The sequence below is a fragment of the Netta rufina genome (assembly GCF_964035555.1).
Source record: "Netta rufina genome assembly, chromosome: 5".
In the NCBI taxonomy this organism is placed as follows: Eukaryota; Metazoa; Chordata; class Aves; order Anseriformes; family Anatidae; genus Netta; species Netta rufina.
This window is the reverse complement of record NC_140128.1, coordinates 60,206,843-60,318,789: the sequence shown is the minus strand read 5'-3', so window position 1 is coordinate 60,318,789 and position 111,947 is coordinate 60,206,843. Positions and strand designations below refer to the sequence as shown.

At 41.6% G+C, this 111,947-nt stretch overlaps 2 protein-coding genes across 3 annotated transcripts; one reads left to right on the top strand and one right to left on the bottom strand.

Moving 5' to 3' along the window:
* Positions 1 to 8,246: 8,246 nt before the first annotated feature.
* TIMM9 (translocase of inner mitochondrial membrane 9) lies at positions 8,247 to 15,240 on the bottom strand. 2 transcript variants are annotated; one of them, XM_084287226.1, is made up of 4 exons: positions 15,126 to 15,240; positions 11,826 to 11,894; positions 11,382 to 11,477; positions 8,247 to 8,757 (listed from the first exon to the last, which is right to left on the bottom strand). In XM_084287226.1, the coding sequence occupies exons 2-4, from the start codon at positions 11,862 to 11,864 to the stop codon at positions 8,623 to 8,625; spliced, it is 270 nt and encodes an 89-aa protein (XP_084143352.1). In that variant the 5' UTR covers positions 11,865 to 11,894; positions 15,126 to 15,240; the 3' UTR covers positions 8,247 to 8,622. The 2 variants fall into 2 exon arrangements, with proteins under 2 accessions (XP_084143352.1, XP_084143353.1); XM_084287227.1 differs by having other exon boundaries at positions 11,826 to 11,889; positions 15,126 to 15,188.
* A 59-nt stretch (positions 15,241 to 15,299) lies between these two features.
* On the top strand, positions 15,300 to 85,950 carry KIAA0586. The gene is made up of 32 exons (XM_084288016.1): positions 15,300 to 15,682; positions 16,941 to 17,020; positions 18,099 to 18,168; positions 19,078 to 19,144; positions 19,831 to 20,008; positions 20,397 to 20,630; positions 21,241 to 21,412; positions 21,942 to 22,109; positions 23,556 to 23,676; positions 24,500 to 24,644; positions 25,728 to 25,769; positions 26,675 to 26,901; positions 27,894 to 27,966; positions 28,290 to 28,550; positions 28,931 to 29,105; positions 34,405 to 34,593; positions 35,789 to 35,976; positions 37,119 to 37,226; positions 38,472 to 38,552; positions 44,400 to 44,596; positions 44,801 to 44,919; positions 45,534 to 45,718; positions 47,696 to 47,855; positions 48,408 to 48,633; positions 49,144 to 49,385; positions 49,894 to 49,961; positions 50,756 to 50,890; positions 56,553 to 56,733; positions 58,327 to 58,463; positions 63,070 to 63,151; positions 81,535 to 81,603; positions 85,805 to 85,950. The coding sequence occupies exons 1-32, from the start codon at positions 15,406 to 15,408 to the stop codon at positions 85,945 to 85,947; spliced, it is 4,800 nt and encodes a 1,599-aa protein (XP_084144142.1). The 5' UTR covers positions 15,300 to 15,405; the 3' UTR covers positions 85,948 to 85,950.
* Positions 85,951 to 111,947: the final 25,997 nt, after the last annotated feature.

Genomic DNA, 111,947 nt, shown 5'->3' with positions numbered 1-111,947 from the left:
TACCACCTACAGCTGATATGAATAACTACCAGATTTCTGGCAGGCTTATTACTTTAGATTGTATCAGTAGATAATTTGAAAGTTAGAAAACAAAAATTCTGCATGCAAGGACAAAGGGCAAAAAAAGGTTCGCTACTTTACTCGAGTTCTTTCTTTTCATGAAAGTGTGTCCAACTACACGTATATTAATGAGTTTTTATTTTATCTCTAAGGTGTAAGTTAGGCAACACCCAGTTTAATCTTGTTTCTGGTTCCTCCATCGGACTGCTTGTGTTTGAGAACCCACTTAATCACTTTGCTTCTGCCTGATCTGTTCAAAGATGTCGGAACAAAATAACAAAGCATTGTTTCAACAGAAGTCTTACAGACTTACGGTAATAACTGGAAGTAAAAGCAGGAGTGAATAAAAGCGTGTATATTCATGAAACATAATGCATTTGACTTTCACAGGGAGCAGCAAAAACCTTTAATTTGAAGGATGGCAGTAGAGGAGAAAGTGAAATCACTTGCTCACTTTGAGGTATTTTGTACAAGTTCGACTGAGATTCTTAATTTATTTTAATCCGTAGTAATAGATTAATGTAGGCAGCAGTTTTTGAAGTGGGTTCATATTCTTATTTTACATGGTAAGGGACACCAGAATTGCACAGAATGGCTTTGGTGTAGAGCTGGAAGGAGAAGTGGAATCTTTGGATTCTCAGCTCGTGTCTCAGTCAGGCTATCCACTCGAGAGTGCCTTCTTTCTCCAAACAGCTTTGTCAAGAAGATGGCATTTCGCACAGAAAAGTCAATGTTAAATTCTAATGAAATGTTCTTTTCTCTGTTAAAAATGTTCTTGGGTATCTGAGGTGGTCAAATGGGTTTTCTGGGCAGCATTTACTGGAATCTTTTACAGCAGTAAAGTCTAAGAAGTAAGTCTAAGAAATGCTGTTGTGCTCTTTTTCAAGAGCATGTTTGGTTTGATCACTTGAAACAAAACTGACAGTTGGACTAGAAGACTGATTCACAGGTTGAAACAGAAAATGAGTGTGTTAAAAGTATGTTGAGCTGTTTATTTCACTGTGCCCTTGTGTTTTGCAGATACTGTGCACTAAAACCTTGGTTATTTTTAGTTCTCTGTACTTGGAATTTTATTATTTGCTACAAAGTGCAGGATAAAGACTACCTCTGAAGATGTAAAACACGACAGAGCAGTGTAACCAATGGGGATGTTGCCAGAAACTGACTCATTTTAATTCCAGGGCTTAGGAAAAAAAAAAAAAAAAAGAAAAAAAAAAAAAAAAACAAAAACTTTTTATAATTAGCTCACACTCCTACCAAGCTGTTGCCCTCAAATTTGGGGAAAATCTGTCATTCTACCATGTTGTCTCCCTACAGCCTGATGACGAATACTCACTGCACTGTCGTTTAAAGAAAACTGAAACGATAAGACAATCTTAATTATGAAAGCAGACCACTTCTCAACCTTTCTAAGAATAGGACTTTTCTGGCTTCCTCTGTGTTTTGAATTATCTCACCCCTATTCCTGCTGCTTCCCGTTTTCAGAGATCCTACTTTCTGTTCTGGAGTGGGACTGTGCTGGTTGGTTCAGCTTTAGGTCTCCAACTGCCTGCTATTTATAATAGTACTACCATTACGCTGTTGCTTGTCCTATAGTAATAGCTTTTGAGGGTGAAAAAGTGTCTTGGTTTTACAGTATTTGGCTTTAATTTACCAATACAGCTCACACATTGTGACAAAAAAGCAACTATTGTGACTGTTACTTTCTCTATATTTCGTTGTTTGCCAGCAAAGAAAATCAGCACTAGCGCTCCATTACAGCTGTGAAAACCTGCAGGATGTTTATCAGCAGTGCATTTGCCTAACTCACATTGTGAGCCTTGTTCTCAATAGACACAATTATTATGTGCTATTGGCTCCGTCTCTCTATTTCCCTGGTTTTCAGAGTAGCCCAGCAATATTTCCATTCCAGCCCTGTCAGTTTCTTCAGCTATTTCTAAACCACTGTTTCTAATCCCTCATCTGGGTACAGCTTGACCTAATTTGCCACAATCCTGCCAGCTATGCCAGTTACATAAGGAGGGGCAAGATGTGGAATTTGTATGAAATACATTGTTTGTTTCGCACAAGGGTGATTATTTCTTTTTTTTAACAAGCCACTTGTTTACATCTATGGCCAGCTTAAAACCGTATCTCTTGATGGTCATTCATTTTGTGAAAATTACTTCCTCTAGGGATTGGTAAGGTTTAAAGTTATTTTTGAAGAAGAAAAAGAGATGAAAAAAAGCTTGATTCCTTCTGCTTACACTTGGCACAGAGGAGTGTGTGGGGGGGAAACTATCTCACCACGTGGGGTGCAGCTTTTCATAGTGCAACCTCTGATCATCTCTGTCTGCCCACGTCAGGCCCAGTCTCTTAAAACTGTTATTTATTACGCCGTTCATTCTTTTCCCTTTCAGTTTATTGCCCTGTACACCCAGTGGCTCCGTCTGCGCTGCCTTTCCCTGCTCCCTGCTCCACCTCGGGGCGAGGCCGCCGCACTCTGTCACCTGCAGCATTTCTCTGCCCTCCTCCCTAAGTCTCCTGAAGGCAATAAAAAGCCGTAGGAATGTATTTTTGTTATGTTTTTCCTCGCGCACTGACCGCAGGACCTTTCCCCTGCACGGGGAGGCCCCGCCGGCCTGCAGCGCCTCAGGCTCCACACGCATGAGGGGCCAGTTACCAGCGGGGCTCCCGCCCTTCCCTCAGCCTCGCCACCACCTCAGCCCCTGCTTGGGCGGTGTTTCAAGGCACAAATGGAGGTGCAGGAGCTCAGATGTAGCCTCTGAAGTGACTTAAACCATGTCTAAGGTGGCTTCAACCACCGCCCCCGAGACCAAGCTGTCCTGAGGCGGGCGGGAGAGCCCGCCATCGCGCTGCAACCTCCTGCCTGCTTCCCGCAGGGCAGAGGCGCTTTTTCCTGAAGAGATAAGCAGGCCCCACTGTGCAAACACGGTCAGAGAGGCAGCCAACGCCCCTTTCCTTACCGATAAGGTGGTTACAGTGTGCCCTGCGGCTGAGGAGGCTTGAAATCCTGTCAGCAGTGGCTCCTGGAGTGTCCCTGGAGTCACAGTGCACACAAATCTATCACGTGCTTGGGCAGAAAGTGAGGAAAATGGGTCTTTAATCCCACACCCCAGTAAGGGCAGGATCTGTCAAACAGAGAAATAGCCACCTACTGGATTTCTGCTTTATTTAAAATTCAAATAATCATCTCCCCTTCACGTTACATGCAAAAAATGACAGTATAGCAAGTATGCTACCTTAGTAAATACTTACACAGTAAGCCCAGCTCCCTCAGCACTCCTCTCCCATTCCCTTAGAGAGGACCCAAGTTACAGAATAATAATAAAAAACCCAGCCACTGTCAGTTCAAGCATTGTGTCCTGTTATCCATGAGGGTAGTCAAGCACTGGAACAGGTGTCCTGGAGGTGGTTGATGCACTGTGGGTGTCACGGTTCAAAGGACCTTTGGACAATGCCCTCAGTAACACACTTTAACTTTCGGTTAGCCCTAAAGTGGTCAGACAGTTGGACCTGATGATTGTTGCAGGTCCCTTCCAACTGAATTATTCTATATTTTTTGCAAGTGTTGACTTTTTAAAGAGCAATTAGCATGTTTCTTGTCTTTCAGTTGCACCTGTTTCTATATTTGAGACCTCTTGAGCAAACAGCGGACCATCATTTTACAGTCCTAGTCCTAAACTACAAAAGCTTGAATGTTGAATGCTGCCTGCTCTATTTAATGAAAGAAGAACCAAACACCAAAAGTCTGAGTGTGATCTTAAGGTGAAATATATATATATTTTTAATTGTAATATTTAGTAAAACTATAACAATTTAGAATCCTTTTGATGCTGTCTTGAAATTCTGGGTACAAGCAAGGTGTAATTTAAGTGTCAGATTCACAAACTGGGCCAGACTCACTCACGAAATTGGGAGCTGAACTGAATGGACTCCCCAAGATTTGAATGCGATCCTTCGGGTACTGTGTGCTGACTTTCTAACCTAGCTAACAGAAAATGCTGAGAAAATGCTTGTTGCTTAAACTCCAGTTCTCCAAGTTTCGGTATTTAAGAGTAGAGAGGAATGCCTCCTTGCACTGAAGTCACAGTCGCACTCCTCCTGGCATTATTGTTTAGCCCTCACTTTTCTTACAAAAGATTGCTTTTGCATTCTTTGCCTCCCTTCCAGCTAAGAGCTCAAGCACTCAGTGGGGGTTACAGAAATTAGGACTTTGCTCCCATCCCTGAAAGAACTCAAGGACCCTCTATTATAATCTTCCAGATGATTGATCTGATCACTCTGCCAGCACCGCTGATGCACAGGGCATTCTGCAGCAAGGCTCTTATTTGACCTTTCCTGTTGAAATTGTTCCACTCTCTGTGGGCTGACCAGTAATTGCATGATTTTCTAGCCTTTTGGTTCAACGCTCCTCTAAAGAGTAAGGACCTGTGTTCTATGCTGCAATGAATGTCACCTCCAAAGAGTGTCCATTCACCAGCCCAGTCTCATCAACCCCCTTTTAGGCAGGCTACTCAGCTGTTGCCTTCTGTCCCCTCCCACCTCCACTCTGGCTCCTTTTGTCATAGCTTTCTTAGTACTCCCTCCTCGGCACCACTCCATTTTTCATCCTTTCTCCTCTTTCCACCAGGATTGTTTCCATTCCTGCACTTAAACTAACATGCTTCAGCAAGGTGATTCACTTACCCTCCACGCCGCACCTTACCTTTACTATTGTTGCCTTTCATTTAGGAACTCAGGTAGGAACCAGAGACTATGTTGTAGTCTCTTTTATTATTATTTAGACTGTGCATGCACTATCCTGTGCAGAGCTGAAGCTCTTCCAGAGGAGGAATGGAGAATATACGCAATTAAGCTATGTCATGGAGGTTTGAATACTCTGCTGGGAGAGAAAACGTGTGGATTAGGTTCCCACCAGCAGAAATGGGATCTCTGCTCATTGCACTTAATCACTGGGATAGCTGAAAAACCTGCATCTATCATCCATACGCAGTAGGCAAACCCCCAAAATACATACAAGATAATCTTGCTGGCAGAATCCTACTACATTTAGGTACAAGATAAACACCGGTGCTATCAGAAGCCAGGCAGTTAGATATGTGACTACTGATACACTTTACACACAGAAGCGTATTGCAATTCAGTGGGCATTTTGTGAAAACCAAAAGGGACAACTGCTAGAAATCTAGCCTTATGTTTGTACCTTTGACTATCTTCCTCTTTAAGAGAGGCTTGGGATGTACAATACCAAACGTAATTTAAATGAACCATTAGCTAATTGTACTTCAATTTAATTCTATCCTTTAAAGACTAACACATGGTTGAATCTAAAGATAAGGCTTTGAGTTAGCAAATCTGTAACCATTGCAGCAGCTCATCTTCAGGCTATGAGGTTCTGACCTGCTAGACGTGATGAAGGAGGTGGGGCAGGACTTGATCCCTTAAACAATAAACTGTTGATTATGAGTAAAAACTTTAACCCAGCTTGTCTTTGTAGACATTCCCAGCCTTCTCAGTGGGTATCTATCCAGGCACTCCTGAAATACTGATTTTGCCTTCGCAGTGTTTTTGAGGACAGAGCACTGGCAGCAACCTGGTACTGAGGAGGAAAGAACAGCTACAGCCCTTTGCTAATACACGCTAATAAATACATGCATAATGCAATAATATTAATAAAATGCATGCGAGCCACTAAAACACAGAGCGACTCTTTCAGTGCTGTGGATCATTCCCAATCTCCAAACCCAGGTGACAAAGGCTTACAGGACACCATTTTCCAAATAACATCAGTTAAGCTGTTTGTCAGGTAATGCTGCCTCACCAAGGAAGCAAAGGGAAGTCAAAGTTCAGCAAAACAAAGTAACCTTTTAAGAACATTTTCACTGTTGCTCTGCGTGCACCACCCCAGGGGCTTAGTTACATTGATGCACTTTATTTCCAAGCTGAAATATATTTGTATCATCATTCTTGGGTGCAGAGACCTGGATTGAAGATGTGGGAACACTGCGACATCCACTAAAGAAACCCTAGTCAGTATAACCATGCTGCTCCTGCTGCAGTCAGAGCTTTTATCCAGGCAGGATCATTTCAGGGTAGCAGCTATCAACAAAACTTTCAATCAGCAACACTTTAATCCCTTGTTTGCTTACAGAGCACGGGGAGGGAGAGGCAGGGAGAACTGGTGCCTGAATAGATTTTAAGAATGTATGTTTTCCCTGGATAACAGTGGGTTAAGGTGGCTTGAAAACTGGAGTCCAAGGAAACTGGGGAGCCTGAAAGTAATTTATTAACTAAGTCTCTCTAATACTTGCCTAACCTTTAGTACGATAAATCTGTCTTAACAAATATTTACACATCTTCCTACCCCCAAAATCTGAAACATGAGGGAAAAATATGTATTTTTTAATCCTCCTCACTTCAGCCTCAAGGAAATTTGCCCCAAAGACACGAACATCCTCCAGTCCCATAACTTAAAACTCTTAAATCACTCTTCCGATTAAGTGTTCTCTTTCCACACTAAAATGCAAGGAGAAAATGGAATATTTTCAATTATATTACCTTAAAAAGTCTTTTTGTTAGACATTCAAAGAAAAGCCTTAAATATTTAATATGGATGCATTGCTTCTAAGGGCCATAACGTTTATCATCAAAGTGTAGCAAACAATCTGGACGTTATTAGTCTGTTATTCCTTTGAAAAAAACCTGGACCTTCCAGTCTTGCTGCCTTATTTGGGCTATTTTTCAGCCTTTACCATTTTAGAATTAGCTGTTAGCCATCTCCAAGGTAACAAGGCATGGGCTATGTAGGAAAAAGCAGTGATGTGGATACTACAAAACACGTCAGTGAGAATATACGAGCATATTTGTTTCCTCCACCTTTGAAAGGCATACAGACAGATCTCTGTGGAGAGCTGGAGCAGCTTTGAACAGCAGCAAGATGAGCAGTGTCCAGTGGAAGGGGCAGGTGTACTGTGCTGCAGTCAGCGCCCAGTAATCCACAGCCTGGGCAGCTGAGAGTTATAGTAGTAAAGAAAAAAAAAAATCAAAAAGAGGCAAGGCAGGAAATTATGTTTTCAAACTGCTGATGGAATTCAAAAGCTAGAGACAAGCCAACAACAACAAAAAGGCACGCAGGGAGGCCTCCTGCCATTTCTGTTCCTTGCTGTTGCCTATAGAAGAGCTATTTTACATCAGCTGCCAGTTTCTGTTTCAGTCTTCATTGCTTGATATCTCAATGTACATGCTAATTCCGACATCCAGTTCCATTTGTTACTGTGTTTTATTAGCGAGAACTGAAGCAAAATGTGTGCGCTAGCTATCAGGATGTTACAGTGGTTACTGACGAAAGTGCACTCTATTTTTTCCTCTGTTCTGTACTCCAGAACGCAGCTATTTGATAATGAAACAGGAATGAGCTGTCATTTGACTGTACTAACAGTGACTACAGAATCTCAGCTATCAGGAGCCTTTCAGCAGAGCACAGTTTTTTCCAAACCAAAGCCACATCATCAGGACAGTCTTCACAAACTTCTCTGTACCCATCCAGCAGCAAGAGAGGCACCATCCCGTGCTTATCTTGTACTTCAGTTGCGTGAATGCCACCAGAGAGGAGCAACCTGCCAGCAAGCTCAGTGCTCGGAGCGATTCATACTTACATCAGGCAACGAAGCCAGTTTTACAGGACCCCCAGGCTTCCCAGAGGGAAACAAGGAGAGCACAGGAGCTGCCTTGGGCACAGGTGCTGCTAATGACACACTCATTTCGCTTGTCAAGGAATGACCTGGTAAAACACGAGGCAAACATAACCTAGGGATACGCTGGCAAAGCATCCCTGCCTACCTGAGCTCATTAGCTGCAGCAGTTGACTGCTGTTTGCAATAACCCTCGGCTCCATGCTCTGATAATCAGCAGCCAGCGCTCCAGGAGGCTCCGAATGATCACAAGGCTGAGAGGGTGGCTGGTAATGAAACAACTGAAGTTCTTCCTGAGTTAAGAGATACAGCGCATCCACAAATACCTCCCTGCTGAAATGAAGTTACCAATCTGGTTATCTGTCAGCAGCAACAAACGAACGAGACTCTAAGAGAGGATGAGGAATAAGACTGCAAACAAAACGTGGCTCTCAAGCAGTATCCTAAGAAGTATCTTTGGAAAGAACATACATACAACCATACCACACGGGTTCATCCATTTTACTTGAATTAAATAAAAAAGTGCATTTCCATATTACACTTTTATTTTGCCTCTGAATCAGTCCTAACAGAAGAAATCCAACTTTCCCAACCCCCCCAAATTTAAACATACCAGCCTGCAGGCCCTGAAAGAGGCTATATCAGTATTATGCCATTGTAGAGTGAGAAGGACCTCAGAAGCAGACTCCATTGCCAGCCAACACTCGCTAACTTCATGTGTGACCCTTCATGGCTTCCACTTTCCAAACAGCATCTAGAACTCTCTTCGGAGTTGCTGGACATGCACCTTGACAGTAGAAAATCCAAAATGTGTTCCTGCCCAATGAACACTGGCACTGCATACAAAGTCTGAACAGAGGGCTCTTGTCTAACGAGGTTGGCCAAGCAGTCCTGCTTTAGCTGCCAGAGCTTCGTTCTGCTGAATATGATACTCCTGGAATCTCATGGAGATCCTCTGTGTCATTTTTAAATACTTCTGTAGGCAGTGGTCTGAGCAAGTCATCTGGAGGAAAAGGAAAACAGAAAGCTTCAAACAGTAAGTCAACCACCTCCCTAAACAGGACCCAGAATATAATCATCTACAGGGATGTAAGACATGAGATGCAGTCACCTAACCTGTGTTTAGTCTCAAGCTGAGGACTTAATAGGTCACAGTCTCTCTGTGCTGTAGAAAATATTAGGTTTAGCTTTCAAGGAATGCCTGAAACATCTTTTAATATTCATTCTTAATAAAACATCTTAGAACTAGGAGATATTACCATTTTACCCTTGGACAGCTCTTGTGAAACTGAAGTACATAAAACATTCTGCAGTAAATACTAGATCTATTTTTCTCTTGTTTTCCCTTTTTCTGAATTTGTTTTCACAAACACCTATTTTTGACAGCCAACTATGGTGCAGTGTGTTAGCTCAGTTTAACCTTTTTTTGACCTTGTTTCTTTTAGCTCTATCCTTCTTCTTGTACCTGCTTGGTTAACCTTCACAAGAAGCAACCAGGAACCCTCTGAAGCTCTGTCAGCCATCAAGCTGGACAGGGACAGAAATAACAAGGCCTATTCCACAGGTACTGTTATATATTTATTCCCTTTTCTGTAATTGTAGAGAAAAAGTTAAGAAATCTATTTCTGAGCTCCAGTTCTACCAATCAGATATTCTGTGTCATGGTTCCAAACCTTGCTATCACTGTAAAAGTCAACAAACTCAGATAAGAAGGAAAGACAACATCTTTGCACGCTTACTAGAAAACCAGAAATTGCTTTGATTCTGCTCAGTATAAAGGGATGTGAAAAGCAGAAGGGCTGGAAGTGAACAAGACAAAGAACCTGAGCACCCTCTCAGTTCCACTCTTCTCTCTCTGCCCGACCTGGCACCAGTTACAGCAAAACCTGTTAAGCAGGAGTTAAGTCTGAGTAGGAAACCAAATGCTGCTGAATTCTGGAACTACCCCAAGCCACATCTTCCCGAGGGCGTGGTATTTGTGATACGGTGCCTGGGGAAGTCTGGACTTGCACTGGGGACTGCTGTAAGGAAAGAGGTCAGGAGCTGCTTTAACAAACGCAGAATCTCAAAGGAAATTCATGGTGGTATTTGTCTTCACTATTTAATAAGAAACTACAACTCGAAATAGGAAATTGGGATTAGATCAGACTAGTGACCCATCTAGATGATTCTGCTGTTTCCAGCAGGGGCCACAGCCAGATGCTTTGCAAGAAAATCCGTAACAGATAAGTACGGAACAAGCTCCCCTCCCGAATATTTCTTTTCCTAGCCTTCACTTTTAAACAGATGGCTCTTCTACAGCCAAACACTGCTCCTTTGCAGATCATAGAAGGGGAAGCAAAAAACAGACGATCAGAGGCTAAGATTTTTTTTTTTTTTGGATGAGCTAAACAACCTTTACAATTAATTCCTCTCCAATGAGCATTCTTTGGTTTTGAATCCAAGTCTTTAACAAAAGACAATACGAACCCTTATTTTTCAAAGAAATATTAGTAACTCTTTAGCAAAAGAAAGAACTACAATCTTCTGCTAGAAATCAAATGTCATCCCTCAAAAAATAAAGAGGTTGTGCCCCTAACACTTCTGTCAGGTCTGGTACAGTTCAAACCAGTTCCAAATGAGTTCGTAAAAGACAGTGACAAGACCTTGCTCAGAATTACTCTGACCACCCATAATCAAGAAAAATTCCACTAAAGCAGACACTGAGATCAGGGTAACAAGAAATCGGTCTTGGAAAGCTAGGAGAGCTTTGCTTAGTGCAGCAAAACAAAAGCTGGAAGGAGATGTGATTTTTGCCTGCACTGAGGGGCAGTTGTTAAACTGGTTATTAGACTTGTAACCAACTTAATTAGGAAATGCTGGAACAGCCTCCCAACAGGAGAGAAAAGGTAAAAAAATAAAAATTAAAAAAAAAATAGGCAACTCATCTTTTCAGAGCCTAATCATTTTTGCAAGTGACTGTACGACAGAGCTCCCTGCAATGCAGAGAACTGGATTAAGCAGCCAGGGTTTCAAAGGCCCATGTTTCTTTGACTCTACAATGCAGCAAACGCAGGTAGGATTCTGCCTGTGGGGAACCGGGTGCAGACTGCAGAGGCATGCAACTTCCATGCCCCTAAAGCTATCACCCATCTGCACAAGAACTTCCTCTGATAGCTCAGAGGATAAAATACACAGAGCTGCATGAAGCAGCCACTGCTCACAGTTTCCTCTGTGTATATACACCAAAGAGAAGGACAAAACCTAAAGAGGCCCTGGTTCATTATTTGTGTGTAGCTGATGATGCAACACATGGAAAGCATTTGGCTTTTTTGTTTGTTTTGTCTTTATTTATTTATTTATTTATTTTTTACAGCAGACTGTTAGGGTGCAAAGAAATATCTGTTATCACCTTTGGACGTGTTTACAGAACCAAAGCTACAGACAAACTATTTCCTTTCCTTCCACTAGCACACTTCCTTTCTCACTTGGAAGCTGCGTGCCACAACACCTATGCTCCTCCGAAGACTGCTAGCTAGCTTTTTAGCTGGTTGAAAGACCAAAACCTTCTAAATTACTTTTGAAATTTGAACATAGAACAGAAATTCTACCAAAAGGTAATTAGAAACATAGGAAACATTCACGTACCTCTTCTGGTCTAACTTCTCTGCTAGTGAAATCCTTTACACAATCTAGGAAGCAGTTCTCTGTGATTTTATTGTATGTTCCCAGGAACTCCTTGAACTATAAATAAAAATTGAACACACAATGAGTGTTAAAAATCTACATCAATTTTTCTTAGACACAGTTTCATGAGCCATCTGGTGACATTAAGATTTAAATGACAAGTCACTAGAAGATGTTACTGTCAGTCATTAGATTCGGCACAAAATGCTGTTAGTGCTCAAATAAACCAGGTGTTACACAGCGTCAGTGGTCAGATGTTTAAATGTTGGTTGTTACAGAACAAATCTCATCTCAGAAAACAACTGAAAGATCCTTTTCTCCTTCTCCAGGCCCCGTTGCTTTTACTCTATGTGATAAAGCAACACAAGATCTTCAAAGCCACTGCTTGTGAATACAGCATCTTACCTGCTTGATCTGATCAGTTTCTGATATTTGCCCAGCCATATTCTGCTGCCTGCGATTCAGTCACCTGTTCTGAAGACACAAGTTGAGTTTGACACAAAAGCACACATCCCAAATGCAACATCTTACAACAGAATGGAATTTTATAGGTTTCCAAAATGTATTTACAGGCAAAGTTGCTAGCAAACTTTCAAGCCACCCACTTGAAGGAAAGTTATCTATTTGAAATGTATGCAATTAAAAGAACATCCCAGATAATTCCGGATACTAAATCTTCACAGATCCACCTCGAACTGCTGTCCTTTAAACACTTTTTAAGTATTTCAAACTGTTAAAGTGACTATGGAGGGAAGAGAAAAAATCATAAATGTTTTCAGACACAAAGTAAAAGCAGAGTGGCGGAAAAGCAAGCCCTAACATTATCTAGCCTTGTAATTTCAGTGACTTTAGATGCCATTTGTAAAAACTGTAAGAAAAAGTATAAAAAAGTAACAACTCTGAATCGGTCAGTGTGGATCAGAGAAGCAGACACACTGCTGCTGTGCAGCTGCATTCTCACCAAACCCTTCAACCACAGCGAATGTGCCAGTCTTTTATACAGCAAGTTAAATGCAAGAAATCACAAAGGAGTGAGAACAGCCTTAAAGGAAAACAAACAAATATAAATGGAAGAGTGAGCAGCCAGGGATGCAAGAATTTAAGCAAGCATCCTGAAGGAAGGCTCACATTCCTAATTCGACACTGTAAACAAGTTAAGGCTTGAAAATGAACCTCCAGGCTTCCTAGAACAGTGAAACTTAGTCATTCTTTCCTTTATTTTACATATTACCCAGGACCTTTTGCAGATGATAGCACAAGTTAATGTTATACCTTGAAGAGAACAAGCTCCTTCAGTTTTATTCACTATAGCCAGTGGAAATAAAAATAGTACCAAAGTGTAAATTGTGAAGAGTTCATCTAGCCCTGTAGCAAGGGCAACTTGTAATTATTCTTGCATTATGCTTTGTCAAATTTTGAGCCAGACATCCGTATTTTAGAAAGCTTAAACTATTCCAGTCCCTCGGCAGGGGTAGGGGGGGGAAGGGAGAGGGTAAGCAGCCTTCTGAACAAGAACAAAAAGACAAAACTTCTACAAGAGAAAGAAAACCAAGCAACTAAGCAGCACTATGGAGCTCTTGCAAGTATGCATTCTCCCTCCTCCTCCCAGTAGCAGAATAATTATGATATTTGCCTGTTAAAATTCCACTTTATCACTACATAGGAAGTGTGTGGTGATAGAATTCAGGGACTAAAGATAAGGAACATGCATGAATTTTGCATTTAAGATACCTGTCCCCATGACCATGATTTACCATGGGTAGATAAACTACACAGGCTATTCTTTTAAAAAAGAACCTGCAAAATAAGGTTACTGAGAAGAAACAAAGCATTACTTGGGTTAATGTAAGCTCTAACTTGTTTTAAGAGAAGAGGACGCGATTATCCTCTGGGACAACTAGTGAAAATGGATGGCATCTCCACTCTCATTTCCCAGTCTGTTACAAGAAATGAAAAACAAACAAAAAAACAGACAATTCTGCCAAGTCACTTTAAGGAGATTATTAAACAGGCAACTAAAACACACTGAGAACAGAGAAGACTTTTGTCCTCTCCCAAACACAGAGAGCAAAAAGCTTCAGCTCCTGTCAGTGCCGTCTTCTCACACTGCGTATTGCTTCACTGTCTGTTTATAACAAACCTGATCTTTTGTTCTTCTGTCACCGCTTTGGCAAGCCTGAAGTTCCACCAAGCTGTCACACTTGGGAAATAGCTCTGATTCGAAGCAGCCCAATGGCACTATCTGGTTTTAAATGTCTGAAGCACTAGTCCCTCTACAGGTATTTTACACTTTCTACACTGCAGACAGTGGAATTATATGGCTGTAGTGCCCTGTGAAACACCAAAAAAAGTGATCCCAGAGCCCAGAACAGAACTGGCACAGGACCCAGCTCCTTACCTAGCTGCTCAAACAGCTCCAGCACACCTCGGGTTTAAGCCCACACAGTCTGCCTTACTTTCCTCTAGGATAAATGCAATTTCAAAATTCACCATTGCACCTTTCAACACCTGACACCGAAGGAAGCAGACAGCTCTGAAGGGCAGTGGGTGATGGTGTCAGGGGGCCTCCCGGTCCATGTGCTTTGGATCATGGGGAAAGCAGCAATAGCTGGGGGGTCTCCCTTCTCAAAGGGCCCTGGTGCTCCTCCAGACACGTTTTTACGTACAAGAGAGATGTACTTTGAAAATAAGACTCTCTGAGCCTAATTAACAATTAAGGAGAACTTGGGGTTCAGCCTGTTCAAACCTATTCTCCGTGAAAGCCAAACCCCAACTCCCCGCCCTGTTTGAGAACCTGGAAAGTACTCCTAATATTTCTTTCTGCTGCTGCCATGGAGACTTGAAATCACCAGGTAGTCACAGCTTCTCTTTAAAAAGGTAAAGGTACTTCATTAAACAAAAGCAGCGGTTAGTTTAAGGATCGCTAAGTATGGGTCAATCATCTACCAGGAGCCAGAAATACAAATATCAGAGCTCTCCTAAAATTGTGTACAGGTGAGAACATGATTTCCCCAGCTGTATCTGCAGACTTCTGGAAGCAGAGGGCTCACAAACACAACTCCTAAGCGATAATAACCAAAAATTATCATTATGGACAGCTGAGGAGCCTGCCTCCATTTACACCCAGCCGTTCCTACACGAGACACACGCTGCAAACTCCACTGAGGAGCTTGTGCTTTCTTTCCCCACTCATGTAATGAACATTTGTGCCAATTACCTAATCTTGAGTCAACAGGACTCTTCCCATGGAAACTAAACAAGCCCAGCGTTTTGACTTTTATTTTTATTTCCCCCTCAGCCTTGTCGCTGGGAGCTGAGCACTGCTGGGAACGGCAGGACGTGGTGCTGCGGGTGACATTGGCAGAGGAGGAAGGCTGGATGAGATGATCCTGAAGGTTTTGTCTTTTCCACCCTTCACGATTCTGGGGTTTGACTGAGGGCGAGACCCAACGGCGAGCGCGGGGCGGGCACCACACACACGAGGCTTTAATTTCATTTTTATTTTGTCCTCTCCCCGCTCTAAGCGCACAACACCACGGAGGCGCCTCAACACGCCTGGAAACGGCACAAAACGGGGCAAAAACCCCACAAACAGCGGCGGAGCCCTCACAGGGACCCCATTCCCCCCGTCCTCCCCCCCCCGTCCCCTCACCACAGCGCTCCCCCCTCCCCCCCCCCCTTCCCGCCGCCCGCGCGCGCACTCACCCGCCCGCCACGAGCCGGCCACGCGGGGAGGGGAGGGAGAGGCGCGGGATCCGCCGATTCGCCACCAGGCGTGGCGAATCTGCGAGCGCGACCCCCACCGCCAGCTTTACCTTCCCGGCCCCCCAGCGCCGGAAGTGGCAGCACCGGGCGCTGTTGCCATGGTAACCGGGTGCAGGCCGCGGCCTAGGCCTGGCCCTGCCCCGAGGGGTTGTGCCCGGATCCTTTCTTTAACCTTTTATTCCCAGGCGCAAAACGCCGAGAGCCGCGCTGCGGGAGCCTGATGGACGGGGAAAGCGACTCCAGCATCAGCCAAGACTCCTCGGGCAGCCTCACGGCCGGCGACGTCCTCGTCCGCTCCACCAGCGTCCACCGCGAGCAGCCCCTGGGGGCCGGCGGCCGCCGTCAGGCAGTGGCCGTCACTGTGAAGAAGCTTCGCGGAGCGGCTTCTGCCGGCTCCGCCGCCCGTGCGGCTCTGGGGAGAGGCCCCCCGGCCTCGCTGCCCGGCCGGGCTCCGTGCGGCAGGCCGGCTGATGTCCTGGCCGGCAGCGCCTCACGAGGTACGGGTGTGGTAGCTTCCCGGTAGGATCATACCGCGTTGGTTCCAGTTATAGGGCGCTTTATAATTTAGGAAGTCATTTCGTCTTCTCATCCTGTCGACATCAGCACTTAGAGGTTGGGCTAAGTGATCGTGGAGGTCTTTTCCAACCTAAATGATTCTGTGATTTTTACAGCGCTTTTTCAGAGGTTGTGTTTGCTTTCTCTAGCTTTTATAGCTATAACTGTGTTCTCCCTGTGGAGGGTGACTCCTGCAGGGTCAGAGCTCCATGAACTGAACTCCAGTCCTGACCCCGCGTTCAGAGTCTGTCTAATCAGAAAAAAATCATGGCCATCAGAGCATCACATTTCAAAATATGTTAGGCAGGAAAGGTGGTAGCTAGCATCAGAGGATAAAACTATCTGTATGCAGGGACCTAGAGGGGAAACTTATTGAAACTCAACAACTTAACCACTAGATCAAGTGTCTGTACTGATGAGTCTTGTGTAGACAAGGTACAAAAAATGAAAAAGTATATCCTTTGCTGTAACTTTTAAAAAACTATTTGTGTTAGCATTAACTATTTATGTATTTTTAATAAAATAATCGTTGTACCTTTTCTTTGTCACAAATTTTACAGTTAAGATGTCGTATTCCCAGCATATAAAAAGCTGTAGCGCTGTACCACATGCTGTTCAAATTCAAAACTGACACATACAGTGCTGCTGATCTAGCCAGCTACACTATTCCTTGTATTTATTTACCGACTTTTAAAAAATCAATTAGTCTTTGTAAATTACAGTCTTTGGAGTTTAGAAAGGGATTTTTGTAAGTTTTTGAGGATCAGGGCTCAAACAGCTTCAACAGGTGTTAGTTTCATAGTGCTAGGAAGGCAGACTAGTCTGATAGTAATAAAATGTGTACCGTACTCAGTGTCATTCTGTAAGATGTGCCATATAAGTATTACTGTCTCTCTAAACAAGTAACTTTCTGTGTTCCTATGATTCTTAGACTTGATTTTTCACTAGACATTGTTGATTTTTCAGATGCTCTGTTTCTTCAATGAGTTTTTAGTGTACTGTAGAACAAGCCTATAATCCAGTTTCACAGAATCTGTTGACATTTGGAAGTTTCAGGTTGATGACTGTGGTCATTTGTGTTAGGAAAGTCATTATATTTGGATAATCAACGATACAGAGCAAAGATTGAGATTTGAGTTAGGGGACAATGGGAATGCATTCAAAATCATTGTAACTACAATAAAATTGTTTTTATTTTAGGAGTCCAAAGTGCTAAAGGACACCCAGAACATCTTCCTTCAGTAGAAATTGCTGCAGAGCCCCTGTTTGTATCACAAATGGTAAGAAAAGTTACTGTTGCTTCCTGCAATCTTGGAGTAAGAGAACAGTGTTTTTCTCAAAAAGTTGCAGCTTCTGTAAAAGCTTAGCAGATCTTCCTGCTGAAGTGTTTGGAGGAGATTTATTTACTGCACTGCTACCTGTTGCATAGTTAATACCCAGGTATAGTTTTAAATGTTAGTGCAATTCCTCCTTTGAAAATGCTGTTGCACATTGCACAATATTTGTTAGAAAAACCTAAAGCTTCTTGTTTCGTTGATGTTGTTTTGTTTTCCTCTTCGTATCATAGGTATTGAAATAGACATCAGTTTATTTGGAACTCTTTAATGCTTATAATTAAAAGATTAACTTTTCTTTGATTCGTTTATTGTGTCTTCCATGCAGTGTAGTCTTGTCTAGAGGGCTTCCATTCAGTAATGAGCATGCCTGAGGATAAAATGAGTCTGCAATGTGAAAAGATTGCAGCAAAGTCCCCTCATGGCTCAGTAGACTTAGTAAGATGAATGAAAGTTCTCAAAAGGATGGTGCAATAGTGTTTTACAATGCAACACTATCAAACATGGTTAAGGAAGAGATTTTTACCTTTCAAGTTTAGCTTTCTGACTCCTTGGTGACTCTGATTATTGATGGTTTCCACTTCAAGGAAATTCATCTCTGTCCCTTCAGTTCCATAGTGGCACATGAACTTAATTCTATGAGCATGGCCAGTCCGGAATTATTTGAGATTAGGTACATCAGGTACAAAGCCTGAATATTTGTAATTTCACTATTACTTTGGCTATAAATGAGAACAATACTTTTTCTTTTTTTTTTTTTTTAAATCAGCACTCAGAATACATACATTAATTGTGTTTGTACTTTTTGTTCCTAAAATGTCTTGTGAGTTCTTGACTACAAAGCCCACGTGGTTCTGTGGTGGAGGTAAGCCTTAACGTATCTTGTTTCATGACCATGTGTTACTACTGTGGAATTCCTTATACTTAGGTATTCAGAAATTCCATCTGCTTGTAAAATTTTGGCTACTGTTACCCTGTTACCACAGGCTTTGATGTGTGCTTTTCTGCTCTTCTTGTTTTGAAGGGTTATGCTAAAGAAGCTGCAGTACAAGAAAATCGTTCAGTGCTGCTGGAAGATAGCAGAAGCCCTAAAGGTAAGACAAGTTGCTATACTGAGACAGCCCTTTTTTCATAGGAAGATTGATTAGAGGGAAAACAAGCTTTAATTTTATCTTGGATATTCTTCAGTATAGAAAATTTTGAGTGCAAATATTCAGAGGTGTCTTTGCTAAAAATGGAGGTAATTGTAATTTACATTTTTAAATGTTGCAACAACAAATGTATGTGTTCTGCAAGCAACCTACACTATAAAGAGCATATTTTTAGCTGCCTAGGAAATCGCATTGTTGATGCCTTTCCCTTGGATAAGGGAAAGTTCCCTTTGGTTTCTTGGATATCCGTGGCTGGGTAGAGAAAAGGAACAAGAATTGTTACGTCTGTATAAGGCCAAGAAGCAGTACTTTAGTTTCCTCTTCTGTGACTTGCAGAGGTAGCAACTGGCTGGCTTATCAGCATGTGTTCTAGCTGGCTAATTAGCAGGAATGAAACTGTGAACCTGCTGCATCTTGGGTCAGTACCTCTGCTCAATGAACAGTAGATGCAGGAGAGACTGCAAACTTTGTAGCATGATTAATAGCTATTAAAATATTTTGTTGTTATTCATGACGACTATGAGAAAACACATTCACAGTTCTAAAATACCGTTTTAATTACATTAATTTCAAGTTGAAATTTGCAGCGTTTTACTAAATGGGTAGTCTGAGCTCTAGCTGCCTTTTATATAGCAATCTCTTTAACATTTTACAAAGTTAAGGTAACGTCATTGTCATTTTCAGAGCATAACAAAATGTGTTTTAGTGATAATGACATTTGATACCATGTAAAAATGTTGCATGAAGCTTACTGCCTACCTGTTACTTCAATAACACTTTGTGTCTACTTCTACAATAGATGCTTTGTGTCAGTTAACCTAAAAAAATATGTTTTTATGTCCTTCCACACAGATGATGTTTTTATTTCTCAGTATGCTACTGGACAGAAGGAGGCTTTGAGAGCAGTATTAAAGCAAAAGTAAGTCTGTGTTGTTCTATTTTTGTGTGTACAGTACATACTTCCTCAGTTTCTTCCAAAATATATATAGCTGGTAAGGAAGAAGTATTATTTTATTATATTATTTATTATATATCATTTATTTTTCTCTGTTAGCATTTTTCTGTCTATGAAGGTGTTTTCAGTTTATTTTGTCATTCAAGGGTCACTGAAATATCTTGTTTATTTTGCGTGTCTTTGTAATGTCTTTAAACTACTTGAATTAATGTTTTCATGATACAAGAGCCAGGCAAGGTTTGTTCCAATGGATAAGCCATCTAGTGCCAAATTCATATAGGAGGTTTTTAAAGACCTATAAGAGTATATGCTGTTTATCCATAGGCTGGAAATCTTCAAAATCAAAAATTATTTAGGAAGACTACACAAAATATAACCTGTAAACACATCCTTCGTTGTGGTTACAGTCATCACATGAAAGTGCTTTTTATACTATAAACCATAACATAACCCCAAGAAATTTTTTGTGCCATACTAAAACATCAGAAAATTTGTTTTTTCTTGGACATCAAGGAGAAGGAAATGAAGGAGAAATGCTTATATATTTAGTGATTCCAGTGCTAAATATAGGAAACGATTTGCTTGGAGGGCATTTTGATGCTTTCTCATTGCTTTCAATGCTTTTTATAGGAACTTGTTTATTTTTACAGAACTCAGAATACTCCTGTATTTAAGGAGGTGAAGGTACAGCTCTTAGGAAATGCTTCCACTGAAAGAAAGGAAACTGTTGCTCAAGACACCAGGCCAACACACAGGGAAGCTGATTCTGCAACAACCATCGCAGCAGCAACTGCTGCTGCCATTGCTACCACAGCTCCGCTTCTCAAAGTAAGTATCTTGTGGCAATATTAGTTCTTTGCCCACTTTAAAATAATAGATCTTCTAAGGAAGCTTGAAGTGATTGATGGCAGAACCAAAGAAAACTGAGTATTTTCTGTGCTAGTGATTTCAGACTTACCATTACAGCAGAGAAAGCTAACTTGGATTTGACCAAGCGGGTTTTGGCTGACTATGGACAGAGACCATTTAATTTATCCTTTAGAAGAATTTAGTAGTACTGCTAAGCCACCAGACATTAAGGCCAACTGGTATTTTTTTGTGTCTTTTGGGAAGCAAATCCATCCGTGATGATGGGAAGGGTGTTTTGCTCTCTTCACGCTTGCACCTCTTGTACAGTAAGGTGTTTTTTGTTTGTTTGTTTGTTTGTTTTCCATAGGTTCAAAATGATTTAGAAGCAAAAGTTAACTCGGTTTCAGCATTACTTCATAAACTACAGGAGACTGACAGACACCTGCAGCGTGTTGTTGAACGGCAAACAAATATGACGACTCAGTATGAGAATCCCCAGTGCCATGAAAGAGTTGGTGAGCTTGAAAAACAAATGAATACTTTAATGCAGCAACGGATCCAGCATTTGGAAAAGTTACAGGAACAACAAATGAATATTCAGGTATCTATGTAAGGTGGCAAAAGCTTTTGCTTAATCATTTCTTCCATATCTCAGTGTTAATATTATAACCATTTGTTTTTAAAATTTGATTTAGATCTTAGTTTTAGAAAGAAAGAATGATCCAGAGGCCAGTGCATAAGCCACAAGCTTTCTGGGGAAAAGTTTATTTCTGGTTCTGGAAAATCTGAAATCTACCAGTTCGAGATTGCTGCTGCACCCCTCACCCCCAGTAATGCTTCTGTCTGCAGAAAGTTAATGCAAAAATTGCGGGAATGAGAACATTTCGCTAAGAAATCGGTTAGACCTTTGCTAATTGAGGGAACTTTCATTTAATAACTAGCTGGTCAGACTAAAAATCTAAGGATAACTACAGTTTGTTTCTTTGGACAGTCTTGCATGCTTCTTTGAAAGGAAGAGATATGCAACCATATCTGTGTTCTGTGGCTGCTGTAAATGCTTTTTTTTTTCTTCTAAATCTGATTAATTTCTTCTAAATCTGATCTGATTTCTTCAAAATCTGATTAATATGATTACATGACAAATGCTCATGTTTAGAGTTTTGAGAAACTAATGTATGTATAAGAAATTCATTATAAATCTTTTCTTTTAGTCTCATCTCATTAGCTCTGCAGTCAACATGGGTGGCTTACAGCAAATTCGCCTACCGTCTTCCAGTCTCGTGACAAAACAACCTGAGAAGGCAGAACAGCAATTGCTTACTAACAGTGATGTATCTTCATGTCAGAAGAATTTATTTTCTACCAGAGGTCCACCTGTCCCAGGTGAAGACAAATTCTTAATATCTTAATGTCAGTGTTAGTTTTGCATTGATTTTATTTCAGTTAGTATTAGATTACACACTGCACTAGGAGAGTAGTAAACATTTCTTCTGTATAATTGATTTCACAGCATAATATAGTATATATCATAAAACACTTATTCTGAAAATGTTCCAGTTTAAATTAAAGAGAGAGTTTGGTGCTTTCTAACTGCATAGTCTGCACCAATTTGATTTTGTTTGTGAGGCCTAGATTTACACAAAATAACTTTTCTAAGAAGTAAACTTTGTAGAAGCTTGTATTGAGCTAGCTCATAGTATTAGTGTTTTTTTTCTTGCTTTGATCCTTTTATGATAGTACTTGGAAATATGACATTTTTTTCCTGTTTATTACAGAACTAGATAAAAAACTACTTTGCATTTCTGTGAAAATTTCTTAATGTTGGCATTCATTTTTTCTCCAAATTTGTTTTCATGTTAAGAGAATTCTTAACATATTTACATAACTATATATATTTTTCCCCCCTCTGAAGCCTATTCAAGTCAATTCCAGAGTAGTGGCATTCATACACAAAAATCTCCTCTAAAGACACCAGTTCCTCGGAGTTACGTTCCAGAACCTGTATCAAAAAATGTGAAAATCTCAAGGAAAGAAAACCCTGTAACAGAAAAGGAAAATGTTCCCAAATCCACACATGAAGGTGTGGTGAGTAAGTTACTCCTGTCCTTCGCTGGCATGAACAGTATGGTCTGGGGTTTATTCTGTGTGTTCCTCCCTCTTCTGAGGTGTTGGGCTGCTAGCACTTAGATACTTACACTCAGAATATTTGGAAAGTGCATTTGGGAAAGCTTCATGTTAGAAATGTGTCAGCTACTCGTAACCAACTAAAGATTTAATGACAGCACTGTGCTATCCAGAATTTGTCACTGAAATATACTGAGACTTAAAAAGTTAAAGACAATAATTACTCATTCTCAGGTTTAAAGAAGATGATATAAAATAATGTAAAATGGGAAAGCTACTCAAGAACTTCATTATCACCAGCTTAATTTACTTTTTTTTTTTCACACAAATGCATCCACAGGGTCTCTGGGTTACAGTAATTAAAATAGTATGTGCAAAGCAAAATGAGTCATTTTCTTTTACTAATTGAGATCAATTTAGTGGTGTGAAACTTGGTTTTGAACATTTCGTCAAAAAGTAAAGCACCTTTTTAGTTGGTGTTTAGGAGAATTGCTTGAGGATCTAAGACAGAAGAAGGCCATTTAAAAGATCCAGGCATTGTACTTGTAACATCACTGACAAAATGCTGGTTGGTGTCCTCATCAGATTTTTCTTAGATTGCTGCTTCTGTCTGTCTTTTTTCAATGCTGTCACTTTGTTCTCTGGGCCCAAGAATAAGTGAAGCCAGGTGAAGGAAGAAGAACAAATCTGTGACCCTATGGACAAAATGTTCCTCTGTGACTCTGTTAATTGCTTGTCATGGTTTCATTTATCTGTTTTTTGACCCTGCTAATATAAAGCAATCACAGTAAGATAGATCTGTGTGAATGTTTTTATGTGATTTATCATATCTAAAGTAAGCGTTTATTTAAAAAAAAAAAAAGCAACGTTATTTTTACTATCCTTGTTGGGTGTTACAGAATAATTAAATATTTGGAAAGGAAAAGAAAAAGTCGATCAAAGGGCTGGAGCACCTCTCCTATGAAGACAGGCTGAGGGAGTTGGGGTTGTTCAATCTGGAGAAGGGAAGACCTTAGAGCATCCTTCCAGTACCTAAAGGGCGCCTACAGGAAAGCTGTCAGGGAGTGTAGTGATAGTACAAGATGTAATGGTTTTAAATTAAAATGGGAGATTTAGATTACATCTGTAAGGAAGAAATTCTTTACTAGGAGAGTCAGACAGTGGAACAGGCTGCCCGGAGAAGCTGTGACTGCCCCATCCCTGGAAGTGCTCAAGGCCAGGTTGGATGGAGCTTTGAACAAACTGATCTAGTGGAAGGTGTCCCTGCCCATGGCAGTGGGGCTGGAATTAGATTATATTTAAGGTCCTTTCCAATCCAAACTATTCTGTGATTCTATGAAAAGAAAGTATTATATGTATTGAACAAACTTAACAGTACACGTAACTTTTTCTTCTGTTGTAGGTGGAGGGAGACTTCTTGAGCATATTCTGAATCCTCAAGAAACTCTAGTAAGACAAAGGGATTCTTCTGAGAGGGCAACGTTAAACAATAATCAAACGGGCTGGCATTCCATGGTAGACAGGTAAATAACTGCAACAACCATAAAATGAGGAAGATTTTTTTTGTTCGTTAATTTTAATGAGATTGATGATGTAACTGAATCACTGGGGTGGTTCTTGAGTCTGATAAAGCTGTGCTTGAAGTAAAACACTGGAGCCCAAGCATTTCTGTGATGCTTTTGCGTTTCTGTCATACTGAAAGCAGATGAAAGCTAGTTGGTGGGCAGGTTGTAACACCATTCTCAGAGGTGAGTGGGTATCACTTGGAATGCTTTTCTGCCTTCTGAACATATTTCTTCTATCCCAGTGGCTTGGGGAGTAGTGTGAGGAAGCTGGCTATGCAGAATTCTCTTGTCAGTGAGACTCTAAGCTGTCTATTTGTGGGAGCTGTATGAGACTTTATTGGGAAGGAGCAGCATCAGTTTCCAGGCTTTAGAATAGGTTAAGAAATTTTCTTAGCTATCAAGTCTGAAACACATTTTTCTTCAGGCAATAGTTGGATGTCATGATTTCAGTAATATACTGAGAAATACCTAAAGATGTACTGCCTTATGATGGTATGAACATATATATGAATTGTTTCAAATGGACAGGTTTTCAAAGATAAAATGCTGCTCTGCTAGATCTGAATTTTAAATGTAGTTTCACTGTTCAAAATGCAAGCATACAGCTCAAGGTGTTAAGCAATAAACAGAGAACTCGGTAACCTGTCTGTAACCTAAGATGAAAAAGCAAATTCTGTTTTGCATAAAGGTTTGGTAAGTTCATGTGCAGTGTCAGTCAGCTGGTTTTTTGGGCTATGCGAGGAGCTATGGAACTTACAATAACAAGTCTTTCTCCTATCAGGCCTACAGCTCTGCATGTAGACTCATGCCCTGCTTTTGAAAGACCCTTCCAAAATTGCAGTTCAATTGAGAAAACAGTGAAAAAAACAGAAGATTTACTTGAAGATCTTGGCCAGTTAAGAGAACAAATGCACAACATTGTACAGGTAAAGTACATTGTGTTAGAATGTCACACAGTTTGAATAAGGGGAATAAAAATTGATGAGAAAAACTTACAAGACTGACATTTGTTCACAATAGCATGAAATAGTGTTTTTTTTTTGTTTGCTTGTTTTGTTTTGTTTTTATGTGGAAGGGATTTGAGCCTGGGTAATGGTGTACTGTAGAGGCACTTACTGACATTCTACCATATATAAGATAGTAGGGGAAAAAAAAAGATTTATTCATTTTCTTCAAAGGTATTTGGATATTTTCAGTGCTTGTTTTCTGATGATTTTCTTCCTCTGATGTTAGAGCTAGAGCTGATGTAACAGCTCCATTTGGGAAAGCTTGATGTTCTACTCATGTACTTTAGCATTAGGGATGATTTAAGCAGATTCCTTTCTCTTTTTGCCATTTCTTTGTGTAAAACGTTGCTGTATCTTCAGAAAACATAGCTTAATCTCATCGTGTCTTACAGGATAGTTGATGCAGTTGATACCCCATTTCACAGATTTTTGTAACATATTAGTGGATGGCATTTTTAACTTTTCTTATTAGTAAGAGAGCCAATATCATTTGCCCCTTTTTACATCACAAATATCTGCATGCCACTACTCCTAAAAACTTCAGTTGAATAACATACCCTAGTATAGGCAACAGAACAGGGTGAGACAGGAAAAGGAAAGGTGGGTAAGAAAGAAGGGATGTAAGTGGTTTCAATTTTTTTCTTTCTTGAAGAAAAAATGTCACTAGGAAGACAAAGATGACTTCAACAAATGTAGTGTTGAGTCAACTAGGTACTTAGCTAATGACTTCTTGTCATTGCTTGAGATCTGTAGAGTTAGAGAATAAATGCTTGGGATGAATGACCACTAGCTTACCATGAGCAACTGGAAGGTCTGAGGTAAGTGAGATAGGTGGAGATGGAACAGAAGGTGGTGCTCTAACCCAAAAGAAGTGTTTAGTGAGGTTTAAATGTTCACAAGAAATTCATTGTGCCCATTTAAATTGATTGGATATCCACTCTAGATTTTACCTTGACAGCTCTGTCTTTTATGTACATTTCAATATCTCTTCTGTCTTTTTAGGAAGCAGATTTATGGAAATCAGACATGAATGATCTTATTAAGGTATACTTTGAACTTATTTTTTAAGAGTATAGTACTGAAACTGTTTTGAATGAGCTTGCAATGAGATAACACTATGGTAACTATTGCATATCTTTCTTTTTTAAAAAAAAAAAAAAGTTGCTGTTATGTACAGATGACATTACTCAGAGTAAGATGTAACTTGTTCATTGTCTTATCTTATTCAGTCTTCATGAGCTATCTTGAGGGAATGATGTAGAAGTCAGAAAGTTTCCTCCTCGAACAGGCATGGTGTGGAATGCTAATTTTGCTAATATAATTGCCATTTCATGCTCTGGGTCTAATAAGCAAGTCTACATCATTTTAAGGTTGAATGTGTATCTGTATTTCTTAGATGAAATTCATAAGAATACATAAGTAAAAAGCTGATAGTTGCTTCATTGTTTCTTATGAAAATTAAAAAAAACAGGGAGAGAGGATAATAGTGAATGCTGAGGTGTGGTGGTTTGCTCTTAAAACTTACATATATTGCCTGGTGCTTCTTGGGACAACGATGCCAAATGAGTGCATATATTTAGTAGTCTTCTGTTTTTTACTATGTTTTTAATTATACTTTACTATTACGTGAATAGATTTCCACGTAGTACCTCCTGCATATATCCAGAGTGCCACCTTTTCACGTACTTGCTTTGTTTGCATTGCTTCTCCTAGTTGCTATGTTATAGATTAGCATCTGAGACCTTTTAGTTCTTATGCCTCTTGACTTTTAAATGTATTTGCATTCTACTGAAAGTTCTTGTGTGATTGAAGCTGCTGATAGTACACGTGGACAGTATCTCATCTGCTGAGACTTGAACAGATAACAGATTAATAAGAATTCTGATCAGTGTGTAGCAAACTGAATTAAAAGCTCTGATTAAAAGGTAGTGGTTCTGTTTCTATTTCAGTCAAAAAAACCTGCTATTGCATCTGATCTTCCTGAACATCGTCAGCTCGTTAAACCGTCCATCCTTCAAAATGTTAAAGCACCAAAATCTCTACTGAGGGATGCTGAAAGGATTTTGAGAGGAGTTCAAAGCAGTAAAAAAGTTCTTGAAGAAAATTTGGAAGCCATTATTCGCGCAAAAGATGGGGATGCCATGTATTCATTTATTAATGCCTTGACAACGAACAGGTTAGACCCTATTATTCAAAGCTTTGTGTGACTATTCATTCCACATGCTCACCTTTTATTACCTCTCTTACAAATTTTTGAATGCCATTTATTGAAGAACTAGTGCAGTTCCCTGGGGGAAAGAAAGTATGTATTGATTGACTCTTCTTAGGAGTCATAATGTGATACTCTTAAACTTGAAATGTTTTTTGTACCTTGTGATGTGAATTTAATTTTTTTGATAGGTACCTGTTACTTCTTTGGATGTTCTGTGCTCCGGAACTTGAAGCTGAATTCTCAGACTGACAACTGGACAAACTGTTCAGCTGTCAGTAGCAGGGACTAAAAAACTCACTTAGCTTTTTGTAGACAATTTGCAGTAATAGGAAGACAAAAGAATAACGTCATCATTCAAAGCTGAAGAGGCTTCGTAAGCCTGTAAATGTTAAAGAATTAGTCATCACACAGAAGATCTTTTGTTTTTTGAACTTTTGCTTGTCAATTGGTAGTCAGTTGTGTTAAATACATGTATTTCAATCAATCATAGTTTTCCAACTGAAATATTGAGGAAGGTGACTCTTCATGTAAAGATCTTTCAGATATGATATCTGCTATAATTATCTTTTAGAAGAAGTGATAATCTTTGTCATCTGCTTTTTATCTTTTGAGTAGAAATGTTTTTGTAGTCCTGTTTTACCAACTTCTGATCAAAATAGGAACTGACACGTGGCTTCCACTTGTTCGTAGATCTTTGTAATAATGTTAGTATGTATCAACAGGAGAATTTTTGTAGGTGGCATCATGTAAGAACAGATTTAGGCTTAGGAAGTTCAGGTAAAGTATGCTCAGTGTCTTTTGGAGACTGTAGACATGCATAATCCTACTTTCTCTGTGTTCTGGGTTTTTGTTTCTATCATGTTTGTAGAAAAGGAACATGTTCCGCTACATTCCCAGGAATGGATCAGTGCAATTTAAGAAGCACTGTCCTAAAATATTTCCTTCTTTTATTTCAGAGATATGTCGGAGGAGATTCGTATCAGAAAGACTGTGGATGAGTGGATTAAGGCAATCAGTGCAGAAATCCAGGTATGGCTGGGGAAAAAATCAGTTCAGGTTTCTTGCATCATGCTTTTACATCTCACATTGTTCTTTCATGTTGATAATTAAGCATGATTCATTCACAGCTTAAAAACATGAGAAAACTGCTTATAATTACTGGTGTGTAGTTTGCTATAACACAATATTTGCCTCTATTCAAAAACATTCATTGCTTAATGAAAATCACTTGGTCGCAGTTGCTCGCTAACATAAAAAAACAGGCCACTTCTTAGATCTTCAAAGTTATCCACAAACTCCTCTGATAGCCTTGAAGATAAAATCTCCTTTTGCTATGTTTGTTTTATCTTTAGGCTGAAATGGTAAGAAATGATATGGAGCAAGTGAAATATGATCAAAAGGTCCCATGGATCAGGAGAGCCCCGAACATGAAGGCTATGAAGACCAATAAAGAAAGTAAATCAAAACCTCAGAAAATTCAAGGATGCTCAACAAAGAAGCTTTTATCTGTAGCTAAGCCATTGCAGAAGCAAGCAGAAGATAAGATGAGCAAACAGAGTTTTAGAACTTACTTTTCTTCTGAAAGTTTGCAGAGGAAGGAAAAAAGGGCAGATGTGAGTTCCCAAATAATTACTTCCTTTTTGGTAATGACTGCTTTGCTTTAGGTTGTAGAATGTGTGTGAAAAAAATGTTTGTGTGACTAGTAATTTTAAATGAAAACGATGGTCCTGTACAGTGTTTTTTTTTCTTGCCAGATTTGTCCTTGCATAACAATGTAAAATTCATTGTTATGTTACAAATTTGGATTATCCAGAACCTGCTATTTCATCTGGCTGTTGGTGTTCTGTATACAGAAGTTTCAATGTGTGCGTGCAATGTCATTTTGCAAAGCTTCTTTCTTTTTTTATCCCTAGACTTTAGTAGCACTACTCTTGTTTTCAAATTTTCATACATTAAGAACTGTAAACACTTTTTTTTTTTTTTTTTGTGATAGGAACCTGTTGGTCAAAGTGCAGTGGTACAAAATGAAGAGTATCTCAGCCAAGTTTATGGAAAACCAGTTTACCAAGGCCATCGTAGCACACTTAAAAAAGCACCGTATCTGAGATTCAACTCTCCCTCTCCCAAATCTAAAATTCAAAGACCCAAAGTGATAGAGTGTGTTAGAGGTAAGTGATTCCTAAATGTCAACAATGTGTTCCTTCCCATTTTTTTTCTATTAGGAATTCCTTATATTCCTTGTGTTTCTCTGCTCGTTCTTTATGTTTCCCTGCTCTTCAATTTAATGCTTAAGCAATTGCAGTGGGGTTATAAGATACCTCTTTCAAAACTAAACAGTAACAGCAGGTCTTCAGATTGGTTTGCCATGTACCTCGCTTATTTTGGATTGTCCAATTCATGCTTACACTACTGTGTTCACTAAGTTTAGAAATATATTTATTATTGCACAAGTCTTAAACTGAATTGCTGAAAGTAATTACATGAGTGCCTGGAAGTGGAGTGTGTTGAAAGACTAACCCAGCTTTTGATAAAGATTAGTGAGGGATGTGTATTCCTTGTGTAAGGTTTATCCACTCTTGTCATTTAATTGGCTTGACTTATTCAGAGTTAAGAAAATTTTGGAGATTTGGAAAATTAAAGAAGCCTGATATTGCTTTTTCCACCTCTAATATGTGAATTGAAAAATGCAAATTGAAATTGTTTGGGATGAAGATGACATCTATTAACCTGAAAACATTGAAAGACGTTAATTAGAAGCATTGTTTCAGCTCACTAAATAGAGAGAACTCTTCCTTTGTTACTCGTCAGATGTAAATACAGAGTATAACTTTTTTTGTACTAACTTGTTGTTTAATTGATGAAGGTTATTAGTTGATAATGAATTTTATTCATTAGTTATGTGCGAAGTGTTAAGATCAGAAGATTCTAATTTATAAACCTATTAGGAATGTTTAAATTAAAAGAAATGAAATTGTATCTGTCACAGGTAAATGTAGATAAATTTTATGTTAAATTAGTAGAATTGAATGCGTCCTCTAGTAAGATTCATCCATTCATTAAAAATAGTCTTTATTTCGGTTTTAAAACAGTTGATTTCTTTTTGGAATTTTCTCAGTAATTTTTGTTGAGTCTTTCACAAATCATTAACAGTTTGAAATTGTACATCTTAAATTTGTCTGTTTTAATGGGATCTGTTTTATTTTCCAGTTATCTTTTCAAAACATACTGTTTCTTAATACAGTGATTAAGATTAATCTGTAATAGATCCATCAGAAAAACTAATGTGTAGGATTAAGGGGAGACTTAGAGGTCATTACTACTGTTACTGTTAATAACTAGAGTGCTTGTTATGAAGGATGAAGTTTAATCAGTGAATTTTCTGAAGTGGTTGTACTGTTATTTTCATTATGACTGAAGCAATGGAGAGTAACTACTCTTCTTCTCTGTATCTGTACAGAAAAGAGTATAGTCAAGATATTCCTTTATTGAAAGTTGTTAGGAGATGGAAAAAAAAAAGAGATTACAATCCTAACACATTGTTAGGAGGTAAAAAAGATTGCAAGATACCAACAAAACAGCAAGGATTAGAAAATCTCAGCAAAGAAAACAGCAGTGGAATGCAGAAGGAAAAAAAAAAAAAGATTTTTAGTTTCTTCTTCCCGCATCAGAGAGCAAGCAAATTACATGATAAGGGATCATCATCAAGGGAAATATTGTATTAAATGTAAGAGGCAGTTAAAGTGATGGTGGGCACAATTAAGATTATAGGATGAGCATCAGTGGAAAAAGAGTGCAGTATTTGTTAGCTTTCCTATTCACTTCTTGTTCTCGTGCTGATGGCACTCATGCAGGAAAAATACACTTGATGCAGTCTTTACTGTCACATTTTTTAAAAAAGAGTGTTTTCATTATAACTGTCAAAATATTATATGCTGTATGAAATAAGACATTAATATGACAAAGGCAGCCACTTAACGAGACCATGTTTTTAGGTCATAAAAATGTGTGGTATTAAACATTGAATTTATGTCTCTGGAGACTAGCACTGCTATTATTTTTTTCAGTTATGGTGTACATCCGTAGTGTCAAATCCTCAGAATAGTACAAGAATCTATTGTTAAGCACAGTGTAGTCTTTAGGTGATTTCCTGGCACTCTTATGACTGCTGTATAATTCAGTTGTGATCCATGAAGAAGAAGTGTTATTGGTAGAAAGTATTTGCAGTTCTCAAAACTCCCTTGAAAACGTGTTGTGTAGTCTTGGTAAAGATCAAAAAGACTTCTGAAAACTTAATTTATTTTAAAATAGGGAAAATTCAGTATATGAAAACTACTAGTCCTGTTGCTTGTATTTTTGATTTGACCTCTCTTGAAAGATCTGCCTTGTTTTTGGAAATGACAGGGTGCTCATTTGAAGGATCAGTATGATATATCACTCTTTTTGACTCTACTGGCAGTGCTGCACACCTGTAATTTAGTTTATTCTGTGCATGCATTTTTGAATAAAATGTGTGTTACTAAGCACTTAGTAACCTTATAGTTAATGCTACACTACAGTGACCTCAAAGATTTGGACTGAGAACAGACACTCCTTTAAAAATATTGAATCAGCAGTTCTACTTTTGCTGAGTCCTGGATGACATTTTTCATCTTGATTTATAGCGTTCTTGTCTTTTGGAGGTCACAACCTTTCCAGGGAGCCCAATCTCATCATTTCAGAAACAATACCTCGTGAAGAGACAGGACAAGTGTGTTGGGTGTTGTCCCCACATCCCTGCCTACACCCCCACATAAATCCAATTATGCTAAGAAGTTCATTTGATCTTTTGACACTAAGGATGTCCTACTGCTGGCATATTTAATTTGGTAGTGGCGATGAAATTTAAAGATACAAATTGCATGCAGTTGTAATAAGCTGTTGCTGTGCTTTAGCTTGTTTTCTGTTGGAGGCAAATAGTAAATGAAAGAGAAAACTACCTACTGGATCCATGCTGCATTTAATCTTCCAGGTCTCCTGAATGTGGCAAATACAGTTTAAAAGGTATTTGCTTGAAAACAGAATGAACTCTGGATAGCCTTTACCCAAAGTAATACTGTTCCAAGTCATTAAGTCATACTACAGCGATGCAGCCACACGTGTGTTTGCAATAATAAAGCCATCATAAAAATCACTTCTCCATTTCACATCAGACTGCAGTTACAGAAAACTGCATTTATTTTATTTGCTGTCAAGATGCAAAATAAGGCACCCATGTATCCTTATCTAAGGGAAGAAAGGAAGAAGCTAGAATTTCTTTTGGCGTATCGTTTACAACAATAGTGCTCCTATGAATATTTAACCTATTTCCAAATTTTCTAACTTTGATGGCTTAAGGCTGAGGTCAGTCTTTGTTTTGATACCAGCAGTGCTTGTCTTTGACTTTTATATGACAGTTGGTCGGGTTGCTTAACTTTTGTGCTCTCCTGCATCTTGCTAATAAAATGGAAAAGTAATACTGCAGTGTTCTATATGAGTCTCATGATGACAAAATTGTTGGATGTTTGTGTGGACTGCTATTCTGAAAGAGGCAGTTACGGCAGGAAAGTATAACTAATAAAATTAGAAACAGATCCCTACTCCTCTATAATAGGAGTGTAAATAAAATGAAACAAAATTGAGTAAGCACTTTAAAGCATGAGGTTCTTTAAGAAACCTTGCATGTATTAGACATGGTTAGTTTCTGTCTTCATGGAATTGCACCCAGAGATTCCCTTCCTAGCCTTGATATACCAGGTGATAAAAGGCTTTAAAATAACTGCAAGTAGTTGGCCTTGAGCTTGATTGGCTGGAAAATCCAGACTTATTAAATGACTCTTTTTTGTTAGAGCAGTCCACTGAGCTTGTTTTAAATTACTGTTAGAATAAGGATGTTTATTTAAGACTGAAATGGCCATCTGGAGAGCCTCTTTTCAGTCATTTTATAACTTTCTCAACCATTTTCTTTGCAAATAAACTGTAGTGACTAGTGCTGTAGTGCTTGGCTTCTTCTGGAAAGTTAGGAAAAAAAATCCAGCTATTCACACTTTAATGAGCAAGGGAGAATTTCTTAGAGGAAAAAAAAAAAAAGCTGGAGTTGTTTTCTTGCATAATTCGAACTAATAAATATATGTAAACACCACTTTTTTAAAACTAAGTTTAATTAAATGTCTAGTTTCTGCCCAGTGCAAATAAACTTTTCAGGGGGAAATGAAAAGTTGAAAGCAATTAAAATGAGGTGCTGCGTGTATACAGTACTTAATCATTCTTACTGTGAGAACCTTGTTTTTACAAGTTGGCGGTATTACAGATACGTTGCCAATTTCTGTTTTTACTCAAAAGTTCAAGGCCAGGGGAGACTGTTAGATCATGTAGTACGACCTCTCCTAAATCACAAGCCACTGAACTGTATCTATTTATGTTACTGAGTCCAGTAATTTGTCTTTGACTAAGGAATGATTTTTCTGGCTAATCTATGCTTGAAGAAAGGCATGTGTGCATCATTTAAAGACATGAGAAATTCTGCCCTTAATTACTTCTTCCCGTGGCTAGAAGCAACCTTATGGTTCAAAAGTAAATGGGACACTTTAAATTTAGTACCTGATTTGTAGTGAGCGTTTGGATTCAGTTTACAGCTACTTCAGTTTCCAGTTGATTTCCCTAAAAAAAAAAAAAAAAAAAAAAAAGGTCTTTTAATGCCCAATCTATTTAAATATTTACAGAGATACAGGGTTAAAACTGAACGCCGTGTTGTCATAGATAGAAGTCATGTGCTCCACCTTACTTCTGTCTTGATGAGATATCTGAGGACTACGTTTATCCACTTGACCACAATATTGTATTGTGATTTCTCGTTGCCTTGCTTATCCAACATGACCTTAAAACCTTTCTCAGTGACACTTCTTTCTAATCTGCATTTTCTGATTGACGAGTTACAAGTTGCTGTTCTTGTTTGTACGCTTATAACCCATAATCTTTGTGCACTAAAAGGCCACTCTTTTGGGTGGATTGGCTTAATTCTGTGTCTGTGTTCTTAAAAGTCACATTATCAATCTTTATTATCCCTAAATGTTGACTTTTATTATTCAATTAATTAGAAATCTATTAAGTATGAACAAAGCTAAAAAGTGTTTATTGATGTGTTAACTGGTCATTTATACACGAAGGGTGAAGATTAGTAACAACAAAGGTCTAAGATATTTTATATCTATCTATCTAAAACAGATTTAGCTACTCAAAAATTATAATTTTAACTCATTTACTACTGTCAATACTAAGATATCTGACATAGCACCATTAGATTCTGCCCTTCTAGTCTTGCACCCTCATTCCCTCCATATTCCACAGCAAAAATTTGGAGCCGTTTCAGCTGAAGGGTTATTTTAGTAGTGTGTGATGTTACTGTGTTCGGACATGCATTGATCTGTGCAAATTATCTGGCTGTTGTTACAGGTACAAAGGTAAAGTCAGCAAGAACGCAGACTTGTTCTCATGCACAGAAGGTAGTGACCAGTCCCAAAACCCAGCATCCTTTATATGCACTTACTCAAGAAAATCAATATCTTTTTAGTCCAAATAAAGATGTAGCAGCTGCCTGTGGTCCACTTGAAGGTCACCTAATTCCTATGGCTATTCCACTAGGTAAGAGCAAATAACCTGTAAAAGGGATGTGTGTAGGTTAACACATGCAATTTTGTGGAAATGTAACTTCCATCTCAAGTCAGTGATTTGCCCTGGTCCGTGAGATTTACATCTGCCTTTCTTGTGGGAAATGTTTGTGGGAGAACATTTGAAATGTGCTCGTTCTTTTAATTCTTCATGCTGGATATCACAGAATCACAGAATTTCTAGGTTGGAAGAGACCTCAAGATCATCGAGTCCAACCTCTGACCTAACGCTAACAGTCCGCACTAAACCATATCCCTAAGCTCTACATCTAAACGTCTTTTAAAGACTTCCAGGGATGGTGACTCCACCACTTCCCTGGGCAGCCTGTTCCAATGTCTAACAACCCTTTCGGTAAAGAAGTTCTTCCTAACATCTAACCTAAAACTCCCCTGGCGACCTAAAACTCCCCTGGCGTATATCATATCATGCAGGATATACACCCTGGCTGAGGTGTATATTATTTGTATAGCTGTAGATACTTTCCTCAGTATGCTTTCAATTTCTAGGGCTCATATTCTGGCTTTAAGTTTGTTATCTGTGTAAGTAGGAACTGAATCATTAGGGCTTGAATTCAACATTTACCATGACTTCAGCTCAACAATTTCTGCCAAAACACACTAATTAATTTTCACGGCTTCTGTATTTTTGGACTTCCAGTAGAACCTCTTTACAGGCCTTATTTCAAGAAAGGTTACTATTACGTTAGCATTTAAAGATGATAGTTATTAAATAAAAAAGTAAGGGAGTCTCAAATCAAAATTTGATAGATACTAACCTAAGTGTAATTGTATTTTGAATATAGTTAACAAAATGTGAGGGGAGCAGGAGCATGGTATGTAATTTTAACTACACTGACAAAAACAGTGTAGTTATTCTTATTTTCAGCAATAGGTGTCACCCAAGTCAAGTAAACTGAATAGCTGCAAAAAATGGCTGTGGCAAGTTTACAGTTTTTGCTCAGAAAGTCGTAAATTTACTTGGTGAAGCATAGTGCGTTCCTCAGTGGTAATGGGTAAAATACAGGCTTGTTCTGTAATTGTGCATGAGATCTTAGTCTGTTTCATGTAAAACACTGACAATTTAATTTTACTTAGTTTATTAATTTACATTTTGTTTTAAAGATTTTTATTCATAAATATATATAAACATTTTTTAAAACTTTTCTTAGGTCAAACCCAAATTAGTGACATCTCCTTGCAGCCTGCTGGAGTAGTTATAGGTAAACCCCATCCTGTTACAGTTATGACATCTCTTCCTCAAGTACCACCAAAGCCTCCAGTTGAGATAAAAAAACCAAACATAGCTGTGATAGAGATGAGATCAGAGAAAAAGGATCCACCTCAGTTGTCTGTGCAGGTATGTATCAAGAGTGATGGTTATTTGTTTATTTTAATAAATAAGTGCTAAATAAAGACAGTCTAATCCACCAGTAACTTACTCTGACATCAGTGGCTGATTTTTCTGTAAGCATTTGAAATGTGCAGAATGGAGGGACCAACAAGTTGTCACATCTTAACAACGATTTAACCAAAATAGAATAACTGTTTCTTTTGTAAGTCAGCTATGTGTTTGTAAAATAGTTCTATGTCATGTCATATTTCACTTTTTTTTTTTTTTTTTAATAAGACTTTCTAGCCAGAACAAACTTTGAATAAAAAAGTATTAATATAAATGACAATTTTCTTGGAAGGGTGGTTTGACCTTTAAGACTTCCTTCTCAAGCATGATATTCAACCCAAGAATTTCACTCCTGATTAATCAACCATTGAAGTCCTTACCTGTCTTTTCTTATTTTCACATAAGCCTGTTGTCAAGAAAGTTCATGTTTCTTGCATGTTGAGTATCTTGGATTCAAATTATAGAGAATATATACATGCCTACCTGCACCTTTCAGGTACAAATGATACAATGATACATAGAACTAAAGCTAAACACAGGTAGAGCATGGGTTTGTCCCCTTACCGTATCACGGGATTCCACTCACATACCTTTTTCCTGTTGTTCTTCAATGGGTACAGTGATTTTCCCCCCACACTCCCCTAAAGAATTAAGCAAGTATTTATCATTTATATTTGTTCTCCAAAAAAGAAGTGTTGATGCTGTAATGGACATGCCTTTATTGCAAGATACATTGTAATAGAATTATCCGTTTATCTTACCATACCAGATATATGACAACATGAAGCCAACAACCATCCTTACACAGCAGCTTGTAGATCAAATGAAATAGATTGCATGGCAAACACACATGCTATATGAATAATTATATTTATCTGTCATAACATGCAAGACATGCATCAGGGAATTACATAACAGAAGGAATCAGGTAGCATGACAAAAAAAGGATAATATTTCTGGGGCTAGGTTGTTGGTTTTGGTTTTTGTGACTTAGTAGCAAGAGGAAGATAACACAAAAGAAGTGGAAGAATATAAAAAGTTCGACAATAGTAGCTGAGCTAATACATAGTTTTTCAGACTGGTTATTTGTTCTGTCCTAGGTGTTACCAAATGTAGATATTGACAGTATTTCAAGTGGCAGTGGCAGTGTAGACCATGTACCTCCAGGCTCCGAACCTGCACTTCCTCCTGTTGATGCTGTAATCCAGGTATTGATTGGTCTAAATGAATGTGTGAGTTGAATTTTGTTAAAAAAAAGAAAAATCAGTCAATTATGTTAAATTTCTGCAACATTATCTCATATTTTGTTTTAGGTAGAGAAATTAGGAAATTCCAGTTCCAGGAAAGATGGAGCAGTTATTTTTGAAGCATTTAGCGTGAGGGATTTGTTTAAGAAAATGAAGAACTGTAGCAAGATGCTCTTCCAAGACTGAATAATCACTATTGTGAAAATCTGTGCCTTGTTAAGAGCTGTAATTTCTTATTGGCCAATGTAATGTCCGTCTTATACTGGCTTCAGTGTTTTCGCATAAAGACTGAGGATGTTCTTCATTCCTCTGTCTGTTCCTTGGCCATATTTGAGTGGTTAGTGACATGCATGTGTAGCCTGTCATTGGTATTCTTCTATCTGTGGGCAGGTGACACAACATGGTTAGGCCATGGAGCTGGCTGCTTCCCTCAGTTCTTTTTCCACATACCTTTTCTAAAGTGTTTTAAATATAATCTAAGCAATAACGAAGGCTTTTGTTCAACTAAAATATTTACTGCTGTGTTTTGCAAGATAAGGTTGTAAACTAAGGCACATATTTGCAGGGTGGCACATTTCCAGTGGACATCTGTCTTGTCCATCTCACAGACTGGACAGTGAATCGAAGAAGGCACGGAGATGCACTGGTTGTTTCTGTTTAGTTATTGTACCTTCTGTTTTCTCTTTGTCTCAGATGCCATTTTGGCTTAAGGAGCTAGGTCGTCCGGAGTCCTGTGGTCGTGATATTCACAGGATAACACAGAAACCAGTGGCAAAAATAACAATGATTATTTTTAAATTTAATTATTAATGTACACTGTAAAAATTGTACATAAGCAAATTGCTTAAGACACTTTCAGATTTTTGCATGCTATGTTTTGCAGTAGTTTGTGTTACTGATTTAATTTTTTTTACTAAGATTTATAGGTATTGCCCTAGAGCTTTTGATGGTGAGATACTCCATTAGATTCAGTACCAGTAAGGTTTAGTTGTCAGCATACAACAAGGAGCTATAATAAGCTCTCTTTATGCTATGCAAAGAAATTTCTCGTAACTTTTAAGATAGATAAAGCACTTTTCCTGGATTCAGGCTGTTGACAAGACTGACAATTTAACTGCATTCTCGGCATGAAGTTTTTCCTGCTAATGCATTTCTTTCTTTTCCGCCAACATGAGATACTTAATAATTTCCATCTGTCTTTTTAAGACTCCAGAAGATTTACATAGTGAGGAAGAAGACGCAAAGTTTCCAGGAACAAATTTAATTGATGTTACCGATGGTATGCAGGTAATTATATTGCAAAGATGTCCTTTCCTTTTAAATGTTTTTCTGTTTGCTTTATATTATTCTATCATAATGGAAAATACAGTTTAGAAAATTAGTTTGCTTTATGAGCAACTTTAAAAATACCCATTGTGAGCAATACTGAACTGTTCACAGTGCTATAAATAATATCACAAATTCCTGTATGTTAGTGAAGGACCTTTGAAAAAATTACAGTAAAAATTAAAATTAACTTTTATTTATATGTGTTAGAATGCACTAGCAATAGAAGTAGTCCTCTAAAATCAGTGGTGATTATAGCACTTTGATTTCACAGTTTCAAGCTCTAAGTGTAATACATATATAAGAGGCTCTTAGAGATTTTAAGTGAGATGATGGAAACTTTTAAAATGTGAAAGCATTTTCTGAGGTTCCCATTTTAGAAAATTTTAGTATAAAACAATTTGTATGTGTCTTGGAGGTCCTAAAATGCTGTAGTATAATATCTCATTTCAGTCAGAAGTTATTTTAATGCCTTTTTTAAGTGATACACATATATAACATGTACTACTTACCTCATTGGGCCCATTAAGAGATGACAAGATTTTGTTTTGCTCGATGTCCTGTCTTGTTAGGATGTCTGTGCATATTTAACATCACTGATGTTTCTTGAATATGATGGCATGAATTTATTGGAGATATTCTTTTACAGTTCAGTCTTTTTAGGTAACAAGTACTCTGCTTGTCAGTCAGTGTGGGGGCTGACAAACACTCGAGTTTGGTGAACCAGGCTGTATTTCACTTCTCTGGATTAAGAGCACAAGCAGAAACTCAATGGTAGCTAAGAAAGGATGGCTCAGAAGGCAGCAAGATGCTCTTACCCAGCTCTTGCGTATTATCTTGCCTCTGTGGAAGATAGCAGATTTTGTCTCCTGCTGTGTTTAAGTCTAAGTCAAGTCGTCAGGAGCTTGAAAATTAGGTCTTTCGCTAGTATCCTACTGAAGTGATTTTTCCTCTTTCTGGTGAGATAGACTTGTCCTGTTCTAGTCAAAATGTACCCCAGTTGTTTTTGTTGTTTGAACCTATTCTATGTGCTCCTGACCCCAGGATCAGAGCATACATTAAATATTAACTCTGTAGCCTACAGGTGAATAGAGTTGATTTTATTTTAAATATTAATTTATCATTTAAACTTGTCAGTTAGTTAAAACATTTTAAAGGTGTAGTTTTTCTTTCCAAAGTGGGGAAATGACTTATTTTTTTTATTCCAACATTACCTATATTATTGGAGGGGAGGAACTGAATCTATTTGGACAAGTTTCTCTTTTTAGCACAGAAAAGATCTTTAAGAAATCACAGAATCACAGAACAGCTGGGGTTGGAAGGGACTTCTGAAGATCATGTGGTCCAACCCCCTGCCCAGCAGGATCACACAGAGCACATTGTGCAGGATGGCTTCCAGGCAGGTTTTGAATATCTCCAGAGAAGGAGACTGCACAACCTCTCTGGGCAGCCTGTTCCAGTGCTGTCACCTCACAGTAAAGAAGTGCCCCTCATATTGAGCCGGGACCTCCTGTGCTTCATTTTGTGCCCGTTACCTCTCGTCCTTATGCTGGGCGCAAGTCCCACACAGTTTTTTAATGTGAATAACAGTTATTTGTTCTTTATTTTTTCATTTTTCTCCTGGATTGCTTTTAACTTTTATTTTTGGCAATGGGATATATTTTAACCACAATACTGAAAAACATTCCAAGTGAAACATGTTTGGCCTATGCCCATACAGACAATGTGGAAACATAAAATCAACCTCTGGAGTGGCAGGAGTACTTAAGACATCAAAAGATACAACAATGGATTTATAACAATATATAACAATATATTTTATAACAATAACTTCGATTCAGATGCATGAAAGAATGCACACAAAGTGCTATATGGGAAAATAACTTCCTGTTGTCTCCTCCCCTCCCTCTTTATGGAAGCTTAATTCTGTTAGAATGGTAGAGAGTGTATATTTGCATGAATTTTTATTATTTATTTATTTTTTTACAATGATGGATGTCACAGAAAAGCTTTAGGACCTTGGCCCAGGCATTTCCCTTTCCTAAGCTTTGCTTTACTTTTCCAACCAGAAGGTACACACATCCAAGAGCTGCTTAGGTGCTGAAATACCAATTGTTAGGGGATGCCAAGTGGGACAGCCTGAGAAAAGGAAGGCTTCTGCAGTGCCTGTTGCCAGGTCCAGCCAGGAAAGAGATTGATCGTGTATTGCCAATAGGCACATGCACAAACAGGTGTGCAATACACAAGTGCACGTATCCAAGCGCACACGGGTGGCTGCACAGATCAGCACTCAGACAGCACCACCGGGCTGATCCCGTTCCCCTTTCCAGCAGCTCAGGGTGGACTGACTCCAATTCCTCTAATATGTGCACACACACATATCCTGCCCAGATGTAGGGCTGTCCCATACCTGGTTCCCAAACCATTTGTCCTGCTTGATGGCTGTTTTGGCTTGGTACTTGCTGGTGCTCACTGCTGGCACCAGAAGCACTCACAGGCCCCAGGACCTGGGGGCTGACTCCAGTTGCTGGTACTTTGACCTCCTTATATTCACACATAATGGAAAGCCCCTTTCTGGTTCCTTCTGGTAAACAACGCACAAGAGGTTTTGTACTGTCCCAAAATATTCTTCCCTACATCCTTCAGGAATTCTCCTTCTCCCTACTCTCCTAGATCATCCCCATGGAGCCTTAAAGCATCTCTGGAGGGTCGTTCCAGTGGCTGGGTTTCACACCTGGACACTGGGGCTGATTCCTCTCCTGCAATAGCCCTGGTAAGGGGTGCTTGGTTCTTGTAGGCAGATGCACTGTGTCCCAACTCGTAAAATGCAAGTTCTGCCACAGGCAACAATGATGGATGTGTGTTGTTTCCCCATTGGGACCTTGCCATCTGTGTCTAAAGACCCCGAATTACAGTTTCCAAAGCAGTTGACTTGGGTCCTCTAATTTCATAATAAAACAAAACACCTATGGAATAAAGCAGAAAGGGTTGTTACAGCTTCGCTTTACACACTTCTTTATTTTTCACCAATTGTTGTACCTACAGGAGTTATTCAGACTGTCTGCACAGAAGAGATTTCATAATGCCAACCCTTGCATGGACACTGTCTTATTCCAGAGTGTGATACTTGTTCAGTTAACGCGTGCCCCAAATGGACTTAGAGATTTATTGAGTCTGGTCTCCAAAGCATGAGCAGCCACAACTGGCAATAACTTTAACAAGTTTACAAGGCTTTTATGTCAGGCAGACATCCTGCTCTTTCTAAACATTCCCTAATTGCAAGGTGGGGACTTGTTTCTCAGTATTTTTGCTTGAATACCACCCCAAAATGCGTACCCTGCAGAGATCATAGAATCATGGAACAGCTCACCTTGGAAGGGACCTTAAAGATCATCCAGTTCCAACCCCCCACCATAGGCAGGAATGCCACCCACTAGATCAAGTTGCCCACGGCCTCATCCAACCTAGTCTTAAACACCTCCAGGGATGGATCAGAGTAAACATATTCACCTTAACTCCAGTTTTCAATAAATGCTCTGTGGGACAGTGCGATTGTGATTATTCAGACATGTAACTCTTCAGGTAGAATTTCACAGATGGCACCTGCAATGCAATCTCACCTTGCTGGGAGACTTGCTTTAGAAATCCGTGACTAAGTTTTGGATAACTTTTATAAGGGACTACACGTATACATGCTTGGTAACAGAACTAAATTAATCCATACTACCTAATCATCTCAAACATTTGTTTTAATTATCTGAATGTAATTTGGGAAATATCATTTAAGCTTGATACTTTGTGAGAAAGTATAGTGATTAATATTCCAATCGTATCTCTGAAAGACTTTCTAATTTATGCCATATTTTGATTGGGAATTGTGATAGATATTTTCAACAGTCTCTGGGGAGTTAAAATGCAGACTTGAGTGCAGATTATTCAGGATTGGTCTACAAGGTGATATATGTGCATGTTCAATCTCTATAATTAAATGCTGATTTCTTTCATTTTTTAAAAATTTCAGCAGAGATCATATATCACCCCCATGTAAATATAACCTTCTTTTGGATTTGTATGCCATTAAACATAGCATATTTTATGCTCATAATTTAGAAATGCAGGAGAACTGCGAAAGTTTGTCAGAAGTTACTAATTATACGCAAGATTTATTGTATGTACTTGGTTTATTTAATCCAGATGTTTGCATCTTGCATACTTTCAGAAAAGATTATATTAAATAGGCAACATCAAAGAAAATTTATGGAGTAGTGCAGTCAGAAGAAAATGCATAATGAAACACTGGGCAAAGACATCTTTACGTTTGCTGTCAGAATGAGTTATGGTTATGAATACATACACGCTAACAGAATGAACTGCTTATCTGCTTGCAAGTCATCCAGTGCCATTCTGAGTTTAACTTTACTGTCTTCTTTCTGAATGAATGCACAGAATGACTGTGAGATCTTTGTTTGCGATTCTCCAAATATACATATTCTGTTTTGTCTGCTTTGTAAGTTACAGCTTTTATATGAAAAAAATAATACTCTCTAAACTCGTTAAAGATCCAGAAGCTCTCCAGTAGCTATTTGTTGTAATACTTGTCATGGAAATCTGTCTGACCTTTCAGTTTTAAAGTATGTTAAGGTAGGAGAGAAGCATTTTAATGCTGGATTGGGGAAAGAGAGGAAACTGTTAGTCATTTTTTTCTCTTCTCTCCTTTCTTTTTCATATTAAGTACTTCATTTAATTTTTTATTGGTTAAAAGTAAATTTATTTTGTAGAAAAAAAGAAAACCTTTCTTTCCTTTGTGTGTTGGAGATCATTCTTAATAAATGTAGATTTACAGTGAGCCTTTTTATGCACCATAATACGCTTTTCACTCATAATTTGGGGCTCAGCTCTTCATCTCCTTTTAGCATGCCCAATCTTCATAGAGAATTATTTTAGTTTCTGAGATGTTTGCTTCTAATTTTATGAGAGATGGATACAGGTTCTCATACATCAGGGGACACTCAGTATAATATGATGGGTTGGTGACTGTGCTTTTTGGGACTTAATGCTTTCTGTGCACACAGGAGGAAGAAGGAGGGTGATATCTGGGGAAATACAATTTAATGAGCACAGAGTCGTACATTAAGGTTAAATTCAAAACATCTCTGGTGAATTTGTTGCCCAGAAATGTCTTCTAACTTTTTAGCAATCTAAGTTAGTTTAACTATAAACGTTAAGGGAACATACGTATAAATTATTAATGTCTGGCTTCGGTGATGGCAACTTTATTAGAGCTTTGAATGACTGCACGCTTGTTCTGCACACTTCTGGCAAGGTATCTTTCAGCCAGAAGGCCAGAAAGTTTAATTTTTAAAAGCAAACCAAAACAACAAAACCCAGCAACAAAACCCACTAATTCAGCAAGTAACTGTAAAAAGTTTCCTAAGCTCTTTTTTTTTTTTTTTTTTTTTTTTAAGGAGGTGTATTTCTCAAATATGTATTTCAAAAAAACCCCAGAGTTATGTCACGAGTTAATTAATCCCATATTAATATTACCATTGGCTCCCTGCCCTGTGTGGGAAATAAAAGGCAAATCATGTTATTTTACCCAGAAGTTCTTATACCCTTATACCTCTGCAGATTTATGATTTGCTAGGTTTAGAATTGTGTCAATTAACTGCAACATAATAAGAAGGGAAAACATAGTTTGTGTTCTGCGATATGCACACAACTATTTCTTGAGAAACAAAATCTGATGGTTACCTCAGTGACACTGTCTTCTAAAAATATATTATAATTTAATTTACTAATTATTTTTAGGATCAGGAAGAGGAGAGGGATGAAATTCCAGAATTCACTGAGCCTCTTCTAGAGCTTAATGGACATTTTAAAGTTGCCTCGCCAACATACAGTGGTCCTGTGTTTCCTCCAGTGGCTTCTGCTCCTCAGCAGTCTTCTGATGTTTTGGATAAACTGATTGAAAGGAGAGAAACTATAGAAAACAGGTTGATAAATTGGTGAGTTGCAGTGTAACAAAATATCAGGAGAATACGTATGAAAGAAGGAACAAATCTGTAAGAATACTTTCCCTTTTTTCCTCCCCTCTCTTCCCTTCTCCTCTTTTCTTTGAACTTCCTTATATTTTGTGACAAGAATACTGTTTTCTATCCTTTTAGGTGTCTTGATGGTTACTGATAGTTATACACATTTTATTTTCGTAGGGTGGAACAAGAAATAATGGCAAAAATTATCAGTGAGATGTACCCAGTTCAAAAAGAAACAGTGCCCAGTGTTAGCACATCAGAGGGGGAAGACAGCGAGAGTGTAACCTCTGACATTGGTAAGTAGGAGTTAATGTTCTCAGAGGATGGATTTTCTCAAGCATAGGCTAATTTTAACAAGTTCTCTAGATAGCTGTGCTCAAGAGCAGATTATGCTGTACCAGTGAAACTCTTATTATACAAAAGAGTATGCTTTAATTTGAGACTGAGCAAGTGTTATAAGGCCACTGAAATTAAAAAGCAAAACAACAACATAAAACACACAAAATGCACAAATAATTGTGCAAAAATTGGCCATCCAAATTAGATTTTGAATGTGCATAGCATTTTGCTAGGCCTGTAATGCTTCTTTGCTTTTCTTTTTTTTATTAGATAAATCCAAAAAAAAGTGATAATCTTATAAAAATGTGATAATGAGAGAAAATAAATCTTATAAAAATGTGGTAACGAGAGATAAATGCATTTTTCCTATGATGTCACTGCTATTCACTGGCTTCTTTTGTGACCCTGATTTGATTCTCTACTGTTGTTTCTTTTGTCTATAAAGTACAAAAATCACTTTCTTCAAAGGAATGTTTAAAAGTTCATAGGGGATATACTGCGTGACTGCAGTATAGTACACAAGTTTAAAAACTGAGGCCTGTGTGTGTGCTTTGTGTTCCTTCATTTTCAGTTCAAGTTGCAGGTGGTGGAGGTTTTCAACTCTTTGTTGATGCTGGTGTACCAGTGGACTCAGAAGTGATTAGCCATTTTGTAAACGAAGCTCTCAGTGAGACAATTGAGACCATGCTGGGTAACAGGCAGCCTCAGAAAGCAGTTGCTGCTACAAATATTGTTGCAAGTACAGCAATTACAACGGTAAGAGTGTTTTATTTAAATTCTCCTACTGAAGTTCATAGAATCATAAGGGTTGGAAAAGACCTCCAAGATCATCTGGTCCAACCATCACCCTACTACCAATGTCACCCACTAAACCATTTCCTAAGGGGTAGTTTCTTGGTAGGATGGTGATTCTAATATGGACAAAAAAAAGACTGAAGCTGATTTGCATTTTCTGATTGTTCCGTATCATACCCCAACAAGCAACAAGACAAAACCTTCCTTACTTTGTTGAATATAACATAGCTATGTTACTTTCTTGCAAAGTTGCAAGAGTAAAAAATAAACTGATCTGATTGATATTTTTGGTCTTACGGGCTGGCAGCCTGTAGTGAATATGTGTAAAAATAAGTTTTAATTCTTTCTAATGTTTAAGTTCAGTAGTTTTTAGTAAGCACTTAAATGATTAGTAGAGCTTCCTGTAATACAGAATAATTTTCTGTGTTCCTTTTGATAAATGACAGCTGTCTCTTATTTTGATAACAGCATGGCTGTGCTACAATCCAGTGTTGTACAAGGTCTGCATTCAAAAGGCTCTTCTTCAATCCATTATGGATTAAAGAGGGCTGTTCTTTGGATCTTGTTCTTCTGATACTTAGAAAACCTCTCCCCCCTCATTACCATTCTTAATTAATTAATGGCCCTTTTAAGTCTTCCTGTTTCAGTACCAACTTAAACTGAAATGTCCTTAACTGAAATGGTTGTTTTCTCTTTACTATGTATATTCATTTACTTACTTCTAGTGATTAGTTTTGTCCTTTTTGGCCTTTGATTAGGTTAAATAAAGCAGTCATCCATACAGATTTTGTTTTTCAACTCTTACTGATGGGCGATGCTTCTGTGTTTTCCATTTTTTGATTGGTCTTGATAATGAGTAACACTCATATGCTAATACACATTTTTAATAATAATATAGTATGCAAGATGGGGTTTCCTTAGTGCCTTGTGCCATAGTAGTGATGGGCGCCTGCATTTATTACAATCTCAGGTAGACTTCTTTTTTTCATTTTTATTTTGTAAAAGTCTTTCCAACAGTCTGATGGAAAATATTAGTTAGAAACAGACTTTCTAACAGTTATCCTTTGGCTAATTATACATTCATAATTATTCTCTTCCCCTTTTTCTATTTATTCTTAGTTTATAACAGAAGTTCTTGAATATGTGGTTGTGTGTTCTTGATTTGCCCATTTTTTACTGTGAAGTTAGTTTATCTAGAACTTCAGTCTAGCTACCAGGTTCTTCAGCGTTCATGATTTCATGTGTTTGTGTGTGAACTGCTAAATATGTTAGCATGTTTCGTTTCCCATAAGAGTTGTTAATAAAAATATTCAGTTTCAGGGTTTATTCTTCAGAAACTAGCCTGGAAACCTTCCTTAGCCTGATTATCTCATTTTCTTTATGAAATACCAGAAAACAGGACTGGAAAAAAACTGGAGAGATCCATCAGGTTCCTCCATAGCAGGCGGAATGAGAACCAACAGCATACTTGCTTGTCAGATTCATCTCCATCACCGTCGTTTTTTATTTATTTTATTTTATTTATTTATTTAAAAAAAAAAAAAAAAAGAGCATCACGACTCTTCCCTTGCTTATTTTAGTGCTTCACAGTTTTGGCTGTTGCATTGTTTGTAATCTTACCTTTAACTGATTTTTCTTGTGGTAAATATATTAATTCAATTTTGTCCATGTAAGGATGTATTTTCTTACTGAACATTGTATCAAATGCTTTCTTAAAAGTCATATAAGATAATTTACTTAAGATATTTATAAGATAATTTACAAGCAATGACTGTTCCTGTTTTGTGATAACTTCTCTCTCTCTCTCTCCCTCTCTCCCTTCCTTTCCCCTCCCTCACCCGGTGCTAACTCTGGGGATACTTGGAAGATGGGAGTTTTGCATGGAGATAACAATTTCATTACTTCTTTTTTTAATTATTATTTCTTTTTTTCCCACAGGAGTCTCTTGTGCCTACTCCATTGCCAACACCCCAGGCCACACCACCACAAACCCCACCTTCAGAAAAAGAATTGCCTCCAGTCAAAACTCCGGAGTCTTCTCCATCTATTACAGAAATTGGCGGAGATGTTCATGGACAAGAAAAAATGAAAGAAGCAGGTAGTGAAAATAACAATTGAACTTTAGAAGGAGCAAATATGCTTTAATCTACTGCCTTTAATTTTCTTCTTCAAAGACATGTTATCTCTCAGGATAAACATTCTTGAGGCTATGATTCAAGTGGGGACTCATGTAATACAAAAATTATGAGCTAATTTGTATAAAAAGCAAACATCTATCTGATAACAGTTCTGTTTTCAAACATAATGCACATTGCTACACTGTATGATTTCCACTCCCCTAGTCCCCCCACCTTTCACATTAGAAAAATAGCTGTCTTTTGCTCCTTCCTGTGTTCCTAGTGTTATTTGAGCCAAATTTACACTCTCCAAGTAAAGCAGCTTAGTTTTTAAAATGCAAAGCAGTTTCCCTTATTAAAGGAAGTAAACAATTGAGATTTTATTATAGCTCTTTCAAATGCCACCACCATACTTAAAAGAAGCTAGTTTTAATCTAGTCTCATCTCCATAACTATCAAACAGATACCACAAATATTACAAGTGCTACTTCCTGCTTTCCTTTCTGATCTGCAATTTGGCTTCACACATGCAGGAACTGATATTCCAGCTGCTGCTAGTCTTGTTGGCACACCTGTGATCACTCCTATCAATACACCTCCTAGAATAGCCACGCCAAGCTCTCCTGCCTCAGAGGGGGTCTCTGAAGCTGCAAAAATGGGGAAACCAAAGCTTCCAAACCCATGGGATGATGCAGAGCTTCCTTTGGAAGAAGAGAAACCCAGTCCTGTAGCTGAAGAACCACTCCATCCCAGGGCTGTGTGAGTTTAACAGGCTACGTGGTTTTCTTGTTTATTAAGAAATAAATATATCCTCAAAAAGCCAGTAGACAGAACTACTCAAAATATATTTAAGGAGGCATTGAGATAAACCAGCATTTTTTTTCTGAAATACTTAACTTATATTTTGGGAAAAATGTAAAATCAGGACTTTTCTCAGAATGTGGATGTCATTATACACTGTCATTCTAAACATGAAACTGATGGTGTTACACATCAGTAATAAATGTAGTGACAATTTAAAGCTGTATTATTAGCATCTTATCTTTTCTATTGCCTCAATAGAATGCACGTGGTAATTTTTATTTATGGCTAGAAATGCGTTAATGTTATTTAGGCATGTTGATTCTTGGACTAGATTGTAAAGTGCTGCGCTCTTCCATTTGAAAATAATACTTGCAAATTAATTTCTTTTCAATATTAATTTAAGTTTTTACTCCGTAATGTTCAGTGCTTTTTGGTGTGTTCACGGTGTATATTCTTACATTTTAGTGAGATGTCAGTGGCTAATGATGAGGAACCAGAAGCCTTGATTATTCCATCTTGGCAGTCATCACCAAGGCCCTTGGAATCGCTTCCTTGTGAACCACAGGTTCCATCAGCTGCATCTACAGTTAGTTCTGAGCAGTCCACACAGGAAAGTAGTCTTACCCTCACCGAAACAGAAACTGCAGACAGACCCATCTCAGAAGGGGAGGTCGTGTTCAGCTATGGCCAGATGCTGGCTGCAAGAGGTAACTAATGAAACAGATTTGTGGAATTTGGCTATTATTATTATTATTATTTGATTTTTTTCTTTATACAATTCTCATCCAGTCTACTGGAATTACGTTTCATACATTATCAGATAAAACTACAAACCTGACCTTTAATTTTCACTTCATGTTTTTGGATGAACTTAAGAGATGACATTGTTCTTTTTCAACAAAAAACCGAAATGAACCAACTTACTAATGAAAAAAAGATTAAATCTGCTGCTAAGTCATAAAATCAACATTGAAAATAATTTCAACTGTCTTGCATAAGTCCCATGTGGTACTAAATTGTTATTGAAAGCATAGTGTAAGAGTGATTTTCTGGAAGCTGGACGTCTTTTTTTACACTACAGATCCGGTAGCAACAATTTCCAAATTTACTAAAGCACTGTGTTGCAATGATTGAAGAAAGTGGCATTAGCTTTCTTTCATACAAATAGTATATTTTTTAATATTTCTAACTTAAAATATTTTTCAACCTTAACAGAAGGAGGACTGCCTCTTCCAAATATCACTGAGAGCTTAATGAGTACTTTACAAGATGCCAATGAAATGGTAAGGAAATGTCTGATGGGAATGGATTTCATGTGGTAGTCTGCCTTGAGCAGCTTTGTAAATTGGAAGACCTTTAAGCATTTTCACTTACAAACTTACAACTTAAATTTACACTTTTAAACTCTACACTTACAAATATCATTAGAATTTCATAGCTCCTAAGAAAAGAAAAAACACATTATACAAACTAATTTCTAAAAGAAAAAAAAAAAAAGTTGAAAGGTTTATATTCTGTAGGTGAGAGAGAGCTAATATGCATTTTAATTTCTATTGCTTTTAACTTCAGGACAACTTAAACCAGAGTATAACATGGTTATGCTCTACTGCTTCAGTTTTGAGCCATCTTTTAATTGCTTGTGTGCTTAATTTATTAAAGTAGATTAGCTGAGACTGAGTTAGTTAAAGCTGCTTAAAACATCTGGTTTTTTATCTGATGTCTGATGGTGTAGTGCTTTGTCTTGGAAGGTTCAGAAGTCAAAGTATTCACCACTTTTTTAACTGTTCTCTGGACTTGAAGACTTAAAAGATCTTGTCCTTCACAAAGTATTGCAATCTTAGGTATAAAGCTTTTTAAAGACTTTGCGTGTCTCTTGAGTAAAAGAAGAAAGCAGTGTGTCACTTTGCTTACTTTTAGATGCCTGGATCATCATGACACAGGTTCTGAATGTGGAAACTGTAACAACTTCCTTTGTAAAGAAAAAGCTTAATTGTGAACTTAAGTAAGAATGATGCAGATTCCTACGAAAAAAAAATTCAGGATCAAAGATTATGTGGATTTTGTTTCTTTGTTTTAGGATTATGATCCTCCCAGTGAAGGGCAGGTGGTGAGAAGACACCATAAAGGCTATCACAGGGATCCCGTCCTGACCCTTTTAGCCAAATTAAATCAAGCACCTGTTGCTGCACGAGGACAAATGCACTATCTGGAGGTAATTTACTGTCCTTTTTATTGCAACACAGAAGCAAAACACAAGCATGTGAAGTTTGAAGGAAACTATTGTACTCAAAAGCGGGCAAAATCTTAAGTTCATGAAGTTTCAAGCTTATCCTTACTGTTAAGTTCATACACCCCAATCCTTGCTGGAAGTCATTCACAGATGACACCAAGTTAGGTGCGTGTGTCAACCTGCTCAAGGGTAGGAAGGCTCTGCAGGAGGATCTGGACAGGCTGGACCGATGGGCTGAGGTCAACTGCATGAAGTTCAACAAGGCCAAGTGCCGGGTCCTGCACCTGGGGCGCAATAACCCCAAGCAGAGCTACAGGCTGGGAGAGGAATGGTTGGAGAGCTGCCAGGCAGAGAAGGACCTGGGAGTGATGGTGGATAGTCAGCTGAATATGAGCCAGCAGTGTGCTCAGGTGGCCAAGAAGGCCAACGGCATCCTGGCTTGTATAAGAAGCAGTGTGGCCAGCAGGACTAGGGAAGTGATCGTCCCCCTGTACTCGGCTCTGGTGAGGCCACACCTCGAGTATTGTGTTCAGTCTTGGGCCCCTCGCTACAAGAAGGACATCGAGGTGCTTGAGCGGGTCCAGAGAAGGGCGACGAAGCTGGTGAGGGGCCTGGAGAACAAGTCCTACGAGGAGCGGCTGAGGGAGCTGGGCTTGTTCAGCCTGGAGAAGAGGAGGCTCAGGGGCGACCTTATCGCTCTCTATAGGTACCTTAAAGGAGGCTGTAGCGAGGTGGGGGTTGGTCTGTTCTCCCACATGCCTGGTGACAGGACGAGGGGGAATGGGCTAAAGTTGCACCAGGGGAGGTTTAGGTTGGATGTTAGGAAGAACTTCTTTACTGAAAGGGTTGTTAGGCATTGGAACAGGCTGCCCAGGGAAGTGGTGGAGTCACCATCCCTGGAGGTCTTTAAAAGACGTTTAGATGTAGAGCTCAGGGATATGGTTTAGTGGGGACTGTTAGCGTTAGGTCAGAGGTTGGACTCGATCTTGAGGTCTCTTCCAACCTAGAAATTCTGTGATTCTGTGAAGGGATAACAATACCTTTTGTGGGTTAGCTTTCCAGTTTCATTTTATTTTCAAGATAGAATGTTTTAGCTTTTTGAGTTCTTCGCAAATAAATTAATTCTAGACATGTGTAGGAGCAGTTTAATATTTTGTGCATACAAGGGATTGAAGTGTAAATATGGCCTCATGGCTGAACAATGGGTATTAAGTTTCCATTGGTCTTTGTGGGAGAACAGCATACAGGAAATCATCAGGAAACAGCTAAAAGATGCTTCATCACAATTCATAGTGGTTCTCAAAATTACGTTTTATTAAGAAAAGTTCTTTTATTAAGAAAAGGTTACAAATAGACAAGTTCATATAGCAAGTATGGGGTGTTGCAGAATTGTTGTCCGCAGCTGATGGCACCATCTGCTCCTCTGTAGGACTGTCCCGTAGGATATTGATGTGTCTCCAGTGGTGCGTCAAGGAGAGGCGGCCAGGAGCGTGGTATCACGGGCTCGTGTCCATGTCCAGCGCTGAGGCTAGCAGAGAAGCAAAAGCACTAACAGGGGAACCCCTGTGTGTTGTGCCACCCCCCTCCCGGGCCCACCCTGTCACCAGCCCCACTGTGATGTGGCCGTGACATCAGTGGGGCTGGTGCCAGCAGCACAATGTGGGAAGGAACTGGGTGTTGACCTTCCTCAGCATGTGGCCATGGAGTCCAAGGATCTGTCCTGTAGAATGTTGTCGTGTCATGGGCTCGTGTCCGTGTCCAGCGCTGAGGCTAGCAGAGAAGCAAGAACGGGCAACAAGAGAACCGCCATGTCTACTACCAGGCCTCTCCTGGGCCCACCCTGTCCCCAGCCCCACTGTGATGTGGCCTGACATCACCAGGGCCTGTGCCAGCAGCACAATGTGGGAAGATTGGGAGTTGACCTTCCTCAGCATGTGGCCATGGAGTCCAAGGATCTGTCCTGTCAAATGTTGACGTGTCATGGGCTCGTGTCCGTGTCCAGCGCTGAGGCTAGGCAACAAGAGAACTGCCCATGTGTAATACCAGGCGTCTCCTGGGCCCACCATGTCACCAGCCCCACTGTGATGTGGCCGTGACATCAGTGGGGCTGGTGCCAGCGGCACAATATGGGAAGGGACTGGGTGTTGACCTTCCTTATCATGTGGCCATGGAGTCCAAGGATCTCTCCTGTAGAATGTTGTCGTGTCATGGGCTCGCCTCCGTGTCCAGCGCTGAGGCTAGCAGAGAAGCAAGAACGGGCAACAAGAGAACCGCCATGTCTACTACCAGGCCTCTCCTGGGCCCACCCTGTCACCAGCCCCACTGTGATGTGGCCGTGACATCAGTGGGGCTGGTGCCAGCAGCACAATGTGGGAAGGGGCTGGGTGTTGACCTTCCTTAGCAAGTGGCCATGGAGTCCAAGGATCTGTCCTGTCAAATGTTGTCGTGTCATGGGCTCGTGTCCGTGTCCAGCGCTGAGGCTAGGCAACAAGAGAACTGCCCATGTGTAATACCAGGCGTCTCCTGGGCCCACTGTGTCACCAGCCCCACTGTGATGTGGCCGTGACATCAGTGGGGCTGGTGCCAGCGGCACAATGTGGGAAGGGACTGGGTGTTGACCTTCCTTATCATCTGGCCATGGAGTCCAAGGATCTGTCCTGTCGAATGTTGTCGTGTCATGGGCTCGCCTCTGTGTCCAGCACTGAGGCTAGCAGAGAAACAAGAACGGGCAACAAGAGAACCGCCATGTCTAACACCAGGCGTCTCCTGGGCCCACCATGTCACCAGCCCCACTGTGATGTGGCCTGACATCAGTGGGGCTGGTGCCAGCAGCACAATGTGGGAAGGGGCTGGGTGTTGACCTTCCTTAGCAAGTGGCCATGGAGTCCAGGGATCTCTCCTGTTGAATGTTGACACGTCTCCAGCGGAGTGCTGGAAGAAGGCTGTAGCCATGGTCTTGCTCTGTCATTTTCCAGGATTCTATCTGTAATAATAAATAAAAAAAAACAGCTGGAGGGGAGCAGCCACCCTTCATTGCCCTGGAGGGCCTCTCCTCTCCCTTCTCAGCCCCAACTCATCTGGCTGCTCCTCTGCCAGACTGGCCGGCCTGGCCTGCTGCGGCCCTTTTATAGCTGCTCCCCCTGTGACACGGCCACCGCCAACATTCTGTCCCCTGTGACATGGCCATGGCATCACCAGGACCAGTGCCCACTGAGCAGAAGAAGCGGTTAAATAAAATTATTTTACTTTATTTTACTTTAAGTAAAATAAAAGTATAACAACAAACAACAGCCACTTGTAATTCTGGGGAGGGAAATTCAGCAGCTCTAAGATCGGTTTGAAGATTAGCAGCTCAGCAAAGGTTACAAGAGCATCAAATCCTGCAGGTGCTGCCTACCCACTGCCACAGTATAAAGATTTGTGTGGTACTTGCTGCTGAGATTTGTGGGCTTGAAGGCTCAATTGCAGCAGAAAAATGTTTGCTGTCTGGAGGTGATACGCTTTGGGTATGAAAGATGTCCAGTGCCCAACCCTGTGTCCGCAAGTGCCTGACAGTGCTGAGGATGCCTCAGCCAGAGCTGTAGACTTGCATCTTTCTTTCTCTTACATGAACCAAAGATTTTGCCAGTGGCTGTCCTGTGCTGCACACTCGAGTGGGACTCAAGAACAAAACCTGTAAATTATCTTCCATCTGCTTGATTCATTGCAGACTGTTACATCCTCTATACAGGATGGCAAGACGATGGCAAGAGGCAGCAGGCACAAAGCGAAACCCAGGGGGGTTTCCTCTGAACATCAGGAAACGTTTTGGTGCTGTGCACGGGCTGCCCAGAGAGACAGCTCAGTCTCTGTCCTTGGACGTCTTCAAAAGACGGCTGGGCACGGTCATGGGCAACCAGCTCTGGTGGCCCTGCTTGAGCAGGGGTTGGCCCCCAGCCTCAGCTGGTCTGTCATTCTGCAATTTTGGGAAATATCCTAGAGACTTAAAATGCAGCAAAGATGCAGTAAATCCCTAGTGAGAATGTATGGATGCTGCCTTCAGAGAAATGTAGTTGAATCACTAATAGAGCTTAGGGATATGGTTTAGCGGAGGACTGTTAGCGTTAGGTCAGAGGTTGGACTCGATGATCTTGAGGTCTCTTCCAACCTAGAAATTCTGTGATTCTGTGATTCTGTGAAGTGACTCCACTTACATTGTCTCTTCTCATGTAAAACTTCTGAAACCACTGAAGGTTACATGTCTCTACAAATAACTTAGCTGTACATAGTGTCACACATACCTTGTTTTTCAGGTGTGTATGTGACTGTTTCAGTATATCAGATTTGTCCTTTTGAACATCAGGGAAGTGCTTTATCACTTCAGCGATGTAGTTGGTATGTTTGGCAGTTCACTGCACTTACCTGCCTAATACATTTGTACAGCTGTTATGAAGAATAACCATCAGCAAATGTTTTCGTGCTCTTTTGCATATGCTGTTGATACCGATCTTGGAGCAAAACCGCAAAATATTCATATGTGGTTGGCAGAAAAAATCAGACTAACAGAAAAAATACATCTACATCACAAAGGGCAAATGTCATTGTAACACATCTAGGTATTTTCTATGTGGAAAGTAGTGGTTTGGATTGAGTGTCTATCCTAACTGACATAGCTGGAGGAATGTTTAAAGGAAGTGAATTTTGAATACAGCAACACAGTTCATGAGCACCTTTGTTTAGGACAGATCTTGCCTTTTGTGATTTTACTGGTGCATATGCAGTTTCTTCCTTCTGTCTTGGTCAGTTTAGTTTAAATAATTACTGACTTCACTCGCCTCCTTAACTGTTCGTTTGTCTGTCTTTATTTTGCTTAATGAGCTCTGGTGGATGAACTTAGAGAATAGATTTCTGCAGCGTCAACTCTGAGCCTAACTGTAATTGTAATGGCATTTTCTCATCAGCACTGCCAATTAAAAAAGCATCTCTGATTTGGTTTTTGGCTTTCCCATAGCTACAGACTGCTCAGTCTGTCCATACAAGACACTAATAAATTCCTCCACAGATTCTGGCAAGGTGTGTGCAAGCATACCTTCCTGTGTATAAGAGAATCTCTTGTAGATGTTACTAGTATTGCATTAGAATGATTCCATGTGTGTATGTGTAGTTAGCCATCTTTTTTTTCCTGTATAGAAGCAAATTAACTGTTTTTTCGTTGTTTTGTTTTGTTGTTTTCAGCTGTGAAAGTCAGAAGCCAGAGAACCATCTGCATTTATGTGCCATCCAAACATATTTTAAAGTTTTTCTCTGACATGCTATACAAAGGCATGCAATAGCTTTTATGTGCTTCCAGTGTTACAGGCAGTCAACAACGGACGTATCTGTAATGCTAAAGACTTCTGTGCCAAAATATAACTTAGGTTCTTATTACTTTGGGACATAGCTAACAAAATAAGTGGTGTTCTTCAGCTCCAATTCTTTTCAGTCCAGTGTTAATAAATGTACATCTTGCTTTCAAAGCCAATTAGACGATAGCTTTTCAGTTTTAGCTTCCTTTATTCAATGCTAGTTGCATAGACTTAAGTTTGCCTGGTTTTGGAATAATTTTTTTATTATTTTTTCTAATTTTTTTGTCTACCTGCTGTTCTGATGTTGCTGTTCTATGCAGGATTCTGATGACAGTGCTGGGGAGCTCAGTGAAGGTCAAAGACCTAGGCTGACCAGAGCAGAAGAGAGAATCCTAATGGGGCACGCAGTTAATATGGACCATACAGCTGCTCAGACCTCTGAGAACAGACTATACCAGGATTTCCGTTCTCTGTCACCAGGGCAGCTTGCCCAAACTGCAGGTATGATTGGACTGTTATTTCAGAAGTGAAGGCTCCTGAGAGATCTTGTAGTGGCCTTCCAGTACCTAAGGGGGCCTACAAGAAAGTTGGAGAAGGACTCTATATCAGAGAGTGTAATGAGGGGACAAGGGACAATGGCTTTAAACTGAAAGAGGGTAACTTTAGATTAGATATAAGGAGGAAATTCTTTACTCAGACAGTGGTGAGGCACTGGAACAGGTTGCCCAGAGAAGTTGTGGATGCCCCATCCCTTGAAGCGTTTAAGGCCTGGCTGGGGCTTTGAGCAACTTGGTCTAGTGGGAGGTGTCTCTGCCCATGGCAGGGGGTTGGAACTAGGTGATCCTTCAAGGTTCCTTCCAACCCAAACCATTTCACAATTCTATGATTTCTTCTCTGGGACATTTACATAGATTCTAAAAAAAAACTTAGTGATTGTTTATTCTTTTCTTCCAAATGTTCTGTATCCATTCAGTGGTTTGTCAAGTTGCATGTCCTTCAGTCTAATGCAAGTCAGAACTAAGTGCTATGTCCCAACAGCCACAACAATTAGGGTGCAAGTCCAACATTTCATTTGAGAATTGTTTTTAGGGATGAAATGAAGTAATCGTTGTACCGATATAAAAGTTCACATATTTCAGGGTGTACATAGAGCCTTGTACATAGAGCCTCTGTACATAGAGCCTTGTAGTGTAGTTTCTCTGTCAGAATGAATCACTTACTTGCAGATACATCTTGTAAGAATTCTGGGAATTGTACGGGACTGTATGTGTATGACTATTTTCTGGTTTTCAGCTTTTTTTTTGTATCATAGAAACATAACATCCCTTTGTAGGATGTTTAAGGTGTTGCTTATGTAGATGTGTAACAGCATCTTGATGAGCAAACTTTCATTTTTAAATCCTTGTTTTTAGTGCTTGAAGTTATGGATATAAAAAACCAACATGCAAATGAGAAGTGGCACATGTAGTATTTAAAGTGAACAATAATTACAGTTAATTAAGCAATAATTGTAGTTAATTAGATTTAGAATTCTTTCTTTGGCTCTGTATGATAGCAGAAGGGTAAAGTTAGTTCATGATCTGTCAGTGTATTTCTCATAAAGATGCTTTACACACTTGCAGGCTGTGAAAGCATGCTGAATGCAAGATTATACAGAAAATTACCCCTTTAAAAAAGAGTATATACAGGTTTCTTTTCATCCACACAGCAGAGTGAGCAGAGTGAAACATTTTCATGAAGAAGCCTTTCCAATCTCTTTCCAATATGTGTGGTAAAGTGCATTAAGCCTATAATGGTATCGTGAACTATACATCTTTGAAGCTACAAAAAATGCTTGCCATGTTAGAAATCTACAGGTGATAAGGCTGATTTTTTTTCTTCTGATCTCCACAGAGATGCATTTCCTTCTTCTTTTTACCCCATAAGGACAATTAGAGGGATATACGAAGCACCACGTAAGGAGGGAATCATTCTCTTTGACAGTGCATGTCCATTGTTGAAAAGAATCCACATCCTGTCACACAAGCTATCTGGGAGATTATTGCTCCAGCTCATCAAGGATTTTTTTTCTTACTTATTTTTCTCTCTCAGCAGAAACTCTTGGAGATGCTGATACAAGTCATGGTCCAATGCTTATGGCTGAACTGGAATCGCAACCCATTTCAAAACGTGTTCTGCAAGCAGCCCAACCAGACTGCAGCGTGACATCTCTCTCAAAGGGTCCCTCCCAGGTAAACTCAAACAATCTTTTCATCACTAGTCAGAAAGTGCAAAATGAAACCTAGGAAAATAAATGTTTAATTTTCATGTTTAATGTGAATACTGACATCACAGAACTGATGTGTTTGAAGTGACACCTCCAGCTTGGAAGCTGTATGTGAGGTACATGTGTATAATAAAAAATGATTTTACTGTGACAGAATCCAGCAATATGTTTTCTGTTAGGCTCAGATCCCTTTTTTACCTTTGCCATACTTCTTCACTGCTTCACCAGTCTCACAGGACCTAGGAGTATACATACTCAGTTCAGACAGGCTACGCCAATGGTGGAGGGGCACAGTACTTCAAATATAGAAAAATAACGTGCAATATACAGGAAAGGAAGTAGTAGCAGAGGTTCAGCATGTAAACCAATGTTTTTAGCATTTTTAGCGTTGTAAACCAATGATTTTAGCATTTCAGGAGCTTTGGCTGTCATAGTAGGGGCAGGGTTCGGTAGGCAGTAATGGTGATGTACTTGAAGGTAGAGAAAGATCCTGTTGATCTCTGCTTGAAACCTATAAAGTTAGTCCTTTGCTACTTTATTAATATGTGCTGTTACCTAGAGATGATGGTTTTCTCACTAAGGGTAAATTTAAATAGAAAGTGGCAAAAAAGTACAAACGAGCTCTTTAATGTGTTAAGCTTCACAGTGTGTTTAAAAGTAATAATACATTTACCATGGTTGGTATGTTCCTGGATGCATTCTGTCCTTACCTGATATTCTGTATTAAGAATAGCCCAAAATATCTTGTATTTATCAATCTTATGTTGTTGTTTTGTTGTTGTTGTTTTTGAGGATAGATCTGTACTGAGCTATTGGTTTCTGAGCAGTTCTTAAATATGTCATCTGATGGGATATGTTGCATCTTGAAAGAGGTTTTTAAATGGTATATACCTCTTTCGCTTTGAGGTCATCAGATTATTTTATTTCTTGGAATGATTGTTCACGGACGAGACTGGATTCTGTTAAACATCAGTGTCTGTTGAGGTGAAGTTTGTATCCTTGCTATCCTTTCACTAGCCAAAAATAACAGGGGCAGGGAGTGTAAAGGGTGTGTTTCCTTCTTTTAGTACCAGTAGTTATGATGAAGAACCCAGTGACATCTGCATCACATACTCTGAAGAATTAGCTGATATAATTGATTTTTGTGTGCCAGGGTACAGGCAAATGGTAATGTACCGTGTGTAAGATGACCCATGTTACATACAAATTCATGTATATATGTGTATATCTCATCTTTAGAAACCTATTTTTGCACCTAACCCTTAGTGTCGTGGGGTTTTGTGTTTGTGTTCTTTTTCTTTTTTGCCTGCTGGCATAAAAAACTCACCCTCCCTCCAAACCAAGCAAACAAATCGCCAAACTTTGTGTGTGTGGTTTTGTTTTGTTGTTTTCCCCCAAATAAAATATATTCTTCCTGTATGTGGGTGTTCCTCACGTAAGACTCTAAATCACATTTTTTCATGGGCTAGATTTTTAGCTATCCTATGATGTGTCTACCTATAAGTGATAGCCAGAGTAAATATCTGCCTGCATGGGACAAAGCCATGCTTCATGAGACCCTCCACTAGATCTGTGCATCCTTCTCCAAAAAAAAAACAAAACTTGGTAGCAGGTAATTTGAAAGCAATTTGAAACAAGAGGTACTCAGGCGTTCAGAATGAGTCATTCTATGAAATGTTTTAAGGTGATAATCACTTTAAACTTCTTAAAAGATTTCCTCCCAAGTTAGTTATTGACTCTGACATCAGTCATTTCACAATTTGTTTTTCATCTCTAGGCATTGTTTTGCTTTCTTTGAACTAAGATTCTATCGGCTATGCACGAAGCAAGAAGACCAATCCATTTAGGAGCAAAACTAGGCTTTTAGGAGTGTTTGCAGAGAGGCTAGAGAAAATATTTCAGGTGGCGTCCAGCTGGGCCTTGAGTTCTGTAGAGCTTTGTTCTGATTTAACTGGGAAGGCACCTTGTGGACGTTAGGATTTATTATGGCAAAGCCTGGGTGGGTTTTTGTAACCTACCCTGAACGGGATCTTAATTTCAGAGAGGTTCTGGGCAGCAGTGTGGAGCAGCCATACATGTACCACTTGTTTGCTCCGTGTCACGGGTGTCTGGGCCAGATCCTGATCAATAGAAAGAGCATTGTGTTTTCTTATAGGGCAGGAGCAAATGAATTCCTTCTAGTCATGAGGAGGGAAGTCTGTGTGGTCACTCCAAAACGAATGACTTTAGTCATACAGGAATTTTCTTATCTACCCAAATTCCTTAGCTGCTCCTCCATTTCTGGCACTGGACTTTTGTGAGATTTATACGTGCTTTTAGCCACTGTTAGACAGAATGCCAGACTAAATGCATCTTTGGTTTGACCCCTTCAGGCCTTTATTGTTTAACAGTATAGGAATGAACTGCTGCTTGTGGCCGTTTACCCCTATGATCTTACTCTAAGAAGCAAGAGAATGACTTGGAGGAAGCTGGGCTCCTCCTGTTCTAGATAAATCATTTTGTGCTCATGGGAGGGTTATGAATGTTGATAATCCTAATTGTGTGGCTAAACATTTCAAAGATGGTAAATCTAAATCATTGAAAGTCCCCTATTCATTATTAGAAAGTCGGTTGCAAAACATTTTCATAATGTTCTTGTACAAGTTGGCATGTTTTTCTACAATCAACATTTTTTGAGTGGGATTGTCACTTTGGTATTCTCATTAGCTTTCATTTTTGGTATTTCAAAAGACATGTTGTGTTTGTTGTGTTTTTTTTAAATCTTCCAGGAATGCATAATTGTAGGTTAAGAATCTGTGTTATCTCTCAACTTCTGCTTGCACCTCAGTTAAGTTTAATTTTTTTTTTTTTTTGGCTTGTCTTATTAAAAAAAAAAAAAAGACACAAACTATAAAGAGACAAACAAAAAGAAAAAAAAAAAAAAAAAACACAACAAAAACACCAAATGACATTACAAATGGACTCTCATGGGTATACTTCTCTGCTTACATTTAATGTTCTGTAGCATTGATGGCCTTGCAGCACATTTCCATGAGACTTATGGCTAGACCTGTCTGCTTTCAGAAAATCATCTTAAATCTTTCTAATCTTGTCAGCTTCAAATTGTGAACAGAGTAGGTCAGCATCATGTTCTGTAGAGGTGCCTGAGTTTGTGCCAGTCCTCACCAGTCCATCCACGCACACAGTGCCTTGAGAAGCTAGCTTGATCTCAGGTGCATGTATACTTAATTTGGCCAACCTTAGCTCATTGCTGTGCCGAGTGTTAACCTGGCCATGCAGCCAGTGAGGAAGAGAGTGAGTGAATGGCTTACCTTTTTGTTCCTCCTGATTTCTGCAACACTGGCTTAAACTGTCACTGAGTACATGACAAGCATTATCATTACTGTTGAGATGCCCCTTATAGGAGATGGTTGTCAGGAAGCCCTGATTGCATGGTTGGCATCATGTTTATCATGTGACAGACATATATTTTCTTCTTTTCATCTGTATTTTTGGCTGACTTTTGTTGTGGAGAGTTTCTCTTGCAGAACTAAAGTATACTTTCCTTCCTTTTTATGTGTGGGGGAGCAAAATACTGCTGGTACTTCGTCATCAGGTCTTCAAGATAATACCCATGCTATTGCTTCTCAGGGCATATAGTTTTCCCAGAAGTCAAACAGTAATTCTATCCATACGTTCCAAATGCTCTATGATATGCAAAAATATATAATCTTTTTTAAGAATCTCCATTAAAAAACTTATATTCATTTATGGAATCAACAGAATAACTGATTAAATCAATTTTGGCTGTGCTAGAGAACGCCTAAGTTTTCTAAGTCTCCATGCATCGTTCTAAGTCTTACAGAATCATATGAGCTTCTACAAAGAAAAGACACTGTATCCCAGCCAAAATCAGGACAGCTCTGTTTTGGGCTTTCTATCTTTCCTATGTATATGTGGTGGAATGTTCTTGGGTCACAATTACTGTTCCAGACAGTTAGCACACAAGACAACAAGCATATTTGGCCAATGTGCTGTCTCTCTGTTCAACATGCAGTGTGTTTGTTGGGTCTAATTAACTGCTTTCCCATAGGCATTGATGCAGACATAGATCCTCATGAAAATTTAAGAAAGAGAGGAAAATTAGTTTAAAAACATTGTCAGGGAAATACATTTTAAACTAGGCATGCATCTTCTAATATGTGTGCTGAAATGTTTAGTTATTTATTCCCCTTTTTGTTCAGTAGGATAATACCCATGGAGAAGTCTTGGGTATGGAAGAAAGCCAGGGAAATCTTCAGTTCTTTCTTCCACATTCTTCTAGTAGGAGTTAAAGGTCTTCTGTGTCTTCAGGTCTAAATGGCGCTTTGCCATACCTACTTCTGCCAGGATGTTAGTTGAGAGGAAGTAGAGTTGCAATAAGCTAATTCAGATCTGAATTCTTTTGAAGCTGAAGGGAAGCTGCACAAGTGCATAACCTTTAATGAATCTTTAAAAACCTCTTTGAATGTTTCTTGAAGCCTCACATAGTTTTACTGTGCTTTTAAATTAAAAATCAGGTTTCTGACACGATTTTAATGTATGATATGTAGGAGGAGAGCCAAAGAGATGCACAAGTTGTGAGACCCCGAGTAATTCATGTGAGAAGGAAGTCTGAAGAGATGCAGCAAGAAGGTAAATTGTCAATAACCTAACACAGTTCTTTCAGTTAAGCACTTAACTTCTAAATGTTGTTGTATACTCATGTATACTAAAGTTCTGATTTTAAAAATTTTGTTTTTATTACTGTGAAATTCCCAAATTTCTGAATGTTTGTATGTAGTACAAATCTGCATACACACTTTTGGTAATTGCTGGGGTGCACCAAAAAGGTCGGAAATGCATCTGTCTGTATATGTCATCAAAATCCTTCCAATTAAGGATTTATTTAAATTTTTATTTGTCAAGAGCTTCACAATGTGCATATTATGTAGTCACCTGAATCATTAATTGCTGTTCTGCAAACAAAATACTCATAATGTGGTGATAGATGGCAGTAGTTCATACGCATGAGAAAATGCAGGGGTACTAGAAGAGAATTGAAAGACAATACAAAGTATTAGGATCATGCAAAGGTGAGAAAAATAGAGATTTTCAGTGTTAAAATGGCCTGGGTTAAGATGGGTTTCAAGCTAGTGTGTAACAGATGTATCTGTCACAAAAGAAAACCACTATCTATGCATAACCATTCTATTTCAGAGATTATTTAACAGTGTTTGATAAAAGTATTAATGATACTGCATGGGAGGCAGAGAATTTTTTTGTTTATTGTAGTTCAAGGTAGTGTTGGAATAACATGAACTATGCATATGACTGCACTACTTAATTATGTTAGCAGATAATAAGTTTGTGGAGGTGATAGAATGAGAAATAGCAATTTTAATCTCAAGTGTTAAGAACAGGAGTCTAAAAATCTGCATGTGTACAATATGTGAATTATAATTGCTCCACCATAACATAGACAAATTCTTCATGCAAGCCCTTTTAAAAATAATTCTTTGAACTTCCATTCTGTGTTGTTTTTTTTTTTTTTTTCTTTAAAACAAACAAACAAAACAACATCTAATTGAATTATAATTCTGACTGAATTATTATGCTTCAACTATCTAAAAGTGGTAAGAAAAGCCCTCGGCCAATGTTATGGTCATGGCACTTGGAACCTAATTTCAAAACCATGGTTTACATATAAAGAAGAAAGGTATGAGTAATGTAAAACTTAGCTTCCATGCACAATTAGTGGAAAAGCTTACAGAGGTGGCATACCTTAGTGCATGTACAACTTTTGTTGTAGAGACATTTATCAATGTGTTTTTTAAGGTGGGTAAATAAAAATTTAATTTGTTAAATGAAAATAAATATAATTTATTAATAAAATTATTAATGAAAATAAAACCTCATTTTTTTAATATTGGTGGAAAGTGTTTCAATGGCTCTTTCTATACTACATCTTTACAGTTCAGAAAATCAGAATTGTCTGAGGGAAGTGAATTTCCAATAAATTGAGTATCACCTCTGTATTGCAAAAAAGGAAATTATGTGCCAGATCTGCCTCCTAGGATTGACCTTACCCAACATTAAAAGCAGTGTTCCTCACTAGTGGTTATAGTTATGTCTTCCTCTTTTTCTTCTACCCCACTACTTCCTAGTAAGCGTCAGAGAGGAGGAAGAAGGGCGAAGTAATCTTCCTCACAGTACTTCAGGCTTTCACACCACAACTTTGGCTCAAAGTCTTAACAAGGCAGCACGTCCAGTCTGTATCATCGAGTAAAGCATTGGAGACAGCTGGAGTTGAAATAAAATATTTTTATCAAATCTGTTGCTTTCTAGAGTATTTATCTTAAAATAAAATATTACCTGGAGTGTAAAACAAGGTAATTGAGCACAGTACAAGATCGTCAGATGAAAATGTTTGGCCACAAGATGGCAGTAGTCAATTTTCTTTGAGAGGAACTCGAAAGAAAAAAAAGATGATTTATATACAAGGATAATTTAAATCTCATTCATAGTATACATATTTAATGAGCCAATAAAAGTCTAGAGGATTTGCAAATGGAAACAACTGTCTGTCAGCTTTAAGCAGAAGGTCTTGCCTGTAAGCTTTACCACATTGAACTTAGTCAAAAGGTGGAGGGTAAAAATTAGTAAGAATCATTTGAAAGACAAAACTTGCAACTTGATAAGAGTACATGGGTTTAAGTAAATACGTTTGAAAATTAAGCACATCTGTTACTGTAAGATCAAAGCACCCTGTTTGTTAAACTTCATGTCAAATAGTTGTCTTTACTGAGATAGCAAGGGACAATGAGTACTTGCCTGAAAACGGAGAAGCATTCCAGAGGCAGAATCATTTAGGTATTTTTTTTCAGAGTTTCAAGGATAAGTGGTTTTATCAATAGTAGAGCTCAGAAAATCTGGAGCCCGTATACGAAGTGCGAATTCAGGGTGTTGTAAGGAAAAGAGAAATTGTTTTGGACTTAAAATGGGATGTAAATTATCCCTTGCTTTATTTAATCGATAAATACATGACAAGGCTTGATTTATCTTTTGTCTACGGTCATAAATGTATATACGATAGAACTTTCTTTTGTTGTACAAGAATTTTTTGTGGTTTGCAGCGAACATGTGTTTTTACTGAAAGAAAGTTGATTGATGTCCTTTAATGAAAGTGGAAGTTCAGTAGGACTGTTACAATATCATGCCTGAAAGGGTAATGTCTCCTGAAAGTTACAACTGAAAATAAAGCCTGAATGTATTATTAATTGAAATGTGTGCCTTCTCTAGACATAGTGGAGACAGTGGTTTGAAAACATATATTTGTAGTGTATAATCTACATGCATATGTATTTTTGGCTTTATAATACCCTTTAATCTTTATACCAGTCTTTCATATATCTTCATAAATTTAATATGATAATAATTGTTGTGGTTGGTGAATGTACATATCTCCAGAATACAAGCGTTTCTAAGGTTTGCATTAGCATAATTCAGAATTCTTAAATTAAAATGAAAGAACAGGTGACAATGCTTGACTGCAGAGCATTTTTAAACTTTAATATGAGCAGCTCAGAACCAAGAAGTGTAGATGTTCTCCACTTAATTATTTTTTCTATAGCACAGACTCTCAAAATGTACCTAGAGAGCATAACTCCATGATAATAATTCCTTTTTATCTCTAGCTAGTGCATTATATTCAGGCAGCCATAAGTACATGGGAAAGTAATATTGGAAGACTGAGCAATTGGCTTTATTGCCACAGAGAGATTGCACAATTGCTTGTGAGAGGAGATGATCTGTGCAATAAATGAAAAAGAGGGCAAGAAGCCCTTAAAATAATCTCTCTCTGTATATATATATATGTTAAAACAAACAAACATACAAAAAAGAAAACAACAAAGCAACCAAACTTCCAGAATCTTTGCTTGGTTTTAAAAATGGGCTGCTACTTTGTTCTCATTGACATAATGTTGGATTGAAAAAATAGATATAACTACATATTTTTCTCTCTTCTTCAGCCAGAAATTGCTCTGAGTTAGCTTTGGGGTTATTTTTTTTCCTTAAAACTACTGTGGCATGAGGCAAATATCTAACAGATGCTTCAATAGGAAGGAAGAAGATTAGGATAAGGCTAAAGGTCTTTATTTTTTTTCTTGGAACTGGAACTGTTTTGGTCAAACCCCTAACAACTATTCTATTGAAAGTTTACTTTCTCTGTAATATCCTGCTGTTTCTTTTTTTGGACTGAATCTCTTTCAAGACTTTTGCTAAAGATTGTTCAAAGCACCCTGAAAATGCAGCTAGTGAAGCAAAATAGAGCTGTTCTTTCACACGGTAGGCAGAACACCACCACAACCTGACAGGTAGGATTAGTTTGTGTAGCCTACGTTGTTCCTTGAATTGGACTAATTTCTGAGGGAGAAACCTGGAAATTGAAGTCATGAAATCAATTAGATATAATTATGCCATTTGACAAGCAAATGTTTGTGCTGTAGAGTTCTACATGATTATTTTTTTTTTCTCTATGCTTCTTCAGAACTCTCATTTCTGGATTATTTTGACTCTGGCTTTCCCATGCAGTTACTTCCCCATGCTATCAGATGGCTCATTGACATAATTCAGTTAATACATTTTACATTCAAGCAAGTCAGGAAACACAGAGCAGTGTTTCCCACAGAAACTCTGCCTTTTTTCTAAGTAGCTTTTAGGTGATCCAAGTGCTCAGAAACACCAGTTCTCAAACAGGGCTCATTTGCTTTTTCTTCATGCGCTGTTAGCTTTTTCTTCATAGCTGTTATATGCATTAGAAATGTGCATCTCTGTAATAAGAATGCATTTTGCATAATATCCCCACGTAAAATTCTCAGTCGCAAACTTCAGAGTCTCTAGTTTGAATTATCATAAGTCAGTATTTGGCTCTTAGAGTGTTTTGAACAGTAGATTAGAATTGCTCGGGTTTTGTAAATATTATTTATCTGTTATGTGTCATTTATACCTGTTTGCTTTTTTTTTTTTTCCCCAGTGATTACCTCAACTATTTTTCAGACAAAAGGCATCTTAATTAATTGAAATACAAATAATCAGACAGAAAAACAGAAAATCAAAAAATAGTTTCTACTACAGAAAGCTGAGCCAAGCAGTCTCATACTGCCTTGCAGGATGAGGATCTGCTAGAGACTGACATGCTCAAGAAGATGCTCTCCTCTCTGTGGTCCTTTGCACACCATGTATTTACCTGGCCCTTTTCATTTTTGATTTGCATGCATTAGGTTTTTGGTCACTTCACAATTTCCTTCAGCTTCTCAGAAGTTGAAATTATTTCTGAGAGTTCTCCTCTTCCTGCATGCCTCCTTAAGTGGCACAGAGGGAGACAGCACTGCCTCACTACCAAGTATTGCCAAGGCACTTCTGGCCTTGTGCTGAGGCTAAGTCCCTCCTTTGGTCTGTACATGGCACTAGAAATTTTCACTTAAATTCCAGCACCAGTTGTTTTTTTTTCAGCAGAAAGAGAAAGAAAAACTCGTTCATACTGACATCGTCACTAATTAAAGGGTTTCTTCCTCTGGAGACTGTGAAATACTTGGATTTTTACTTGTCTTTTTTCACATTTACTGGGGCTCAAGTTGAATATTTAGGAATTTTCATCTGATTCTCTCCCTAAGCTTAGATTTTAAAAAAGTGCAGGTGATCTAATCCAGTGACATGTGGTAACCCTCAAAGCACATTTCCTGTATCATAAACGTGAAATTCAGGGTTGTAACAAAAATAAGCTTGGTACTTGATTCATACATGGGGTTATGGTGTGCTAGTAATGCTGGACTGGTCCCTTTTTCATACTGGGAACCTGAAAAATGCTTGGAAATACTACATCGAGCATCCTTGTGCACCTTGTGGAGTTTGTATGTCCTTTTTGCCTCAAAATATCATACGATACCTGGTGTAGCTGTCTGCATCTCCTGGCAGAGACACCAGAGGGTTCTTTGGATCTTCTGTTCTAAAGTGTTTCTTAATAATGTGAAGGACTTTCCTTCCAATTTTACTGATTTATTTATTTTTTTAGTTTAGTTTTGTTTTTAAATTTTGTAGATTTATAGTTGCATTTGCTTTTTAAACTCTTGTGGCTACCTGCTGGAACCAAAGTAGTCCACACTGGCAGGCAGCTCTGTTAAGCTGCATGTGACACCCACCCCCTGCTTTATCCCTGTTTTTCCTTTAAAAAAAATAATTTAAAAGGTTTGTTTACTCTTTGGTTGTTTTTTATATCTTGTTCCAGTGGCAGGGCAGATTCTAGGCGGAGTCATCAGCAAGAGGAGAGAACCTCTTGCTGCTGCATATCCACTCTTAAGAGAATTGTAACATACCAGCTGAGAGCTTGAAATTGCTATTTCCACTTTGGCATTCTACCTTTTGATTTTCTTTTTTTCTTTTTCTTTTTTTTTTTAACCAGTTCCACTTTCTAGTTGTGCAAATCCACCTACTGTAAGCCTGTCTGGTGGCAAAGAGGGATTTCATACGAGTAGGTTACCGCAGCGTTGCTAATTTCCCTGATGCTCATCCAGCCAGGAGCTAAGCACCAAAACTAAAATGCGGGGCTCTTTTCTTTTGTGTATTTCTCATGTGCTGGTGAATCCATCAGAGGTGCTGTGCATTGCAGGCAAGGTATGGCTTTGATACAGGCTCAGATCTCCTGGACACTAACACACTCCTCACCAGGCTATCCAAATAGTCGTGCCAAAGCTGCCTTTCTCACAGCCTGTGGAGGATGTGTAAACACGCTGGGATCTGACTGAAGCAGCTTTGTATTGTGTATTATGATTTGTATGCACTTTTACAAACTTACAGTAATTGCTGTTGCCTTCATTGTAAAGAACAAAAAATAAACACACACAATAAACCTCCTAAATGGGCACCGATCCCACTGGCACTGATCTTGAGTAGCTCTGAATAAAAGCAGATGGTAGCAAGCCGCCTGGGCTGACCTGCTTTCCCCTTTCATGCAAACATTGCTTATATAAAGGGGGGACACACAGAAAAAATTAATGGGCTCGGGCAAGCCACCTAAGGACAGAGACTCCCCACGTACTTCATGCTTACATCAGCCTGAGGGCTGTTTCCAGTTAGCTCTTCTCTGGAGGGAGAAGTTTCTCGCAAATTAGTGGTTCCACAGCCCTGTGCCATGGTTTCTAAGAAGGACCTGGTGTGTGGCTGGGAGGTGAGCATCCTGAGCTGCTCTGTGTGCCGTGTGTGTTGCAGCAGGTCGTGGCAGGTATCAGAACAGTCTCTCCTGAATGTGCTGCTCAGTTGTATAGGGCCTGAAGTCCCTTTACACATCCTCTTTGTGGTAATGTGATCGGCTGAGCAGCCCTTAGCACCCGTCCCAGCCATCTCAGCTAGACCGACTCCCAGTTGGTTCACTCGGTGGGTTTCACTATAGGATCCCTTAGGATGACCATCCTGGACTGGGTTAGCAGGCATTTCAGAAAGCCTCTTATCTCACGTTTCCTTTGTAGTGTGGAAGTTGCATTTCTTTTTTAGAAGGCACTGGTATCAGGCCAGGAAGTCTTTAAGGCTGGTGACTCATTGTGTGGATACTGAATGGTGACAGAAGAAGACAAAGAGCATTACAAGCACGTATTTCAGCTCGAAGAAACATTTACAGCGCAGTAATAGGAGAAACGTGGGCTTTCTCTCCTCGGTACAAAGGGTTTGTTTTATTTTTCTGGTTGGCAGAGGAAGCAGATATTGCCCTTTATAATTTCGTGGCTTGTAAGCATCTGAGAGAAAAGCACCAGGATGAACAGCTTCTGCTTTCCTGGCTGTGCTGAGCCTTGGGCAGGGGCAGCTGGACACCCTTCAGCTCTACCTGTTCTTCAAAGGCTCTCGGTTCAGCTTTTTAAAGCACTCCATCAAAATCAGAAGGAGCCAGCTGTTTGTGTGAGGAACGCCTGGGTAGAGGAGAAATTACCAGGACAACGGTACATACAGCGTGTGGAGGTAGCTTAATGCGAGCGATGAATAATCCACAGTCTTTGCCTGCAAACCTCTTTTATAAAGGGAGTGAGGGATTTACAAACGCTGTCATTCTCAGCCATTAAACTTGTTTCTTTTTTCTTTTTTAATGCTTTGTAAATTTTCCCACTGCTAGCCGAGGCAAGGCATAGCTGTGAAGTTGTTCTTAATAAAACCGAACTAGCCAATAACGATGGATATTTAGATGATTGGTGTCCACAGTCAAATCGTAACAGTATTATTATTTTTTAATTTTACTGCTTATTATATTGTGAGAGGGCTTGACTTACAGGCAATTCTCATGTTCATGAACAGTGTAGTTACCTACGTATTTTATTTTACTCATTTCTGTGGATCCTTTAGGAGTAAGCAGACCTATTCTATGCATTGAACAGAGGCCAGGCTTTTCTATCACCTTCTTCTCCATACAGTGATACAAAGACTGCCCATAATGGAATATGAAATCTTTGCAGTGCCCACGTTAAGATAGGCCATGTCAAGGTTAATTGCTTAGAATTAGGAGTAGAGGAAGCTTTCAAGTAAGGCAACAGGCCCTAGAGTAAATGTTATTTAGGAAGTTTTCCGAATCAGGAATACTATATAAATAATTGCATTGCTCCTCTTTGATAACATGCTGATTGGGAGAAAATGCAGTCTGCCAAAGTAGCTTTCTTCTTCAAAATGGGGTAAGGACTGGTGAGTGAAGATTGAAGATGTAATGTGTGACCTGTTGCTCTCTGCCGAGATTGCATGTGGGACTCCATTTTATAAGGGTTGAATATGTGCAGATGTAAGGCTTGGCTAAAGCACTTTTTATCTTCCATAAAACTCATTTTGAAAGTAAAATAGCAGAGTTTCTCGTCCCTGAAATACCTGTTTCAAGTATGCTTTCGGTGGCTGTAGGTGTACGGTAGTAAATAACGGGGATGGGTTACATTTTGTCTGTGGGCTACTGTGTTCTGGTTTTCATCATGAATGCTGTCTTTCAGGAAAAAAAAAAAAAAAAAGTACACCTTCAAAATCTTAATTTAGATTTAGAACCTTTGTGTATCTCTTGTCACTTGGAGACTGTTTTTCTTCTCTAATGTAAAGCTTCTGCTTTGCTTTTAAAGCAGGAAGAGCTGTTTTTAAGCACGCTTCTAAACAACTTGAGTGCAAGTCGCTGAGTGTGACACAAAATTCGTAGCAGTTCTGTAAAATGTGTTTTTCCCCAACGCTTTAGCTGCAGGGAGGTGACTGTTTCTCTTTGTGTACAGCATGACTTTGACTTTCTATTAACACTTTCTTCTTTAGTGTCAGATAGGCACGCGTCTGTAATGCAAAATAATCCATCATCAACCATAAGCAAAGAATGAAAATGTGCATCTCACAGGCCACGCAGAGTCAGGTAGAATCACATTTACGGTTTGGGTCAAAATTATGCATTCAAAGCAGGTTAGGCTTAATCTGGTGCGACCTGCTGATCTGCATCCTACCTCTGTTGTTACAGTACAGCAATCATCTCAGCGCTGCATACTGTGGCCTCGTTTTCTGCACTGCACCTATTGCAAGACTTGGGCAGAGCTGTGTTTGGTTTAAAGACAGCACAACAGCTGCAGTTTCTGTCCCTGGTCAGGCCACCGTATCTTCAGTGGACGTACGAGGCATGGAATTTGCTGGCAGTTGCTTCATTTCTGTTGTTTTTTGGTGTTTTTTTTTTTTTTTTTTTTTTTTTTTCCCAGTTTGTTTTTATAACCCTAAAACCGTAATTACAGATCTTGAGAAAATTGTTTTATTTACTTAACAGCTGCCATTGTGCGCTGTTATGTAAATCACAATTAATAAATGGGAAATATTTACTCGCTTGTGTTACAGTGTAAATACACGATTAGCTTCTTTAAAGTGCATGTTGCTGCTTTCGGTAATTGGAACCGATCCTAGAGGCATGCAAGCAGCGAGATTACACAGGGAACGCTTGTTTCTGAAGATGAAGCTTCCTTCCTGAGTTGTTTTTAAAAAAAAAAGAAAGAAAAGAGGGGGGAAAGAGTTTCCTGTTGAGAGTCCTCACGTTAATGGACGGCCAGTCGTGCCTCCCCCTGCTCCAGCTGGCCTTTGCATACAGCCCTTTGTGGAGGCGTTCTCTGACTAACGCTGTCTAAAACCATTTTTACAAGAGCTATAGAAGCATTGGGGTTTGCCTGTGCAGGCAGACGTGGGATTTAGAGAGATTTTTGCTCCTCTCTCATCTGCTTTTAAACGCGAGGCTAAGACAGTCGGTATCTCTGTGGTTAGGGGCTGATAAAGGCTGCTCTGTTCCTGGGGTTCCTAATCTGGAGAGGGCCTAACGAAGGGACTCAGGCCAAAGTTTCAGCTGTACGTAAAAAGAATGCGTTCTGACCCCGATATATATGATGTGCAAAATGAATAATAGCAGCACTGCAGGCGAAATCCTCTCTGCTACGATGTGACAACCCGCCCCTTCATCGGAGGGTTCAAGAATTTGGCTGCGCTTTTGGAAAGGAGCCTCGTGGTCCTGCTGGAGAGATGTCTGAGCTCAGACAGAGCACAGCACACAACGGCTTTGTTAGAGTGTTGGCTCCGTGCTTACGGCAGGAAACTGAAGGAAAAATGTCCTTTTCTACCTACAGTCTTTTCTGAAATAAAACCGTGCTCACGGGCTCGAGCTCCCCAGCAGCTAGAAGTTAGAACCACTCAGGACAACAGCGAGCCCCTGACCCCGTACTCTGTTAATTCAGTAAGTCCTTTCCTCCCTTTTAGGACAAACTCCCTAGCTCTGTCTATCCAGAGTTGGCTGTTAAACGAGAGCCATACACTCAGCTCTTTAAGTCAGCTCTTTTTGCCAGTCTGCATGGGAAGTGAAGCACTAATAAAGAAGAGTCGTCTCCATGCATACCCGTTGTAGGCCAGAGCGGTATATTTAGAAGATGTTTACTTCATCCAACACCACTCAGAAATCCATGAATCAAGCCATCTCCAGCAGTAGTGGAGCTCAGGAGATGTGTGGTGGTGCACGGAGGCTGACGGATCCCAGGACGATGGGATTTAAGGCATCCAGGACATTGTCACCACATTTTGTAGGTACGCTTGCTTGGGTACCCCGAGGATGTGCTGTCCAACCTTACATACCAAGCACTGCAGCACAGAGCTTGCCAGAGCGAGCATTTTGAAGTGTATGAAAAGAAAGTTCAGATGTTTTCAGTCTGAGAGTGAAATTGCAGAAGGCCCTTAGAGGTCTGACTTATTGTGCAATCTCTGTAAGTAATTTGTAATCAAAATACCTTTGCACATGTCACTTTTATATTTCCTGTAATAAAACAGCAAGAGCAATTAAGATTTTGGACCATAATCTTCTACAAACATGCTTCTCAAACTGAAAGGGTTGGGGATTTTTTGAGTTATGGCTGAAATAGCTGTTTTTTAAACTTGTGATCGTTTCCAAAAAAGCTTGATAATAGCTTTTTTAATAGACTTTCCACTGTAGCCTGACAAACAAGACTGTTATGTGGTAACATAATTGATCTGAAGTTTACTTCTGAGAAAGTAAAATAAATAAAAACACAGAACTCTGCACAAAACTGGAAGACATCTGTATGCCAGTAACTCAGCATGTGACCTAGTGGGCTTTATTCATTTAAAATCGGAACGAATCGGTAAATATACTGCTGTATTCATGCAAATGTCTCAGAGTTAGTGTGTCTAATAACACGCTGTGTGCTGTTCATCTGCAGTGTTGTTTGACACAGTTCAGAAAGTTGTCTGAGGTCTTGGCATTCTTCAGGAAACATTAGATTAATACAGCCTTCTTTGTCATGTAATTTTTTTCTGTTTAAGTAGGTGTGTGAAGGCTGGTGCTACATAAATGAATTACACGGACGGCTTTGGAGGAAGAGGGTGCTTGTAAACTGGACTGAAATTAATGAATATAAGAATTAGAAATCAAAACTTTATGTTTAGTCTGAGGAGAAACAATTCCTTAAACCATAACCACATGGCTGTTTCTTGTTTGCATCAACTCTGGTTGACTGTTATTGTCTTCTGTTAATTCTCTGGGGCAGTGGCCTGACTTTGTTGAATGAGCCAATTGTTTTCCTTTGTGTTGCCCATCAAGTAAGTCCCCATCTGGTTTGTATCAGACTGTTTTCACAGCCAACAACTGCTGCCTTTTCTATATCCTGACACTTAAGGGCCCCATGCTATCAAAGCATTGCTGTGATAGCCTGTCTGGCTGGGCCTATACAGCTGTGCCTTGCAGCTTGAAGCTATTACCCAAGTAATGGTAACTTAGAACTTGAACTGGCTCTTATTCCCATCGGTGTCGTGTGTACAGTGAACAGAATACATTTTTGTTGAACTCGGGCCTCGACAAAAAATTCTTTAAAGCTCTTACTTTGGTTTATATGATTGGTTAGTTTTTATTTTCCAGCGGCTTCCTGTATCTAGAGGCAGTTACGTGCTCTTCTAAAACATTAATGAGTACAAGACAAGCGATATTTATTTAAGGCACTGTTGTTATTACTTACTTTTATGGTACATTAAAGCTCAATAAGTGAAAATTAAACAAGCAAATGATTCTTAATGGGGATTTTTCTTATCAGATTTAGAATACATTTCCAGCAGTAGACAGGAAACTTTCTGGGCATGATAAATGTAGGTTGTATGAATAATGCTGCACCTTGGCTACTACTGTACTCACTTTCAAAGCAGTTCCCTGAAAATAAAGAGCAGTGAACACTGAGTCTGCATTAACTTGTTTATTTCTCTCCTGAAGGAGCAGGGAAGGGCTGGAGAACTCACTGTAACCTGGGCAGCAAAACTGTGCTGCAGTTTGCATTACAGAACTGTGAGGGGCTCCAGGTGTGATCCAGGCCCCTTTCTGCCAGGCTTCCCATGTCGTAGGAGACTGCCCTGTTCTCAGAGACCTTAAAGATTAAATATATATATATATATATCAAATAACAGTGACATTGAAATGTTGTTCTCTAACGTAGATGTTCTTTTCTGCTCTTGTGCAGGCAGTGCAGCCATATAGCTCTTAGTGACAGAATGGTCATGAGGGGAAATGTGTTCCCAAACTTGTCTATGTAGAGAATTTTAAGTGTATTCTGGAATCGGTTCTTTCGTGATAGCCCATGTTTAAGAGAGGGAAAGAAAGAAAGAAAATAATGGATAATGTGTTTAAAATTTCCGATCCTCCCATGATTGTGTGCAGAAGCTGCAGGAAAGCAGACCGATGTATCTGGTACTTGCAGAGTAAGTGTTCCTACACCTAGGAGTGTGGAGGTATGTGTGTAATACATATGTGATATGAATGAATTGGCTTCAAGTAAGTTACTGGAGAGATGTTAAATTCCATAAGATCCTTTAAAATCTACTTATGGACCAAAATGACTCATACATGATTTTCTTCAGTATTAACATTTTGTATAGCCTTGCACGCACCTGAGGTACATATGTAACTAAGTTAGATCCTAATTCTTCACCTGCAAATCTTGTAAGTCCCAGGCTTCAGCTACTGTTTTGTGGAATTGTGTGTTATGTGCGAGCTCATCTCAACTCGAGGCCTGCAGAGCTTTTCAGGAGTTTTTGTACCTTTGTGCGTTTTGTACTGCTGCACAGTGTGTGTGATTGTGGCAGATGGGGAGTGTTCAAATAACTGCTTTTATGTCATTGCCAGAAGTTGCTTTCTAAGGGTAATTTCCACAATTGCTCTTCCTACAAACACCGTACAAGTCGTGGATCAGGAGGTGCAGCGTGTGCTCTAGCACCGTGCACAGATCAAGCACCTGTGCTGCTCACCTGCACGAGTCGTGGAGCACACAACATCCTGCACCTCTGCAAGGAAACCGCTCCCACACACGCCTCCTTGCTTTCCCTACGCATTCCTTTCCACTCCAGATCGTGGCCAGGAATATTTAAACCCAGACAATTGATAAATGAATTTCATTCAGGCTGCTTACGAGCTATATTAATCACGCGGCCCAAAGCAGTAAAGAAAGCTGTTGGTGAACTGAGTGCGAGCCAAGTTTGGCACCACCACTTTGGACTGGGAAAAGCGACTGTCAGAGAGAGCAATGCTTTCTGAAGGAAGTTGGCGCTGGGCAGGGAAAAGAATTACCACCACCAGGTAGCAGAGCCAGCTTCTTCGAAGTTTCAAGATTCGTGTATGAGCAGTTTTGGAGGTGAAGGACATCTGCCCAGGTGAGAAGCCAACCTGCCGGACTGCTGCTGCTCAGGGATCTGTGCAGAGCAGCATCTGGGTCTCTTGCAGCAGTCCTTGGTTTCACTGCTGCTGTTGGGACCTTCGGGCAGTGCAGAAATCTGCGAGAGGCACAGTGCTGCTGGGGGCATCAGCAGTGTTTTCCCTGCTTCTAACAGCAGTTAGCAGAGATGGAAGGGTGTCATTTAAAATAAGTAGTAAAGTGCATGAAGGGTTAAGGAGTATGCTAAGTAGGCTGCCTAGCTGTAGAGCAGTGTGTTTCTGCAGTTCAATGACTTTATCGATTTAGAGCTATTTGTGAGCTCTTTTATAGAATCAGAATGGCTCAGGTTGGAAGGGACCTTAAAGATCATCTAGTTCCAACCCCGAACAGTCAGAGTCACCCAAGTGTTCCAAGGGGTTTTGTTTTTGTCCTTTCCCATGTAACAGGTGCTTGGGTTTTTGTTTCTCTCTCCTCTCCTCTTCTCCCCACCTTTGTTTTTTTCTTTTAGGAAGAATGCTCATTTCTATTGCACAAAGTTTAAACATTTTAGACTTTAACAAATGTCAAAGTAGCACTGTAAAAAAAAGAGGTATTTGCTGTCAGACGTTTCCAAGTCTCTGGTCCAGGACACAAGGTTGTAGAAGCAGTGTTACCCATCATCGTGTTGGTATTCATTTCAAGAGGAGGCTTAGATGGTCTTTGTAAGAACAGGGTCTGGACACTTGTGTGTTAAGTGTCTCCCAGCAGATCTTCCAGTAAAGACATTTAATATTTTTATTATTTTAAAGTATGCCTACTTATGTAGGTTAGTATGGTATTCTTTTTGAGCTATAGAAAAAATATTTACCTCCTTAGACTTCCTAGAATTGCTTATTGCCAGTACTTCTTTCAAAGTTAATTGATAGGCGTAAATAGTAAGATCTTCAGTGGCCATCTTCTGCTGTTTAACAAATGGCTCGAAAGAAGGTCTTTTAACTTTGACTTTGTCAACATGCATGCTAGAAATGTGTGTGTAGAGATGTTGCAGTGTTTATTGAAATAAATCAGAGAAATGCTAACTGTATAGGGCTGGATTGGTTCTGCCTTGCTTTGCTTTGTTTTCATGGGGAGGGGGAATGATCTTTTTAAAAGGTGCAATTACCAAACTGGATTAATTGTGCTGTAGGTATAGGTTTTTTAATAAGGCACATTTTTGTAAGGATAGTACAGTAATGGCAAACTGTTTCCATATGGAGAATCCCATGACTTTGAAAGTGAAAATCACCAAAACAAATGCATGAGGTTGTGTGAATGTGGAAGTATTCAGGATAGAGAACTACAACGAGATGAAGTGGTCATCTAGAAAAAAAAAAAAAAGGTTGTTATTTGAACAGGTTTTTGTTCTGTGTGTATCTTTTATAAATTTTTATGATAAGGATGCATTTAGTGACTGCAGTACCTGTGGAGAGTGACTTGCAGTGAGGAAATTCTGCCCTGCAGCAGAGCCTGGGGGGCCGTGTGGTACAGAAACTTCTCTCTTTTCTTCCTGATGTCCATCCCAGAGCCTGCGTTGTGACCCGGGTGTGCATTGCTGCCGTGGCTGCAGGGGATCCTGGGCTCCTGCCCAGGAAACCCTCTTGTCTGTGTGAGAGAGAGAGCACATCAAGGGCTCCCATCACGTTTCAAGTGACAGAAAGCAGCTTGTGACTTCTCCCACATTCACTGAAAGTTGTTCTCTTACATTCCTAACAATTGTTTTAATAGTCACGTAGCTGAGGAGTTAATGGAGCATGCCATGTTTAGTAAGCAGATGCAGTGCAAACACCACTGCGGAGAACATGCTCGGTCTTGACCTGCGATGTAGGGAACCTGTCTGATAAGCAGGGATCATCATTTGCCTCGAACACACATCCCGAGTGCTACGGACACCGCATGGCAAAGGCTATGTGAGAGCCATCCTACTGCTGGTGACCTCCTGCCTAGGCCAAATTGATCTGAACAAAACTTCTGAGGCAGAAACAGGCTCTGGAGGAACCCAAAAAGTGTTCTGGCCACTATGAAAACCTATAAGGGAACTTCATTTACTTAGGGAATTCTCTCCCTGGGACACCCATCGTTCATTATCTTGGAAGATGCTCGTTTTCAAACCCACTGCAGCCCTGATTTATGGTGAAACATGATTGCATTTGTTTGTTCAGCTCCAATTGCACGTGTAAATTGCTGCTTAATTATTTTAAAATAAAAACAAGACATGTAACTTTCAAGAATTAAATAGGTGCTTTGGTTTTTTCCCTTGCCACTCCCCATGTAGGCTCTGAATGCTATTATGTCTAGCGCTGTGGTATGATGTAGATAAGCTGGAGGCAGTATTGCTGGCAGTATTACTGCAATTAATATGTAAAGATAGGAGGTCTCAGGGGAGCCAGGCCTACTGCTAGGACTGTAGTGAGTGATTCTGCATCCTGAGGGAGGTCTACGTAAGTTCATTTTACAATTTGCTCTGCATTCCTGCTATCGATCATATAAGTCCATTTTCTTCTGGGCTTCTTTAATTTGCTTCAGCACCTGGCATTTTGGATCCCCAAACATGAAGGTGTGAATAATGGAGCTAAATATATTAGTTTTATATTTAAAATTGCCTTCCCTTCCACTTGCCTGTTAGATTTTGCAGAAAGTAGAAAAAAAAAATAGTATCTAGGAGATATTTGTTTTTTAATTATCACTTGTCAGATTTTCCCAACTCCACCAGCTGTTACCTAGGTTCTCTTGTGGGTTTAGAGATTGCTCTCCCCCCCCAGCCTTGCACAAGCTACGTGTTTTCCTAGTGATTTTTCAAAGACTCTGGACCAGTGATGGGCTGGCTCCTTCTCCTGTTTGTTCATTGTCTCTTTTACTTCTGAATAATTACAATTTTTTGGATACCTGCTGCTTCAAGGTTTACTGCAGCCCCCTCCTCTCCTTCTTCCACAAGAAAATGGTTGCCATCAAGAAGCAGCAAGGCTAAAAAGTTCCCAAATGATGATTTCTTTTCAGCCGCTCGCACATCCAAAAAACCACAGGCTTCCATACGGACCATTGAAGATGACTTTTAATATTTCTTCTTTGTATTAATAATGTTGTAGCTATATGGAAAGATCGTTACACAGCTTTTGGAAGTGGTTTGCTGGGAAGCAACAGCAAGAGATATGGCTGGGGAACCTCATTGTTAAACAATGAGATATTCTGCAGAGCAAACGATGCCAGATCTTAGGGAGTAGAGGAGATTTTAGTCACCAAAAGGAAATATTTATTTAGTAAACTCTGCAATCTCATTCCTAGATGTTTTTGGAGCTGCTTTCTGTCTGCCCTTCCCTACCGGTCTCTTGCAACTGTATTAGGATTTTGAAAAATCTGGTTCTAGTTTATTTTATGTATTTCTAGTTTTTGTTCTGTTTAGTGTTGCTGGTGGTGGGAATATAACATGTTTTGGAAAACCACTGAACCTTGAACTCAGACTTGAGAGGAGGAAAAACCATTTTCAAGTATTCTGCTTTGAAATATTTGTTAGCTGCTTAGCCTGGGTCCCACCCTCCTCTACTGACTCGGGATCTGATTTATTTTCTTTTCAGCAATGTTTATGGCTAGGATATACATTACGGCTTAAACAAACAAACAAACAAAAAAGAAAAGCCTGTGTGTGTGTGCGTGTTTATTCTCTGTGCGTTAGTACACACGGTTTCTGTAAGTACATTACACCATGTGAAGATGGAATTTGCCAAGTTTAGGTCAAAACTTCGACTGAACTCGTACTATATATTTTTCTGTCTCCTCTGGTGGCTGTAGCCCACTTATGGGGTTTATGACTTGGCTGAAGCCTCTGAGAATGAAACTGTGTTTTTTCAGCTCAAGCAGTCGACTCGTGCTTTTAGATCCAGACATTTTTGGCTCCGGCCCTACAGATGTCAGTCCATTTTTGTAGAATAACTGATGGCTTTGAGTTGTAAATCTATCCCTTTCATGTAACTCAGCCCTGGAAATTTGGCCTAAGTTTGCCTAGAGTCTTTCCTGTTTGTCATGAAGCTGGTTAAGCTGGGGATAGGCTGTTTGGGGGATAGAGAACAGAGTCGCTTGCCCTTGCAGAGCATCTTGTGCTCTTGCTTTTTGTGTTTCAGTCCTAGCAGGAGCCAGCGGTCTGACCTGCAGTCGAGGGCCTTGTGTAAGCAATGTGCTTACACAACGAGAAGAGTCCCTGCCCTTAAAAAGCACACGTGCTTAAACATTTTCGCTTCGTTTCTGGCAGAGCTGAGGAAGGACATCTCCATAATAACAGAAATATGCATATGACTTCAAGGTGGAAGCGGGCCAGGGCTGGAAGAGCGGAGGACCTATCGTGTCTAATGAATGGAGAATAATTTCGTCCAAACGACCGGGTTATTTGAGAAACTGTTGATGGTCGTGCTCATTTCTGAGAATGTTGTATTCTTTGCCATCTTGAGGCCGTGTGAGCGGTCCCTTACCGTACCAGGTTTCAACTGTGTAAACCATTAAATTCTAGAAACCCTGAGTTATGAAGCCAATATACGGGGTCTAGCTAGATGTGAGTCTGGACTGGAAATACTGCTCCTTATAATTAGTAACATGACTGACACTGCAGTGTGTTTTCTCTTTCACTTTAGCCTTCGGAATTGCTTTCATCAAAATATGGGTGTTTCTTATCAATATACGTCAGCCCAGCAAGGCTGGAATAATTTGGATTTTGCAGAAGATCCAGCTTCTTGTGTTGATATTCCTGGTAGCTTACTTCTATGAGCAGGTACGAAAATGAGTGTGTTGGTGGGTTTTTTTGCTACCCTACAGAAATCCATGGAGAAATAGACTGGGGACACATTGGTGTCCCTAATACGTATCTCACATCTTTAGTTACAGGTAAGAGGAGCAGATAAAGTGTTTCTACTTGTAGTGGTTCAGTTATCTTTGGGCTCGTAGATATTCTTCTGCTTATCAGTCATTACCGTAAAGAATTTCTGACAACTCTGTCTTTGCAACGATATCTCAGATGTAGAACTTTTTTTTATAGGGAAAAAGCAAAAGGGGGGGAAAGACAGAGGAAAAAAAAATATTAAGGCACTTAATTGGAGGTTTTGAGATGCTGAATTATAGATCTGCAGGTGCTCCACTGTCCCTGAACACTTGAGATAATGCCATCTGGAGGAAGTTATTTGTCGGGACAGGACAGCATCTGAAACTTTGAAGTCGGTAATAAACAAAGTGAAGCAGCTGGAAGCTGGCAGAAGAAGAAACAAGCCATTGAGATTACCCCGCGCTGTTAAAGGAATGAGAGTGCTGCATTCTCGTTGCCTTTTTTCATGTGCTTGGAAGTTTATTCTTGCTCTAGAAGTTAGCTGCTTCAGTTTTTACATCAGATAGAGAGTAGAGGGAGGGTTCTGGGGGGTGCTGGTTGTTTATAAATGTCAGGAAGTCATATGCAGGTAATTACAGTAATTACAGCTCCGGTTTTATACCGAAACAATAACCCGGGTCCTGGTCCTCACTATTCATTGTCTGTGAAGATAGCACTCATCGTCTGTGAGATAAGGGTCTGCTTTACCTCCCGACAGATTAAAATTGGAAGTTTTATTCAACGCATGGACACTGACCTTAAGGAGTTAAAGCACATGGTTTTTATTAGGCTTAAAAGTCAGACTTGTTTAGTCTTTTTATTTTGCCAAATAGAAAAATTTAAAGAGAAAGATTTAAACATTTTTCTTTGTTCTTATTGTTGCCATATGGTGTTGGTAACCAAGCCTCCCTTCGGTGTGTTTCAGTTCCTTTTCCATTTGGCACACATTCACGGTGCACTTGCACATCGCATGCTCGCTGGGTGACGGTACGTCGTAGAGGAAAAACTCCCTTCACAGGTCACCGGATGGTTGACACACCATTAATTTTTATGTTTCTGTTAAACAAAGATCTGGAAATTTAGTACCGTACACGAGTTTGTTATAGATTGCCGAGCCCGGGACAAATCCCTAATCTGAAACCTGACCTTTTCCATCCCAGGGTCACCAAGATGTTTCCAGTCACCGCTGAGTTTCCACCAGCCGAAGACCCTCGCGCACTCAGGAAGGGTGTTGGCTTTCACAGTTTATACGAATGTATCCTATTAGATGGTGACGGGGAATTTGGAGGAACGGAGGGCACCTTAGGTCCCGCGTTCCACTTATTGGATTTTAACAAGGAAAATTTTTATAACTACATCGACGTATGTGATTACAGAATTATATTGAGTATTTCCAGAGCTCCCAAAGAGGAAAAAGCTGTGAAGATTGCCCGTGCCTTGCTTTGTAAGCGGAGGAATTTTCCGTGTGATTTTTATGGCATATCAGGAGATTATAACCATTGCTATTTGCATATCTGCGGCTGTGAAAAGTTCAGTGTGTAAGAGGAAACCAACTTCGTATTGGTTATGAGCTGCTCTCTGATGGGGGGGGGAAATAAAGTAAAATATCATGGTATTAAAAGAAGGGGCTGGCCAAAGGCTGTGCAAACTATCACTGATGTACAGCAAAAGTCCACTACAGACATCAGTACATATGCATGCTTAAAAACACGTACGTAAACATAAATATGAGCATTTAAAAGTGTGCTAGCGTTTGTGTATTTCTTCACAGAGACATCTCTATGTATATATGGAAGTGTTTTTTAAAACGTTTGCACTGTGCATGCCAGAGGGTAGATTAAGTGAGAGGTGACGATGATAAAGTGCACATGAAAGTAACGTCATAGTTGCATCTTTGAGCCCACGTAGAGCGTAGGACTAGCAGCTTTCTGTCCTGGAAAGTTACAGTCATGGAGTAGAGGCTGTTGAGTAGCTGAAATGGGATACCCATCATTTTTTATAGTTAAAGTGCTGAAAGTTGCGTATTTTTTGCGTGTATCTTACAAAGTCAAAGACTTCAGATTTCTTCCTTTAGAGAAAGGGAAGTGTTTGCCTTGGGTATTTTTTTAAGCTTATCTTTAAGGGTGTTTGGATAATGTGGGACCTGTTGATTTTTCAGTTGAGCAAGCAGATGGAAATACTCTGTTGATTTCTCTGTCCTTCTAGCATTTTATATCTATCAAAAAATGGAACTATACTATATCTGTAAAACGGAGTAGAGTACGTGTTAAGAAGAATGTAGACTGATATGATATGGTCTTTCAGCACCCCAGAATCAAATGCTGGTGAAGTTCCTACTGAGCCTTGGGATAAGGAAATATTCTTCTTATACCTCTCACCCCTTTTTTTTTTTTCCATAAACCTGAAAACAGCTGTTGAAACAATGACCTCATGGAATGTGACATGACTGGAAATTATGAACGAAGTCAAGCTTTGAAAGCATCAAACTCCATATAGTGTCGGAGGGTTGCTTTAGCGTCTAGGATGATTTACAGAGCTTCCTTGGGCATTACACATCCACATCTTTTACTGTGTGTCAGCTTCACGTCTGACCAAACAAACCCTTTGCTTTTCTTCTGTTCCTGGTCTGAATAACCTATTTTTGCGTGGTTACAGACTAAGCTCATGGAATGACTTCTGGAAAAGCAAAACGCATACGTTCCTTGCACATCTTTGGGGTGTTACCGTAAATGTGCTTTGGAGTAACGTTCAGAAGATGCTGAGCTCCTCGTGGCTTCTCACTGCCCGTGTGTTAATTTGCTCGGGCCCATGCCAACACAAACTCTGGGGAGGGTTTCGGGCTGGTAATGAAGAAGGCGGTCCATAAAGCGAGGGTAGGCAGTGAAACTTTGGATGTTGCTTCTTGCAAAGTGCATAAGTCACCGAGGCAAGGAGGTGGTGTGGTGGCTCCCAGGGGACACAAAAATACTCTGGTGCTCCTGCTACCTCTGCAGAGCCTCCCCATGCTGGCACAGGGTGCACCGTGGACTGGCTTTACCATCTTTGGCTTCATTCGTGTTTGACTTCCTAGGCTGTTGGCAGCTGCTCGAGCATGAAAAACACCCAATGAAACTTTATTTTTGCAGTGGGGTTTTGTTGTTTTAATTAGTCATTTGAAGCGTGCTTCGCTACAAGTCAGATGAAAGCTGATTACTACTACAGTGACAGAGTAGATAATTAACTGGGGTGAAAGAACTTTTTTTCATTGAGAAAATAGTGTTTTAATTACCTAGCCTATCATAGAGGAAGGGAGAATTGTTATGGCTTACTGGAATAAGAACAAACACCAGGAGAGCCTTTGCTGTTGAACTCGTGTATGTTTGTTTTGCTTGTAGCTGCTGCATTTAAAATAAATATCCCAAGGATACCTGAAATCTCCAAATACTCTTCCTGTAGCTCTGTGAATACTATGCTATTCATCCAGTGCCATTATTCCTGCCCTGCTTTGTGCCTTTCCTCTAGCCTGATTTACGTCTTGCTCCTTCAGCCCTAAGGGTTGATGCACCTCGTCTCCTTCCCGTGGCTAAACGCAGGAGCTTTTGCCTGTCACCCTTCTGCCTTCTCACCTCTGGTGTCCTCCATAAGCAGTCAAGGAAATGGGCTGGAGCTGGGAAAAGCTAAAACAGCTTCTTACTTGTGTTTTGGGCAGCCGAAGCATTCACAGGGTGTTTTTCTTCATGGGACTTGTAGCCAATAGCTTCAACCTAGGTTGCTTTGCTTTTTAGGATCGTATAAAGCTGTGTGGTATTGAACAGCCTTACTGTTTTTTAAGGTTTGATGCAAACAGACAGACAGATATCGATGGATTTTAGAGATTCTCTTAGTGCCTGCAGATCTCATTTGTTTTGTTTTGTTTTGTTTTTCCTGTGGGGAGCTGTATACATGTTTGAAGTTGCTCCGTGCCTACTGGAGATCATGTATGTATATGTGTGTGTGTACATACAATATATGTGTATGTAAATACATCACATTCTGTGTATGTCCAGATATTCATCCCTTTATTCTCTGATAAAGAGAACTGAGGTGGCTGAACTATCACATGCTGAAATGCCCCAAAGCTGCGGGCAGCAGGTGTCTGTCTCTTTGTATTTCCCTGAAGTGATGCAATACGGAGAGGACTCAGTAAAGTTGTACCTGTTGTAGACTGCAAATAATTTGGTTTTGTTCTGCTCTTTTTTTTTTTTCTAGGAGAAGATGTCCCACATTTAAATTCACACGTTTCTGCAGCAAAGGTGTCGGTGAAGCTGCCTTCCATGAATACAGATAACCCAACACAAAGTACGAGCAGCATACACGGGGATTCGGATTCTTCAGGGACAGATACATTTTAAAGCTTGACAGTCACTGTCTGAAGGTTTTGTTTGGTATGTTTGTCTGCCTGGTGTGATAGTCTGGATGTTTCATCACAACACTGGTTTTTCAGTGCTGTTTATTTTGTACTGTTTTTCTTACAATTTTTTGTTACGATTATGATTGTAAATTTAGGCAGTGATTCTGCTTGTGAATATATCAAATATTTTTAAGCAAATAAAATACTTTTTGGAATCATTGACTTAGCACAATGATCATGAAGGTCATTTAAATATTTATCGTATGTACAAATGACTGGAAGGGATCAGTATTAAAATCCATGGCAAAGGTCTCTCTCAATGATGGGGAAAAGAATGGTTGGCTCAATACAGCATCAGCACTATTGAAATGTGGAGCCAGCGGAAAATATATGCGAAATCAAAGTCTGCAAGAAAATTGTTTCTGGATACTTTCAGAGCTTGTTCATCCTTAGAAGACTGCTATCACAAGATAGTAATTCAAAAAGCGTATGTAAAAGAGACCTTAGGGTTCGTGTTGTTACTGCGAGACACTTCTATTTGTAACAACCACAGGGTTTTTTCAGCATTTTGATAGTTATTTCCCTAGAGATGATTTGTCTCGTCCTTGTTGAAACATGTCTGAATGGAGAAAGTTATTTGTTTACATTCGTTTTATGTAAATTCCTCCTTCTCCTGGGACAGAGCTACTTGGTAGTCTCAGCCCTTCGGAAGCCCGGTGATCTGTAGTCAGAGCTGCCACACCATGATTAGCAGCAACGCTGCCACCGCCAAGGGACTGCTCAGTGTGCTCACAGCAACGTGGCCAGTCCAGCACTGGGGAGAAAGGTAAGATTGCCTGCCCCAAGCAGCATCTATGTGAATCAAAAAAAGAGAGATTCGGATGTGCTCCAGCAGGAAAACCAGGAGCTTTTCTCCAGACAGGGCAAACACAGCTTTTGCTCTGTTCCTTGTCCAGTCTGAGCTTTTTGTGGGGTTGTCTGGAAAATCAGAGACGCTGTGGCACTTTCAAAGACATGGGAAATGCAGGCAGCTCACAAAAGCTAGGGAAAAATACTCCTTTTTGGTTGACTTGCACCTTGTTGTGACACTGGAGCATATAACTTCATCTGCACAGCTCCACTGCATCGCTTAATGGGAGGCGCTTTGTTGTTGCAGATAGTCATAACCGTGAGCAGTTCCCATTACTCTTATTTTATGGAGCCTGCACTGATTTCATCTCCCTGTAACTGAGAAAGATTAAAAGTTCCCGTCGGTTGTATTTTGATCTCATTGACACGAGGTTTGGTTGATTTGCTGCAGAATCTGCAAGGGTAAATGGAAAAAGAGAGAGCTTCGAGCGTTCAAGGTCAGTAATATCCAGGGGATTCAATTTTAGAGGAGGTCTCCTGAGCACGTTATAGAGTTGTGTTCTTGTCTGTCTTGACAGACGTGAAAATAGCAGATTTGGGTTGGGGGGGAAAAGCGTGGCAGGCTTCATGCAAAATGCAACAGCGCTTTAAAAAATAGCAAAAGTACAACTGTGAGAGCATTACCAGGAGCTGGCTCCCACCATGCAGTGTCACAAACATGTTGTCCTTCAATCAGACCATTGACATGATCGATGCTCTGAATGGCAGCTGTTTTGGGGCGGGTGGGGACGTCCTTTATCCTGCGTCAGTTTGCTTCAGCACAGCATCAAGGAGCTGCACTGGAGCTACTGACGGGATAACAAAATGCAGTGGAGAGGGGGGAGAGTCTTAAACCAGCTTCCTAGCAAGAGAAAAACCATCATGAAACTACGCTCCAAGTGCTCTATTAATCTGCCAGGCTTTTTAGGATGCTCATATATAATTTAAGTTCCCTTTGTTGCAGCGTAAACAGCAAACGAGCCCGGAGCTGTAGGATCAGGACTGCACTTTGCTAAACAAAGTTGAGAAACAGAATTGAGAGCAGGCAGACAGCTGCCAAACGGGGTGAGATGAGATGTGGCAGATGGATGGACACACGGCGAGGAGAGTGCACGAGGAGGTGACGGGACAGTCCCGGCTGGTGGGGGAGGCAGTTGGCATACCAGGAAAACAACCGTGTCAGGTTTAAATACCTTTGGGTCAAAGATATTTTCATTGACTGAATCACAGAATCCCAGGCTGGTTTGGGTTGGCAGGGATCTTACAGCCCATCTGATCCCAGCCCAGGCTGCCCCCAGCCCCATCCAGCCTGGCCTTGGGCACTGCCAGGGATGGGGCAGCCACAGCTCCTCGGGGCAGTCTGCGCCAGGGCCTCACTGCCCTCTGAGGGAAGAATTTCTTCCCAATATCTAATCTAAACCTACCTTTATTTTAGTTCAAAACTATTACCCCTCGTCCTATCACTCCACCCCCTGGCAAGTCCCTCCCCAGCTTTCCCTTAGCCCCCTTTAGGTACTGGAAGGAGTAGAGTCACGTGGAAATGAGCTGTGTTTTTAAGCAAATATGTGAGAAAAGGCCCAGTGCAGACCACTTCCAATTGGTTTTGAAAATTGCACCTGGAGTTATGCTCTGTTCCACCTTGGCATGACTGATGGGTGGTTTGGGAAGCCTCTGGATGCCTGGCGGTGTGACTCAGGTGGTGCTGGTGGGGATCACACTGCGGGATGTCCTAACCGCTCACCCCACTGCAACCTCCCACTTACCACTCAAAGAGAATTGTGAGGGTGGAGGAACTGCAAGCTATTTGCTTTTCTTTCCCCCAAACATACCCCAAACAAAGTATCCTGCCACATAAACATAAGGGGACCTCTGTAAATCCGGCACCCAGCGCACAGCTCATGTTACAAGTCAGTTTTTATAATCCTAGGAACAAGCTCAAGGCTGTGGGGGGGGGTTGGGATTTTGCTTTGTTTTTAATCAGCCTCTCCATTTTTTCCTTTGAAATGGAAAAAAAAAAAAATCATCTTCTAGAAATTTATCTATTTCTTACTTTGGGCTCAGTCTTGTATTTCAGATTCCTGTAAATAGTTTTCCGGAGTTTGAAATGGTAAGCACATGTTCGGTGAGCGCAGCCAAGCTGCGATAAGGAATTCATCTGTCTGCGTCTCCAAGTTCCATTTTGTTTCTACAGCTTTTGTGATTGAAAATGCACATTTCTCATGGGCACTCACAGAACTGAAACAGCGTGATTTGCAAGCTTGCTAAATGGATTTCTTCCAAGCAAGTCATTGGGGTATGTCATCAAAGCTTAACGGCATCAAATAGAATTCCATCCAGGAAAAGTATTAAAACCCCACCTCTCTACGGCTCTATTTTTCAGCAGCAGAGAGGTGGGGGGAGGAGGTTGTTGCTCTATTTCAGGATTGTAGCGTGGAAACCGAAAACCCTGGCTTTATTTTTTGGTTCAGCTGCATCCTGGTGAAGCTGGCCGGAGTGTGACATTAGGAAAGGCACCAGGACGAGGGTGTTTGTTTACGGATTGGACTCTTGCTTTATGAAAGTGCAAAGCTGAAATGTCCGAAGCATTATTTGCTGACCATCGTTTTCTGATTTTTGGTAAATAAAATCTGGCTGTTTGGAAGTGAGGGGCTCAAAATCTGATTCTGGTGAGGTAAAATCTGGCAGTTTGGAAGGGAGGTGCTCGGAATCCAATTCCTTTCCCCTCCTCTCCCACACCCCTAAGAAAAAAAGAGATGCTGCATGATGAGGGCACCAGAAATAAAGGGACTGATCCGCAGGGACAGCACGCAGCTCCTGGCACAGGTGGGGAATCCCTTGGGACAGGACTCCAACCACGAGCTGGTTTTTGGCTTGTCTGGTGCCAGCAGCACCCTTCCCCTACCCAGCTGAGTTATCCTGGCTTTCAGTACGTAGGAGGCAGAGCACTTCATGTGCACGATTAATCTTATCTGAATTGTGGGAAATTGGATGAAGTGAAGTTTTTATGACTGCTGCTCACCTGCATAGCTCAGGGATGGAAGCTGTCAAAATTAGCTGCTGAAAACATGTGCTGACCTTCCAAGGTGCTTTGCAGATCAATACAGGATAACGTTTCTGTCCTGACTTGGTACAGATGTAAGTGCCAACCTTCTCCCCATGAATTAAGTTAAGTACTCACATGTTTAAAATTACACATGTGCAAAAAATTGCTGGATCTCACTCTGCAATGTATCCGTTTCAGAGCGGGAACCCTGCAGCTATTTAACAGCTCACTGTTAACGCTAGACACGAGTTTAAGACAGAAGGGCAAGAAGGTTGCATCCTACTGAATTGATACGACATGAGAAGTTCATCCTTTCCGTACAGGTCCAACAGGGTTTTATAAGTGGGCTGAAAGCTACTTTGTACGTTTATAATATTGGTTCTGGCCAGCAGGTATGTTCCTATGGATTTCTCCTTTTTTTCTCCCTTTCTTCTGCTGCACTTCTGATTTAAATATGTCTGTCAAAAGCTGTCTCTAAAATATTCATTGTTAATGATCGTGTGTTGATGGCTCCCCCACCTTCCAGGACGAGGCTGTGATTTTGCCTCGTGGTCCCGCAGGTGTGACCGTGTCATTTACCCAACCTGATGCTGTAGCATGTTTGAGCCACACCACTGCATGTCTTAGCCTTCTCTTGCTTCTATCAGGACCAGTGGTACAGTTATTTATGAAATGATTAGATGATGCCAGAAAGAACTCTGGCCTCTTCTTTATAACTTCTTCAGGGTTGTCCTTTTTTTGAAAGCCCATTACAGGAGCAGGTGAGAGAGCTGCAACAGATGCTTTGTCAGAATTCCCCAAGAAAAAAATGAAATCTCACTACACTCACATGGCCAGTTATGCAGAAGCCATAATAATGCCCTACTCCTGTGAGGGCAATAATACAAACCCACAATTCTGTGTCCATGCCTACAGCTTTTGTTATATCTTGGGAAGAAGGCGAAACCTGCTGTTGCCTGTTGCTCTCATCCTCTGCTTTGAGAGATGAGGGAAGAAAGTAGCCTCTTGTAGTTTGGGGAGTATTTTTTCCTCATGTATTGCTTCATATTTAGGTTAGAAACCAGAAGGTAGAAGAAAGATCAAAAGTGAGCATGTGAGGCGCTTTGTTCATGGAGGAGGCAGAGCTATTTAACAGCTCACTGCCAGGCAGGTGGCACAGCGATTTGGGATCTCCAGGCCCTCCCTCGGCTTTGTCTTTTTCTAGCAGGAGTGCCCAACCCTGCAAATTAGGGTTGCTAACGTTTCATTTTGCCCTGAGCTGGCCACAGGCAGTGCCCCTGTGCAGGGACGTGCCCCTGTCACACCGACGGGGTTGTTCCCTGCTCTGCCAGCTCAGCGCACTCATTTCTTACCAGCCCCTTGAACGACATTGCCTTGATTGGTGCCTGTTCCTTAATATATATAAATTTGTACTTATTCTGCAGCCTGTTATCACCTGGGTAGCTCGCTGTTTGATGGCTATGTGTAAATCTTGCCACCGTAATGATGACTTAGAGCTGATTTTTAATGGGTTCCAGGAGACGCTTCTTGCAGTGACTGGGGATTTTGCTGGCTGAGTGGCATCCTGTCATTTCTCCCCCTCCCTTTCTTTTTATTCTGACAGTCTTGGAAATTGTGCTCTTCCTGCGTGATGTGCCCTTGGAGAAGGGCATCCAGCATCCTGCATCTGTCACGTAAATGCCGCCTTCCTTCCCTTCCGTGCTGCAAAGCCGCAGCTCCCTCCCCTCTGCGTTTCCTTAATCAGCACCTGTGGCACCGAGGCATGAATCAGACGTGGTACTTACTTGCTGTGAAACCCAGCATCTGCTTAAAACACCACTTAAGTCTGTTAATGCCAGTTGTTTAATGCAGCTTTCTAGGCAATGGGATGCCAGGGAAGGGATTCCTCTGCCCCTTAAACTTTGCAGCTCAAGACTGACGAGGATTTCCAGTTCTGTGCCTCTTTGTGCCAAACTTTATCGGCTGATTTTGTTCTTTTTCCCCAGTTCGGCTGGGAGGGAGGGGATCAGTTAGCTACAGCCATCTTTGCAGTCACTGTCCTCCTCTGGTGCACAGTTATGCTGCTGCCTCCTTTAATTTTCGTGAGTGTGTTTTTCAGGGCAGGGATGCAGGTGGTTTTGTCCAGGTTCTTGTAGATTTTGTTGGGAAACAAAATTTTTGCAGAATCTTGGTGTTTTCTGCAGGTCCTGCTAAAAGCAAGAGGGCAGAGGGGGATGAGATGGGGACCTCAGCACCACGAGGAGTCCTTACAGACAGCTGAGTGCAGGAGCACAGACAGGAGGGTGACAAACTCCTTGCTGCTCACAGGAGCAGATCTGTATCTTGCTGTCCTGTTTGACAGGTAAAGATCTTTTAGGGAGGCACTGTTGTTTTTTTTCTCTGCACTGGGCCAATAAATAACAGGAAAGGACCATTCATCCCCCAATACCTGGGCTATTTTTGTTGTTATCTTAATTGCTTCATTCTCCCAACCCACACTCAATCTTTTCAAGCAATCGGAGCCTTAAACTCCATTCCAAGAACTTGAGGAAATCTCGCGTCTCCCTGCCATTTCCCAGCACTGCTCATCTTGGAGAACAAACCCTATCTCTCCTTGCCTGATGCAGCCTGAATTTCCTCAGGGATTATCTAAACAGTGCCACGTGATCCATTTCTCTCAACCGCTCTACAAATGGGAAAGCATAAATCATGTGTCCCTGCAAATAAACACAACTGGCAAGATGTTATTTTTCTTCGTCTGAAGTAACACCAGCTCTTTAATCTGCCGCCTCCTGCAAGCATGTCTGCTCAGAGAAAGTACAACCACTACAATGTATACACAATGTTCTTCTGCCACTTTTCGTTGCGAGCTATAATGGGAACTCTATGCCAGAAACATTTAAAGTAAGGCAGCCAAATGAATACCTCTCACTGTTTTTGCTTCTCTTCTTCATCTTGGCTTTGAAAGCAGAAAGCATTCCTGCTTGTAAGGAAATGAACGGCCCCGCTACGAAAGGGAAAATCCTAACCATGAAATCCTGGTGCAGCTTAATTTTCAGACCTGTGACTTTCTTTTAAGCATCCTGTTATAGTTAGGGGGCTGTTGGGACATTATTAATTCTGAAAATATTCTCTGTAAACTGAAAAAAAAAAAAGGTGCGTTCGTGCTTTAACTAAAACAACTCCGAGCCGAGCACTTAAAAATGCTTCAAAAACTGGAGATGTTTTTACAGTTAAACCTTGTCTGGAGTTCATTTAAAATAATCATGTTTACATGGAGGTGAATTAGTGAGCTGAGCCCTGCCAGTGCCTCACTGTAGCTAAGAGTGCACAGCCAAGAACTATAACGGCGGTGGTTCTGTCTCTGCGTGTTGCACTGCAGGGTGGCTGCAGGAATCCAGGGGAAAAAAGCCCAGGTTTGGAGGGGGCTGGAAGCTGAAATTGCTTTAGTCAGTGATGAACCTCGTAGGAATATTCCAGGAGGAGTAAGTGCTGGGTCCATGCTTTACCTTGTTATTTTTTTGTGTGTGCAAAAGGCAGCCAGTACAGAGGTCCCACTGACCAGTTTGCTGCTCAGTGGAGATCACAGAATCGTAAATCATAGAATCACAGGATGGTTTGGCTTGGAAGAAGCCTTAACGATCATTTAATTCCAACCCCCTGCCAGGGGCAAGGACACCTTCCACAAGACCAGGCTGTTCAAAGCATCCATCCAACCTGGCCTTAAACACTTCCAGGGATGGGGCAATGTCCACACTTCTGCTAGTCCCCTGCTTCTCCTTGTGGCTTTTAGAACAGGCCTTTTAGGATGTGAGCTCTGCTTTTGGAGACATCTCCCATGTGGGGTAAGGTGGCTCTTCCACTTCAGTGGCTGGAAGGGAGGTTTGGTGGCAGGGAGCAAGGGGTGGTAGAGGTGAATCCACCCCCAGGGTCACTTTGCAATAGCACTGTTGGCCTGAAAGCCTCATCTTCCAAGCTTTCTTTGTGGAGTGCTGGGTGTTATGTGTGTGTTTGGAGTTAGCAGGCACCCACATGGGTCCCTGAGAGTGTCTGGCCTTCGCTTCTGCTGCTCCTATTTTAGGGGCTGTCTGCTGGAGATTAAAACATCCTTATGAAAAGAGTTATGTATCAGATACCTTGGGATGTCTCTGGCATGTCTGTGCTGTGTGGTCCTTCTAGGAGCTTGAGAAAGCATTTCTCTCTCTAAAATGTTCAGTGCCAAGATCACTTCCCAGCTAAGGTCTGTGAGCAATTGCAGAGACCAAAGCCTTTCGGTTTTGCTTTGATGGTCGAAAATGCGGTTGCCTTGAGTGTCACCTGATAGGAGAAGGAGTTTTATTTCAGGCAGCCTGCGCTGTTGTTTTCTATTACTGAAGCTCATGGTGGTTGCAAGCCCCCTCCTGACCCTCAGCTCGTCCCCTACCTCCATCTGCTGACACTGAGCTGTCACCAGAGATGCTGGTCCTGCCATGCTCTCAGCCTGGTCCTGGCACACTGCACCCATCGGTGCCAGGCGGCCTGGCAGCAGGGACACATGGACACGGGGACACATGGCCTGGCAGCTGCTGCCTGCTGGGGACTCGGCCGTCACTGCCTGCCTCGCTGCTGAGCCCGTCGACATCCCACAGCGCCCTGTGCACGTGCCCCAAAGAAACCAAGTTTCAAATACAGGCTAAAAAAAAAAGGTGATATAAGGTAAAAGGGCAAGAAGCAGGGCTTTAATTTATAGCAAAGACGGAGGAGACAGAGACGAGCAGGGGATTTGTGCTGTTAGTAGAGCAGCTCTGTGCTGGGTACTTGCTCTTGGTCTGGATCTGCATGACCATGGGAGGGGATTGTCCCCCTCTGCTCTGCTCTCTTGAGACCCCACCTGGAGCCCTGCACCCAGCTCTGGCCCCCCAGCACAAGGGCAGGGACCTGCTGGAGAGAGTCCAGAGGAGGCAACGAGGATGTTCAGAGGCTGGAGCCCCTCTGCTGTGGGGACAGGCTGAGGGAGCTGGGGGTGTTCAGCCTGGAGAGGAGAAGGCTGCGGGGCAGACCTCACAGCAGCCTGCCAGGGCCTAAAGGACAGCTGTGTAGTGATAGAACAAGGAGTAATGACTTTAAACTAAATGAAAATCATAAAATCAAAGAATATCCTAAATTGGAAAGGTCCCACAAGGATCATTAAGTCCAACTCCAGGCTCCACACAGGGCTACCCAAAATCGGACCATCTGTCTGAGAGCGGTGTCCAAATGCTTCTTGAATTCTGTCAGGTTCAGTGCCGTGCCCACTGCCCTGGGCAGCCTGTCTCAGTGCCCGACCACCCTCTGGGTGCAGAACCTGTCCCAAACCCCCAGCCTGACCCTCCCCTGTCCCAGCTCCATGCCGTCCCCTCGGGTCCTGTCGCTGTCCCCAGAGAGCAGAGCTCAGCGCCTGCCCCTCTGCTCCCCTCGTGAGGGAGCTGCAGGCCGCCATGAGGCCTCCCCTCAGCCTGCTCTGCTCTGGGCTGCACAAAGCAAGGGACCTCAGCTGCTCCTCATACGTCTTGTCCTCCAGACCCTTCCCCATCTTTGTAGCCCTCCTTTGGACACTCTCTGATAGTTTATGTCCTCCTTATACTGTGATGCCTCACACTGCATGCAGTGCTGGAGGTGAGGCCACACCAGCACAGCACAGAGCAAGAAAATCCTTTCTCTTGACCAGCCATCAGTGCCGTGCTAGCCAGGGTACAGCTGGACCTTTTCGCTGTCAGGGCACGTTACCGATTCATGTGCAGCTTGTTGTTGACCGAAATCCCCAGATCCCTTCCTGCAGGGCTGCTCTCCAGCCTCTTGTCCCCCAGCCTGTACATACAGCCAGGGTTGCCCCACCCCAGGTGCAGAATTGCTCTTGCTCTTGTTAAACTTCATGGATGAGGCTTGGAGCAACCTGATCTCGTGGAAGTTTTCTCTGCCCGTGGCAGAGGGTTGGAGCTACATGCTCTTTAAGCCCTTCCAACCCAAACCATTCTGTGATTCTACAGCTAGAGGAACCTCAACAAGATCAAAGAGAGATAATTTCATCACAGTGGCTGTGAGTTCCTTTTTTGTGGGTATTGTTGCCACTTAGTGTAGGGGACCAAATTATTAGCCGATATAAATCTGGATGTGGCTTCATTGACTTCTGCGGTGCTACAGCCATTTACAGCAGCTTGTGCCTTGCTGGGTTTGCATTAGCATCCCACTCAGATGGTTCCCAAGCTGTCATCTGTAGACAGCCACCACCATGGGTACACGGCTCTCAGCTGTATGCAATCACCTCCAGAACAACTTCATTTAAAGACTTAATAAGGAGACTGCCTCAAATTCCACAATAAATTTTGTGTGTTGACAGTGGTCTGTGGTCCAAAAGCTATGGATGACATTGCTGAAAGCACTTCATGCTAATTCATTAGCTTTAAATTCATGTAAATTTGTGTAAAGATTTTTATTTTATTTTATTTATTTTATTTTATTTATTTTATTTTATTTTATTTTATTTTATTTTATTTTATTTTATTTTATTTTATTTTATTTTATTTTATTTTATTTTATTTTATTTTATTTTATTTTATTTTATTTTTGTCACTTGTGTGACTGAGGAAGCTCTTTGCCAGTCCTGGCAACTTTACCCAAAAATTTTCTTCTTCAAATAACAAATCTCAGGACCGGCAGCTGAACCGGGACATGCTGCCACTTTAATGAACTGTAAATTCAGAGCATCTTAGCACACTTGGAAAAAAACATAAATCAGAAGTTACTTCTGATTTTTTTTCCCTCATTTCAAAAGTGCACAGGCAGCCAACATTAGGTTTCTTTCAACTGTGGAGGCTAATTGTTTCAAAATGGGGCCGCGTCACCGTCAAGCGCTGCGATGCGGGATCAGCCTGCACATCTGTTCCACGGAGGAGCATCGCCTCCAAGCAGAGATAAGCCCCTTTGAACAGGATGTGAGGGAACCTTGCAAAGCTGAGAAAACTGCTGTCATGGCAGCTGTGAAACCCAAACCTCTTGGAGCTGCAGTCCAGGAACATCGCTCTTAAACAGGAGCGGAGAAAGGCAGAGCGGGGAAGCATGGCAGGGAAGCATAGATCCCTTGAGAAACTCTTACGGCCATTGCTTCTTCCAGTTCCTGGCTGCAAAGGCATTTATGAACTACAGGATGGCTTAGAATGCAAATTTCAAATGAGATAATGAGCTGGAAATTCGGATCATTTTCAGTAAATGCGATAAAATTGTCATAGATTTCTTTTTCCTGCTTTGGGCATCTGCTGGTGGCCATGACCAGAAACATAAAGCAAAGCTCAGTGGATGCAGCACAGCTGTTATGCTTCTCCAATCGGTTATTTTCATAGCTATTTCTGTGTCTTGTTAGGTATCTCTGGCAGGGAAAAAGTTTTTTCCCCTTCCCCCCCCCCCCCCCCCACACACACACACACTTTCCTTTTTAAATCTTTTTTTCCCAATATGCATTTGGAGTAACAGGGATTTTTAGCTGTGGTACTTAGCTTTAGCATGGCAAACGAAACATCTGAAGAAAACTGCTCAGAAACTGAATAGTTTAAGGGGTGCAAAGCCAAGCTCATGCAGCAAGGAATAAATCAGAATAAAGGTGACGCAGACATTTCTGACACAGTCCTAATCAAATGTTGCTTTGCCCTTACTTTCTTCCTAAGAGTCTTTGAGTTGCTGGGACTGCTGCTGCTGCTCGTAAAACTGACACAGTATCCACACAAAATGGAAAATTTTCACGTGCAAAGATTTTTGAGCAACTTGAAAGAAGCTCTGAAAGGAGTCGAGCCTGGGACAAGCTCAGAAATGTGAATATTGTGGATTACTGTGCCCAAGCCTCCAATTCATAAGATATTTAAAACACATGCCTGCATTTAAACATACAAATACTTGCACTGACTTCAAGGAGACCCTTTTCCAGGGTAAATTTAGGCATAGGCTCCCTAGCTTCACGGAAAGAGAAACATAGAAGGAATCCACATGCTTCCTTCTCAGGTCCCAAACAGTCATGGTGTGAATGTAGATTAGATCCCAACTGAGTACATGGAGCAGATGAGTGCAAAAACACTCTGATAAATCCCACACCAGTCCTTAAATCTCACTGACCACTAACATGATAACCTTCCTCCCCCTGACAGACTGATGTGCATAGGATTTCAGCTCTCAGCCCGCACACTGGCACATGCAGAGCATTTCTGCCACTCCTGCTGCTGCCCTGATATGTCTGTGATGGGTTGGGGTGGGCGGCAAGCCCCTTACCCGTGCACCTCCCATGGGCCACAGTCAGAGCAGGTGGCTCAGGAGCTGCTGGAGCAAAGCCACTGCGAGTGGGGAGCCCTGGAGCGTGCAGCAGCACAGCCTGCTCCTCGCAAGGAGGATTTCACAAAAGCCCTGGCTCCAGCTCTGTGTTGGACCTGGGCACCTGCAGTTTCCAGAGCTCTCCCCAGCTTGGGGCTGCTCACGGACCAATATCGATCCACTCGTGCATTTAGTGGGGGTCATTTGGCTGCACCGGCTCCAAATATTTCACTGATACCACATTAATCTGCCTGCACGCTCCTCTCCTGGCCGCTTTGCAGCTTTGCCCAAGGCAGGAACACATTTCTCATCTTCCTGCTGAATTTGCAGAGCTGCGGATGCCTGCTCACTGCCCTGGCTGCAACAGAGATGTTGCTACCTTTGGGTGGGAACCCAGGGCTCAGTGGGTTTCTCTTGTTTTGCTGATGGGCTCGCTGCTGGGGCTGCTGGTTATAGCTTTTGTGCTGGGCCTTGATGTCTCTGTCGTGTTCCCACAAGACGCTGGGATCTCATGTTCTTGGTGCAGGCCAACAGCTCAGGGAGGGGTGAGTTGAACCAAGCAGATTTCCCACCTTCGGGAGCAGGGAAAACACTGAACTGTTGCATAAATCATATTTACTGTGTTTATTTCTCTGAAGAGAGCTGGCAAAGAAAGGCTTCTGCCTCTGTCTTGCTGCAGACCCAGGCACTTTGCTGGGTTCCCGGGGAGTTGTTCGGGAGGGGTTGTGCTTGCCTTGTGCTCTGCCAGACTGCTCCTCGCTCCTGAACAAAGAAACCCCTGCTACTCCAAAAGAAACGTCTTTAAACGGTGATGAGGCTATAAAAAATAAATAAATAAAACGTTGGGGGAAATTTTGCAGATCCATCCAAGTGGCCAAGGATGGAATAATGCCCTCCTGCAGCTTTGGCCGGTGGGTAGCTCATGGCACGGCCAGCAGCACATGGCTCAGGTACCTGTGGCAGCCAGACCTGCATGTAGATCTCTGCTCCTGGATCCTTTACAGAATGGGAACCAGAAATGTCCGTTGTTTTTCTTTGTAATTGCTTAATTTTCAGTGCAATTGCTTGGTTGCATGCTGCTAAACGAAGTTTTTTTTGACAAATCGTGCAGCAGGTCCTTGGACAGAAGTCCCCATTTCAGCCTCTCCCCTGGCCTGCAGCAGGGAGCGGGGAACCATCGCCTTGCAGCAAGGGCTTTTTCCCCAAGGTGCAGCTGTAAAAAGCAGAGTTTAACAGCAGCCTCTTTATAACGTTTTGCACAGCCACATTCTAATTAAAAAACAAAACTCGCCAGCAATTGCTTTCCAAAGGACCGACCCCAAGTGGGGACCGAGGGCTTTTGCTGTGCAGCAGCCAGAACTTTTTAAAATGCTGTTTTGGGAGTCCAACAATTTCAGCTCATGGGAATTGGCTATTCCCTGCCTGAGAGCACTCAACGGTGCTTTGCTGAGGACAAAAAAGTCTTAAACAAGTGAAAAAAAAAAACAAGGGTTCAGTGCATGGTCATGCTGGAAGTGAAGCATCAGTGGGGAAAGATGCTCCTTGATGGTTTGGTCGGATGTCAGCATTTTGGAGATGCAGCTACCCTGCAGTCCCAGTCCTGGTGGATCCTAAAGGTGTCAGGACACTCACTCTTCGGCAGTCTTTCAGGTCTCATGCATCACAAAGCAAGCAAGGAATAGGGTGTCACCCCCCAAAAATAAATAAATAAATAAATAAAAATGTGTATTAATGGGATGAGAAAACCACGCCCTATGCAAGGACAGATTTCTCATGCTTCTTGTTAGTTTCTGGCACTGCAGGCCATGGAGCCGATGTGCTTCCAGTGGTTTTCACCCTACAATCATGATGGTAAAGTATTACTCTGTTAGTGGGGGCTGGCCTGAGGTGCTCTGGGACTGGCAGCGATGCTCTGCAGCAGCACTGACGCAGTGCTGTGATGTCTGAGTGGCACCAAGTGACACTGGTTGCTCTCTGTGGCCAGTGGCTGCTCCAGGGAGGTGGTGACAAGGTGGTCCTGGGACAGGACACTTCATTAGTGGCATGGTGGCACCGTGGTTTTGAAGCCACTTGGTTTGGAAGGGTTTTTGTGAAAGTCCTAAATCCCTGCTCCAGCACTATCCCGGTGGTGCAGAAGTAATACTGGATTTCTAAAATGCTCTTGGCAGGATATTTGGGAGGGCTGCTATTAGCTGAAAAATACCATTTTTAACATGGTGCAGTGCCTCGTTAAGCTTTTTTGGAGCTGAAAATTCACCCATCCACATGGAGAACTTCCCCGTTCCCAGGACAGGGCTGCTGGGCTCTGATTCTGCCACCCTTCGCACAGTGGCACCAAAGCCCAGAGCTCCATCCTGGGGCTCCTTCCAGCTCTCAGCGGGGCTGCCACGCTGCAAAATGCCTGAAGCAAAGCCCCGTGTCAGGGCCCTCAAAAGCCAAGGCTGCAGCAAGCAGGGGAGGCGTTGGAGCAATTGAAGGGCTTAACCCCAAATTTCAGAAATGGTTTCTGATTTAGGGCAGGAGAGGGAGCGGGTTTGAAATGGGGAGTGATGCGGAACCATGCTCTTAGATACCCACGTTGCACGGAGTTTTAAGGCACCACACACACACACACACACATATATCTATATGATAAACACAGCAAACCAGCCTGCCTGCAGGCACTTTGTGGAATAGGCTGTCCATCTCTCCCTCGGGGGGGAAAAAAAATTGAGCCAGGCTCTGCTGAAAAGAGAGAGAGAAGAACATTGAAGTCAATTAAGAAAATTAAGAAAAAGAAATAAATAAAACAGGATTGATCTGTGGCTGGGGATGTGGAGGCACAAGCTGCTTTGTTTTCCTCCTGGTTCCTCGCCTGTGGCTCTTGCCCCATCCCTTTTCCTTCTGGCTGTGCCTCCTCCCTGCCCAGGCTCCCTCTGGGCTCACCCCACACTGCGACCCCTTCCCACCTGCCTTGTCCCCCTCTTGCAGCCCCCTTCTCGCTGCCCCTGTGCTCCCTGCAGCCCCTTGCACTTCCCCAGTGCTCGGGAACCCCTCTCGAAGCCTCTGCCCAGCCTAGCAGGGGAGCAATGCGATCCATGGGGCTGCTGGCGGCCAGCGAAGCAGCTCTGCTGGCCGGGGAGCCAGCATGGAAAAATCCAGTTGCAGACTTTCTTGAGCCCTGTAAGCCCTTCCTGCCTTCCCTCCCACGACTGTTCCCATAAATCTTGCCTCCTGCTCACACAGCCCCTGCCAGCACAGAAAGGGAGAGAGCATCGGCCGTGAGCATCGGCAGAAACAGCCCCAAAAGAGATGCTGGTGCTGCTCGGGGCACGCAGAGATGCTCTGAACCTCTCTAAAAGTGGGTGCTGAGATGGGGTGGGGAGAGGCATCAGCCTGGCTGCCAGCTCAGAGTCCCCTAGCTGGGGGCTTGAACTTAAAATTTTTGTTTGAAACTTGTGTTTTCCTTGAAATAGAGGCATTTTGCCCAATAATAATAGTAGTGATGGTAATAATAGTAATAATGGTAATAGTAATAGCAATAGCAATAGTAATGGTAATAGTAATTATAGTAGTAATTATAGTAGTAATAATAATAGTAGTAGTAATGATAATAATAACAACAGCAGCAACAATAATAAAATATGAAAACAATGATTCCTGCCAACTACCTTTTGTTTTCTCTTCCCAGTCCAGCCTGGAAGAGTTTCGATCAATTCCATCTGAAGCACAACCCTGGGGGAAATGCTGTGCCCAAGTGCTGCACGTGTGATTTGCACCGAGCCAGCCCCTGGCCTGCTCTGTGTGCCCGCACTGAGCTCACCCCAGGACTTAAGCCCAAAGGTTGGGGAAAACCCATCACTTCTTAAAAATTTGCACTTTTTGGATGTCAGCATTTCTCTTGGTGTGTTCAATTTCAAACCAGGACCAGGCAGGGGCACAGCTGAACCAGCAGAAACCTCGTCCTACAGCGGCATCATTCATTTTCTTCCCTGTTTTTAGGGAGTACAAACTGTCTCCCCATGCTATTGGCAGCATCAGGCTTGTCGGTATGACTGATGCCACGTTTTCATTCCGGTCACTGAAATTTAATCTCGGGCTCGGAGGGAGCTTTAGCAGCCACCTGTGCGGGGACACACGCCGCTCATTTTATTGCGGAGCAGAGGGAAATGCCTCCCGCGCTGCTGGGCTGCGTGCTTCCCCCAGCCGATCTATTATTAACGATGCTCCTGCCACCGAGCTCATTAAGACAGACTTCCCCCAGCTCTCTCTTGCCCGGCCTTGCCTCTTTTAAAATGGAACCTTTTAATTTGGATGAATCTTTAATTTGGCTCCGTCTCCTTTTGTGCCTCTGCCTGTAAAGAGCTATTCCCCCAGCTGCTTGGGATGAGGAGCGATTTGATCAGGCTGAAATGGGGAGGTGCAGCCGAGGGATTGATCTGATTTTGTTTCTGGGGCTGCGGGATTTCATTGCCCGCTCCTTGCGGGGATGCGCAGTCATAAAAGGGCAGGAGGGGGGGAAGTCCTGGGGTTTCTTCGTCTGCTCCGCTCATCTCCAATGGATTTAGCACATGGAGCAGCACAGGGAAGGGCTCACTACTGTATTGCTTTCCTTGGTTTCTCTGGGGGATGCTTCATTTTTCAGCTGTGCCTGGTTTGTGCTAGAGCTCTCCCTGCAACAGGATGCTGGGAGGAAGGGGAAAGGGGCGAGCAGGCTTAACAAAGAAAATGGATCCATGGAGCTTTCTTTTTTTTTGGTGTGGGGGGGTCTAAAGGCTACTTTTAGGTCCCGATCCTATTTCTGTGAGGCAAACAGCTGTAGGGTTTGGAACTTTTGTCCTCGGAGGAATGACCGGAGCTGGGGAACAGAGCCAGGCTGGAGCGTGGCAGCGGCTCTGCGGGTTTGGGCTACAGGTGGGGTGTGTTTGGGGTGTGACAGGCAAAGCCCTGCTCCGGGCAGCCCCTGCCTGCTGTGATGGGGAAGAAATCCCTCCCCTGGGAGGATTTCTCCAAGAGCAACACCAGCCCTGGCTGCATTTCTACCAGGACCAGCAGTGTTTGCAGTGCTGGGAGGACAGAGGGGCATGAAGCAGTGCCGTGTTCCCAAGGGACAAGGACCATGCTGCCCTAGGGGGTTAAATCACCCCTAAGCCCCAGGTGTGGCTTTGTGCGTGAATCCCACGACAATCCTCATCTGCCAAAGAGCTTATTTTCCGTTTGGGGTGGACAGCGTGGGGGGAAAAATGCAGCTTTTGTGCTGCCAGATCCCAATTGCCATCTGTGTTTAGGAGCTCAGTACCTAAACGCGGGCAGTGGGACCTGGTTAACCTGTGCCTGGGGTACCCGGGAGCACTGGCACCCAAAATGTGCCAGGCTCTGGGCACAGGGAAGTGGAGGTGCTCTGCTCTCACGTGAGATGCTGGTGATAGAGATAAAACCGAGATTGGGGCTGATTTAGCTGAAATCAGACCAGCGACATCGCTCCCAGCCTGGTTTTATGCCTCCTTTCCCCTCCCCCTCCAAATGTTTTATGGATTATGCAGCTCCTGCCAAAGGATTTAAGTCTGAAACCATACCATAGCTTGGCCCGTAAAGATGTTGAATGAACGATTTAAAACTCTGAGTCATTAAAACTGTCCAGGAGAACCTAATGAATGTTATTTACTGTGCTTCCCAGCTCAGCTAAAATCTTGCCTTTTCTTCTCCTGCTTTCTTTGCTTTCCTTTTAAAACCGGCAGCCAAAATTGTCTGGAAAGCATTCCTTGCAAGAGACAAACTGGATCAGTAAGTGGAAATGTCAGTTTTTAAGAATCTCTGCTGCTCCTTTGAAGTAACTTCATTTTTTGTTTGATTGCTCCGACTCAAAAGCTTTATCTCCTGGGCTATCTCTTAAAAAAAGGAAATTTAGTGGCTGCAACCAGTATTAAAGAAATAGAAAGCAGCCAAATCCTGATCTTTTGATGGTTGTTTCTTCAGAGGGCTGCCTAGGTGGGCTGGCTCCTGGGCTCCGCGCTCTCCGGGCAGCGCTGCCGGTTTGAGCGCTGCTACTCCCGGCTCCTGCCATGCTGCGGAGGTGGGAATAGGACCCCCCGCTTTAATTTCTGTTTGTGTTGCCGAGCTTAGCCTTGGAAATGGAAATCTGACTTGAAAAGGAACTCCTTGCGATTAGAGGCTGCGAAAAAAAAATAATCTAATGAGTTGCTGCTTTTAATTCCACATCTGAAAGGCAATCTATTACTGTCTTTTATCACTTCTGTCTCCTATTAGAGAAGCAATCTCATGCTGGGACTCTTTCAACACCCAGGCAGTTAATATACATTATAATTATTGCCTAATGTATGAATAGCCTGGTGTGCCCGAGCTCTCTGTTCGTTTTTGCTCGGCTCCTGGAAAGCTCGTGCAGTACGTAAGCGGGGCTGGAGTAAGGGGCTTGTGAGATTGATGAGGGGTTTATTTTAAATTATTTATTTTTTTTCTGCAGCGAGCTGTCACCTCAGAGGCTCTGCTTGAGAGCAAGTGCAGAATACACATGAGGCAAGAGAGTGTTCCCGAGGCTATGGAGAAATAGGTAGAAGAGGGAAGGGATGAGGAGAAGTCCCAAGGGATCGGCAGGGGATGGGGCTGAGCACACCCTGTGCTGTGAGCCTGGGAGGCCTGGGTTTGTGGGGGGGCTTCCAACTGCTGTTATAAACCAAAAAAAGAAAAAAAAATATATATAAAGGAAAACATCCCCAAAATTTCATTTCAACCCCAAGAAAAATATTTTATTTTGTCCCTGATTGATAAACCTGCGCTCACGTTCAGGCTATTTAGCCTGAAAAGCAGAAGGAAAAAGGAAAAAGCAGAAACAAAAAGCAAAAGGCTAGTACTTTCCAAGCAACATGCTCTGTGTGCGGATCAAAGCAAAAGCTCCCCCCACCTTCATGGGGAGCTGACTTCAGCCTCGTGCTCCAGCTGCGATCTGGGTGCCAAGAGGCGCTCAGGACCAGCGCAGGGCCACATTCAGCACCCTGACCGACAGGCAATTCAGCCCCAGCCCTGCTGGCACCAGGTGCCTGGGCTTAGGGACATGGCAGAGGGACATCTGCTGCTCTGCACCACGCTGGGTGGCTCCATGGTGCTGCACGGGCAATATCTCCGTAACCCACCAGCAGCCCACACGGCTTTATCCCTTGGGCTTTCATTGAACCCTCTCCCACAGCCATTTGCAACCTCCCGCTTGCCCCTTTTCCCCAGGGCAGTTTCCCTGAGGACCACCCACACCCGAGGACGTTGTCAACCTCAAACCCGATTGATAAACCACCCCACAAACCACCACCACCAGGGGACCAAGGCCTGGGCTCTTCCTTCCTACAGCAAGGATGCTCAGCCTGGTCACAGCACCAGGGCCAGCTGCAGCGGCCCAACCCCACGGGATAACTCTCACCTCTTCCTAAAATTGCTCTCAGAGCGCAGTTAATTATTGCCAAGCCTTGACGCTTACAGACGAGCGGACCCAAGGATGGAAGGGCATTAAAATTCCACTTGATGCTCACCAGGCCTGACTAATAAAATAATGTCCAACAAGGACATCAATTAGCCGCCGATTCGCTAACGCTTTGCGAGGCTAATGACAGCTGGGGCGAGGAATTTGAAACCCGAGTCATTTCTCCAGCCTGCACCAGGGTGCCGGGGATAAAAGGTTACTCATGTGTACCAAATGCAGCGTGAGCTCCTCCATTATTTATGTGTGTCAAACAGACAAGGAGCGTTTCAATGCCTGCAGTCGCTCTATGGTAATTTGTATTGTATAAACAGATATAATCTGGTCATTAATACACATAATTCTGAGGGAGCTGACAGTAATGAATCTGGAGTATATTATTGCTTTCACTCGCTCCCTGGCTACATAACAGTCGGTATTAATAAGAGCTGATGTCGCCAGCAGCACCCAGGAGCCTGGTGGGTTTCTTGGTGGACTCAAGGTCCGTGGCTTTGCTCCTTGCTTCTTGTCCTCAAGTTTTCAGCCAGGCCGTGCTATAATCTGATGGGATTTGGCATCCTCTTTCATCAAGCCAGGTCTCTGCTGTTTCCTGGCTTGAGACTGCTCACGTTGCATCAGTCCTGGCTTGGCAATGCACGCCCCGCATCGCTGGCTCTGGTGAGCTGGGTTGGGCCCATCGGCTTTCCTGTTCTCTCCCACCTCTCGGGAGAATGTTTTTGTTCATCTTTAATAACCGAGGGTTCATTGCCGTGGTGGTGTAACAGGCGTTTTCTGGGAAAGTGGAGGTGGGTGTGTGCGGACATTGCTTCGAGTCTTGCCTGACCACGAACACGGCAGGTCGGTGGCACCCTGCGTGGTCTTCCTTTGCTCATGGGGCCTGGAAGTTGAAGGTACAGCTGGTGCACATCTCCACACGTGCACCACAGCTATTGACTCAGCCAACAGTGGGACACGTTTATTTGGGGTGATTTCGATGCAGCTGCAGTGGAATCAGGGACAGCATTTGGGGTCGGCAGCTGGGAAGCCACCAGAACATAGCAGTGCCATGGGGCAGCACTGTCCCCATCCTGACAAGGGGATCTGGCTGCCTTCCTGGGCTGGGAGATGGACACCAGAGCAGTGGAAATGAGCCTGCCCTGGGCTCACCCTTCCTCTGGATCTGTCTCCATCAGTAAAAGGTTTATAGGTGACTAACTCTGCCTTCCTGGGCAGCTCTAAGGATGTTTGGGGAGCTCCCAGGAGGGCTGGAGTTCTGCTAAACAGCAGGGAAGAGGCTGAGGATTACGGAGTTTCCAAATTGGCTTTGCAATACGCAATCTCTGTTAACAAACCCGGATGAGGTGGGTGTGGGAGTGTCCAGCTGGAAAGGCGAGCACTTGATCCCCCTGCGAGCCCAAGCCCAGGATCTTTAGGGGAGCGTCAGCCAGATCCTGTCCCACCCAGCACCCCGGGACCTTCTTGCTGCTCCAAGGGGCTGTTGTTCTCATGCCACGGGGCCAGCAGCAGCACAGGCTCCTCACCAGATTTAATCTGCTCTTCGTGAGGACAGGAAAGAGCTGTTTCCTAGTGCTGGTGCAACTGGCTGATACCCACCAGTGGAGATATGGCACAGTTTTACTGTAAGGCTGCTCCCGGTGCCTTAGCAGTTGCATTATCTGCTCTTACCCAACAAGCTTCTTGGCGGTGCCCCTGCATGAAAGCTTCCAGCACCGCTCACGTCAACAAAGCAGAGATGGAAATGTCAAGGCAAAAGCCTGGTATGGACAGTTCTGCCTTGCTGCAGGTTGGAAAAAGCCATTTATTTAGGAATATCAAGCCTCTGTCTAATAAAAAATGACCACCTTAGCTACCACTGGGGTGAAAAGTATGTCATCAGCCCTGTATGATGTCTTCAGGCCATCTGGTCACCCTCAAAAGACACACAACTAAAAATGGTGTTCATCCCTTGCTGCCTTTTCTGCAGGGTTAGTTTGTCCCCTGCATAGAAAACAAGAAGTTCCCCTGTAATTAAAAAAAAAAAAAAATGCTGCAATTGCTCTAATTCTTTTAACTGTCTTCTGCCTCTTGTGCCCCTTTGTACACCGTACGGACGATCTATAGGTCCTACCTTCTGATTTGTATTCACTGCTGTTGGCTCCTCTTTCCCTACTTGTTTCCTAAAGGGTACATGCATTTTCTGCTTGAGGAAGAAAGGCTTGTAGATTGAACCCATGTGATTGTCTGTCCCCGTTGTGGGATTGTAGCTTTTGGTCAGTACAGAGAAGTGTTCTTAAACACCTCCCCAGCTATCAGTTTTGAGCATGTTTTTTTGTTTTTGTTTTTTTTTTTTTTTTTTTTCTTTGTTGTTTTGTTTTGTTTTCTGTTTAAATTCCTTCTCTGATCTGATTTGGCTTGTGAGTGCTTTCAGGTTTGTAGCAGCAGCCTGGGAGAGCAGCGAGGCAATCTTTCTGGGTTTGATTTTGTTCTGCCTGCACATAACAAATGTTTTCAAGTGGCAATCACTTCCTACCTAAGCTACTGCGCTTTTTTTAGTCCTGTGATCAAATTCTCTGTATCTGCCAAGAAAAAAGGCCTAATGTACAATTCCCCCCTGTTGGATGTGAGAGTTCTTTTGAGATAGGGAATAATCACCATCATCTTTACAAACACGGAGGCTGTTTCAGTGCTGGAGGCAGCTTTCCTGCAGAACTGACTCCATGTGAAGTTTCCCCGCGACAATCTGTCCCTTTTCCCCTCGGTGCCTTTGGCAGGCACTCAGGAGATGTTCAGCTGGTGCGCAGGTTTGATTTTGTGCTCTGCTGCAGATACCAGTTGGTCTATTTTGTGCTTTCTGCTTTAGACGATTAAGCCATCAATTTTCAGATTAATTTACTACTGAGTCCAATGACCTGGATGTTCATGATCCTATTTCTAATGCTTCCCCTTCTTCTCCCCACTTCAGCCTTCCTAAAAGCCTTGCTTTTAACACTTCAATCAGCTTCCCACCAGGTTTTCATCATTCCAGCTATGCCAAATTTATGCCTGTACAAGAGCGATTCCCTCTGTTTATTAGCCAGGACCTACCTTTGGTGGGTAGGTGATGAAAGAATTTCTCTGCACTTCCTTCAGTGCTTTGATTAATTTTATTCTCAGCACCTTCATTATGTGCTAAATGAGTTTCCATTTGTTCCCTCTTTGCACCTTTCCCTTTTGTTGTTTGTCTAACACCTCCTTGCCTGAAGCAGCCTGTCTTTCCCTCAGAAAATCATTTTCCAGTTTGGGAAAGAAGCTTCTAAAATCCTCCAAAACCCTCTCATGGAGAGGTGAGAGAAATGCTTTGCAAACGACACTCACCTTGCCACTTCCATGGTCAGCCTTCCCACCAAAAATCTGGTATTTTTTATTTTTATTTTTTATATTTTATTTTATTTTATTTTATTTTATTTTATTTTATTTTATTTTATTTTATTTTATTTTATTTTATTTTATTTTATTTTATTTTATTTTATTTTATTTTATTATTTTTGCACTTACAGGAGAAGTGGCATCTTTTAAAGCTCTTTGAGAGAGCTTTGATGAGGCCTAGCAAACAAAAGAGAGGCTGTGATTTAGGGGCATTGGAGCAGGTATCCAGCTGCAGCTGGGCTCCTGGATTCCCATCTCAGTGGTGTACCTGCCTCGAGCCATCACAAGGTAGCAATGGCTTTCTTTTTGAATGGATCTGCCCCCTTGGAAATCAGGTTCAGCTTGTTAAAATAGTAGAAAATTGACTGAGGGAAACAAAACAAAAATAAATAAATAAATAAATAAATAAGGAAACCCAGCCAGAGACCAGTCTTCCTGAAGCATCCAGACATCTTCCTGGGGCCGCCCTCTTCACTGGCAAGCCAGATTTACTTCATTTCAGTTTATATTTGAAATGCAATTAATTTCACTGGGTTTATCCCATTGATTTTGACTCCCATTCAGAAAAATGCTTCCCCTCCCTCCCAGACTATACACATCTGCAAGCATCCTATTCACCAAGCACTCCAGCAGATGCAAAGCATCCCTTGAAAACCACAGTGAGAGCTGCACACACACTTTGGTGTTCCATGGAAGCGGGGCCTCTCTAAATGAGAAGAGGCCATTAGTTTTGGCTCATTAGCTTAACAGAGATGACTATTAAATCCCACTCCTCCCGCCACTTTCTGTAAAATAAACTTAGAAATGAGCCGTCTTTGCAGCTGTGACTGGTAATAAATCCAATTAATTTCCATGTCTTTAGTGTTAATATATGCATTAGACGTGTCAGCTCTGCCTTCCTGTTTCCTTCATGGAAAAGCTTGTCTCAGAGACGTTCTATTAATTAGAGTGGGAATTTGCTGCTTTCTGGATTTATTCCTCCAGGAAGCCACATACTGAGATGCAGCATCTCCAGTCTCAGGGAGTGGTGTTACTGTCTAAATAAATAAATTTAAAAAAAAAAAAAAAAAAGAAAGAGTATATGACAGCTAGTATTACAACAAATTCATACTTCCCTTGCTAATTTAAGGGTTAAGGAAAAAGCTTTGTCCTGTGAAGGTGCGAGCAAACAAACAAAGCAGAACCCAAACACACAGATGCGCCTCTCTTTGAAATCTGCATAGTAATTAGTGTTTACAGTCCTTCCCCCTTTATTGATGACTCTGGTACAAAGGGTACAGTAAACAGCTGGGTGGGATTCGTGGTCAGATCCATTAGCAGAATCACCTCTTGCAGTGGCAGCGAGTCTCACGCCGGTCCTTTGAGACTGGATAACAAGCCGAGAGGAAAACCACACGGGCCACCACTCCGTATTGAAGTCTTTTAGGAAGCGTTGCCCGCAGTGCTCTTAGTGATTGCAGGGAGATCAGAGACCCACGCTGACGGAGGGGCAAAGTGCACAGGCTCCAGCCAAGCCTTTGAACGTTTGTCAGCCCTTGTACTCCAGACCTGCCCGTGGGTGCCTTGTACCTGCGTGTCCTGCAGGTTGAAGCTGGAACTCGAGGCTTGTAAAGAAGCAGCTTTTAATTGTAGCACGCCCAAGAGAAAATCAGCCCAGAAGCCAAATTTACGAACTCCAACCTCCTGTCCTCCTCCCGCTGCCCCATGACTAACCTTTCTTCTCCACCCTTCCAAACAACGCAAGCTCCCGTTCCCCGAGCTTCCCCAGAGCACGGCGGATGCTTGCTTTCTCTCTCGTGTTACACCCAGGAGTGGCTATTTCTCCTCGCAGAGGTTATCTGCGCTTGAAGCCTCCTCCCCACGGACAGAATCATTAGGTCTCTGCTGACGAACAGCAGGTCTTTGTTCACCCCTGACGCACTGGGCTGTAAATCCTCCGAGGGCGACCGGGGAAACTGAGAGCTTGCTGCCTTCATAAATCAGCCAGGCATCCCCTGCTCTCCATGGTCTCTGCGATTGCAGGGTAGAAAATATGCCAGTGGAACAGGGAGGCAGGAGGGAATGATGTTTTAGGTCAGTTCAGGGATAAAGTCCCCTGGAGGAGCTGCTGGGGGTGGTTGGGAAAGACAAGGGAGTGTAGCGGCCTGTGGAGCCTCTCCCCTGCTTCTTGGCTCAGCCAGCATTGATCATCCGTGCTCCTCGTGGCCCTGTTTGCGTGAGCTAGCTGGCAAGAAGCCTGCTGGGGTAAAATCAGGGGCTGCACCCACATTTGGGGTTGGTGCACCCCTGTGGGAATGGGCTGTGAGCTGGGGAGTGGCAGAGAAGGCCTGGGCGGATCAGCACAACCCAGGCAGCACCCTGCGCCTGGAATGCAGCCCTGGGGCCGAGTCCATCTGCTCCCCACCCTGGCTTTGGAGCAGGACAGGAGAAGACAGGGGATGATCTCCAGGGTGGCGAGTGACACCCAGGAGCCCAGCCCTTGTTATTGCACCAGCACTTGGCACCTGGGCCTGACCGCATGCAGCCCTCTCAGGCACGCCGTGGTCAGTGCCTGCATCCATCTACCCAGGCAAGATAAAGCTCTTGCCTCATCACGGTGGTGTGCTGTTTGTCTCTTGCAAGGCAGTGGGGTAATTTTGAAAGCTGGTTGTACCAGGGCATCGCCTGTTTGTAAAGGCAGGGAAATCAGCTGGAGTGTGGCCACATCATGCCTGGCAGCACAGAGGTGACAGCCCCACACCCAGGCTGAGCCCAGCCGAGTGTGACAGGCTCCAGGAGTGCTGCTGGGCTGCAAGGGTTTGCTGTCAATTTTTATTTTCCTTTGAGTTTTCCCAATCTGATTGATTTGTCCCAGGAAGAATCCCTGTTATAACTGTGTCATCCAGTGCTGCCAAGGAGCCTGGTCTGGTGGCATTAGCACCAGATGGTGACAAGT

Excerpts from the sequence above, each read along its gene's own strand:
- TIMM9 (XM_084287226.1), bottom strand. The coding sequence starts at position 11,864 with ATGGCTGGGCAAATATCAGAAACTGATCAGATCAAGCAG. Across the intron at positions 11,478-11,825 it reads AAACTGATCAGATCAAGCAG|TTCAAGGAGTTCCTGGGAAC; the intron begins GTAAGATGCTGT and ends TTTTATTTATAG. Across the intron at positions 8,758-11,381 it reads GAGAAGTTAGACCAGAAGAG|ATGACTTGCTCAGACCACTG; the intron begins GTACGTGAATGT and ends CTTTTCCTCCAG.
- KIAA0586 (XM_084288016.1), top strand. The coding sequence starts at position 15,406 with ATGGACGGGGAAAGCGACTCCAGCATCAGCCAAGACTCCTCGGGCAGC. Across the intron at positions 21,413-21,941 it reads CAGAGGTCCACCTGTCCCAG|CCTATTCAAGTCAATTCCAG; the intron begins GTGAAGACAAAT and ends CCCCCTCTGAAG. Across the intron at positions 81,604-85,804 it reads TCTCACATCTTTAGTTACAG|GAGAAGATGTCCCACATTTA; the intron begins GTAAGAGGAGCA and ends TTTTTTTTCTAG.